Source organism: Jaculus jaculus, chromosome 12 (assembly GCF_020740685.1).
Source record: "Jaculus jaculus isolate mJacJac1 chromosome 12, mJacJac1.mat.Y.cur, whole genome shotgun sequence".
Taxonomy (NCBI): Eukaryota; Metazoa; Chordata; class Mammalia; order Rodentia; family Dipodidae; genus Jaculus; species Jaculus jaculus.
The window spans coordinates 34567648-34689403 of NC_059113.1; the positions used below are offsets into that span (position 1 = coordinate 34567648).

Sequence of the window (121756 nt, forward strand, 5' to 3'; positions counted from 1 at the left end):
CTTGCCTCAACCAAGAGGAATGCGGCTCTGCCATTGCTAGCTACACCGGTGCAGAACTGCGGTACTCACCTCTGTCAGCTGCGTCTTTCCCCTGCTTCCTCCCTCAAAGCAACGTTGGACAAATGCAGACAGAATTTCTAGATGATGTTTGGCCCACCCGTCTCTGGCTACAGCAGCCTTCTTTGGCCAGGGCACAGTTCTGAGCTCATTGCATGAGTCACATCGCCCTGCTGGGCTGCAGCCTCCTTCTGTATAAATTCAAGAGCCCAGCCACCCCACAGTGAAGTCCACTCTTGCTCTAACACTCCAGGGTGCTGTGAACATAGCTTAGTACCCTGGGGCCTTTCAGGCGAGGAGTACCAAGCCTAGTCCTAAATCCAAAGGAAAAACCAGGAGATTACAGAACTGAGTCAGGAATCAAAGACCAAAAGTTAACCCAACCCTTCTCTCTGGAGCCTGAGGACATGGCAGCCAGAAGATGTCCTTGGCAGCTGTTTGTTTCCTGGGAGTGATGACAGTGTTTTAGTTGCTGCAGCCAGGGACTCTCTTTGACTCTGGGTCATTAGCCTGGTCTTCTCAGTTCCAAGGTCCCCTCAAGTCCCCCCTTCACTGATTTTAGACTTTGGCTGGAATTTTCCACAAACAGATGGATAGAAAAGCTTGAAAAAGACCTAAGACATGACTCACCTGGACTCTTTGCTCTGCCTCCATGAAGCGGGCTTTCTATGCTCAATCTGTCTTAGCACGAAAATGCCATTCCCTACTCCATTCTTTGTCTCCAGGTAGCTCACGATTTGCCCTCATCCCTTGGGTATGTTAGGAGCTACTGTGAAGAGACAGAGCTGGTGAAGCCTGGGTCTGGCTTAGGTAACTGTCTGTTGCCACCCACTAGGCTGGTGGCCACACGGCACATGTCTGTGTCCTACTCCAGCCCTTCCAGGACTTGCCTATTCACAGCCATGTGCCAGGTACTGACACCCTTCCGGCTCATCTTTCTTCTTCTTCTTCTCATGGACTGGCGTGTCTATGCTGGACCTCCCCTGACCTCTGGCCAAGAGGCAAGCATGTGTGCCCCCTTCTTCAGAGATGCTCATGTGATATTGGCAGGACAGCTGCTGTTTTAAAATGACAGGTTAGGATGATGTTGTAGTCAGCTCCCTGTTGCTGGGATGAACATCAAAACCAGGCACAGTTTATAGGAGGAATGGCTTATTTCAGCTTATAGATCCAGGGGAAGTTCTATAATGGTGGAAGAGGTTGGCCCGCTTTCACACAGTCAAGCAGGAAGTCCACCAACTAGCCAGCACCATGAGCAAGCACAAGCAGGCTGCAAAACAGCAGGGACCCAGACAGAGCTCAGCCCACGCTGCATACCTGTAGGCTGGAAATCAGATCCGGCCCCAGACACCTTAGCGCTGGACCCTAGGATCCCCGCCCCCTCACAGTGACACCTCTTCAAGCCAGGCAGCTGGAAAGCTGGAACTCCAAGTTACAAGCTTTAATAAACATCTGAGTCTATGGGGGGGGGGGGCATACATTCAAACTACCACAGATGGCCTGGGTGAAAAGGCACTAAGGGGCACGGGGATCATTATGGGTTAGCATAACATTGGGTGGGACAATGGCAGGATGGAACAGTTGAAAATGATGTTTGGCATCTCCACTACGATCAACTTCTGGTTTCCAGTAACGCTCTCCCTCTACCCATAACGTCTTCTCTTAAGAAAGATAACATTAAGTCAAAGTGAAAATAACAGAGTGTCTTTCATCACGTCTAGTCCCAGACTGGAAACGATCATCCAACATTCAATAGACACTGAGTCCTGTTGTTCTTAGGGCCCCACCTTCTCCCAAGTTAACCCACCCCTGCCCTTGCCCATTCCTGTCCTCTCACTTGGAGCCGGGTGGGTATTGTATACTCTGCCCTCCTCTCAGAGTGATCACTCTCATGCACTGCGATGCTGTGCTCCACCAAGGCAAAGTCACTGCCTGCAGACAAAAGTCCTAGACTTGTCTGTTCAACAGTAGTGTGCTGAACTGGGCTCTGTTTGCTCTTGCCTTTGTCTAACCTCCTCTTTAGTCTTTGATCACCTAGCCTGGGAAGAACAATGGCCTTGTTCAACAGGAGGAGCCCATACTCTCTGTGGTTCTTCCTTCCTTCCTTTCTTCCTCACTCTCTCTCTCCCTCTATCCTTTCCTTCCTTTTAGAGAGAGTGAGAGGGAGGGAGGGAGAGAGAATTGGCACACCAGGGCCTGCCTCAGCCACTGCAACTGAACTCCATACACTTACGCCACCTAGTGGGCATGTGTGGCCTTGTGCTTGCCGCTTAAGAGGGATCTGGAGAGTTGAACTTGGGTCCTTAGGCTTCACAGGCAAGTGCCTTAAGCACTAAGCCATCTCTCCAGCCCTCCCCACAGTGTTTCTCACTCCATTTCTATTTGCACAAGATACATGCATACATGCCCCACCTCCACCCCTGTATTTTTCTCTACGTGAAGTCTGCTTGTCCTTCCAGGATCAGCCCCATCAGCCTCTCTGTCCTGTCCCAGGATTCAGGTATCTTTCCTCAAGCCCGTCACCTTGCCTGGCCCATGAGTACTTTAAGGAGGCCATGTTCATTGTGCTTTGTTTGTGCACATCTCATGGAGAAGCCCATGTTGCAATCACATTTTTTTCTTCATATTCCCAGCACTTGCACAGTATACACTGTTTATTGGATGCTCACCAGAGATTTGTATTAAGTGAGCTGACTCATTTGTAGCCAAGGGGCAGTGGTAAGTTCGGAGGTGGAGATGTGGATATGTTGCAGGTAGGAGGGTGGGTGGGGAGTTCACTAAAAGGAGAGCAATCTAAGAGAGAACACATGGATCTCAGGGGCTATTTCAAGTAAATATTGACTTGGAAATAAGGAACAATGGGAAGACGGGGAGTTGTTTTTCCCTCTTCTTCTCTTTCCACTATTGGAGTTTTGACTGGGGTCTGAGAAACCAGAAGTGTAACTCTACACTTTCCTTAAAACAAAGCCTTGATTTTATTTTCTGGGAGTGAGGGGGAAAGTCTCTGGGTGGGAGACTGGAGCACCAGTAATGGCTATTTTTCACCCATGATTCTGGTCTTGCTAGTTGAGTTTTTCAGCAAGAACAGTCCATGGGTCATCTATAGACCAACGAGAGTTACTCCAGGGGCAAAACACACAGTACAAGCAATTCGAGCCAGCTTTTACATTTTACTTTGGAAATTTTCTTCTGCAAATATTGAAAACTACTAAATAGGCACCCGCTGTGTGCTAGGAAGGAAGGTAGGAGGTATCGAAGTTTGGATTACCAAAATACGGTCCCTTACCAAATTCACAATCAAGTGAAGATATGTAAATAAAGGGTGGCAATCCAAACAGAATGCAGTGGTCACTGAAGGGTTATGGAACAAAGAGAGAGGAGTAATTCCTTAACGTTTGGGACCAGATGCCCAGCGCAGAAACCTTCAAATCCTCTTGGAGTCTGGACCAAAAGAACAGGATATAATAGGAAAATCATGTCAATAAGTTCAAGGTAGCAGGAGCAAAACTACCACCACTGGCCATGCTGAAGCAAACTCACAGCTTAGCCATTGGAGGGTCTGTTGAACAGGAGCTTGTGGATGAGGGTCCACAAAACATGTTGGGAAGCAGGAAGCTCAGGCTGCGGTGACACCCTCCTCCAACAAGGATCCACCAGCTGGGGATTGAGTATGGGGCATAATCACAAACACGTGAGGTCATGCGGCATCCCAACGTAAGCACCAAAAGCCATTTGCAAACCCTTAGCATTGCATCTCACTGCTCTGCCACAGCCCACCTCCTCCTAGGCCAAGCCTATTGGGCAGCACAGGCAGCCTTTCTCTTCTGGGGTGGCATGGGCAGTTGAGATGGATTCACCAGGACAGGTAGAAAGAGAGAGAAACAGGAGCAGGTGTCAAGCCCTTCACAGTCCCAAGGCAGTTAAAACCGAATGGGCAAATGTGGCCTTGTTCAGCAAGCCTTACTAACCTTGCTCCTGAATACAGGATGGGCAGTCCAGAGTGGGCAAGCCTAGATTGACTCAGCCAGCTCTGAAGGTCTGAGGATCGGGAACCAGGAGCCCACTCGGCATGCAGTGAAATCTTCAACTTGAACACAACCAGTTTCTTGGCTCTCGTCAAGAAGATAATCAACTTTCCTCCTTTGGGGAGCATTTCATCCTAGGCTGGAGGCTTCAGGTCCCCTGACCTCTGGGCTGAGGCTGAAGGAAGGTACTCCCTTTGTTCCATGAGCTGTGTGAGGAAGAGCCTAGTCCAGGACCTCGGGGCACGGCACCAGGATCTTATGTTGACCTTCCAATTGCTCTGCCTTGAGTTTCCTTCGGCCTGGCCAGTGGTGTAGTTTTGCTCCCCCTGCCTTGAACTTATTGACAAGATTTTCCTATTATTTTCGGTTCTTTTGGTCCAGAGTCCAAGAGGATCTGTGATCAGGAGATTCAGTGACATGAAGAAAATTCATGTGCTGACTATGAACCAAATAAAGGAAAAGCAGCCGTGACAAACCTAATCCTCATGGATTGAGGCAGAAGTTACTAGAGAGGACAGGGTCACTTGAGTTTAGATGGATAAGTCTTGGGAAATTCAAGGCCAACTGGATTTGCTAATATTGGTGAGTTTTAGTAGTTTCATGAAGGTAAAAAAACGAATTTGCTGTTTTTCCATAAATATATCTACATATCTATGAGATAATTATCACACAAGGTACTGAACATATTTATCACAACCCATATTTCCCTGTTCCTTTTTGTCATCCCTATCTCTCACTTCTCCCTGTTTTATCCTTGTCTTCAGAAAACCGTTGATCTCTCTGTCACTGTAGATTTGTTTGTATTATGTAGCGTTTTATACAAAGGAAATCATATGGTACAATCTAGTCTTACTCTTTGACTGGTATAATACTAAGTATTGCTATTATTTTTTGGTGTGTGTATACGATGCATGTTATTTGTGTGTGGGAGTGCACGTGTGCCCACAGCAACAACTGTTGAGTGTGAGCCCTTGCCTTGCGATCTCATTTAAGGTGGGATCTTTTGTTGGTCACTGCTCTGGCCTTCAGGCTCGCTAGTCAGCAAGCTACTGGGAAATTTTCATGTCTCTGCCTTCCATCTCACCGTAGATGTGCTGGGATTACAGAAGCAGACCACAGGTTCTGGTCTTTATGTGGAGATCCAAACTGAGGCACTCAGGCTTGCACGGCAAGCACTGTATCTACTAAGCCATCTCCACAGCCTTGAGACAATCATTTTAAAATTCATCTATATTGTGCTGTATATAAATTTGGCTCATATTTTCCTATTGATGAATATCATTCCACTGTATAATCCACAATTTACTATTGACTCACTTGCTGATGAACCAAGATAGTTTGGGTTGCTTTCAATATTTTATTAGGCATAGTACTATTATAAATACTTGGATTTGACACATTTGCTTTCATTGCTCTGGATAAATACACAGGAGTGGAATGGCTAAGGCCATATACTAAATATATGTTAGCTCTTTTTAAATTAAAATGTTTAAGTTTTAGAAAACTATAGGTTTATATGCAATTTTAAGTAAGATATTATACTGTACTCAGTTCTACTTATTGGAGTTATTTAGCAAGACTATAATATCACTACAAAGATACTGACATTGATGTAATTCCCTGATCATATACAAATTTCCCTAGATAAACTTGCATACATTTGTATATGTTTGTGTTATTTTTGGTCTGTGAAGTTTTTTTATAGGTGTATATTCTCATTTGTACCACCTCAGACAAGACACAAAATAGTTCTACCATCATAAGGGGACTTGTATTGCCCATTTATATCCATAATTACCTCCCTTCTTCACATCTATACATATTCTTAACCACTAATATCTTCTACTGTCACTTCTAGATTATCATATAATTGGAACCATATACCATATAACCTTTTGGAATTAACGTTTTCACTTAGCATAATTCCCTGAGTCATCTAAACTTCATATTCCTTCTTATTGCTCGGTCGTTTTCTATGGAATGTCTGAAGATTGCTCAATCATTTATCAGTTGAAAAACATTTTGACTCCTTCCAGTTGTGCCTATTATGAATGAAGCTGTAGGGAACATTTGTGCACGGATCTTTGCATAAGCATAAATTTCTATTTCTCTGGGAGAATGTCCAAGAATGCAGTTGCCAGGCTGTATGGTAATTTTATGTTAGTTTTATAAGAAACTACCAAACCATTCCATAGGCTGTGACATTTTACGTCCATCAGCAATGTGTGAGCAGTACAGCCTCTCCACATTCTTGGCAGCTTTTGGTGCTGGTACTCCTTTTTATGCTCACTATTATGGTTTTGATTTGCATTTTCCTGATGGCTGATGGTTTGAACATCTTTTCTTTCATGTGTGTCTGTACCATCTATCTAGCCTCATCAGCAAATGTCTCTTTTTCTTTTATTGTGATTTTTGTAATTGGATTGTTTGCTTTCTAAATTTTGAAAACATTCTATAGTTTCTTTTTCTTTATTTACTTTTTTTTTTTGCTTTTTTCTGTTTCCAAACATTCTATATTTTCAATGCTAGTCATTTGTAAGCTGTGTCTCCCCCCAGCCCATTTGCATCCTTTATTTCCTACTTCATTTGTCTTTTTCTATAGCAAAGGGTTCCAGCAGTATAATTAATAAGAACAGAGGAACTAACCTTGTCTTCCTAATTTTATTGGAAATTATTTTAATTTTGCTCCTATTTAGGAAAATGTCAGCTAACAGTGTGTTATATATGGTCTTCAGTATGTTAAAATATGTTCCTTATGTTTCAGTCAGCTTTATGGTGCTGGGATGAACTTCCAAAACAGGCACAGTTCATAGGAGGGACTTAATTTATTTGACTCTCTCAGATACAGAGGAAGCTCCATGATGGGAGAAGAAGCTGGTCTCCATTCACAGGCCGCTGCAGAGAGCGAAGCAAAACCCCTAGCATGTACTTAAGCACACCCCAGATCCTCCCCCTGTGATGCCAAATTACAAGCTTGATGAAAACTGAATCTATTGGGGGACATACATTCCAATTGCCACATTCTGCCCCTGGTCCCCAATAGATTTATAGCCAGTGAGATGTGTCTTTTGAAAATATCTTCTGCCACTCCTCTGTTTGTCTTTTCATATTACCTTAATGCATACTTAACTTAAGAAACTGACAGGCGTGTTCCTGGAGCTTCGGAGAGACCCAGTTGCTTGACATCCTTGCCAACACTCATATGTCAGTCTCTTTAATTGTATATTTCTAGTGCATGTGTATGATGGCTCATTTAAAAATATTCATTTATTTGCAAGCAGAGAGAGAAGAGAGAAAGACAGAGACTGGGCATGCCAAGGCCTCCAGTTGCTGCAAATAAACTCCAGGTGCATGTGCCGCTCTGTGTATCTGGCTTTATGTGAGTACTGGGGAATCAAAACTGGATCATTAGGCTTTGCAGGCAAGTACCTTAACCACTGTCATTGTGGTTTTGTTTTTTTTTTTCTTCCTAAAGGCTAATGATGATGAATATATTTTCATTTTTTTTCTGTATTTTTTGACTAAAAGTTTGTTCAAATATTCTGCTCATTTTTCTTGGGCCATTTGTCATCTTAAGTTGTAGGAGTCCTTTACACATCTAAATGCAAATAACTTGTTCATTATATGTGAAGAATTTTCTTCTAGTCTGTACTAACAAGCTATATTTTAAGAAAACATCTTTCCTTTATGGGAACTGGGTTCCATTTTATTTCTCAGGAGAAAAAAAACTGTTCATCTGATTGGAATTAAGACAAGAGAGATTAAATAGTATAATTAGTATTGCAAATACTGGGAAATATTTCTTTCCATGTTCTTGGAAAGACTGGGAAAGGAAGCAAGAAATATCAGTAAGTGACTTTTAAACATTTGCCATTGTTTTATTTCGCATTACTTTTTTGCTATTTAATTATGCAGTGGTTGATGTTGTTCTAGCTTGAATTTAATTTTGAGGGAGGTTTAACCTCTCATAAGTGGTGGCAATTTATATTTTATATCGAAATGTCTGTTTATTTCTATTTCCCATTTTTCTATGGGATTCTTTTTTAACAAGTTATATTTGTATGTCTACATATTGATTCATGTCTACCTAAACAGCCATGTGTCTGCAAACATTTTTGACCATAGTTTTGTTGATTTTGTTATCAGAGTTTTTGATTTGATGAGCAAGATTGTGAAAGATGAGAGATGGAGACAGTGATCCAGATACTTGACAGAAGCCTCCCCTTGCCTTCTGTCCCTGAGGCCACAACAGTGACCCAGAGGTTGCTGGATAGTGGCAGAAAGGATCCGGAGCCCTATGGACTTGCTCTGAAAAGGTGTCCAAGAGGTGAGCAGTCTGTGGACGGTGAGGGAACCCAGCACCTGACAGCAGGCATGGCAGCCAAGCCTTAGGAAGCTCCCTTCCCATACTTTAAATAAAAATGAAGGGCTTGGTGCAGTTGCTGGAACATTTTCATGTGGGCTGCTCAGCCTTTACCGTGGTCTGTGTCTGCTGCTGTTTGCTCCCACAGGCACTGGGAGGAGAGGAGGCCCGCAGAGCCTCGCAGAATCCGCCATCTCAGCTCTCTTGTCAGTCAGCCCTGCCACATGGTTCTCTTTAATGGTATTTGCTCAAAATATGCAGCATGTGGGGAAGGGACAGGAAATTGCATAAAACCCCTCAGATGCTCTTTGGTGTCTAGGGCTGCTGGGGGGAGGGCTGGGACGGCCCAGTGCTGTCTTGAGAGGCAGCGGGCCTGGCGGGGATCCTCAGCAGCTGCGTGACTTTGGGCGTGCTACTGAAATGCTCTGGGTGTCCATTTCCTCTTCTGCAGAATTTCCCTGTCTGCCATTTCCTTGGATTCCTGGAGGATCAACACTACACAAAAAATGTAATTTCCACCTATCAAAATAACAAAAACCCAAAGGATATAATTGCTCTGTATTTAAGTCCTTGAATCAAATAGGTGCTTAACAAACATTTTTTTTTTTTTTTGGATGAAAAGAAATGAATACTCATTTATCATCAATGGGAGTACAATGTTTACTGAGGCCAATGTAGTAGCAATTTTTAAAAAATATTTTATTTTTATTTATTTATTTGAGGAGGGAAAGAGGGAGAGAGAGAGAGAGAGAGAGAGAGAGAAAATGGGCATGCCAGGGCTTCTCCAGCTACTGCAAATGGACTCCAGATACATGCACCACCTTGTGCAGCTGGCTTATGTGGGTCCTGGGGAACCGAACTGAGGTCCTTTGGCTTTGCAGGCAAGTGCCTTAACCGCTAAGCCATCTCTCCAGCCCCAGTAGCAATGTTTACCAATATCTTAAAATGCAACTTGTTAACCCAGCAGTACCACTCATCAGAGTGCTTTTCCTAAGGAAATAACCAAAGAATGTATGAAGATATCTGTTGTGGAAAAGCTGACAGCATTCTAAGAAAACAATAGCTGGGCACTGGCCCCAGCTAGTGCAGTGAGCGTGCAGCGGGTGCCCGGCGGGCCTCTGCGGTGCTGGGCGAGGTGGGGCACCCGGAGCGTGCTTTCGGCGGGAGGGCAGGTGCTGCGCTGCAATGAAGCCTCGCCTTGCTGCCTTCCACTTTGGCAAGCTTGCTTAAGCTCTCCCAACATCCATTTTCCATTTGTAAAGTGGTTATAATGATGTCCAACTCACTGGCTCAGGAAACTTTGACAAGTGCTCAAGGCAGCTGCTGGCAGATCACCAGGGAAAAGATCCAGTCCATCCAATGAAGCAGCAGAAACTAGAAATCATTATTATTTTGCATAGCAAACACCTAGAAGGACACATATGTAGATGCTGACATGAGGTCATCACAGGAGAGGATTAACTGTGGTTTTCTTAGTTTCTTCTTGATGTGCATTTGCATTTTCTGCTTTCTGCTGTGTAATGGTTTTTTTTTTTTCTGCAATGAACAACATTCAGATTACATATCTGATTATTCCTAGTGTGTGGTTTGGTGTTATTTAATGATTTTCCATACAGACCTACTTCTGAGTCTGATGGGCAGACATATATATATATATATATATATATATATATATATATATATATATATGTATAAACACACAAGCAGAGAGAGATAGAAGCGAGACAGACAGAGACAATGGGCACATGCCAAGGTCTCAGCCACTTTGTCCATTGGGCTTTACATAGGTACTGGGGGAATAAAACCTGGATCCTAAGGCTTTGCAGGCAAGTGCTTTAACTGCTGAGCCATCTCTCCAGCCCCTCAGGGCAGTTTTACTTAGTCTGTTACAAGCTACCTGACCGGAGTCAGCTCCTTCCCTTCGGATGGGTCTTATTATTTTCCCCTCAAGGACTTGGATCCAAGGTCCTTGGGTGGAGTCAGGAATGCAACATCAGCTTCCCTGCCCACAAGGCACCCCCAAGCACAATAGTGGCAGTAATAAAAACTAACATTTTTATTGAGCTCTTGCTGTTTGTCACACACTGTGCTAAGCTCTCCCCACACACTGTCCTGGGCACAGCAGCCCAGTTACATGAAAACCATTGTTGCTTCTATTATGTGGGCTAGGAAACGAATGCATAGAAAAGCATGTCTAAGGTCCTAGGGTGACCAAGTGGACCAAGAACACCTTGACAATCAATCTCTCAAGACATCTCCTAGCCACAGCTTTGAATCAATGCACAGATTCCTAATCAATAAAACAGCTATGTGGGTGGTGCCTATTGTGGGGGACAGGGAACTAACGTCCAAGTGGCATTTCCACAGTACCTGGGCGGAGGGAACTTGTGCATGTTTTGGCACTGCCTCCCAGCAGGGACCACCACCCCCAAACTAGACTTGAACCTGACAAGGTGGAGTCAGGTACTTCTGCTACCTTGCCTGGGAGTTCTAGTAATAATTTTGACATAATTTTGACAGCACAGGTACAGGTCTGAGGGTATGTGGCTGTCTTTCCAAACTTCTGTCATAACCCAGTGTCATCAGACTTTCCTGCCCTCCTTCAGGCACTTTGGTCAGTAGGGATTGATGAAGGGACAGGAATGACCCAGATGTTCATAAGGTCTGTTATATCTTCAAGAGTCCTCTTTTCTTTCTTATAAAGATTATTATTTTTGATCAAAAAATCATACTTTTATACATTTATACCATACAATGTGATGTATTGATTTATGTATATTTTGTGACATGGTTAAATCAAGCTAATTGACATATTTATCACCTCTGTTGCCAGCCATTCTTATATGGTGGGTATTTATAAGTCTCTACCTCTCCGTTTGTCTATGTTTCTCTGTCTTTCTCTTGCCTCTGTCTCCTTCTCCCGCCTCTCTCACTCTGTTGTGGATTGAGTCTGGGGCCCTGTCTCTTGTAAGTAAATAAATAAATAGCATGCATACATAAATTAGTAGTAAGCAGAGACAGATCGGTTGAGGCAATGTGCTGACTGGGAGATGAAAACATCACGCAAATAATGACACTCTTCTGTGTCTTGACTATTGACATGTCTGTCAAGATAACTTCAATGATATTAAAATGTTCCATCACAGGGACTGAAAATAGCTCAATGGTACGGTGCTCACCCATCACACATGAAACCCTGGGTTTGATCCTAGCACCACAAAAGGTTTTGTTACAATGAAACTTTTTCAGGTAGATTGAGACAGTGTCTTCCTCACTGAATCTCCCGGCAAACCTTTTCCTTTGCAGACCTATGTAAGAATGTTATGAGCAGCAGGGACCCGGCGACAATGAGCGACAATGATGGTGACGGCATTCTGAATCACTGTCAGGTGGGTTGGGAAGACTAGAGAGGGTAGGCATCAAACCCACACCTTGTTCCCACCCTACGCTGATAAAAAGCTCAAGCTTCATAAAGATGAAATTATAAGCCAAAGTTCAGTAACTATGAATCACTGGAGGTAAAACTCAAAACCACGCTGCACTAGACAGGAAGTGAGCTGACTGCCCGGGAAGGGCGTAAGTGTGTCTTACTGTATTTTATTGTATCTTTTTTAAAAGTTTTTTTCCCCCTATTTTGTTTTGAGGTTAGGCATCTTAGACCTTGTTCAGTTAAGTCAGAGGCTTCCCCTTGATCCCTCATAGGCATGGATTTGCTTATTTTTATTGTGGTTGGCTGGAGACCAGCCTTGAGATAAATCATGGTTAATGCTCACAAGGAAGCAAAATTGCAGAATTCTTTATTTCTAGTTTTTTTTAAAAAAATTCTTTTGTTTATTTTTATTTATTTATTTGAGAGCGACAGACAGAGAAAGAGGGAGAGAGAGAGAAAGAGAGAGAGAATGGGGCTAGCAGCCCTGGTGTGCCCATTCTCCCTCTCTCTCCCCTCTCTCTGTGGCTCTCTTTCAAATAAATAAATAAATTATTGTCTATATCTATCTGTATATGTCCAAGCTCCATTTATGCCCAAGTTATTAAAAACATGCCATTCATCTTACTGACCAGCTTCTGATGAACCCAACACTTAAGTCAAGTGCATCAAGGCAAATCCTTCCTGGCTGGAAAGATCTTTCAGAGCGTGTGCTTGCTCCTGGATTGGCATTCCCTCTGTAGCTCTTGATATAATTGCTGTCCATTTACTGTCTGCTAAGTGCCAGGAACTGTCTGTTCTGAGCACGCTACCTCTTCCCTCCACATTCTCAGAGTGCTGTGAAGGAGACATTGTCATCATGTCCTTGTAAAGTGGCAGAAAGCAAAGCACTGAGACATGCTATTCTGATAGTTTATGTGTGGACAAGATGAGACTTGGACCTAGGCTATCTTGCCGTATTGCAGATATCTTTTCTTTGCAGCCAGGCCAGAGGATGCAGGCAGACAGATCAGACCAGAATTTCACTGCAGCCAGGTGAGTTTCACCCAGTTGTACAGAGCACTGTATCTTTACTGTGCCCAGTTCTAAAATAGGAAAATTTACAGCTAGCTAGAGAGCAAGGTTTACATGTCTGTAATTTCCAAACTATAAACCAGCTTTAAAATTATTCAGCAGTGAGTCAAAAGGCCAAATACTCATTTCTATATATGAGGGACTGGGGGTAGCAGTGAGGGTTAGATGAAAGGGAAAGTCTTTCTCTCGATGCACCTCTATGCCGTTGAAGGAAAAGGACCCCATTCAACTCTGTGAAGTCCTTAGTAAGCAATGCATCCTCAACCATCAGAAAGTGGCACCTTTGCTTGAGGAGGCATTTGTTTGCTGCTTCTTTTGATAGACCACTGTTCATGAAGTCCCAGAATACTTTCACTTGAAAAAGCCTAGATCTGGGACAGCTACAGTCAGCTCTCTGGGCTGTCTGTGTCCACTCCCACTGGCTGGAATTTTTTTATGGGAGTTCGGACAAAGGCCATTTTGTGGCTACTCCCTCTGCCCCTGTCCAGAACTGGCTTTACCGGAATGCACTAATTGCTGCTGAACAAAAGGATGCCTATGTCCCTCTGCCCCATGGCTGGGCATTGATTCTTCAAGGCACTGCTATCAAAACTGCCAGTGTTTTCCTTTTGCAGCAGCAGCAGCAGGAGCAGCAGCAGCAGAACATCCCGCCCTCCAAGGGCTGCCTGTGAGGCAAGAAATGGCAGGCTTCGCTTACTTAGCTGCCAGGGAAGGCAAGCATGGATGTCTGGTCATAAGGGACCCCTTCGACTATCTGGGCTCGTGGCTGTGAAGGGCTCAGTAGGTGCCACTCAAGAGTGGAGAACTACTCAGCCCCATTAACAAGCATGCAACCCGACAGTGTGGTATAGACCTATGAAGGAATACCCAGAAGAGCCCAAGTCCTTATGAAGAGTGGACATGGGGGCATGTCATGTGGGTTGGCTGAATACTCACATAAAATGCCAGAAACAGTAAGTCCATAAGGGCATTAATAAATAAGTTTGACCCAATGCAATTGTCCAGACAGAAACTGGCCTTGATACCCTTTACCTCACAGTGCCTAGCACTACCTTCACAGGACCCTCATAATAGTAGGAAAAGATGATGACATCAAAATAAAAGAGAAACCAACACAGAGAGGGAGGGGATATGATGGAGAGTGGATTTGTGAAGGGGAAAGAGGGGGAGGAAATTATCGTGGTTTATGTCTGTAAGCATGGAAACTGTCATTAAAAAAATAAAAACAACAACAAAAAGTTTGAGGACTACTCATCAATTAAGATAGAGGGTAGTTCTTAAAGACAAGAAAACCAGAAGTGCAGATAAGCCAGACAGGCAGAGCTCCTCTGGTGAGGCTGCATGCAGCTGCAGAGGTAAGAGGAGGCTTCAAGAGAAAGTCGAGAACAGATGCCCAGACGGCAGTCCTCGGCTCTCCTCGAATTGACTAGTTGGAAGATTACACCCAAATGGTCCACTGAGAAACCCCATTTCTTCCTTTGAAGTCAAGTTCTGTTGAATAGCAAGAACCAAAGATGGAATTAGACAGTGAGGAGAGAATGCATGTGGCTCACAGGGAAGGAATCAGGAGGGAGGGGGTGTGTATGGCTCAGAGGGAATTGCCCTGGGAGGCCACTGGACCTCTCCATCCTAGAAGACCCCATGCCACCATCACCAAGAGCAGGGAGGCAAGAAGACACGCGGCATCCCAAGCCAGACCTGGAGGGAACCTGGATAAAGAGGAAGCCCATGCACCTACAAACATTCCAAAAGCCACAAGCATAATGGAACCAGAACTTCCATCTCTATAGAAACAAGGCAAACAGAAAAATACTTTAAAAGAAAGATCATTAGTACCTTATGATGAGTCATTGTTGGGGGGGGGGTCATCACAAAATAAGAAGAGTTAGTGTAAAAATGAATCAAGTAGAAATTTCCTAAATTTGTCTGGATGGATGAACCTATATATAAGGGTCTCTGGGGATGGTCATTTCAGGCAATGGGGGAGGTAGGTACCTTGAAGGGATTCAAATGGGTGTTGATTGAAGATCTGCACTCCTGGAAAGCTGGGGGTGTCCACAAGTGAAAGTCACTCTGCTTGACAAGCCTTGCTTGTGCACCTAGGGTTTACAGTCACCTCAGTCAGAAAGGCAAATGGGCTGTAAAAGATATCAGACATTTGGGGACATTATACAGGGAAGAGAAGAAAACCACAATACTGTGTAATTAACATATCCAAAAGGGTGAGAGATGACGTCACATCACACCAAGAGGAATTTCATTCTCAGTAGAGGCTCTTGAATGAGATCAGTGCAGCATATGAGGGCAGCAGGAGGCACAGCAGAGACGATCTTCCTAATTGTCAAGACAACAGGGCAACGAGATCGAAATTGGAGAGAAATGACATAAACATTAGATCTGCTCGAGAAAGCAGATTCCATCTAGGAAGAGAAGCAGAGGAGATAGAAGAGGATGGGATCAAAGGAACTGTGTAAGACAGCAAGGGATGCAAAGTGTCTAAAACCACATCAAAGAAACACGTACACACAAAACTAATGAACTCCTAACATGTTGGTATAAAATTTCAGAATGATAGAAATGAGGAAAAATCCCTGAGAGTTAAGCAAAGGGCAGCACCTCATCTAAAGAGAGGATTAGGATTCAAGGTGGTTCGTATGACCCTGAAAGGTAAGTGACAAAATTCTAAAGGAGAGACAGAACAGAAGGAACTCTTGGTGCTGGGCATTTCAGGCAATGAGGGTGGTGTGTGGCAGGGGTCATAATGAGTATTGAATGAGAATCTGTTCTCCTTGCTCTGCTCAGGAAAAAGATGGGCCAAGTCTTCCCCTGAGCAAATTGCTCCAACACAGAACTGTGTGTATGTGTGTGTGTGTGTGTGGGGGGGGTGCTCACGTGTGAAAGTGAGTGCTTGACAAGTGCTAAAGAAAACAGACTCAATGCAGAATGTCCTAACAAAGACAAGCTGCTAATCAGGTGTGAGAACAATGTTTCAGATACACCGATGTATTAGTCAGCTTTACCATCACTGTGACCAAATACCCGGCAGAAACAACGTATAGGGCGTCATGGTGGATTTTAGCTCACGGATTCAGAGGTTTAGTTTATCACGGTGGGGTGCACAGTGGGGCAGCTCACACGACAGGAGGAAGCCCAGCAAAGCGGTGAACTTCTCCCTCCAACAAGGCTCTGCTGCGTACAGCTGCCACTCGTACCACTGCCTACTCCCAAAACAGTATTCAAATTATGAGTCCATCAGTAGATCAAGCCATTTGCTAAGCCAGAGGCCTCACGATCTAATCTTCTCTGGAGATGTCCTCGTGAGTACTCCCAGACGTGTCCTTTGCTGATTTCCCAGGTGCTTCTTAATCCAATGAAAATGTCCAATCAAGACCCACTATCACAGCAGACAGGCACAAGTTTTACTGATGGCATATTTTCCCAGGAAGATTTATCCCAGTAAAATGGGAGTAAAACAAAAAATGAAGAAAATATGGGAGCTAGGCAACAGAAATGCTTAATAGAGGAAAAATGTCCAATGGAAGTCCCTGGGTATCAACTGAATAGAGGCCCTGGAGTAGCCATCCTTGAATACTTGGAGGGAGTGAATATGGACTTGAAAGACTGTTTGACACTTTGAGCATTTGGAATATGTGGTCCATACGTGTGCAAAAGATGTGACAGAATGGGCTGGAGAGATGGCTTAGCGGTTAAGCGCTTGCCTGTGAAGCCTAAGGACCCCGGTTCGAGGCTCGGTTCCCCAGGTCCCATGTTAGCCAGATGCACAAGGGGGCGCACGTGTCTGGAGTTCGTTTGCAGAGGCTGGAAGCCCTGGCGCGCCCATTCGCTCTCTCTCCCTCTATCTGTCTTTCTCTCTGTGTCTGTCGCTCTCAAATAAATAAATAAATAAATAATTTTAAAAAAAAGATGTGACAGAAAATGTAAAAGAGAGTTACATAATAAATGTAAAATGTAAGCAATTATTAGTATAAAATTGTAAAATCAGCATGTAGAACCTGGCTTTACATTGAACAATATTTCTCTAATGATAATCATGTAAAAATTGACTACTTAGCTAATGATATAATGATTTTGTAATAAAATTTCATTATAATAATTACTGGAGGAAGCAGGAGGTAGAAAGATTGCCACAGGCTTGAGGTCAGCCTGGGCTACAAAGTGAGTTATGGTCAGTTTGGGCTACAAAGTTAGTTCCAGCCAGCCTGGGCTAGAGTGAGACCATTCCTTAAAAATAAAAAGAATTATTGGAGGGGAAAGTGTTCCTAGTGATGTCAGATGAAAAGAAAAAACCTCATTTGTCATTACAAGAAACCAACAGAGAACATGGAGAACATAAAAATGGGTAAAAATTTGGTAACAGGTGGAACTGGGATTGAAAAGTGGTGAGGAAAGGGTTAGCTCTGTTTCACTTTAAATCTTTTGGGTAGGATTTGACATTCTTGTACTATTTGATAAATAGAAAAGTGTTCTTCAGTATAAAAATATCATTAACATATTTTACTTACTGGCAGAATTATAGCTGGATACTAGATATACATGCTAACTATATATTTGAACCTTATGAAAGAATCTCTTTCAAAAATGGGAAGTAGCCATGCATGGTGGCGCACACCTTTAATCCCAGCACTTGGAAGGCAGAGGTAGGAGGATCGCCGTGAGTTCAAGGCCACCCTGAGACTATGTGGTGAATTCCAGGTCAGCCTGGGCTAGAGTGAAACCCTACCTTGAAAAACAAACAAAAAAGAAAGAAAGAAAGGAAGGAAGAAAGAAACAAAGGAAGAAAATAGTGAATTTTTATATTCTTTTTTGGGTTTTTTTTTTTTTTTTTTTGAGGTAGGGTTTCACTCTAGCTCAGGCTCTCCTGTAATTCACTATGGAGTCTCAGGGTGGCCTCGAACTCATGGCGATCCTCCGACCTCTGCCTCCTGAGTGCTGGGATTAAAGGCGTGCGCCACCACTCCCGGCTCAATTTTTATATTCTTATTCTGGATGCTAAGATATGTAATGCAACCCAGTGCCTAGGAGGAGGTACAGTGGTTGAAGTGACAGCTAGGGGCCAACTGTTTCCAGGCTGTCTGAAGGCTTGTGCTTTTCTACTTCACTGGTCAGTGTGCAACTGCATATGTGGTACATGTGTATGGTGCGTGAGTTTGGAACCCTTGTTATAGTTACTAGAGGGCTGGGGGAATGACTTAGCAGTTAAAGGTACTTGCTGGCAAAGCCTGAAGGCCTGGGTTCAATTCCTCAGTTCCCATGTAAAGCCAGATACACAAAGTGGCACACACATCTGGAATTCTTTTACTGCAGTAAGAGGCCCTGGATGGTGCATTCTCATTCTTTCTCTCATTTTCTCCCTCCTTCCCTCTTTTCTTTTCTTAGATAAATAAAATAAAATACTTTTTATAAATTAGTCATAAGAGACAATAGAAATATTGTAAGCCTACTAATTATAAGAAAATGATACATGATATTACTGTTCCTGTTAATAACCCCCCAAAATTTGATAACATAATGTTCTTCAAAGGTGAGCAAACATTTTCCACTCAATCCCAATAATATTACAAACGGATTTGAGGGGGGCTGGCAACTGAGGGAGGGAAGGATTAGGAAATCCTAGATAAAACTCAAATAAGAACAAAATCTTTGGAGGAACATTTAGAATATATACCAAATTATAAATTTTGACCCCGAAATGGCACTTCATATTCCATATTTATATGGATTTTTAAAGTGACTCTAAATTAAAAAACAATCTGAATTATCTTCCAGTATGACAGTTAAGTAAATTATACAACCAATAAAAGATATTGCATTGTACATATTGATAAGAAGATTGTCAGTCTGGGTATGAATAAAGAAGGTTGAACATACTAAGAGTAGTAGACTAATATTTGTATAAAATATGTAAGTAAGTGCTTATTAATACTTAGGCTATATCTGGCAGGATTTTAAAAAAACTGATAGGAAATGCTGCCTCCTCATTCAGCTGGGTGTTTAGTGTGCAAGGAAATGTGAATGTTTTGGATTTAAGTGTGTATATACATTTATAACATCATTTTTAATTTTTATTTATTTATTAGAGAGAGAGAGAGAGAGAGAGAGAATATGCATAACAGGGCCTCTAGCCACTGCAAAGGAACTCCAGATGTATGTGTCATGTGCATCTGGCTTATCAAGGCATACTGGGGAATCAAAACTGGGTCCTCAGGCTTCACAGACAAACACCTTAACTGTTAAGCCATCTCTCTAGCCCTATGACACCATTTTTAAAGTCCATTTTAGTTGACAGAAGAAGAAAACGAACTGTTAACTGTGCTTACTTTTGAGAAAGGGAGTAAAAAGGGTGTGTGTGCGTGCATTGTGTGGGATGGGGAGAGGAAGTGTTAAACTTTCACAAACCCATGAACTGACTCCCTGCAAGGAGAATAAAGTCATGTTATTTCAGCATAATTTACAATAAAGACATCATACTCAGAGGCATTGCCTTCCCCTAATAACTGAGTGCTGTTCCCACAATGCACAGCTCACAACTCCATGGGAATACCTGCAACCTCAGTGAGGAGGACCCCCAGAAGAATGGGGGCAGGGAGGAGGGAAAAGATGGTACCAACACATGATGTCTGCATACAAAGTATTTCTTAATAAAAAACAAAATATCAAAAGTCACAAAAGGTTGTTATAGACAAGATACTTTGTAGGTGTCCTGTTAAGCACCATCTACCCCATCCATGGCCCACGTTATGTGTTCTGCTTTATTTTATTCAAATCTGAAGTCACTTAGTCCTCACTTCCTTATTACTGGTGGAATTGGTTCAAAGTGAGTGAATGTTTTGTCCTCCGACATTTTCAGCTGGAATCGGTGCTTGTGTGTGATCTCTTTTTGTGCCTATGTTGGGTAAGACTTTAGATTTAGAGCAAAGCCCAGGGATAAAGAGAATTAATTTCCACCAAACTTTTAAAAGCATATATATTTTATTTATTTATTTATTTTTGAAAGAAAGAGGCAGAGAGAGAGAGAGAAAGAGAGAGAATGGGCACGCCAGGGCCTCCAGCCATTGCAAACGAACTGCAGACACATGTACCACTTTGTACATCTGGGTCCTGGGGAATGGAACCTTGGACTTTAGGTTTTGTAGGCAATCACCTTAGCCTCTAAGCTGGATACTATCAGGTGAAGCTCCCATGTGCTCTATGGAAGCTATTTGGACTTGGGATAGATGTTCTACCCAGGGCTCAGAGCACTTACCACTATCTGGGTTACAACAACCCAAAACACATGAGCCAATGGGGAATGACTGATTGAAACCACTACATGTATGTTTTCATTTTCTGGGCAACAAAATATGCAGGCCCAAATAGGAATAAAAATAAAGTCATATGTCCTTCTAGTTATAAAAGTCTTATTATTCCCTTGTTTTTTGCTTTTCCTTCCTTCCTTCCTTCCTTCCTTCCTTCCTTCCTTCCTTCCTTCCTTCCTTCCTTCCTTTCTTTCTTTCTTTCTTTCTTTCTTTCTTTCTTTTTTTTTGTTTTTCGAGGTAGGGTCTCACTGTAGCCCAGGCTGACCTGGAATTCACTATGGAGTCTCAGGGTGGCCTTAAACTCATGGCAATCCTCCTACCTCTGCCTCCCAAGTGCTGGGATTAAAGGCATGTGCCACCACGCCTGGCTCTCTTTCTTTTTTTTTTTTTTTTTGAGGTAGGGTCTCTCTGTAGCCCACACTGACCTGGAATTCACTACATAGTCTCAGGTTATCCTCAAACTCACAACAACCCTCCTACCTCTGCCTCCTGAGTGCTGGTTTTAAAGGCGTGTGCCCCCATGTCCAGCCTATTACTCCCTTGTTTTTATGAATAACCATGGAAGCTAAATTTGAGGTGGTCTAGATATGTGTAGTATTGTGAAAAAGAACTAAGCTATCTTCTTTCCCAAGGTCCTCAATTGGGTGTGTTTTCCATGATCCCTCAGGAGCACCTACCAAATCTGAGCTGTCTCTACCAAGCGTACCGTTTATTAGATATTAGTTGTCACTTCATTCAGGTACATGCCATTAAATATCATTTTATTTTTAGTCAAGTAGGCTTACCTGGATACCTGGATATAACTCCCTACTGACCCATATGTCCATACGCAGAGTCTATGGAATTGCAGAAAACATACTAGTCTCTTGGGTGGGGGTGGCCTTTGAGCCCTGTTTGAGAATGATGGAACACGGCTGTCACCTTTGGGTTCTAAAAACAGGTGACAACATGACCTTTCTTGTGTCTGGCATTTATGCATGATGCATTTTGTTGAGTCAAGAGCCAAGCACCACCAGACACAGCTAACTTTGAGCAAAAACCAAATTTCATATGAGGAAAGAAACAGTGTCAGGGGTCAGAGAAACATGTCTTCAGATTTCCAGCACCATCCCAAACTTTAACTCTGGACAGGTCAGTTTAGCTTTCTAAAGCTTAGTGCTCTCTCCTGTGATAGGATTAAGAATGAGACTCTCTAAAGAGGGTTGATGAGTTTTAACGACACTGTACACGTAAGGCACGCTGTCCCACGTGGGACATAGTGACTCTCAACATACACTTGCTATTAGGCAGCTCTTAAATGTGGAGAATTTTTCAGTGGGTGAGCAAACATGTTTTCTTCCCTCCTTCCTCCCCTCCTTCCCTCCTAGCCCTCCCTTCCTTCCATCCTTTTTTTTTTTTTTTTTTTTTTTTTTTAAATGAGGTAGGGTCTCTCTGTAGCCCAGGCTGACCTGGAATTCACTATGTAGTCTCAGGCTGGCCTCAGACTCACTGTAATCTCCCTGCTTTGCCTCCCAAGTACTGGGATTAAAGGTGTGTGCCACCATGTCCAGTCAAACACGTTTTCTAAATGGATCATTTACTTGTTGCTGGTTTCTAAGAGTTCTGTATATATGCTGGAGAGTTGAGCCTTGCCAGACACGCGGTTTACCAATGTTTGCTCCCATTCAGTAGAGCGGTTTTCCACCTTCTTATTATGTCCTTTGATTTACCAACATTTTTTATGTTAATGAAGTCATGTGTTTGTTGTAACTGTTGGTGTTCATTTTTGGTATGTTACAGAAAATAATCCATTTTCAAATTTAATCCCCATGTCTTAGGTCTTTATCTCTTATCATTAATCCTTTGGTTCATTTTTGTCAGTTTTTGGAGAACCCAGGATGCTGGAGATGCCATGACTCTGGGTCCTCTACTGAGGAAAGCTGCAGGCCCGGAGTGGAGCTGGCAGAGAGTGACATGTGCTGTGCTGCAGGCAGCGGTGCTGGTGGAGGGGGACGACCCGAGGCCTCTGGAGCCCGGGGGGTTCTACAGGGCTGCGGGGTTTGGAGCACCGATGTCTCACACGGAGCTGCAGGATCTGGTGTTTGCCCTGCTGGGTTTTAGTCTTGCTTTGGTCTGGTTTTCTTTTACTCTTCTCACATTCTTAGATGGAAATGTTTATTCTGGCTATGTGTATTGGAAGTATGTGACTTGCTTTTTGCATTATCATAGAGAGCCATAGTTAATGGATTGCCTGAGTTGCAGAATTTGGGAGCTGTTAAGGCTTCAGGAACTTTTACAGATGGACGGAATGCATTCTGTGTGCTGATCACACCTACAATGTGGTTGAATTTGTTCATTTGCTATATTAGGCTTCCTTTGGATTATTTATGATTTAAATATACAGGATCACGTCATCTGTGGGTATAAATAGTTTTGGTTCATCCTTTCCTGTTTGGATTCTCTTCCCCCACCCCTCAATTGTTCTGCCTAGAACTTCAGTACAATGATGAGTAGCAATGAGGAGAGCAGGCATTCCTATCTTATCCCTGATCTTAGCAGGAAAGATGGGAAGACCTTCATGATGGCCATGGAAGATACTGGGGTTTCATAAATGCCTTTCATTCTGTTATGGGTGCTTCTTTCTATTTTTAGTTTTTGGAGTGGTTTTTTTTTTTTTTAATCAATGAGGGATGCTAAGTTTTGTTTAATACATTTTATGTATCACCTGAGATGGTCGTGTGAATTTTTTCCCCATTTGTCTTATTATTGCAATGTATTACGTAGGTTCTTTTTCAAATATTGAACTTCCCTTGAATTCTGGGGATGAATCCCGCTTGATTATTAAAGGAGTAAGGCTGTGTAGCCTTTTTGTAAATGCATATGGGTAGAGTATTGTGTGGTGTGGTATGTTACATGTCATGTATGTCTATACACGTGTATACATGTGTGTGCAGATGCACCCCCAATGCGTGTGCATGTGCAAGCCAGAGGAGAATGTTTGGTTTCCTTCTCTTTTTGTTCATTAGTGTCTTTCCTTGAGATGAGGTCTTCCCTCAACACAGCGCTGCTGTCTGTCAGCCAGCCCCAGCGATTCTGTGGTGTGGTCACAACCAGCTTTCTCCATGGGCTCAGGGGACTTGAACTCGGAGCTCTCCACTGACAGGCCTTTATGTTTAAGTGACGAATGCTCTTAATAGGTGAGTCATCCTGGATATGCAGCCTTTTAACATGATTTTTGGATTTGGTTTGCCAGTTTCTTATCACAAATTTTTACATTAGTGTTCATAAGGGGTATTGGCCTGTGGTTTTCTTATGATGCACACATACATGTCGTACATTTCGTGTGCTTGTTCTCATACTAAGCACAAATCTAAGCTGCTTCCTGTCACTGAAACAGATGTCCAGGTAGGTGCCGTCATCCCTTGGGATTCATGAACGACTACTCCCAGGATCCTTCTCCAAGATCAAAATTTACAGGTGTACAAGTTCCTTGTGTGAAATGGTATAGCATTTGCACAGATTTTGTGCTTACCTTCCAGTAGACTTTAAATAGCTCTTTCATGTTTACAATACCAAATACAACACAAACATCATGTAAATAATTGTTTGACTGCGTAGCTTAGGTTCAGCTTCTTAAACTGAAAGTCAGCCCCAGACGACCAAATGTAGGGGCTGTGGAAGATTTGGCAACAGTAAAAAGTTTCTGAATGTACGACAACCAAAAGTTAATTAAAAATCAAATGTGCAATGATTCCCAGGTAGGTTTTTTTTTTTTTTTTTTTTTTTTTTGCAGGGGGAAGCTTTGCCTATGTTGCATCATGTGATTTCACTGAAGCTTAGGTTCTGAACACGTGACATGCACACATGCCATCCATTCTTGCAAAAGCACCTTGACTCAGACGCCACACTATTGTACGTTAGGAATTGCAATTATTTTGCTGCAACACAATTTTCTGCTGTCATTGATTTATGGAAAATATGGCTGACTTCAGGAAAAACAAGGACTTGAAACACTTTCCTACAGACATTCTCACATATCTCAGCATCAGGTCTTTTCACTGAATTGTATTAGATGGTTTGATTTTATACCAGCGTTTCATTTAAAAAAATCATTAAATGAGTTTTGGCTTGGCATTGAGATGCCATTTCTAGCAAATATGAAATGTCCCTAAACATACTTCTGTCATTTTGTATATGTGAAGCAGGGCTCTCAGCATTAATGATTATAAGATCAAAATACTGATCAGCTCTGAAAAACATTGAAGATACTTCATGTTAATAGCATTATTCAGCCAAGATTTAATTCTCTACACAAAAATAAGTGAACACATTTATCCCATCGGTATGCAAGTTTGTTTTAATCTTTGTTTTTTTAAACCGACAACAGGTGGTTGCAGGGTTTTTAAAATAATTTTTTGTTTATTCTTATTTATTTGAGAGCAACAGACAGAGTGAGAAAGAGGGAGAGAGAAAGAGAGAATGGGCGTGCCAGGGCTTCCAGCCTCTGCAAACGAACTCCAGACGCGTGCGTCCCCTTGTGCATCTGTCTAACGTGGGTCCTGGGGAATTGAGCCTCGAACAGGGGTCCTTATGCTTCACAGGCAAGTGCTTAACCGCTAAGCCATCTCTCCAGCCCCTGCTTTACTCTTTAATAAATGGTAAAATCATATGTGTACCAAACATTTCTTTAATAAATTTTTTGTAATTTATTATCAGCAAATGTTTGACCTGTATACCTATTTTATATCTATATTCCATGATTGTTTAAAAATTTCTCAGGCATAAAGAGGGTACAAGTGGAAAAAAAAAGGATGGTTTTATAATTTATTTATTTGGAGTGAGAAAGAGAGAGAGAGAACATGCTCAAGGGCTTTTCAGCTGCTGTGAACAAACTCCAGACACGTGTGCCCCTTGTGCTCATGTGTGACATTACACACTTATGTCACTGTGTGTCTGGCTATGTGGGACCCAAAGATTTGAACATGCATTCTTAGGCTTTGCAGGCAAACACCTTAACCAGTAACACATCTCTCCAGCCTGAATTGTTTTTTTTTTTAATAGGCAAAAGGCTTACACCATTCCTTAAACTAATGTTTTGATTCTATTTCTTCCCACAGAATTAAAAATACTTGGTCTTGATAATCTCCCACTGATCATCCTATCATATTTCTGCTATAAAATATGTATTTTAACAAAAACCTACAAACCTAACATAGAGTTTTAAACAAGAGATTTAAATATATACAAACATCTCTCCACTGTCATGCATTCTTCTTTGTAATAATATCATGACTTGAATTTTCTAGTGCTCTGATTATGAATGATGGATGCATGAATCTTTCTCATCAGTTAGGCAGCCATGTTGAAACAAAAATTCTTCAGCCAGTGCAAGGAATGTAAGTATGTCTGTGCTGGTACAGCACACATCTTGTGATAACATGTGCTTGTGACACTGCATGTGACCTGAACCACCAATTTCTGCACTTGCTGCTCAACCTCAGGCCTCAGCAATGCAGCTGACTGTTTCCCTCCAGCGGGCCTGGCTTCTGCTTTTGGTGTCCTATTTCGGTAACTGAAAGTCCCTCCCTGACTTCATGAAGCTCAAGCCCTCCTGCCAATTACTTCCTATTCCTTTCTCAGCCTTAGATGGATCTGCTACTACTTGGATACATTATCTCTTTCTAGAAGTTTCTCCTCTTTGTGGCATATCTGTGCTGGTTTCATGTGCACAGATGTTTACTGGATCATGTTTCCATCACCCATCATGTTAGTGAAGGAACTTAGTGATACTGACCTTGAAAGTCAAAAGGGAATCCTGACCCCTGATGACCCTGAGAATAGGACATGTTCATTTGCAGGTGTTGGAGACCTTGACCATGGATGGTTAGAGCAGGGACCTAAGGTTCTTGAGACCACTTCCTCCTCTTTTCTCTTATCCCTTTCCTCTCATTCCTGGCCAAATTCTAGTCAATGCCACAACCTTTTCCCTGCCTAAGGCAATCTTTCCTCCTTGCTCAGGTATAGCTCATCTCACCCAGTTTCTGGCTGGCATATTTGTCCTTCCCTTGTCTCAAAGTTGCACTTGTGGTCATCCCAGAACTGCTCATGTTATTTCTTTTCTAGCTTTTTTTTTTTAATTAGCTATGCATATACTGTGTATACAGCCATGATGGTACCATTGTTAGCCTTCTCCCTGTCATTCCCCCTGTGGATTGTGGGTGTTGCATTGTGGGGGTGGCCTTCAGTTATGGGGGAGAGGCAATGTCTCTGTGCATAATGACCTAACTTACTGCTCTAACAGTCTTTCCGCGCCCTCTTCTGCGAATTTCCCTGAGCCATGTTGGGTTCATTTTAGGTCTATTTCAGTGACGGGAGGTCTTGGGAGTCTCTGTGTCTCTGGACAGCTGATTTGGTAGGTATTGAGTGTTCTCTGTGTCTGTCTCCTTCACCCTTGTGCTGGTACCAGGTTCACCAAGAAAGCATCTCTTGTTCATTACCCCACTAACTCTATGGCTTCAGCTGGTGCCCAGGTAGGGTGTGATGGGCTGATTCTCTCCTCAGGTTCTGTATCCATCTTAAGGGTCTTGCCCTTTCTTCCCTATGAAGTGAGGCGAGGTTAGGCGATGCCATCTTGACCGGAAGCCCTACAGCTGTTCATGTTATTTCTATTTTTGGTAGAAAGATGTAACCAACAGGAGAGCATTAGAATGTGTCTCTATGAAGAGTGACCTCCAGTTGTCTCCATATCACAGAACAGTGATCAGCAGCTCTGAGGTAAAAAGTTGAGAAATGCACAGGAAGCTGCCTGAGAGGAGCTGGCCTCCTTGCCTGGGCTGCACCTGATTTGTTGTCTTCAAAGTTTTGGGCTCATGCAAACTTGAAAGAATTTTGGAAAATTATACATTACTTTAAAAAATTGCCATGGATTGCAAGTTTGGCTTGGGGGGTTGCTCGGTAGAGAAAGCACTTGCTGCACAAGCATGAGTCGGTGAGTTCAAGTCCTGGGCCCTATGCAAAGCCAGGTACTGGTGCACTAGCTGCTGCTGTCCTAGTTCACCTGGGGGGAGAAGGTAAGGGAGGCTAGAGAACTGCCCAGAAGTTTCCTGGAAGCTGAAAACAGGGGAACAATGAGACACTCAATATCAAACAAGGCAGAAGATGAGGACCACTTCTGGGAAGTTGTCTTTGGATCCACATGTGTGCTGTGACGTGCACACACCCACAGACACACACAGACACACAGAAAGACAGACAGACAGACAGACACACACACACACACACACACACACACACACTCACCAGAGAGAATTATTACAAGTTCAAGTAGTGACAAAGGAATAATGCTCTATAAATACCAAAGTTTATCAGTAAAGGTGTTGTATTATTATCTCAGTGTATCTAGATACATAGCAGAGTGAAGGATACCTAATGTCTTCTATGTAATAATAGATGAATGTTTTATTATTTATTTTTGGGAGAAAGAGGGAGGGAAGGAGAGAGAGAGAATGGATGTGCCAGGGCCTTTCAGCTGCTGTGAGCAAACTACAGACTTGTGCGTCCCCTTGAGCTCACGTGAGGCATCTGCTTTGAAACTTACTTAAAATCTCTAGTTTGGGGGCAGGAGAGATGGCTTAGCAGTTAAGGCACTTGCTTGCAAAGGCTGGTGGCCCAGGTTTAATCCCCTAAAGTCCATGTAAGGCCGGATGCACAAAGTGGTGCATGCATCTGGAGTTTGTTTGCAGAGGCGAAAGGCCCTGGCATGCCCATTTATTGTCTTGATCTTTCTTTGCTTGCAAATAAATAGGCCATCATATATATATTTCTTGTTTAAAACTCTATGCAGGTTAGGTTTACATTCTCACTAACAGTGTATGAGAGTTCCTCTTACTCTACGACCTTACCAGTGGGAAAATTACTTATGATTTCTGAATGTATATGTCAGGAATCAAGCAATGTGTTCCTATTTTTATTTCTAAGTTATGTGGCTAAAAGTGAATTTTTGGAATATAGAACTAGAGGAAGAAAGGTCAGTTACATGAGTCACCATCAACCATGACCTAAATTAGAACTTGGTCCAATCTACCTTAAGCTGAGTGGTAAGAGAGGAAAGCACTTTAATTTTTAAAGTCTATTTAAAAATAGTTGTCACCTTTTGGAAGCCCTCACATTTTTCTGTAAGAACTGATGACTGCATCCAAAGTTGTGGCTGCATACCAGCCCTGTGTAGTGAAGCCCTGTCTTGCTGTGGTTCTACTGGAATGGCGCAGTGTTGCTCTCCCACTGGGTGCTTTGGGAGTGGGGCAGGAGGAAAGAGCTGCTGTGTGGGGCTGTAGTTCATAGACATTCCCCTAGTCATCCCTGCCCTGATCTGTTACAATGACAGGGTGCTAGACAGGAAGACAGGTCTGGTTTCACCTATGCTCATGTTTAATGTGCAAAACAACCTGCGAGGTTGATATTAGTAACTCGACTTATGAGATATGGAATTTGAGCATCAGAGAAGTTGAAATGACTTGTTCAATGTATGATGTAAGGGGCTGAACCAGGACTAGAAATCCAGATCTATTTTGTTATTGTATTATGACTTTACTCATTACTGTGACAAAATACCTGTCAAGAAGCAACTCAAAGGAGGGAGGATTTATTTTGGCCCAAAGTTCAAGGGTCCAGCCTGTCATCATGGAAACAGTGTGCCTGTGAGAGTAGCTGTAGCTCTGGTGGCAGAACTATGAGGTCACAGCGCATCCGCGGCCAAAGTAGGACAAGATGAATACTTACTTTCTTCTCTTTCGTGCTTTAATGCCATTTGGGACTTCAGCCCATGGGATGGTGCCACCCATGTGTAGGGTGGATCTTCTGTCCTCAGTTAAACCTCTCTGAAAACATTCTCACAGACATGCCCCATCCTAGGGGATTCTAAATCCAGCCAAGGTGACAATGAAGATTAACTCTCATAATTACTGAGCTCATCTCAAACCATATGCCATAGGGGCCACCGTAAATAGAAAACCACCTGCGGTCATTCTTATGGCTGGAGCGTGTAACTCTAGCTCTGTTGGGACCTCTGATGGGCACTTGGGAATATGCTACTGGAGGTGACTGTAGTCTTTAGAGATGTCTAGTAAGGTGCGCATAGAGCAGCTCTTCTCAACTCTTTTGCATGTAATGGCACACGGAGAAAAGGAAACATTTGGTTTTTACCTGGCAGCCTTCTGCTGCGTAACACCGGAGCCCCTGAGTGTCTGAATTCTCAGCAATGACATGCTTGACTGTCCTTACAGCACTTGTGACTTCAAAGAGCAGATGGAATGATGCGTCACCTGTGAACATCATAGACAGTTCTGAGCAACATCTCATGCCTGGGAGCAGGGAGATGGCTTAAGATTACCTGCACACCACAGTGCTGCTTACTATGCTTCCTCCTTTCTGTGTGTGGAGGGAGGGGTGTGTGCACATGCATGTGTCCTTGCAGGGGCCAGAGTAAAATGTCATCTGGAGGAACTGCTCCATAACTCTTTGGTCTTGTTTTGAGCCAGAGTCCCTAATCCCAGAGTTTACAGGGCTCTGAAGATTCTGCAGTCTCTACTGCCCTGTGGGATGGAGGTCATAGGCATGGGTTGGCCACAACCAGCTGGTAACATGGGATCTGGAGATTTGAACTTGGGCCGTCTCAGGCCCCCTCGGGCTCTCATGCTTGCACAGGAAGCGCACTTAGTGGCTTAGTCATCACCACTCCAGCCTCCTTTCTTTCTTTCTTTTTTTTTTTTTTTGTTTTTTTCGAGGAAGGGGCTCACTCTAGCCCAGGCTGACCTAGAATTCACTCTGTATTCTCAGGGTGGCCTTGAACTTACAGTGATCCTCCTACCTCTGCCTCCCGAGTGTCTTTCTCCTTTTATTAAGCTGGATTGTAATCCAAAGGTTGTGCTGAATATAATATAGCATGGAGTTGATGATTCTCACTTTGAACTCAGAAAAATAACTTTTTGCAAAGTAGAGAATATATATATCATGTAGAGAGAATATATATGTAATATATATATATGTGTATATATATATTATAGAGAGATAAACATAATATGGGTACATATATGTGTGTATATGAGGGAAATATGTAGTTATTATGTCTCTTAGCTTCCTACCACTGTGACAGAATACCTATGGTAACCAAACTAGAAGGAGGAAAGTTTTGTTTTGACTTCAGCTTTAGAGGCTTTGTCACAGAGGCCTGGCTCTTTTGCTTTGGGCCTTTGCAGGCTGTACACTGTGGTGGAAGCATGTGGCAGAGAGGCCTGTTCACTTCCTGGGGGCCAGGGAGCAAAGCAGAAACAGGAAGAAGCTAGAATTCCAATATCCTATTTTCATGGGCACACCTCCAATGACGCAACTTCCTTTTACTGGGCCCTACCTACTAACAGGCCCACTACTTCCCAGTATACTGGGGACCAAGTCTTCATGGTCTCTGGGAGGTGCTTCCAAGTCACAGCTACATCATATGGATTCTCAGCAGATACATGTAAGCAGGCTCCAGAGACTTAGGTGAATGAGAAACAGTAGGGTATTTTGAAGATTTGCTAAAGTGAATTTTTTTTGTTTTTCTTTTCAATTTTGACTGCTTTTTCTTTTAAAAAATATATACTTGAGAGAAAGAGAAAGAGGTGGAAGACACACATACACACACACACACACACAGAGAAGAATGGGCGTGCCAGGGCCCCCAGCCACTGCAAACAAACTCTGCACGTATGTATAACCTTGTGCATCTGGCTTACATGGCTACTGGGGAATGGAACCTAGGTCCTTAGGCTTTGTAGGGAAGCACCTTAACTGCTAAGCCATTTCTCCATCCCTGAAGTCTTTGCCTAAGAAAAGTCTCTAGCACTGGGTGGAGGGAGCTGCCTGGGCGGGATCGTTTCAGTACACCTACCTCTGCTTAGTTTGGCCCATAGTGTTGTTTGGAGGAAAAGAACTCCCATGGAAGTCCTCAGGCCAGGTCAGAAGGGTATAGGAAAGAGACAAAAAGATGTCAGAGACAGTTGGGCCAAGCTTGTGGGTAACTTTGAGTAATTCAATTCAATTCAATTCAATGTATTGTCTCAGTTTCCTCATGTCATAGTGAACTGGACTGCGGACCTAGTAAGTTCTTTCTAGTTTCCACTTCCTGTGATTCCACTAACCTCAGTTATTTGAAACTTTACTTCCACAGACAGTGGGTGCTCCATGGGGCAGATAAGAGAGAAACAGGAGAGACTTGAAGCTTCCCCTGGAGAACTTAAAATGTTTAAACTTAAATTAGACCTATAAGTAACTATTTTTAAGAATTATTTTTCTAAATATTTTTTCATTTATTTACAAGGAGAAGGAGACAAAGAGAGAGAGAGAGAAAGAGAAAGAATGGGTGTGCCAGGGCCTCTAGCCACTGCAAATGAACTCCAGATGCATGTGCTGCTTTGTACATCTGCTTTACTTGGGTACTGGGAAATCAAAGTCAAGCCATTAGGCTCTTCAGGCAAATGCCTTAACTGCTGAACCATCTCTCCAGCCATAAATAACTATTTTTAAAACTTCACTCATAAGCAAACATTGACAGCTCTTCACAGTAGGTTGTATACACATGGCAATATTCAGCTCAGTGACTATCAGTGTACACGTTTGCTTCTTTACCTTTGAAAGCTCAGGATTGGCATTAAGTTCATCTGAATGAAATGTAAGGCCTATTGTCTTTGCTCAAATCCAAGAGAACTTTTCCTTTTTAATGAAATTCACGTGGATTCCCAGCCTGCCTTGGCTACAGAACCAAAGTCTTGGGAAGAGGCATTAAATCTGTGACGAGAAAGCTCTCTGGGACATTGTGATGTGTCATGCCCTGCACTTGGCAGTGCTCTAGCAGAGCAGAAATGCCTGCGTATTGTGATTCAGATGAGCTAATTATTGGCTTTGGGGAAGCACTTGGCATCTTTATAGGCCTTTTAGAGAAATATGAGGTAGGAGTGGATGAGATATCATTGATTCCAGGCAAGCATGAGTTCTGTTAGCACATAGGCTTTTCTTGGGTCTGTAAAATGTTGGCTTCCATTTTCAGTGAGGAGGGGTTCGGTTGTCCCTTTTGGATCCACATCCTTTCTGGCTTAACTCCTCAGAGGTAGGTCAACCTGAGCTTGGTTCTATGGCTACTGCAAGACTCCTGGGTTCTAGCCAGTTCACCTTCTGATGGCTTCAACTTGGGTACGGAACAGGGCTGTAGAAGACAGAAGGGATTCAGCTGTTTCTGTTTTTTTTTTTTTTCTACCCTGAGTAAGAATATACTAGTCTGCTTCCTTTCAGTGTTTTCATAGTGTGGAGGTTTGAACCAGGGGTTCCCCATAAACTCATCTGTTCTGAATGCTTGAACCCCATCTGATAGCCACTTGGGAGGTGGAGCCTTGCTGCAGGGGTTGTGTGGAGGAGGGAGTGGACCTTGATGTTAGCCCTAGTTTGCCAGTTCTAGCTTGGCTCACTCTATTGCTGCTGCTTTCCACCTGCTGTGGCGGAGGTGATGTCCAGCCTCTGCTCATGCCATGCTTTCTTCTGCCATCATGGAGCTTCTCCTAGAAAGACTGTAAGCCAAAACTTAAGAAAACAATTTTCTCCCATTAATTGCTTTTGGACAGCAACACTTATCTCTGGCAGACTTCCTTCCATCTTCACTATCCATATCTCCGGGAGGTCTCCCTTCCATTTTCATTATCTGTATCTCTGGGGGACTTCCTTCCATTTTCATTATCAGTATCTTTGGGGGACTTCCTTCCATCTTCACTATCCAGTGTATCTGGGTGCTGATCTGGCTCCTTGTTGCTTCTTTCCAAACCCTTATGGCCTCCTAATAATTCTCAGATATCTTTTTCTAAAGTCTCTAGTAATGAGTGATCAGAAAATTGTGTTCATCAGTGAGGAAATTCCAGGTTGTATTTTAGCAAATTAGAGACATCTAATGACCCTAGGGAATGAGGGTTATAGAAAGGAAGGAGAGGGCTGGAGAGATGGCTTAGCAGTTAAGCGCTTGCCTGTCAAGCCTAAGGACCCCAGCTCGATTCCCCAGGACCCACGTTAGCCAGATGCACAAGGGGCGTATGCATCTGGAGGTCCTTTGCAGTGGCTAGAGGCCCTGGCATGCCCATTCTCTATCTATCTCTCTGCCTCTTTCTCTCTCTGTCTGTCGCTCTCACTTAAATAAATAAATAAATAACAAAAAAATTTAAAAAAAGAAAGGAAGGAGAGGCAGAATTAAGAATTCCTCTGGAAGCAGGAGAGTGCTCAGACACGAGAAAGTCATTCAGTAGGTCCCTATGACAGGGTTATCTTGTGACTCCCTGGCAGAACAAGTTTATGAATCTTAACAAGAGTTTTGCAACATCAGATACGATGACTCAGCCACTCTCTTCTCTCTTTGACTCAAAAGAAAATCTCCCAAGACAGGATCTGCTGTATTTGCTTTTGTGCTGGACCACCTTGTTTTGGTGGCCAGCCTGCAGAAGAGCTGCTGTTGAGCTGGATGCCCACCTGTGGTTCGATCCTTTGTGGCTAGACTAGGAATAGTGAAAAGAGCATATTTAACATGGCCACTGTCTCAGGTTGAGTTCCCTGCAAGTAGGACCCAGTTGAGTTCTTTGAAAGAGATTTATCAAGAAATGTTCTAGTGGGGAAAAGCATTAGAGAAATAAATGGGGATGTGAGATCCAGAGGCAGGTAAACGTAGTCTCCCATAGGAGGAGCTCTGAAGGGTATGTTGTATGCCTGAGTGGTACCAATCAGGAGCAAGAGCATTGGGGTACTTATACCCTTGGACTCTTAGTCTTTGGTTGAGAGCTAGTTTGAGATTCAAATTCCTAGCCACTTTCAGCTTTTCTTATATAAGCATAGCAGATGCTGGTAACTGGAGCGCCTCCTTCTATTCCGTCCTTGTACTGTGGGGAATGACAGCACATTGGGAGCCTGCGCTCCAGAGAAGGGCCCAAGGCTCCCATGGACAATGTTTGGAGCAGTGCCAGCCTCTGAGGACTTAGCCAGTGACTCCCCCAGCAAGGGGGCTGTGGTCACGGCTGCCCGCTCACACTGAATTGAGTCACTCTCATATAGCCTAACTGTGACAGCCACAAACCAGGTGGCAGTCTTGGCTGAGGTTGTACAAAATGAGGCCTTTTGTCTACTATCTTCATCTCCACAGGCCACAATCTCAGACATGACTGACTGAAGCGAGCAACCATCAGGACAGTCTGTCACACGTTGGACTCAAGCTGACATGAGCCAGGCTCTGGCTGTTTCCAGTTCATAAACAACAGATAAAACTATCTTCAATTTTGACAGGGAAAGTAAATTCACTTTCTTATTCAATCCCTTACAAATGACATTTCAAATTGTTTGTAAAATATTGCATACCTATTTCTACCCAAGTCGGCTCTTATTTCCAGAAACTTGTTCTTTATTTATTTGAAAATGTCATCCGTGTATATGACGTATTGTGATTATGTTCACCTCCATCATGTTCTTTCCCTCTCCCACTCCCGCTAAACCCTTCTTCTTTCTCCTTCTCCTTCTCCTTCTCCTTCTCCTTCTCCTTCTCCTTCTCCTTCTCCTTCTCCTTCTCCTTCTCCTTCTCCTTCTCCTTCTCCTTCTCCTTCTCCTTCTCCTTCTCCTTCTCCTTCTCCTTCTCCTTCTTCTCCTCCTCCTCCTCCTCCTCCTCCTCCTCCTCCTGCTCCTGCTCCTGCTCCTGCTTCTTCTTCTTCTTCTTCTTCACCGCTTCCCCTCCTACCTTCATGTCTTTTTTGGTGAGCCAGTGAGTGTAATTAGAGTTGCTTGCATAAGCTTGGGATGGGGAATTATTTATCGAAGCCTGGGCAATTTAGCAATGGCTACACTACCAAAGATGATTGCCCCTCCCCCCCAAAGCTACTAGTTGTCAATAACTTCTCAGTTACCAGTTTAAAGATCTAATAAATCTTCTATTGTAGAACCTGTAAGCTAACCTTGGCCAGCATAGCTTTTTCTGCTTCTGAACTCCCAAGAGACTGAGTTTCTTTTTGATGTCTTTATACCCACTGGAGCCTGCACTATAGGGATTTCATCCAAGACCCACCCACGAGGCCAGCCCTAAGAAAAGAGAAGGGGCCCAGCCACAGTGGTATAAACATTTAAAAGCTTGTTTTCCGAGGTAAAAGTGAATGCATGTGTACACCTATTTACTTTTTAGGGACTATGCTTAATAATCAACTCACAAAATTCCTAGAAGCCTAATAAATAATAGCTTCTTCTAAACCAGTACAAGCCAGTTCCAACACCCTACCCCCTCATCTTTCATAACTCATTGTCTGGCATGTTTGAGGGCTGAGAACCACCCGCTGATACATGAGTGATGTTGAATTTGAGGTGCTGATTCAATTGTCTTTCAGCTGCTCCATCTCTTATCTAAATTCCAACATTCTCCCAGTGGTAGCTGAACGCAGAAACCATTTCGTCTAAACTAATGAAGATCTGTTGCTTATCTGAATGAAACACATGAAAAAAACAGTCTCCTCAAATGAGTTGGTATTTTTGTGTTTATATGTCATGTTCATTTATAGTTCCACAGAATCTTAAGACAGCATGTAACAGAATGACCTTAAATCCTAAGATGTCAGATATATTAAGTAGCTTTGTTATAATTCTGTTACTTTCTAATATAGAGTACAAAATACAATCCATAACCCAATGTCATTATCTCCCTGTAACCATAATGTACCATTTTATGACTCAACATTAAAATGTATCTTGCTTATGTTTTTACTGCCTCCCTGAGATTGTTGGGATATAAATACAAGGGTTACCATGAGTCATTTCTGTTGTTGTCACCACGGATGATTAATTTGTGATTCGGAACCAGTTATTAAGTGGTGAGACTTTCTAGGATTAAATTCCAGGATGGTCTCCCAGTAAAGAAAGAAGTTGAGCTGGGGAAATGACTTAGGGGTTAAGGCGTTTGCCTACGAAGCCTGAGGACCCCTGTTCGATTCCCCAGGACCCACATAAGCCAGATGCACAAGGGGGCACATGTGTCTGGAATTTGCTTGCAGTGGCCAGTGGCCCTGGAGTGCCCTTTCTTTCTATCTGCTTCTTCCTCTCTTTCTTTTTCAAATAAATAAATGAAATATTTACAAGAAGAATGAAAGTTTTCAAGTATGGAGTTTAGCCATCTAGCCATTTATGGCTGCTGGAGTAGTTGCGAATACTCCCCCATACACCTCGCTTGATAACTCCAAGCTGGATTCTTTTCCTTTGAGATGCATTTCTCCCTGAGGGGTAAAAAATGAAGCAAGTCACACTGCCAACTCTAAAGTGTTTTTTTTTTGTTTTGTTTTGTTGTTTTTGTTTTCTGTGTTTTGATTTTTTGAGGTAGTGTCTCACTTTAGCTCAGGCTCTCCTGGACTTCACTATGTAGTCTCAGGGTGGCCTTGAACTCTCATGGTGATCCTCCTACCTCTGCCTCCCAAGCGCTGGGATTAAAGGCGTGCGCTACCACGCCCAGCTGAAATGTTTTTAAAAAATAGAACTATGTCCAATTCCTGATGGATTCTCCCAGAACTATTACCTATAAGCGTGTGAATTTCAGTCTGTTTTTGTGGAAAGAAAGTCTGTGAAGCATCTGATTCTCTTCCCTTCAGGACAATGAGGTATCACCCTTATTTTGCACAGTTCCAAGTCACCTGGGGTGATTTGGGGGTGTATCCCGTATCATAGTAGAGTCATTGCCAGAACAGAAACCTGCCCCTCTTAGGTTGTCCATTCATTGGTAAATATGTACTAGATGTGGTGCTGAAGATAAAAAGAAGAATGGGTAAGAAGAATTTGCAGCCACTTGGGAGAAAGAAAAGTCACAGGTTTGGAGTTACATGGGACTTGATTATAGTCTAGCTCAACCATCTTCTGATTAATGTGACCTTGGTCAATTACCTAACTTCTAAATCCTTGGAAAATGGGAATAAGATTGTCAACTTGGATACTGTGACAAGGGTAGGTGAGATGATGTGTTGATGCCAGACCAGGGCAGGCATCTTAAAAATGGTTCTGCGGTGAAGACCAGAAGAATACTGTCCTTACGTCCATGGAGCTCAGCCCAGTGGAGGAAACAGCCCGTGAACATGAAAAAAAGAGGATGATGACTCCCAAGAGAGCAGGTGGAAGCCTACACCTTTCTACAAGCACAAATGTGACCTTTTCATCTCAGTCTTATCTATTTCTCAAATCACAGTTCTTCCCTTAGTCAAACAAGGGCCTTAGAGGATGTGTAATCCTGACTGAGTGTACATACTTGGCTCTGTGGAACTACTCCCAACAAGGTGTGCCCTGCAATTTCATGCTATGAAATCATCTGTCCAATTGAAAAAGCTGACTGTAGTACACACCCTTATAAATAACCTAGTAACATAAACAAAACAGAACCATGGCTCCTGGTAGCTGACCTCCATTGTAAATGATAAATATTCTCAATGACTTCATCACAAACCCACGTTTCCTAAGTAATCCTCTACAAAGCTCTTTTCTGTAAATATTAGTGTTGTATTTTGAATGTTAAAGCCATTTTGCTGTCCAGTTGATAGATTGAAATTTGTTTGTAAAAGTTATAGATTTCTCATACACTCAATAAAGTCATGAATACTGATGATGAAAATGTGAATAAAAATGCTAATTGGTTCCTAAGTAATTCATTTCCAAGAGCAATGAAAATGAATACATCTTGAGAACATACATTATTTTAAAATGTAGATGGCAAAGGTTTGTCTTGTCTCTTCCACAAGATGAATATTTCTAGCTCCCCTGTACAAATAGTTACAGAATATAATTATGGAATTAAGAAGTTTTAAAGGGAGTAAGCAGATTAGAGTTAACTGGCTCTAAAAGCAATATTTTTATTTTTCCCCCAAACATATCCCTCCTCTCCAATGCAATTAGCCTCTTTCACTTTTACTTTTCACTCTTTCTTATTTTTCCATGAGCTGCTTTTTAACACACACACACACACACACACACACACACACACACACACATTTTAGACCACGTACATAATAGAGTAACCATCATCAAATCTCACACAAGAATTGGCATTTTTTACTTTTAAGTCAGTTGTTTCTACATTGTTTTGTAGAAAGTCTAGCAATTTGTTGGACATAATTATTTCATGCTGATGGAAGCGCACTCTTAGCCATATTCAATTTAAAATTTTGAACTGTGGTATTATGCTTAAGCAGTTTTCCCAAAGTATGTTCCATGGAACATCTGTGTCCTTGGAGATGTTAGTAAGTATTTTCAGGTTTTAAAACTTTGCAGTTAAGATCACATGGAAAATGGGGGGAGAACAGCCAGGTGAGGTAATCCAAGCCCAGAAAAACCAAAATAGCATGTTCTCTTTCATATGTGTGTGGTTCCTCACTTAATATTTGTATGTATGAAAATAAGGGGATATGGGACTGAGTAGAAGTTATGACTTTAGATAAGGGATGATGAGAGGGGAGTAAGGGGTGATGAGAAGGGGGAAGGGCAAACATGCAATAAGAAAGCAGAAAGGAGGGCTGGAGAGATGGCTTAGTGGTTAAACGCTTGCCTGAGAAGCCTAAGGACCCCAGTTCAAGGCTTGATTCTCCAGCACCCACGTTAGCCAGATGCACAAGGGGGCACATGTATCTGGAGTTCGTTTGCAGTGGCTGGAGGCCCTGGAGTGCCCATTCTCTCTCTCCCTATCTGCCTCTTTCTCTCTCTGTCTGTGGCTCTCAAATAAATAAATAAATAAATAAACAAAAATTTTTTTTAAAAAAAGAAAGAAAGAAAGCAGAAAGGAGGCTAAGAAAGGGGGAAGGGAAGAGAGGGGAAAAGAGAAACAAAAATGTAAAAAAATGCTACAGTAAAAACTAATTCTTTGTAAGATAATAATTTATTAAAAAAAAGAATCCCATGGAAAAATATACATTGCAGAGTAGAGCCTCTGATAGTACCTTTATTAATCTATTTAACTTTCTTTGTGCTAGAAATTCACAAACTTTTTTGATTGAACCATTATTAATTGTTGTACTCATGGTCCAGGGAACATGCTTTAGGAAACATCAGTCTAATGCTGTCAGAATCTTCTTCATTCTGTTGTAAAGATGAGGGAAGGGGCTCACTGACTCTACTCCAGCCTCTGGGGTGACCCTTCTCCTGATGATGGAAGCTGCTGCCACTGGCTCCCTGCTCATGTACTTAGCCACACGTGTTTAACAACCATCCACTCACTTTCCCTTTCCTTGTCATCCAGGATGACATTTATGGCCTTATTATAGTCTCGCAGGGCTTTAAAAGATCTCAGGAAGTGGCTGTGGCCACCTTCCTCCACCTGAGCCGATGCTCACACAGAACCATCAACTTCATGCTCATAGCAAATCTGACCTTGCAGGACTACAATCCTAGAATCTCGAGGAGTTTTTGTCTAAAGTCTGTTAGACTCCCCACTGGGCCCACTAGACTAGCCCCCCATTGCCGTCACAAATTACCTGAGACTATCCAGTTAAAAAGAGGTAAGGTGCATTCTGGCTTCCAGTTTCAGTTGATTGTCCCTTGCTTTGGGACCCATGTGAGGCAGTGAACCACAACAGGAGTGTGTGGAAGAATGGAGCTGCTCACTTCACGGTGAGTCAGAGGCAGAGACAGAGAGGAAGGGGACAGAGTCCCAGAATCCCCTTCAAGGGCATGCTCCAAGTCATCCAGCTTCCTTCCACAACTTCTAAACTGATAAGGGTTCCATAACGTTCTAGAGCTTTCTAGAAGTGTCAAAGATTGGGGACCAACTCTTTGACACATGTGACTTTGGAAGATATTTTATATCCAAAGTATAGCAGCTATTCTGGTGGTTCACACTTTACTTGGCATCATTACTGAGGCTTCCCTAGTCAAGGGATTTATTCCTATAAAGTGGCCCTTAAAACCTCTTACCGAGGGAACTTTGCCCCAGCATCAGTCTGAATTGCTGCCATCAGACTCTGATAAGATAATTCAGTGAGCCATCACTCAGCATTTACTGACTGCTGGAGTTCTTTCCTCTCACAGATGAGGAGGGCATCAAAAGATTCACAGTATCAAGGCCAGTGGCCAATGGCCAAAAGCATTCAAAGTTCCTTTTACATGGTTGCTATTGGGGTTTCAGTTTACCATTTATGTCTTTGCTCATTGGAAAGAGGAAAAGAGTAACAGAAATTAAAGCCAGACAGAGCTGGATTTAAAACATGGCCTCCTATAGAATCAGGGAGCCAAGACTTCACCCAAGGACCCTACACCCAGACCTGTCAGAATGGCTATTAGCGAATAAGATATCAGGTAACTTGTTGAGGAGGATGTGGAGGAAAACAGAACCAACCCTTAATCTAGTTCAGCCAGTGCAGCCATTATGGAAAATTAGATGTTGGTCCTGCAAAAAACGTGAAGATAGAACTACTGTATGATGCAAAAGTCCCACAAATGTGTACATTTGAAGGAGTTGAAGTCAGTATGTAAGAGACATCTGCACTCTTTTTTTTTAATTTTTTTTAAAAATGTTTTTGTTGTTGTTGTTCATTATTTATTTATTTATTTGAGAGTGACAGACACAGAGAGAAAGACAGATAGAGGGAGAGAGAGAGAATGGGCGCGCCAGGGCTTCCAGCCTCTGCAAATGAACTCCAGACGCATGTGCCCCCTTGTGCATCTGGCTAACATGGGACCTGGGGAACGAAGCCTCGAACCAGGGTCCTTAGGCTTCACAGGCAAGCGCTTAACCGCTAAGCCATCTCCAGCCCGACATCTGCACTCTTGTGTTTATGCTGCACCATTCACAGCAGCCAAGAGAAGACGTCAATTAAGGAACCATCCGGGGATGAATGGACATAGAAAGAAAGTGTGGTAAATTACGCACTGGAAATGTGTGGCATGCCATTCCACAGTGTGCACATATTTCAGAATATTCTGCTGCCTATCATGAATGTACATGCATTCTTTTTTTAAATTTTTATTAACATTTTCCATGATTATAAATTATATCCCATGGTAATTCCCTCCCTCCCCACCCCCACACTTTCTCATTTGAAATTCCATTCTCCATCATATTACCTCCCCATTACAATCATTGTAATTACATATATACAATATCAACCTATTAAGTATCCTCCTGCATTCTTATTTTCAATCTTTAAAAAAGAAATCTAAATCCTTAACCCTTTTCTTTACTATATGGTCAGATGGATTCCTCTCCATGGCCCTTTGCTTCTGCTGCCATTTGGAGGCCCCCTCTCCCACTCATTTTTAGTCTTCCTGCTACAAACAAGTGCTCACTTGATAGAATTCTCAGGTCCAATGAAAATCTGTCACAGTAGCCACAGCAGGTGGAAGTGGACTGGCCTGTGGACTTACAGTTTGCTGCCTTTCCTGAATTGTAGCTTTATTAGCACAAGAGCCCCTGTGTAATCTGTTACCTTCTCCCCATTCAAGCACACAACAGTCAGGCAATGAATGGCTGAGTGGTGGCTGACTGAATGGGATATTCCTATTCTGATTTCGTTTCTCTGAGAATGAGGAAGCCGAGGAATTAAAGGGCTTCAATCTTTTGCTCTGCACACCAGGTCCCTGCTTACATAGGAGGAGAGCGTGAGGGGATGAGATGTTTATCAAGGGCAAGGAGCTTCCAATCTATGCAAATCATTTCCAGAGCGGTGGTGAGAGCAGTCTGTTCTTCACGGCATGCATTGCAGTAGTTGAGGTGATAGGTTAGGGATATAGACGTAGAAGCTAACTACAGACCTAACACTTGACTTCTTGCCTATTGGAGTAACAATGACATTAGGCAGGAATCTATGTTGAGGCCATTTATTTAGATAGGATAGAGAAGTGCAGGCCACTCTCTTAAAAGAGCAGGAGAATCTGGTGGTAATAAGTTAAAAGAATGGTTAGCATAAGCTACCATTGGAAGGATGATCCTTAGAGAGAGGGAAGTGGAAGCGATGGAGATATTTTTAGGTACCTGGACAGTGGAATGCAATGTAGTTTTGGGGTGAACATTAGTGAGGAAGTAGTTTTCTAAGGATGAGGTCATGAGTGAGACATGGGCATGGGAATGTTTGAAGGGGGAGATGAGGGCCTGGCAGTGGCTTGCTCTTCATATAGTTGTCAGCTAAGTTTTACACTCACCCGGAGTCTGGTGCGGAGCTGGCGTTTTAGGAGAGTATTTTCCTAAGATGCATGGAGCTGACTAGGGTTCTCCAAAGAGGAGCCTCTAAGCCAGACCTGAGTGACAGTGTGAGTGAGCAGCGCATGGTCACTGATTGCACAACCTTGGGTTGGGAGAGGAAGGGAGGGAACGGCTGTGAGTCAGCCACTTGGATGACAAGAGAGGGTGGCATCTAGGAGTGGGTGGACCTGAGCTGAGAAGGGGCTGATGGCATCTGGGTAGTGATGTCTGAGCCCTAGGAAGCCACAAGCTGACCTGAAAGGAAGTCTGGTGCCAGCAGGGCAGAGGAAGGAAGTTATAAAGATGACCTCAAGGAGAGTGCTCCTTAGGCAAAGATGAACATTGGCCTAGCTGGCTTTATGGTCTTTTCACTTCTAAACCTCTGCTGGTCTTCTACTCTGCTAAGCATCATATTTGTGCTTTCATTCAACAGACATCGAGCACCTCCTTCGTGGCAGGTGGGAAGCCACGTGCTGGTGATGTGTGGAACAAACACACACAGCTCTGCAGTCATGGGGCAGCTGAGAAAGGCAAGGGTAGACGGCACAGCAGAAGGTTCTTGTAGAATAAAGAGCAAGGGTGAGTCTTGATTCTGGCAAGGACTTGGCAATCACACAGAGAGCATCTAAATTTAGGGTTAATTTTTTTCATTCTTTCTGTGGAGAACAGATTTCACCAATGTAACCTGAAATTTAAACCAGGAGACTCATAAAACTGATGGATTCGATATATTACTTAAAAGGACAAATTCTGCTGATTTCATCTATTTATTTGAAATCTGACTCTGGGTGAATTTAATATTCAATTAGTAATCATATAGAGCATGTTTTGGGCAAAATATAAATACTCATCTTTAATAAGTCTGCAGGTAGTTCAGAAGTTTCTGGTCTTCTGGCCCAAGAACCAACTGTGTACTGTGATGATCAGCAGCCTAGGGACATCAGCAATGCCCATCCCCCAAGCTGGAGAATTAATTAAAAAAACACACAGCGCCCTAAATTCTATAGAAATAGAATTTAAAAGGCAGCTCAGAGTGCAATGCTTCAAGAACAGGACAGTGTTGGGGCCTGCTGGGTGGGATGTGGGAGCTTCCACTTGGTTTGTCCAATCCTGCATCCAGGCTGACCAGTGGACCCTCATATGTTTTCCTCCTTGGTGAAAAGATTTGGGGCTTATCTCCTTTGTTAGGGGGATTATGTCGCTTTGTGTGGAGGCATCCTGACCCTTCTATTTTAGGATCAGTTGGCCTCAGCCTCTGAGAAACTCAGGATAAAGACACAAGCAAATTTCTAACTGGGCAAAGCTGAGCCAGACCCCTCCTCCCTCACTTTTCATGTCTTTACGCACCCTACCACCAAGAACGAGCAGCTGGGAGCTTATTTATTTATTTTTGATGTTAATATTTCAAAGTAACAGCTCTTGAGGGGCCTTGCAGTAGAACTCTCTCCTCAGGGAGAGGGCCTTGAAGTTTGACACATCTGTTTTTTAGTTCTAGCTGTACCACCGGGTAACCAGTACCTCCAAGCTTCATTCCTCACGTGTAAAACATGAGCTTTCCTATTCCAGGGTTGGAAGTAGGTTTTAAGGATGAATGATGTGTGCATCGTAAAGTCTGTGGTCCATACCTGCAAGGAATACTGTTACTGCTTACAGAAAATTTTGCTGTGGGCAGGGAAACCCCCTACACTTTCCCTTTAGCGTGAAGGAGGGGACATCCCTAGAGCACTAGAACGGTAGAGAAGACAGGCATCACGGTGGACTTGTCCACTTACTGGACAGCCTCAGGCCGTTCACACTCAGGCCGGGAGCAGCGGGGACACCGCGGCCTCTCGCCGGGGTCCTCGTGCTTAGGCAAGCAAGCGGGTCTCTAGCGAGCGCCGTTACTACCCGCGAGAGCGTCTATAGCAACCCCCGCCCCCCCCCGCCTCTTCTCGGGCTGACCAATCAGCTCCCGGCAAGCATGCCGGGGCGGCCGTTGAGTGGTCCGCGGGCATGACGTCACAGAGCTCGGTCTGTGCTCCGCGCGGCTCCTGGTCCTGCCCCGCCCCTCGCCGGGACGCCCCAGGTGAGTGGTGTCCCGCGTCGCCGCGGGCCCCGGGGACCCTGCAGGGGACCCGGCGAAGACGCGGAGCCCTGCAGCCATCTTGACCCGGCCCCCGCCCCGTGGGCTCCCTCGCTGATGCTTCTCCGGGATTGTTGCTGGATTCCGGGGGACCCGGGGAAAAGGGTCTTCCCATCCCCGCAGTGTGGTCCCTTTCCCCAACCCGTCCCCAGCTTCCTGCTGCCTCCTGAGCCCGGGCTAGGGGGCAAGGCCCTGGCAAGAGTTGGAAACCCGACCCACCCACCAGGTCACTTTCCCTCAGATTTTGGTGGTTTAGACCACGCCCCTTTAATTCTTCTGGGTGCTTATGATGTAAATCACAAACATTTCATCAAGGTGATGTTATTCGTTTGTTCATTGCAAAAACAGCGAGCAACTTTTTTTATTGATAGGCAAATTTTGAGAGACCTGGTAAATATGCTATTCTGTAAAATAATGAACTATTTCAGGGATGAGGTATCCAGATACCTGGCTCACCCCGACCCCAGAGACCCATTATGCAGATGGATGGTCCCCCTTGTCTCCTCTAGGGCACTCAGCTACCAGAATTTATGTTAACTTATACCCTGTATCTATCCAAACACCACCACATGATGTTTTTTAAGTTTGTATAATGAACATGCTATATATGATCTAGGCAACCCTGTGTGTGTGTGTGTGTGTGTGTGTGTGTGTGTGTGTGTGTGTGTGTGTTTCTGCCTCTCCCACTAGATATGCTGGGATAATAGAATTCTGCGACAGGGTCCAGCTTTTATGTGGGTTCTGGCCATCCCTATTCAGGTATTCACGCGTGTGCCGCAAGCACTTTATTCTCTGAGCCATCTCCCTATGGTCCCTAGGCCATTTATTTTAACTTATGTGTACTAATGCTTGTATGAATTTAACACACATTACCTATGCATCTCCCCGGTGATGGACTTTAGTTTGTTCCCTTGAAAAATATTAGAGAGGAATTCTTGTGCATTCTGTTTGCATATTTGGGTTTCTCTAGGTAAATATTACATAGCTGTAGTTGGAGTCATGAGAATGTGGTGGCTCAAGTTTACTAGATATTGCCACATAACTGTCCAATGTGTAGTAATTTATACACCTTCAATAAATAGAGTACCTTTCCAATTTTTTTCAATATTTTATTTTTATTTATTTATTATTTGACAGAGAAAGAGAAAGAAAGAGAGAGAGAGAGAGAAAGAGAGAATGGGCACGCCAGGGCCTCCAGCCACTGCAAACGAACTCCAGATGCGTGCACCCCCTTGTTCATCTGGCTAATGTGGGTCCTGGGAAATCCAACCAGGGTCCTTTGACTTTGCAGGCAAGTACCTTAACTGCTAAGCCATCCCACAGCCCTCCTTCACAAATTTTTTGAGAGAAATTATTCAGCCTTTCCTTTTGGAGGGTAGGAGGTGTGTGTGTGTGTGTGTGTGTGTGTGTGTGTGATATGTGTGTATGCTATGCATACATGCATGTGCATATGAATGTATGTGTGCACATGTGCATGTGTGTGTTGGGCAGAAGCAGACATCAAGGGTGGTCTATTGTTCTCCATCTTATTTTGAGACAGGATGTCTCATTTAACCTACAGCTCACTGATCCCACTAGAAAAGCTAGCCAGCAAGCCCTAGGGGTCTTCCTGTCTGCGCTGCCTCAGCATTGGAGTTACAGGTGCCTGACACCACACCCAGCATTTTTTTTAAAAAAATTTTCATTTATTTTTATTTACTTATTTGAGAGCAACAGACAGTGAGAGAAAGAGGCAGAGAGAGAGAGAGAATGGGCATGCCAGGGCCTCCAGCCACTGCAAACGAACTCCAGACACATGTGCCCCCTTGTGCATCTGGCTAACTTGGGTCCTGGGGAATCCAGCCTCGAACCAGGGTCCTTAGGCTTCACAGGCAAGCGCTTAACTGCTAAGCCATCTCTACAGCCCCCCACACCCAGCATTTTATGTGGGTTTTGGGTATCTGAACTCAGGTCTTGATGCCTGCATGGCAAGCATGTTACTGACTGAGTCATCTTTCCATTACACATTGAAATCCAAACATTTCAGCTTGAAACTCTGAATCACTGCTTCTAATTCTTGTGTCTATTAAAGAGTGAAAGATACCTATGGTTTGAAGACAAACCAGAGTTAGTTATGGTCTATGTTCACTTACTTACCAGTTTGAAACTGCTAGTTACTGTCTTCAAGCAGAGGAACCAAGAGGTCTGTCTGAATCTTTCAGGCCTGACCTGCCACTGGTCTGCAGCAGGGCATGGACCATGCCCAAAGCATTTCCTGTACTTTGTCTTTTGCAGATGGTCTGTAGGCTTTTGAATTTTAAAATTTTAAAATATTTATTATCCTACAGTCTTACCTAAATGTGCTAATACAATATGTCCATTTAAGTCAAAACCATTTTTTTTTTTTTGGATTGTAAATGAAACGTTTTAGTGCTTAAATCTTGATGGGGTTGATTGCATCTTTAGCCAGTTAATATTTCTAAAGGACTATTTTAGCTGTTTGAGTATGTAAATATCTATTGACCACATTCCAAATGAATATAATGCAACTTTGTTGGACTCTGTAGCATGTCTCATTTCTTTAACTTCCCTTTGGACAGGGCAAAGGAATAACAACAACAAAAAAAAAATCACACATTCTAGGGTATGATTTTCACAGCTATTTGTGGTCATTTTCCTAAAGAATTTCTTCAATATCCTTACAAATGTGAGCTATGTAGAACATAGTTGATGGTCTTAGCATGTGCTGCCCATGTGCTCTTAGAAGTTATGAGTTAAACAGACTCCACAGTGCAAAGGGCACAATCAGCCAGTTAAGCCACACCCTTTCAAGAGCTGAGGGTTTATGCCTCTCGTCAGCTTGGTGGAGGCTGAACATGGTGATGTCTGTGGTCCTACCACTCAAAGGCTGAGGATAAGAGAATCACAATTCCAGGCCATACGCCGAGAAAACAAAATTTTGGTAGATACATTAGTTCTTTTTTTTGGTTGTTGTTGCTGTGATCAAAAATCCCATAAGAAGCAATTTAAGGGAGCTGGAGTTTATTTTTGCGTACAGTTTGATGACAGGGCAGGCCTGGCAGCAGGGGCAGGAGGCAGATGGTCACATTGCATCTGCAGTCAGGGACAGAGACCCACACGGATGGGGCCAGACTATTTAACCTCAAGGGGGTCTACTTCTTCCAGGGAAGCTTTACCTCCTTCAAGTCCCACAACCCTCCAAACAATCTACTTACTACTTGGGGACCAGTTTTCAAACACATGAGCCTTCACATCAAAAGAACAACTGTAGAATTTGTCAGAAAGCATCTGGGGCTGAAGTTTTCTTTAAGACGACTTTCACCTGTAGATTCAGTTTGTTACTGTGGAGCACTATATGTGATCTTTGCCTTCGTTAGTCAGCTTTGATTGTTTGTATCTTTCAAAAATGAAGTGTTTATATTAGAATATAAGATTGAGCTCCTGTCAATGGCCTCTGCTAAATAAAAAGGTTAAAGTAAATCCAAAGTAGAAGGAAGAAATAACAAAGGGAAAAAAACCTATGAGACATGACAGAAAATGGACAAATAAAAAAAATCCCATAATAGTTAATTTCTGGTTGTCAACTTGACAGGATTTAGAATAAAAAATTAACAACCTTGATAAACTTGTCTAAATAAAGAGAGTAAAACAAAGTAGACACAGCAAACATTGAATAGTAAATGATGGAATATCACTGACAATTTCTTTTTTCCTTTTGGCTTTTTTGAGGCAGGGTCTCACTGAAGCTTGGGTGGACCTGGGATTCACTATGTTGTCTCAGAGCCTTGAACTCACGGTGATCCTCCTACTTCTGCCTCCCGAGTGCTGGGATTAAAGGCATGCGCCACCATGCCCAGCTCATCACTGACAATTTTATGCTAAGAAGTGACAACAGATTATAGCCTTCACTCTAACAGCAATTTTAGCAGCAATTCACAATTTTGACATGCTGTGTTTTTGTTCTAATTCAGTTAAAAGTATTTTCTAATTCCCCATGTTATTTCCTCATGATTTCCTGAGTTATTTAGAATTGAGTTGTTTAAATCTTTATTAGTTGAGTATTTTCTATATATCTATTATTGATTTGTAATAATTTCAAGATATTCAGAAATCGTATGTAATTTCTATGATTTCAGTAGTTTATGATTATTGAGACTTGTTTTATGGTCCATAATATCGTTTAGGATGGTGACTATTTTCTGAGCAGTTGGTAATAGTGTGTAGTCTTCCATTTGGAGTGGAGTGTCCTGTAGATATGTTAATTCCACAGAGTGGAACATCATTGGAATTAACCAATATACTGTTTTATGAGTTGCTTACAGGAGAGTTGAAATATCCAGCTATTGTTATGCATTTGCCTCTTTGTTGTTTTAATTTTGTCAATCTTTGTGTTGTGTATTTATGCTAATGTTGCACAGACATTTAAGATTGTTATTTCTCTTTGTCCTCATATCTTTATTTTCAGTGACTTTTATTGTATTTTAGAGTTTTACAATCATAATCACTATCTAATTACATAATAATGTCATCTACACAAAAACAAATCCAGTATCCATGAGCAGTTCCATATCCTCAGCCCCTGGTAACCACCATTCTATAGTCTGTATTCATAGATTCACCTGTTTTGTACATTTCATAGATATGGAATTGTAGTAGCCAGCCTCACATTGCTGGATGAACCTCCAAGCCAGTAACACTTAGGGGAGGAGGGGAATTTTATTTGAATCTTACAGATGCAGGGGGAGTTCCATAATGGCAGAAGTTGCTCCCCACCCCCTTTCACAGATCTAAGCAGAGAGAAATAGCCACCACCAAAAAGTGAGCAAGCACATTTTAGGAACTCCAGGCCTAGCTCAATCACTTTGCATATCTTTAGACTGGAATCCCAAATCCACCCCCCAACCTTAGGTCTGGACCCTAGGAACCACCCACAGTGACACATCCTCCAGCCAGGCAGCTGGAGATCCAAATTCCAAGCTTAAAAAACAAAAAACAAACAGCAAAAAACAAAAAACTCCTGAATCAATTTTAGGCCATCAATTCAAACTACCACATTTTGCCCCTGGCCCCCAATAGATTCACAACCATCTTACATTGTATATTGTATGCAGTCCAAATTCAAAGGTCCTCACAGTCGTTAACAACTTAAGATAGTTCCAAAGTCCTAAATTGCATCGAAGATTTAAGATAGTATCTTAGCTATGAGTTCTGTAAAATCAAACAAATTATGTACTTTAAACATAAAGGCACAGAGTAAACATTTTCAACTGCTATAATACATAGCAAGGAGAGACTAGAACAATGCAAAGTGAATAACCATCAAGCAAACATCAAACATCCACAGTTTAAGTCTGATATCATCACCAGTGACTGATGGTCTCTGAATTTTCCAATTCTACTCCTCCATCTGGGCTGAGTAGTAGGGAAAATTTCTACCCCAGGCCAACAGCCTCCATGGCAGCCCTGTCATAGTCCTGGCATATCCAAAACATCTTCAGGTCTTCATGAAAATCATGGTCCAACTTCTGGTGGCTTTGTCAGCCTGTCAGGATCATCACATCCTGCCTAATTCCACATCTTAGCAATGGTTCACTATGTGCACTTCGTGACCCATTCCATGCATTTTCCATGCTTCTGAAACCAATACCACGTGTGCAGAACATAGCCATATTTTAAATTCTGGGACACAATAAATCATAATCTTGAAAAGCAGGTTCTTTCTCCAGTCAATCCCTTTCCAAAAGAGTTTATATGTCTATCATATTTTTTCTTGAGGCATCCTTTCCATTGTTTCAATTTAAAGTAGTTGGGCTATTTTCTTTTCAAATGCTTATGTGTTGGACAATAGCAGCCTCAGCAACCAGTCTCTGTGTCAGTAATTTTATTTGTTTTATTTTTTGAAAAGTTTTAAAATTTATTTTATTTATTTATTTGACAGAGAAAGAGGGAGAGAGAGAGAGAGAGAGAGAGAGAGAGAGGGGAGAAAGAGAATGAATATGGGTGTGCCAGGGCCTCTAGCCACTGCAAAGGAACTCCAGACATATATGCCACCATGTGCATCTGGCTTATGAGGGACCTGGAGAATTGAACCTGAGCCCTTAGGCTTGGCAGACACATACCTTAACTACTAAGCCATCTATCCAGCCCAATTTATTTATATATTTATTTTCAAGGAGCACAAGAGACAGAAGAGAGAGACAGAGAATGGGCACGCCAGGGCCTTTAGCTACTGCAAACAAACTCCAGATGCATGTGCCTCTTGTGCATCTGGCTTATGCATGTTCTGGGGAATCAAACCTGAGTCCTTTGGCTTTGCAGGCAAATTCCTTAGCTACTAAGCCATTTCTCCAGCCCTGTGCCAGTAATTTTAAGCTTGCTTGAATTTTTCCAATTATCAAATCTTAAATCTTTAAGCACATCAATCCATTACAATTTTAATCTTAATCAAACTCTCTGGACCTGGGCATCAGAATGCAGCCAGCCCTTATACCAGTAGCCCAGTTCCAACAAGGTTTTCTGCAGTCTTTCCTTCTGCTTAGAAAGTTCATAAGCTAAGCCTCCAAATACAATTCTCTCTGTACTTAGCATTTTCAAGCTCTCATCAGAATAGTCCATAAAACTTGGCTTACTGCTCCAGAAGGCATCTTTAGTTGCAAGCACCAAGTTTCCAATTCCTGTAGCATACAAGTTCTATAAAACCAAACTCCACATGGTCAGATTCATCACACAGCAACTCTGTCCCATTCCTTGGTACCAAGTCTATATCAGACAGCTTCAGGTTACTGTGATGATTCTCTAGACCAGACACAGTTTATGGGAGATAGGGAATTTTATTTGAAGCTTACACATCCAGGGGGAGTTCCATAATGGCAAAAAAAGTTGCCCCCTTCCCTTTCACAGATCCAAGCAGAGAGAAAAATCTACCACCCCAAATCAAGCAAGCATGCTTCAGAAACTCTAGGCCTGGCTCAAGCACACTGCATATTTTTTAGACTGGAATTCCAAATCCACGCCCACACCCCAGGACCTGCCCACAGTGACACCTTCTCTAGCCAGGCAGCTGGAGATCCAGATTATAAGCTTTTAATAAAGTCCTGAATCAATTTGGGGTCATCCATTCATACCATGATCATGTCACTGTTTCAGGCTGGATTCTTTCACTTAGTATAATGTTTGGAAGTTTCACTTATATCATAATATGTATTAGTAGTTCATTTTTCTGCAATTGAATAGCATTCTCTTACATGGAGTTTTCAGTTTGTTATAAGTCCATCATGTGATAAACATTTATCTTTTATGCTATTGAATCTTGGGGACGCATGCACATAGCTAAAATGTCGTGTTGATTCCTTGAATGTCAAGTCTTTGTTTTCATAGTACCACATATTTGTGAGTAAAGCTTTCCTCCTCTCCCCTTTCTACCGTTCCTCCCTCCCTCTTCCTGTCATTCATTCATTTTTTTAACATTTTAAATTGAGAACTTTAATACATGAGCATACTGCACTGTGAGTGTATTTCCATTCCATTGCCCTCTCTCTCTCTCTCTCTCTCTCTCTCTCTTTTTTTTTTTTTTTTTTTTTTTTTTTTTTGGTTTTTCAAGGTAGGGTCTCACTCTGGTCCAGGCTGACCTGGAATTAATTATGTAGGCTCAGGGTGGCTTTGAACTCATGGTGATCCCCCTGCCTCTGCCTTCTGAGTGCTGGGATTAAAGGTGTGTACCACCATGCCTGGTGCCATTGTCCTCTTGTTCCTCTCCCACACCCTGGTTCCACTGAGCAGTCCTTCCTCTGTTTTTTTTTTTTTGTCCCATTCCTTCTGTCCTCCATGTCATAATCTTGATTGGCTCAGAACTGTGCAGCTGTTGTCGGGGTACCAACCACTGTGACTGTGAGGTCATGAATGTACCAGTCAATTCATGCTTGGAGGAGAATGCCCCAAAGTACTCCTTCCCTCCCTGTGGTTCTTACTGATCCCTCTTCTGCATTGTTCCATGTGCCTTGGAAGGCATGAGAGAGATGTCTTATTTAGTGTGGAGCTCTTCACAGCCTCTTATTTTCAGCTTTGATGTTTTACATCTCCACTGTATAATTTCCATAGAGAAGGTTCTCTGGCTAACAGTGAGAGCAGCATAAATATTTTTTCAGCTTCTGCTAAGTTCCCTGGATGTGATAGAGTTGATTTTTCCAGTATAAAGCCCCAGACTTTCTCTTTTTTTGTCACCTTGGTGAGTCTTGGGTCTCTCCAGTATTCACTATCATCTGTAAAAAGAAGCTTTTCTGACTAAAATTGAGAAAAGCATTAATCAGGGCAAAAACATACACATGCAGAAGGAAATTTGATGGACTCAGTCTATGTGCTTAGCCAAAGAACAGTGGTGGTTTCCATCTAGGGTCTATGTCCTTCCAAGCCATAGGCTTTTGACTCAGTTTTTAGGGCCAGGTACAAATTGCTTCCCACCGAGCAGTTGGTTGCCTCTATAACTCATGTGTCACTCTTGCACTTGTGGGCACATCTTGTAGTTTTCAGGATTCACTGATTGTTAAGACTGTTGATGATTTTTCTCACCCAGCAGCCTCTTATCTTTATTTCTCACACTTATTTCTCTATTTATCTCTAATTCTTGTTCTAAAGTGTACTTGTTTTAGTTTTACTTTATTTATTTGAGAGAGAAAGAGAAAGAAATGGGGGGCGGGCATGGATGCACCAGGGCCTCCAGCTACTGCACATGAACTCCAGATGCATGTGCTGCCTTGTGGCTTATGTGGATACTGGGCAATTGAACCTGGGTCCTTAGACTTTGCAGACAAGTGCCTTAACCACTAAGCCATTTCTCCAGTCCAGAAGTTCACTTGTTTTGACACTGATATAGTAACTTCATAGTATATGTTTACACCTACTTTGATTTTTAATTGTTTTTTATATTTAAAATAAGATTAAAAATTTTTTAATGTAGGGTTTTGCTCTAGCCTAGGCTGACCTGGAATCCCCTATGTAATCTCAAACTCACAATGATCCTTTTATTTCTGCCTCCCGAGAATTGGGATTAAAGGCATGTGAAATCATACCTAACAATATTACTATTTAAAAATCATTCTTACAATCTATCGCTTTCAATTAGATTGTTTAGATCATATATTTGTAAATGTAATTTATACTATAGTTGGGTTTGTAGCTATAATTTTTCTATTTGTTTTTCTTTATTCTATTGTTGTCTCTTTTCTCTTGAATTAGGTCATGTTTTCCTTTTGCTCTTTATTCAACCTTGACTTATTACCTGGAATTTTTTGTTGTTGTTTCATAGAGATTTCTCCAGGTTATGAAAAATATTTTTTGGAGCTGGGCATGGTTGCACATGCCTTTAATCCCAGCTCTCAGGAGGCAGAGGTAGGAGGACTGCTGTGAGTTCAAGGCAACTCTAAAACTACATAGTGAATTTCAGGTCAGCTTGAACTAGAGTGAGACCCTACCTCAAAAAACTCCAGGTGCATGCACCACTTTGTGCATTTGGCTTATGTAGGTACTGAGGAATTGAACCTGGGACCTTAGGTTTCACAGGCTACTGCCTTAACCATGAAGCCATCTCTTCAGCCCCCAGAATCCTTTTATATTTTTTTAAACAGTAGTTATTTTTCTGGTTCCTCAAAGTGTTGAATGGGATCCAACTGAGACAAAAGAGAATGCAACATTGGGTTTCACATAAGCGTCACAGAGACATGTAAAGACTAGAAGGAAGGGAGATGGAAGATGGGGTCCTGGTTAGACAACAGAGACCTACGAATGCACAGCAGGTGGGTAAGGAGAAGGCAGCAAATCAAGAGAGGGAGGAAAGTGGAGAACATTTCCTATTTTGGTGTATATTCTCTTAAATAAACCAGACCTGAAGCCCACCTGAACTCTTGTATATAATTATAACACATGGCTGTCCAGGAGAGTGAAAGTTGCCTTGACCCCCTAGAAGGTAGTGGGGTGACAGGAATACCCAAGGCAGACAGGAAAAGGAACCAAGCCCTACCTTGTAAGGAGAGCCACCGGAGTGAAGGAATCTCCAACTCTTACCTGCCATTGCCAAGAATCACCCTGGTGGTGACAGGAGGCCAATCAGAACAGCACCTTGGAGAGAAGCCCACAAGGAATTGGTAGAAATGACAGAGACAGCCCCCATGGGACTAATTGGAAGTGGGAGGCCCCAGAGTTGGTCACAGCTACTCCAGGAACCATAGCTGCCCCATGCCCTATGGCTGTCCTCCCATGAAGGGATTAGCAGCTGACAAGCAACCGGGAGAAACAAAGCCACATTCCTAAGAAAGAGGGCAACCTGCCAAGTAGACTCCATCGCCACTTGAAGCTTTCTGCTGGAAGAGAGTTAGGCTATTTATGGATTTGACAAAGGGCAAGGTACCCTAGAAATACAAGTTACTTTGAATTTGCTTTCAAATATGCATTCAGAAAGAGCAATGCTTACAGTTTAAGACACAAGTGAAGAACTGTGAGTGGTTGCCAAGGCCATCTTTTCCACCATCAGTTTCTAGTTTGGCAGTAGAGTTTGAGAATGGGGAGGGACGGATTTAGGAAAAACGAGGGAGTGACTATGACATGGGCCATTGCCTCTGGCATGAGCAGCTATTCTATGACATGGTATAAATGGATTTTAAGTTGAATATAATTGTGGTTGGGTCCAAAGGCATCAAGAAGTGGGTATTTAATCATGACAAGATTCTTTTCAGTATCAAGTTCATTGACATTAATTCTCCAGTAGAACTATGGATGCTGAAAAGTCTGCCATAGACTATGACATCCTTTGCATCCTGGGATAACAGTGAGCAAAAGTACCACACACTGGGACTTGTGAAAAGGTGAAGCATATCTGTGTGTTCTATAAGGGAGAGGTCCAAAATATGTACTATTAAAAAAGCATGTTCTAGAATGATAATACTATGACTAGAATAACTCAAGTTTCATATTAAAAACCCTGTGATATATATAAATGACATATAGGTAGGTTTCTACATAACTAATGCCTATGTCAACACATGAATGGAATAACTTGAAAAGATACAGCTATTACTTAACTATTCAAAGGGGTTACTTCAGAGAAATTCTCTTTGACCTTACTCCTCTGTATTGGTAACTTTAAAATCCATCAAGTGCTGACAATCTGCCCAGCATTGTACCAGTATTTCATATGCCTGGAATCATCTCAACCCTTAGATGCTTGAAGCTGCTCAAGAATTTCTATACTGGGGGGGGGGGGGGTCTTAGAGGCAGACTTTGTACTTTCCTTGAGTTGCGTGTACATGTCATGATACCCTTGTGACACCATGTTGTCCCCTGATTGCCTGTTTCTTTAGGAGGATATGTTGGACAGGAGGCAGCCAAGCACTACCCAAACTACTGCTTCAGCCATTCAAAGAAGCCACAGTGAGGTTAAATCATTTGCTCTGGGTTTCATAGCTGGTAAATAGCAGAGCTAGGATTTGGATCTCTGTCTATTAGAACGCATAGTTCAAACTTTTGATTTTAATTTGTTATAATGAGATAACAGTCACTGTCTTAATTTAAAACATTTCAAAAATCCAAATGACCAATTTTAAAAGATATGTTTAACCCTTGGAAGTATCAATAATCAATGAGATCTAGTATCCAATGAATCCAGGAACATAGAAGCCTGGTACTATTAGATATAATTTCTTACTTGTATATTTCATGAGGTTAATTGATGTGGTTCTCTATTTTTACTTACTTTTTTTTAACAGGATAGATTTACAAGTCAATTTGGGGCACCATGGAGCTTGTGGGTTCTTCTTTGACGGCAACGTATGCCCACCCTAAACCAACACCAACCAGTTTTCTACCAGCCATTGGTACCTTGGCATCAACCTACAGGGACCGTTTTCCCCATAACAACCTGACTCATTCATTGAGCCTTCCTTGGAGACCAAGCACCTACTACAAAGTGGTCTCCAATACCCCGACCTTGGACCCGTATTGCACTAGAGCTCAGAGGGTATGTGAGAGCACCATGCTCCCCTTTGTTTCCAACAGAACCACTCTCTTCACAAGGTACACTCCGGATGACTGGTATCGGTCCAACCTAACCAACTACCAAGAGTCTAATACATCGCGACATAATTCAGAGAGACTCAGAGTGGACACGTCTCGACTCATTCAAGACAAATACCAAGAAATCAGGAAGACCCAGGCTAACTCGACCCAAAATTTGGGACAACGTGTCAATGACATAGAGTTTTGGAAATCTGAAATTACTCATGAGCTAGATGAAATGATTGGAGAGACAAATGCACTTACTGATGTTAAGAAAAGGTTGGAGAGGGCTTTGATGGAGACGGAAGCTCCTCTTCAGGTAAACATGAGCGGGGACAGAAGGTGCTTCATCTTTATTAGTATAGCTTTGTTGCATATCAGATCCTGTCTCACTTTGTCTGTAGAAGCACTCCCATCAGAAAATGTACTGTAAGTGCTTTCAGTAATGGCTCAACCGTTGCCATTTTACACATCATACGGAACAACCACCGTATGAATGAATTTTGCACGTAAAGCAAATTAATTAGAGATACTCTTAGGATACTCAGTGCTTTCAGGTGAAAATGTAAACATTTTTAAAAAGTATTTTACTTATTAGAGAATGGGTATACCATGGTCACCTGACACTGCAAATGAACTGATGTTGCATGTGCCACTTTGTGCTTCTGGCTTTATGTGAGTACTGGGGAATCAACTCAGGCTGTCAGGCTTTGCAAGTAAGAGTCTTTAGCTGAATAATCTCTTCAGCCCCTACAAATGTAAGCTTATTTCTTTAAAAGGATCACATGATCACTGAAGGCTCTAGATTAAGACAACGACTTAAGAAAATAATTATTCATTTAAGAAACTTTTTGCTTTCTTAGTCTGTACCATGAAGTGCCTCCTGGGTCTATTATGATTCTGTTTCAGGTCCCAGATGATTGAGGGAAATCTCCTGGGGACTCAGTCTGAACTTTCTTAAATAGATAAATGGGGCTGAGTATAGGCCAGTTATCAAAGTAACAGGCAGCATTTCATTTAGTTGCTAGCCCCTGATCAGGCTTTGAAGTGGACTCCAATCACCTGGGACTGTTGGACCATGTGATGGGCTATTTACTCCATCCTGCCTCCACCATTACAAAGAAAAAATTCTATACTTAATGATGGGGAAATTGAATAAATTATTTTAAAGTTATGTACAGCTTGATGAATGCAGCCAATACCATTTGTCTTAATGCTTGTGACTCATTTCTATGTGCCATGTCCTTGGAATAGGTCTGTCATGGTATTTGTGGTATAACAGTTTAATGACCAAGGACTTGGAAGTTCAGTGGTTGGAAGAGTCTGTTGGGCATCTCTGTGCACTATCATTTCTTGTCACATTCTTTTTTTCACTAACCACAGACACATATAAATATGCATAAGCCCTAGAGGCTCAAGATAGGTTGGTAGCACACAAACATTATCTTTTAAAAATAATTCATTCTGGATTGTGGAGCAACAGAAGCCTTATGCCTTCCCCCTGAGCCCTGAGTTATTTTGAGGATTGTGGGCTTTCTATAATTCACCTCTCACCATTGCCTTCAGGGCCTGGAAATATTCTTAAAACTGCAACCACTTATCCTCTTAGTCAATTTCTAGTAGACATTCTGTTTCTTCTCTTAGTTCCCTATACCATGATGACTACATTCCATGATATGGTTCTTGTAGTCAGCTTCACATTGCTGGGATGAACATCCAAACAGACACAGCTTATGGGAGAAAGTGATTTATTTCAAGCTTACAGATCCAGGGGAAGTTCCATCAATGGTAGAAAAAGCTGGCCCCCTTTCATAGATCCAGCAAACATCAAACAGCCAGCACACACCGAAAGCAGCAAACAGGAACCCAGAACTCAAACTGCTCTGCCTATGCATTTGGGATGGAAGTAGATTTGTCCCAGTGACCCCGTCCATAGCAGGAGTCTTTCCTGCTAGGGGCTAAAGCTGTACACTCAATTTTAATAAAACACTCAAGAATATGGGGCCATACATTGAAAGCACCACAGTTGACATGTGAATTTTTCATGCAGTTTCTATCTGGTTTTTCTTATGTGGTGCAACATTTATTGCCATCACAGTATTAGAAGGTCCTGGTACAATTAGGGTTTGTCACATAGCGATAAATCTCCACATAAAACACATGGCACTTAATATAAGAAAGATTGCCAAAACTTAATAATACAACAACAATTAAATCAGTCAGGTGACTGTCTTTGGCTTGATTTTTCAATAATAAACACTTGTAACATCTAGGGTTGGCTCTATAATGCATCACTGGTGGGACTGTAGATTGGTAGAAATTTTCTGGAAAGTGATTTAATACTATATACTTAAATAATCAGAGTTCCCTCATGCATTAGTTCCTTTTGTAGGAGATGCAAATTATACTATTGAAATTAGAGATTCACTCAAAGATAGGATTCAATGATAGATCCCAACTACTATACATTTTAAACTTTTCAAAATAACATTGAGTAGTAGTCTCATGCTATGAGATAATTTTTGAAAAGAAACATTTGAACTATATGATGTTCTTTGAAATATAATTTATTGTTAGCAATTTATGCTGTTTTCCACTGTGGTTCTCAACATATGCTGCCTAGAAAATATCTTATGACTTAGGTCTACAGTTTAATGTTGGTCCTAAACAATATAATATGAAATTGTAAGGTCATTATAGCCTCCACTTTGTTAAAGTAAGCAAGCAGAAAAACAATGATAGGGGAATGGCTCCTCATATTTTACATATTTTTAATCCTAATGAATAAAACATGTCATTATGTAGTTAAGAAAATAATAAATGACACTTTAAAAATGACTTGGATTTTTGGGCACACAAATATTTTTATGTCTTGAAAAATTTCATCAATTTTTTTCTCATTCTTTTTAGTAGAAAGAATTTGGAAATAGTATCTTAAAATCTATGTTTCATGCTATCTAATTCTTTCTTGGAAAATCACTGCCAAGTCATTTTCTTAGATGCTAATTTGTAGGTATTAGGCAGATACCCTCTGCTTCATTTTCTCAACTTTCCAAATTTGAAACTTTTTCAAATTAATTTCCAGAACTAACTCTACTTTTAAAAAATATTTATTTATTTATTTGAGAGAAAGAGGGAGGGGGAGAGAAAGAGAGGAAGACAGAGAGAGAATGGGTACACCAGGGCCTCCAGCCACTGCAAACGATCTCCAGACACATGTGCCACCTCATGTGTCTGGCTTACGTGGGTCCTGGGGAACCAAACCTGGGTCCTTAGGCTTTGCAGGCAAGTGCCTTAACCACTAAGCAATTTCTCTAGCTCTCTTTTTTGTAGCAGCAAAGATTTATTTAGTTGTCACAGTCTTTTGCATTCTAGACCTTCCCAAAATGGTTTGAAAAGTTGATACTGAGAATCCCTATTGACCTATTGTGGAAATGAATCAGTAGATCTTTTAATCACTGGCTGTGGTCAGGCTGTATTAATGTCCTGTTTTTGGTGGACCTATAGGTTGCCCGAGAATGTCTATTTCACCGAGAGAAAAGAATGGGAATTGATCTGGTTCATGATGAAGCTGAAATAGAACTACTGACGGTAAATATAGGGGAAATGCTCTGGCAATGAGAAACTTATTGTAAATGTGTGCTTAAAGTGCAGACATAAGAATGCTATTATGTAAGTGAAGAGTTAGCATATCAGGAATGTGTAGCATTTAATGAAGACACATTTTTCTTGTTTTAAAAGTAATATATGTATATATATACATATACATATAGATAGATAGATAGACAGACAGACAGACAAAGAATTTCAAAAATACAGAAGACTAAAGGCAAAAATCATTAGCAGCCTTAACAGAGAGCAATCAGTGTCAATTTTGGGAACGCTTTAGTCATTCTATAAATCATGCTCAGAAAGCTGGGGAGATGTCTCAGCGATAGATAAAGTACATGCCATGCAGCTCTGAGGACCTGAGTTCAGGTCCCCAGACCCCACATAAAAGCCGGAAGCTGTGGCAGGCTTCTGTAGTCCCAGCACAATTATGGTAAGAAGTGCGGCAGAGACAGGAGGATTTCCTGGATGCTCCCATGTGGAGCACAGAACACTGAGAGACTCTGCCTTGAAGGTAAGGACCTGCCCAGTTGTCCTCTGACCTCCACATGCACACTGCGGCATGTTACATGCTCACACACACAAGCATGCACACATATACATACTGCACATATAGATGCCAAATTAAACAAACAAATACTGCTTAGATACATCCCATCCAACTCATACAATGATGAAACAGACATGTTTCTAAGTATATAATCACACTGAATTTGTGGATTCAAAATCTGCTTACTTCATTTAAAATTCAGTAGAGTAAGTTTTCCTTATCGTTAGATGTTTCTCTGGGACATGATTTTTAATGGCTGTACAATGTTCTACAGTGTTACTGTGCTATTGTTTTATAATAAACATCATACTTCTCTTGGTAAATAGCTAGGTTGCTTCATTGTCTTGCCCCTTTTTTTCTACTTTAGTAATTGCAGAATCAAAAAATGTTATTACTGATAACTGAATATACTTCTGACTATTTCCTTAGAATTCATCTTAGGAAAGGCAACATAGATATTAATAGGGCAAGGGATATAAGTATTTGGGGAACCTTGGTACATTTCTAAATTGCTACTTGAAGACAAGGGCTGTATCTGTTCCACTTTGCTGAATCTCCAAGTCTCTCTTGCTCCTCTCACCTCTTAATTTTGATTTAGTTCTAAGTTCTCTCACTTTTCTGTACTGCCTACAATAAGATCTCTTTCATTCCTTAAGATTTCAGTCATTATGTTCTTGAGTCTACCATTAATCTATTTCTTTGACATGGACATTTTATTAAACATTAGTTCTGCAACCCTAAGTGCCTTGCCAAATATTTAAATTTTTTGATTAACATGTAACAATTTTACAGCTGCATAGAGTACACAGTGGTAAACGCAGCTCTCCTCCCCCCACCCCATTGCCCTTGCAGCTCCCTCCACACCCAGCTACCTTTTTCTACTAATGTACCAGTGTCCTCTCATTGTCACATCTTGGGTGGCAGCCACTGACTGCCTTGACCCTTTTCACTAGTTTTCAGCTCTTTCTGTTCTGAAAGAAGATTCATGTAAAATTCCCATGCACTTTCCCTACCCCATATTTTACTGTTGTCTGTAATATGCATTGTCCTCAGTTTCTTCATTCTGCTGAAAACTGTCCCCTGGCTGCAGGAGACAGTCACTGAGGCTGTCCCTTGTTTGGATCCCAACTGAGGCTACAAGTTTTCTCTTGAGGTGATGGGAAGCTAAAGTTTGTGAATCTGTTTTGTCTCCCTACTATCCTAAGATATAGTTTCCTAAGAGGTGGATTTGAACAGGAGGTGCTTTGTGAAGGGTTCACCTGCTCAAGTAGTAGGATTAATAGAAGATTCTTCAAACTCAGAGACAGAATTTTCTATTTGGTTTTCATATGAAGCACGGCAGATAAGAACACATTTCAATCATGTACTTTGAGAATTTCTAAGAAGTCAATGAGGAAGTGTTACTCCTTCTCAAGTCTAGGAAGTTCATGGGGCATCTGCTCTTCCTCAAGCAGTGTCAAGAAGCCTGGGACCACCTCCCAGCTCCTGTCCCACTCTCCTGTACTCACAGGGCTCCTTGGATCAAGACTCCTCCATCTGCATATACTCACCACCTCCTATAAGCTTTCTTCTCTTGGTAGGGGAGGAAGTGCTTTGCATTCATCTGCCTCTAATGCAGCTATTTCAAGGCCAAATACAAATATTGGCATATGATCTGCCTTATCTCTGTTCAGGCCCAAACTATCTTTAATATGATTTTTTAATATTAAGAGTTTCACCGGGTATGGTGGTGCACGCCTTTAATCCCAGCACTCGGGAGGCAGAGGTAGTTGGATCCTTGTGAATTTGAGGCCACCCTAGGACTACACAGTGAATTCCAGGGCTAGAGTGAAACCCTACCTTGAACCCCCCCCCAAAAAAAGAAGAGTTTCATTAAGCATGACCTACAATCCCCATGGGAATGACCTGCATCCCCAATGAGGAGGGTCCCTTTTGAAAAGAGGCAGTGATGAGGGAAAGAAAGATACCAAAATATGCTGTTTACATACTAAGTATGCTCATAACTAATTAAAAAAAGAAGTTAAACAAGAGTTTCATTAAATGCATTTTCCTCACTAAACATTTCAGGCATGCAATTTAAGTTCAGTATGTCACATTACCAGATTTTTTTTTTTTTTTTTTGAGGTAGGGTCTTACTCTAGCCTAGGCCGACCTGGAATTCACTATGTAGTCTCAAGCTGGCCTCAAATTCACAGAGATTCTCCTACCTCTGCCTCCCGAGTGCTGAGATTAATGGCATGTGCCACCCAAACTGGCTACCAAAATTTTGGTCTAGTTATTTTTCACTGCTTTAATTAAGGACAAAGATAAAACAAGGGAACAAAACATAAAATTTTATCCATGTCCCATTTTGGCTCTTAGTATAATTTCTCAATCGTTCTCTAAGGAGTGAGTCTCAGACCAATATCTAGTTTGTAGTATATAGTTTGGGCATATTTGCAGGTAAGTGTATAAAAAATTATTTGCAAGCTTAACAAGTTTTCAACAAAGCTTTCATTACCTTTCTAACATTGGATGTTATATTCAATAATGAAGACATTAATTTCTGGTTTTTTTTTTCAAGTAGGAAGTTGATAATATTCTGTGTTGTCAAGAAAGAATGAGGCGACATTTGGATAAGGCTATTGCCCAACTTGCGTAAGAGCTTTATGCAATTTACACTCTATCCTTAGACTATGCTTCTATGCCTCTCATTCACATTTCTCTTAACTTTTTCTAAGATCATACACATGCACACTCATGCATGCATAGCAGCACACATGCAGTTTTATTCAAAGATTAAAATGAGTGCTTGAAGTTTTGACTTAAAATTTTATTTAAAGAAATAATTCTGAGGTTCTGTAGAAGGATTTCTGCTTTCTCTTGGAGTATGGCTAAGAGTTCTTTCAACTCAAAAATCTTTTACTCTTTAATAAGAGATTGACTTTTGTGTGTTCAGTTATAACAGCCAAGAAAGCAGTAAGTTGTGGCTCCCTTATGTTTATTTTTCATATCTCATTAAATATGCATCTCTCCTGATGACATTGTCATAGCATTCACTGCATTCAACTGCACAGCTTGCTTTTCCTGTTCCCTATTAGAATACAAATTCCTCAAGAGAATTGATACTTTTTTCTTGGTAATCATAGATACTTAATACTTAACGGCAAATGTAGGGGAAGAAGAATAATCAGAGAAAATTCCTAAGTGGTAATCACAGCTAGTAGCATAGAAAAAAGCTGCACCTGGGACCTAACAGGGCCTGAGAGATCAATGTGGGTATGGCCATAGAGAGAAGTAAGGTTGAAAATTTCCCTCAAAGACATGATGGCTGTGCTTATACTACTGTTGTCCAAGGTGACATAGAATATATCTGAAGGAACCAGTGTCATTACATCTCACTTAGTTTGCCCACTCTGTCCAACCCTGGGAAGTTTGGTGAATTTACATGCAAGATCCTCTGCAGGTGTGATTAGAAGGGCTCTTTAACTCAGAGATTGGTGAGAATAGGCAAAAGATTATTCAATATGCCTGCCATGATTTGATTAATTATATAGTTTACTTCTGTTATAAATACCAGGCAGTGTAGCTCTGAGAGAAACTTTTGGTTTCTGCTGCATAAGAACTGCCGGAACAACATTCCATGTGGTTCAAAGAATTGTTTCTGAACTGTTTGGCATAGTCACTCATCTTATTTCATAATCTAAAATCTGCTGCTATGCTTGGTGTCCTTGACCTGTCTTGGCCTCGATTGTCCCATGCTGGAGTAGCTCCATCATGCCCCCTTTAACAGACTCTTCCTGCTTGCTGTCACATAGGTCTTTGCAGAAGGTCCTCCCTACTTGTGTGTGCTTGCTTTAAATCTTTGTTGCTGATCCTTTAAGAAGCTTGGCTTTGCTTTGGTATATAGAGAACAAAGTGCTTACCTCATTTCTCAGGATGGTTTTTTCACTGTACTCTCACCAGTAATGGCGATAGGATGAGAATTAACTTTCTCTCAAGTGGGTTTCTCCACTTCATTTGGTTTTGAAGCCCTCAGAATGGATCTCAGCTGAAAATGGAGTCTCACTGGGCACTCATATGGCAGCCATCTGGGGCTATAAGACAGGCTGATGAGCGGTGTCCCAGATACCTTTCCAAGGAGGCTGAGGTCAGGTGAGGAGTCCAGGCTCCCTTTCTCATCTAGGATATCATCCCAAGATAGGAAGCTCATGAGATACACTGGTCCCAGATAACAAATGAGACCTAGTCCAGAGTTCCAACAGAGTAACCCAAGGCATTGAGGCTGAGCAAGGGAAAACAGCTTCAGGGTTTTATCTTGCATACATATATTATTTTAGAACTCACAAAATCCAGATAGTTTGTGAGTTGCTTTCTTCGTTTCTTTTTTTTTCAATTTTAATTTTAATTTCATTTTTTTTCTTTTCACAATTTTTATTAACATTTTCCATGATTATAAAAAATATCCCATGGTAATACCCTCCCCCCCTGCACTTTCCCCTTTGAAATTCCATTCTCCATCATATTACCACCCCATCTCAATCATCATTATACTTACATACATACAATATCAACCTATTAAGTACCCTCCTCCCTTCCTTTCTCTTCCTTTTATGTCTCCTTTTTAACTTACTGGCCTCTGCTACTAACTATTTTCCTTCTCATGCAGAAGCCCAATCATCTGTAGCTAGGAGCCACATATGAGGGAGAACATGTGGCACTTGGCTTTCTGGGCCTGGGTTACCTCACTTGGTATAATCCTTTCCAGATCCATCCATTTTTCTGCAAATTTCATAACTTCATTTTTCTTTACCGCTGAGTAGAACTCCATTGTATTATCCACCCATCAGTTGAGGGACGCTTTCCTCATTTCTAATAAAAAAAAAAAATTAACTGTCAAGCCAAGTGATCTGTACTCAGACACAGGCTCCATTGCAGGGAAGCTGCTGCTGGAGTCAGTTCACTCAGTTCCATGCAGTCTTTCCGGAGTGACTCCTGTACGCCTGCCTTGTTTACAGCTTCTGGAAGCACAGAAATCACTAAGATTGTTCAGTTGTCCCATTTCTAAAGGACTAAATGCTGACAGTTCTGGCTTTATTTCTAGCACAGACTTTTCCAAATTGTGTTTCTCCACATGAGTGTGTAATGAGCACTCAGGCTTGTGTGTGTCACTTGAAATTCCCTAGCTTCCATCTCCACTCTCACCTCCAGTGATGGAATTCCATTGATCCTGTGACTCAAGCTCTTTATTCTCACTGGGTTCAATCTCGTAGGAGATTGTCCTCATTCTTTTAAAAAAGTTTTTTTATTTTATCTTTGACATTTTCATACACATATATAGTACATTTTGATCTTTTCCTAGTTGCCCTGTCTTATCCCTTCCCCTCCTGTTATATCCTTCCATATCCATCCAGATTCTGCCAACCTCTTCCCTCTCCCTACTGTCCTCTTGGGCCTTGCCATCAGCATCTCCTCCAAGCCACTGCTGTGGTTTCCTAGTGGGTCTCCCCAGAGGGCCCCTACAGTCTGTTTCAGCATAGCATGAGAGTAATCCTTTTAAATCGTGAGCCACTAGTTTCAATTTTATTTAGAAGAAACCTTGTCAGCTTCCAGTGTCCAACCTACTACTGTTTCCCATGTCTTTGCTCCATGTCACCCGGTTAGAACTATCCTGACCACCCTATTTAATAATCATAACCGCACTTAGGACCTCTTCTTCCTGCTTGATAGTTTGCACCTCTTATTTACTGTGTCAGCCAGTGGCATAAGGCTCCTTAGAGAATAGTTTCTGCTTATCTCCTGTTGTACCCAGTCTTTTAGTAGGCAGGCAATGCTTCTTTACTGAATGTACTGTTGCATGAATGAAGATGTGGTTCATCTGTCACCCATGATTTCTACCCTCAACCCATGGCCAGCCTCTGGCCATAAGTTGTGAGTCCTCTCTCTGGCATGCAGGGAAGGCTATACCTCTCCAAGCTCAAATAGGGTCTCTCCCTTCCTAGCAGCTGGGCTGCTGGGGCACAGTGCTGTGGTTAAACCTCCAGTTCTTGACTTTCCTGTAAGCATGGTATCTCCTGAACTGGGGCTTCATTTTGACCCTTAGTTTATATCTCTTGCCAAGCTTCTTAGCTATAACATGACCACAAACTAAGTCACCAATGGATAGAGGAATGCTCAGCTGTGAATGTGTTATACTTTCTTGGGGGAATTATACTCAAAGTATAGAAAGGAAGGAGGGAAAGATGCAGAAGAACAGAAAGGAGGAAAGGAAAGTTCAGAAACGGACCCTTGACTGTAAGGCAGTGTCCTATCTCGAACAGCTGCTGTGTGTTAGGAAGAAACCGCGCTACACGCCCTCTCCCCTCCTCCACCATGCTCCATGGGTCAGGAATTATGGGCAGGACAGGAGTAGGGTTCTCATGACTCACATATATGGCCATCTCCAAAGATACTTCCTTAGGCTGGGAAGTTGACCTTCATGTGTGTGTGTGTGTGTGTGTGTGAGAGAGAGAGAGAGATGTGAAGAGCAAGAATGAGCGGGTCCTGGCTTAGGACAGTGCCGCTCCGTGCAGGAAGTGAATGCCTGACTGCGAAGCCTCATCTCTCCCTCCTGTGTTGTAGCTCCAACAGAGCTGCGCAGCATGAGCTGGAGAAGGACCTGAGCGATAAACAGGCAGCCCTCAGGATTGACGACAAATGCCACCACCTGCGCAACACTTCGGAGGGCGTCAGCTTCTTCCGTGGCGTGGAGAGGGTCGATGCCACGTAAGCTCACACATTCTACTTCTGTGATCTTGATCTTGACACTTCATTCATTCTTTCCTTTCAAAATGATGCAGCTTACATGTCAACATAGTGCATTTTCTGCAGCTATCACAGAATCCCTGGTACTTAGTGGTTTATAAAGAACAGAATTTTCTTGAGCTCACGGGTCTGTAGGCTACAGAGGACAAGGTGGCAACTTCTGGTGAGGGTATTTGTTCTGAAAAAAAAAAAATGTAAGGACAGGTGAGCATGTGCCAAATAGAAGGCCAGAGGGGCAGATTCATTTTTATAACAGCCTGCCCTTAGGAAAACTAACTGATGTTGACAAGAACTAACCAACTCTCTCAAGAAAGGCATTAATGTAGGCTGGGGATGAAGTGCAGTGGTAGGGTGCTTAATGCAGATAATACTCTTGAGTTTACCCTCAGTACCTGAAGCTATTTTTTTAAGTTATTAATGCTTCTTAATGACCTAATTTATTTCTTGAGGCCCCATGCCTCAACAATGGTCAGTTGGTTTGTCCAAAGAACAAGAAGGTGCCTGCTATACTCTCAAAGTGGTTCCCTCTCTAGAGACTACTTACCACCTTGCCTTTTTAAATTCTTCAAGTGTTTTCAGAGTCAGACCCATTGTTCTAAGTGGCCCCACGCAATACCTCTAGCTTACCTTGAAGCTGACAGAGAGCATATCTTAGAGGATGGGAGGTAGAAAAGGGATCAGATCACACACTTTTGCCATTTAGCCCTTTGAAATGCCTCTATTTCTAGCAGAGTTCTTAGCCATCTCTTATTTAAAAAATGACAAACAAAACAAAAGTCCATGACCTTATTTTTGGGTCATTGGATCTGAAGCTGAAACCTTTAGTCAACATAATGAATCCTACCTAATATTTTATTCTAAGAACTAACTAATATCATTCATTAAACATACCATCTAGAGGTAACCAAAATTATCAGCTCATCTTGAGTTAAACTCAACAGTTCCCCCACCACAGATGTTGGTTTCTTAAATAATGTTTTTTAAAAATGGTACTGTACACATACTCTTTACATATGATTTTTCACTTGATGATATATCAACAGTATTGGTTGTGAACTAAATGCTCCTCAGCTAATAAGTATTCATGAAGTAAGTGTGCATAAATTTGCATGCTACATAGATTACTTTCACATGCACGTAGTTAGCCTAGACTTCACTTTTGTAAGGTAGGTTGTATAATTTTTCAGGGCTGAGTATAAATATTGCTGAAACGAATGTCTTTCCATACTACCTTTGTGTATATTATTTCTTTAGGATAGTGGAATTCCTGACTTTTAAACATTTAAGTGAAAGACTCAGTTTGTGTTGTCTTTTTACTCTGCAGCAAGATTAGACCAATTCATCACCTCCACCTGCAAGACAGCAGAGATCTCCTAAATATGTCACAGGCTGAACATGAAATTAGTATTTCTCTTGCCCTTTGCTATTCTGATAAAGGATTCTTAGTCTGCTGCTGTTTTCATTGGAATGCTTTTGGTTACTCTCGAGGTTGGACATTTTTCTTTAAGCTTATTGGGCTATCGAGGGCACATTTGTTATAAACCTGCATACCAGTACCCTTCAATAATTCACCTTTCCCAGAAATGGTAGATTTGGCTTAAAATTTGGATCTACGGAGCAGCAGAAGAAAGTTTAAAATGAGTCTTTTGGGCTGGAGAGATGGCTCAGCAGTTAAAAGTGTTAAAGCTGGCACAGGTTCAATTCCCAAGCCCGGCACATAAAGCCAAGCGCAAAAAGGGGCACAAGCATTCATTTGCAGTGGCCAGAGACTCTGCCTCCCCCCCAACCCAGGCAGCTAGTATAAATATTTAAAAAATAAACTGAGCTTTTCTCTGATGTTTGTATTTCATGCAACAAGACTACATCAGTGGTATTGGGGTCTTTCCTGTCTTTCTTTTGTAGGCTCTTCAGACCGTCATTGTCATCACTGATTCATTTCCCATTTTCAGGGTCTCAGTGCCCGAGTCATGGGCCAAATTTACGGATGACAATCTTCTCTGCTCCCAGAGTGAGCGGGCAGCCTCTGCCAAGCTGAGAGATGACATCGAGAACCTCCTGGTTGTGACAGCCAATGAGATGTGGAATCAGTTCAACAAAGTGAACTTGGCTCTCACTAATCGAGTTGCTGAGACTGCAGACACTAAGAATAAGATTTATGTTCACTTATCAAAGGTAAGTCAGGGCTGGGTGTAAATTCAGAGGTAAAGATCCTGTCTAGTGTGTGCAAGACCCTGGCTTTAATATGTAGCATAACAAATGAATGTGAGTCAGTCATAGCTGTCCCTCACTAATGGGAACAAGGCAGTGGCCTCTGAGACCACTCCAGAAAGCTTCCATGGGACATGTGTGATCATCTGACCTGTGAAGACTGAGAAAAATTAAAAGTAGTGCAAAGCATAGTATTTGTTTCATCAACACAAAGAATATACTGTGTGGTAATTTGAATGTAATAATGTAAAAGTTTGACCCTGTAGACCCACACATATTAAAACTGAGTTGGCAACTTCAGTCCCTAGCAGGCAGATTCTTGCTTGGGGCGGGGGGGAGAGACTTGGAGGGAGGTGAGAATGTCACTGAGGGTGGATCTTGGAGTCCAGCCCTAAGGTGGGTTTGGGGGAAGATCTGATTCCAGTCCACAGGTGTGGGAAGAGTATTTGAGCTCTGGTGCCTTTGCTTGCTTGTGGTGCTGGATGTTGGTGGTGACTCTCTGCTTGAATCAGTGAAAGGGAACCAACTTCTGCCATTGATGGAACTTCCTCTGGATCTGTAAGCCTGAAATAAATTTCATTCCTCCTATAAACTGTGTCTGGTTGGATGTTTGTCCCGGCAATGTGGTGCTGAGTTAATGGAAACAACTTCATCAAAACAAAAATACTATGATTAAAGTTAATGAATCACTGTATACAACTAAGAAATGAATTTATTATTAACACACATGGCAGGAATGTTTGTTTTCTGTTCAGTCATTTTACATACCTTTTCTGGACTACAGAACCAAATAACAGGAAATAGGTAGTGTGCAGAGGGTTTTCACAGTCAGTAAAAGAAAGGATTCTGGCACAAGTCACATGTTTCAACATAAACAAGGCATTCTTCCTTTACTGAGTATCAGTCTTGGAGCTCGAAGCTGCTTCTGTAGACTATGTTGTATGTTTTATTTCTCCCTTTTCTTGTCTTTCTCCCCTTCCCTTCCCTACCCTTTCATTATTTCAATCCTTGTGGTGTGATTCTTGTTTGTTTGACATGGTTTTGCCCAAAAAGGTGTTCCAAAGGGTGCCATGTTTCCCCAGGGGGCAGCATGTTACCTTTCCTGCTCACGGTCTTAGTTATGCAGAAGATATTAGCTGATCCAGGCATTGTTGCTACCTTGTAAAAGGAAGGGAGAAGCAGAAAACGTGGGAAGGTATTTTTGCTCCCAAGCTTATATTTTTGGAGATGTATACATAGGAAAAACTCATGGCCATTAATGACAGTAGGCAATTAATGCACAGTGATTGCCAGATAGCCAGTGCAAAAAGCGTGTTGTGGTTTGAAAGGAGAAGTGAGTGGTGCAAGTGAGGTGGCACCTTGGAAAAAGCCTTGGAGATAGCCAATCAGAGGTCAAATTCCGTTCTCTGAAGAGGGTGGTGAGGCCAGTATGAGCAGGTGTGTCCCAGTAGAGAAACTTGGAAGTAGGTTGGAGCCACACTGGGAAGAAATTGAGTGGCGTCAAGTGCTGTCTTTGGGGGAGGTAAAGGAGCCTCTCTGGAAGTCCAAGAAGCCTGAGGTGATAGAGTTCTTTTGCGAATCAGATTTTCATTTGCTAACGTGCTACCTCTCTAGGGCTGTTGTAACATAAAATGACGCAGACTGGGTGGCACAAAAATAGAAATTAGCTTTCCCGCAGGGCTAAAAACTGGAAATCTGAGCCTGGGATGCCACAAGAGTGCTTGCTTCTTGAGGTCTGTTTCCTTGGGTGCTTCACTATTGGTCTTTGAACCATCTTCTCTTTGTGTATATTATAACCAGATTTCCTCTTTTATAAGCATACTGCCCATGCATACTGAATTATGGCACACCCTACTGACTTCATTTTAACTAGACCGTTGTAGAGGCTGCCTCCAAATGCCATCACATTCTGGAGTCCTAAGGGTTGGGACTTTAAAGTAAAATTTTTAGGAAAAGGACACACAATTAAACCCTAATAAGTAGATCCAAAGTACGGTGTTAGACACTTTGGGACACATGATTGTCAGACTGACCTGCTGACTCATGTCATAGAGTGACACAAGACACACACATAGATGCACACAGACGAAGTCTAGTCTACTGAGAAGGTACAGAAAGGACCACTTGAAACCACACATTCGTGCTGATCGTTTAGTGAAAGGGGCAGTTTTTACTGCACTTGACAAACATGCATTACTTCATGGAGAGAGAGCATCTAAATAACACTTCCATGATCTTAAGAGCACAGTAATTTTTGGCAGGTAGATAAAAACTTGAGAGAGAGAGATAGAGGCCAAGCCCAAATGGCAGATTTAGGAATGCCCGAATTACATAGACATTAAATAGGGGTGGTTTGCAGAGTTACTATAGAGGGTAGAGGACGCAGCAGAGAAGTTTCCTTGCACAAAACCTTGGAGGTAGGATGAGCAGCAGCTAGAAAGACAGGAATTGGGCTGGTAGTTATTCAAAGAGAACACGGGAGGAGACAGAGTTTCATGGAGAGGAAGGTGTTCAAGAGGTCTTGGTGTTGGCTTTGAGAGGCACTTTCATCAAAGCAATGAGATCTAGAGACACAATCCAAGAGCCTCTGGAATACCAGGGGAATGGAAAGTAGAGGGAGTAGGCGCAGGCCTCAGAGAACCCAGAGAGAGCACCGGCAAGGGTGGGTGGAGAAGGCTCTGTGGGGTTGGATCTGACAGTGGTGTAAGGCAGGTGAGGGTTTGCAAATATGCTGCTGATACCCGGGTCGCATCCAGGCCACAAGAGAGGGACCGAAATGGAGAGGATGTAGGGCTGTGGGAATTCAGAGGGCAAGGGCTAGTCTTAGAACAGAAGAGGGTCACCAGGAAGAGATCTACGTTATGCAGTTTTGGGTTTCCACTTTAAGGAGCAAAACACATAAGATCAGGCACAACGATTCTCTCTCTCTCTGTATCTTTCTCTCTCTAAAAAAAAAAAAAATTAAAAAGAATATGACACTGCCAGTACTCTACCTTGCCGCTGAGGCACCCTGGCTTAAATCTAATGAGCTTCCAGACAGTCTTTGGCCAGGAGGAAGACAGCCCTCTTGAGTTGGTAAGATGATAGAGAGGCAAGAATGCGCTGATGAGAGGAGGACGGTTAGAGTCACTCAGACCTCAGGCTCTCCCTTTCTTCTGTTACCCGCAGCACTTATCAATTTGCCATTTGGGACGAGTAGGTGGTGTTGCCAATTTGTGTGGTGTAAGTACTGTCAGCCTGGCCAGCTTGGAGTCACCAACATGCCATCACTGATGCAGAGTTGAGAAGAGAGGAACAGTGAGCTCTCTGGGATGTGGTTCAGCTAGCCCAGCACAATCCCCCGGTCCCTAGGGAAGCAGGCTAGGAAGGACCAAGGGTCTCGGTGAATCCGCCTCCTCCCAGAGGAGGCGCACAGACACAGGATGATGGGACGCTGGTTGTTCAGGGAAGAGCACCAAGCTTCAGACATTTGCTTCTTCTTGTCACAGACCCTGCAGGAGATCTTCCAGACAGAAACAACCATAGAATCCATCAAAAAGGCGATCAAGGAAAAGTCTGCCTTCCTGAAGGTGGCTCAAACCCGACTGGATGAGCGTACAAGGAGGCCGAACATAGAGCTGTGCCGGGACATGGCTCAGTTGCGGTAAGGCGTGGGGTGGTGCTGGGCAGGAGGGAACAGCTCTGGCTTCTCCGTGCCTGGCTGTGGCTCAGGCTCTGTATAAAGATACTTTCTGATGACGCGTGTCAGGCAGGAGCCCTCTTTACAACTGTTACTCATGGAGACTTGTTGAATGGGTAAGAATTCAGTTTGGGATGATGGAGAAGCTCTTGACATGATGGTGGTGATGGCTACCTGACCATGTGAGTGCATTTGACGTCAACAAAGTACATACTTAACGGGTTAAAATGGTAAAATTTATGTGCATTTCACCACACTTAAAAAAAAATTGAAATGACATCCATACGTCACATTAAAACACCATTGAGCTCATTGAGAGCATGGCTGGGCTTCTGTGCACCTCTCTGGAGACCTTGGTTTCCAGAACACCTCTCTTGGAAGGATTGCTGCTTTTTTTTTTTCCTTTCTTCTTTTTTTTTTTTTTTTTTGCATATTTCTGTGTGCGGGGAGTGGCTCTCAACAGAAAAGGAACTTCACCACCAATCCCAACAGCTGCTCTGTACTCAGTGGCTGGCTGTGGCATCCTTGGGCCCTTAGCATCTGCTTCCGCCACTCCGTGAGCCTTCTCTGGGCTTCTTTCAGTGTGTGCTGGCTCTTAGTGGGAATTCTATGAGCTGTGTCAAGCTCAGCACCCACACACAACAGGGTGTGTGTGTTGGGGGGGGGTCAGACTTCATAGCCTATCTGCTAAACACTGAGGGGTCCTCTAACTCTAAGTTTGAAGATCGCTTAGTATATGAGCAACATGAATTGGTGAGGATTTTTCTTTTCTCCACAGCCACATTCTGTTTTCCTTGTCACATACTTAAAAATCTGCCCTTTCTTTCTGGATTCCATCATTGTTGTCCACAGGTAATGGGACACTTCTAGAAGTGAGTCAAATTGATAGCATCTGGAGAGACAGAGTGCCATAGAGAGACTCTGCAAGCCTGGTCCTTTACCTTGTTCTGTGGCCAAAGCCCTTTACCCTGCAGTATTTATACAAAAGATAAAATGGCTTTGGGTATTATCAAAGCAACCAGAGCTAGTTCAAAGTGATGAGACCTGGAGGGAAAAAGGAAGGGGGATCCTTATGAGGCCAATTGACCATGACATTAATAATAATAGAGACAATGATGGAGAGAAAATGGGTCCCTCTTCCTACACAGCCCATTATTTGGAATAAGTTGCCCTGTTATGCAGAGGCAAGACACACCCCTGCACAGCCAGCCTAACGTGTCTCTGCTTCAGAAGAACCTGCCAGTAAGGACACTTTACTGGGAAAGCACACCACTTTACATAGTGTTCTGTAAACAAATAGTATCCTAAATATCAATTCTGTTTGTACAGTGTATTTTCAAAGTTTTCTTCTCAATTTCAAAGTCTTTCTACATTACTAATGAGTAAATGTTGATATATATGTTATAATATACATGTTAATATTATGGACAAAAGTCCACCTATGTATTTCTATGCAGTCACACCTTTAGAGTAATAAATTAAAATTTCTTGTTTTCAAAACAAATTTTGCCTACTGTGAATTGTATTAGAAAAAAAGATCCCTCCCACCTGGCCAATTAGGATTCAATCATGAACTGTGACTTGATGCAAATATTTGGAGAAGCTGAGCTCAATCTCCATGTTCTAAAACATTCCTGCTGAATCCTCAAAGGTGAAGGTGGAACCCAATATTTCAGACTTCAGATAAAGTCTCTGATGTTTGGTTGGTTGGTGCTAGGGTCGGAGCCCAAGGCCTTGTGCATAGGAGGCCCAGAAAAGGATCTGAGGAAAGGCTGAATGTGAGGTGTTAGCGGATTCCTCAGAGAAGCTGAACCATTGTCACACTGAGAAGCACATTCCCTCTCCCAGTTAACCCACTGAACTTGCTGCTCCTCTTGCCTCCTGCTGGCCTCCTAGCATGTCTGCTTCTCCTGCTTCTCTGTTGACTTTAGTACAAAACCCACTTTTTGTGTCTGTCAAGATCTCTTGTCGGAATATCCTTTCCAAGAATATTTAGGATTGTTATTTGGGGAAAGCTGATCATGCTGCAAGCCACCCTTTGGCTAGACTCCAGATCATAAACTTGTGGGCACAGACATAGAGAAAAATGGCCATTGTCATGTCCAGACTTTTATTCTCATTTAAAATTTTCTAAGTGGTTCTTTCAATAGCAATCCTAAATTTTCTGGGCATCTTTAGTGGAAAACCAGGGCAGGCTCTTCCTAACGTCAATAATCTAGATCTTTTTTTTTTTTTTTTTTTTATAAAGCTATAGTAGAGCTACTTGAATTTGAATGCAAGGTGTCTTCTTTCATGTCAGTCATTAAAAATGAGTGGCTTCAACAGAATAGTCATCAGCAAGGAAAAGGTGCTGGAAGGGAAAAGCACCTCAGAAAGAGCTGGAGCTGAGGGGTGCGGTGTCCCCCAACTCCAAGCTTAACTCATACAGCAGCAAGTCAGTAGGAGCTCCACTGCCCCGTCTAATACAAAGCATTGATACTTTAATGCAGTTGTTTCCAGTCTCCCATTGGTGACTTTCTACCAGACTGAGGTTTGGCTGCAAAGAATAAAGAGTAGACATAGGCCTGTTCTGTCTCCTATACTTCTGTTCAGAGGTTTGAAGTCAGGGACAAATGGGAGAGGAGAGACAATTCTCGAGTGGTATGTCCCACTCCCAGCCTCCCTGGAGAGCAGTTTCTCTGTGAGTGACACTTTACACACTGGATCTTTTAAAGAAGGCCTTCTTTATAAGCCAATCAGTGCTAAACAACAACAATAACAGAATACGCTTTCTGATAAGTTCTCAGACCCCTAAAATTTGGGCACTTAAGTTTTGACACTTCCGCTTCCCCACTGGACGGGCTGATGGGAGATGTGTATGGGGAGATATTTCCTTGGCCTTAGCTCACGACCAACCACCTCCAACCTTGGTTTTGCAGTGTCAGAGATGCAACACAGGGCTTTTCATGTGCCAGACAAATGCCCAACCACAAAGCTATGCCCCAGTTGGGCTGGAGAGATGGCTTAGCGGTTAAGCGCTTGCCTGTGAAGCCTAAGGACCCCGGTTCAAGGCTCGGTTCCCCAGGTCCCACGTTAGCCAGATGCACAAGGGGGCGCACGCGTCTGGAGTTCGTTTGCAGTGGCTGGAAGCCCTGGCGCGCCCATTCTCTCTCTCTCCCTCTATCTGTCTTTCTTCCTGTGTCTGTTGCTCTCAAATAAATAAATAAAAAATGAACAAAAAATATTAAAAAAAAAACAAAAAAGCTATGCCCCAGTCATTGGTTTTTTATTTATTTATTTATTTATTTTTTTTTGAGGTAATGTATCCTAGGCATGCCTTGAACTTTTGCCTCATCCTCCGGATGGCTGGCAATGCAGATGTTTGCCACCATGCCCCATTGGTGTGGGCCACTTTCCCCTCCTCAGCCTGGATGCAGGTGGGCTGAAAGCAGATTCCCCCATGTTCCCTCTTGCCTTTGCTTCCCCCCTCCCCCACAGCCTGGGTCTGGGTTTTGACTCAGAGCTCTGTTACAGCTCCCACCTCCCAAGTCGCTTTCTTCATCCAGCACACGGAAGTTGGTCTTCACCCAAAGCATAAGGTCTGCGAGCCTGTGTGCTGCAGGAGGAGCTGTGGGATGCCGCTGAGAGCGCTGCCAAGCCGCCTGGGGGCTGTTGTCGCTACACTGTGGACTGTGGGGTGGACAATCACAGGCTCCCCAAGGCCACAGAAAGACCCATCCTCTTGGATTGCACTGGGTAGAATTCAAACCCCGGGGACTGGGAGCCTCTTCCCCTGGGATTAGAGGTGGGCTTGCATTAGAGGGATCAAGAGACAGTTAAGTTGGACCTGGCTGACTGACCGGACGACAAAAGAAGGCCCTGAGGTTAGAAATGAGTGAGCAGGATGGCCCTGTGGATGAGTGGGGAGTGGTGGTAATGCATTGGGTGCAGGAAGATGTTTGGGAGACAGAAACCATCAGATTTTTATGGCAGGACATGAAAAAGGGGTAAGGTTCTTGATAATCAGACAGCCAGAACCATGAGCAGTTAGAGACAGGCAGCAAACAGCAGGGACTGAGCCAGAGATCAAACCGCTTGGCATATCTTTGGCCTGGAAATCAGATATGCCCCCAGTAACACCTTAGGGCTGGACCCTAGTATCTACTCTCAGTGACACCTCCTCCAGCCAGAAAGCTGGAGGCAAGCTTTAATAAAATACTGGAGACTATTGAAGGACATACATTTAAACTACCACACATACAAGTTATAAAACAAATTGATATCTGTGTGGAATACAAAATGACACTCCCTTTTCTGCCCTGGAGCCCTCTCCTCACCTAGCCTCACCAGCAATGGTGTAGTACATCTCCTGAGGACACTTTAAAACTGTTCTTTAGGGAGGGGGAGTAGGAGGGCTCTGATGTAGGTATACTCATCAATGCATACTATCTCAGGCTCTGTAAATGCCAGAGTTGTACTGACATTGAACTGCCCTGTGGTGGTTTGATTCAGGTGTCCCCCATAAACTTAGGTGTTCTGAATGCTAGGTTCCCAGCTGAGGGATATTTGGTAATTAATGCCTCCTGGAGGGAGTGTAGGGTTGGGGGCGGGCTTATGGGCTTTATAGCCAGTTTCCCCATGCCAGTGTTTGGCACACCCTCCTGTTGCTGTGGTCCACCTTATGTTGGCCAGGGGGTGATGTCCACCCTCTGCTCATGCCTGTAAGATAAAATGGATCTCTTTTTCCCAAAAGCTGCTCTTTGTTGGGTGGTTTCTACCAGCAATGTGAACTGGGCTGCAACAGTAAAGTGGTACCAAGAGTGGGGTTGCTGCTAGACACCTGACTATGTGGCTTCGGCCTTTTGGAGCTGATTTGAAAGAGGAATGTGGGAGGATTTGAAACCTTGGCCTAAGAGATGCCTTGCAGTGCTGTAAGTACAGCTTGATGGACTGTTCTGGTCTGAGCTGCAAGACCTGAATGCAGTAAGAACTATGGACTGTGAGGTTTGGCTTATGAGGGTGAGAAAGAGCTGTGCTTGAACTGGGCTAGCAGCGTAAGTGAGATGCTTGCTCTTATGCCCATATCCTGAGAAGTTGTGCGGGGTTGCTTTGTGTAGAAATGAACTGGTGTGAGCAGAGGGATATGGCACAGAAAGAAAAATCTTTGGGTGCACTGTTGCCCATTCAGCTGCAACTGAAAGATTACAACCTTTGAGATTGGGCCAGCTGACCATCGCTGCGGCAACAAGAAGAATGTAGACTCTTTTGAAGGGGCCTGAGTGTTCAAGGAGTGTCCTGTTCTTCAAAGTCTGCTTTATTCCCCCCTGGATTAACAAAATGGTACCCTACCTGGTATTGTGGAGTATAAGAAATGCTGGAAAGAGGGTCATTGAGTTTGCAACACAGTCTTGTGTTTTGGAAATGGCCATGGGCAGTGTGAAGTGGGTTTGCTGGTTGCCTGCATAGAGACCCCATGGGGCCATGAGGATGAACCGTGGCTTGCAGTGGAGACCCAGTGGAGATACTGGGACCATGAGATGGCTGCCAAGGAGCTGCCAGCCCCGATGAAGTTTCCCAGGATTGTGAGTAGCCTTGCTGGAGGGGCAGAATTGGAATGCCAGAGACTTGTTGCTGGTTAGAATTATCGGACTTGAAGATTTGTCACTGGCTAGAGCTGCTGGACTTGAAGCTACAGAGTTTGATGTTTGACCTGGTTGTTTTAAATCTTGTATTGGTTGAATGTTTCTTTGCTATGCCCAATGCCATCTTTTGCAATGTGAATTTTTATTCTGTGCCATTATGGGTTTTTTTGAGGTTATTTTTTGGTATTTGGCTCAGTTAAAAGATCTTGGACTATGGGGACGTATGAACATCATTGGGATTGATAAAAACTATGGGGACTTTTAAAGTCAGACTGAATGTATTGTATTTTACATCATGTATGGATATCAGTTTGTGGGGGCCAGGGGTGGAATGTGGTGGTTTGATTCAGGTGTCCCCCATAAACTTAGGTGTTCTGAATGCTAGGTTCCCAGCTGATGGAGATTTGGGAATGAACACCTCCTGGAGGGAGTGTATTGTTGGGAGCGGGCTTACGGGCTTTATAGCCAGTTTCCCCATGCCAGTGTTTGGCACACCCTCCTGTTGCTGTGGTCCACCTTATGTTGGCCAGGGGGTGATGTCCACCCTCTGCTCATGCCATCATTTTCCCCTGCCATTGTGGAACTTCCCCTTGAGCCTGTAAGACAAAATAAATCTCTTTTTCCCAGAAGCTGCTCTTGGTTGGGTGATTTCTACCAGCGATGCGGACCGGGCTGCAACATGCCCTCTGACTGCACTGCTAGATTGTGCAAAAAGTGTGAGATAGCTAGTTTAAGCTGAATTCTGAATAATCAATAAAAATATTTTATATAACTATATTCTATTTTTTACATAATACTTATATTAAAAATACTTCATGTTAAGAAAAAAATTGTACTGACTATTATTCAATGACAAAAGGTGGCAAGTGTGGCACATTCTGTCAATGGGACGAGTGAGCCTTGAGGCCATCATGTTCACTTATTTAAGCCAGTGGCAAAGGTACAAATACTGTGTGAGTCCACTAATGTGAGGCCTTTGGAGTAGTTACATTCATAGAGGCCAGGGTCTTGGGAAAGGAAGGATGAGAGCTGAGTTTTAATTTTGAGAGAAAGGAGTTCTGTGGGTGGATTGGTGATGGCTGCATCGTGGTGTGAGCATGCTGAATGTTACTGAACTGTACACATAAAAATGGTTAAAACAGAACATCTTATGCTATGTCTATTTTACCACAACTAAAAAAAAAAAAATCACTTAACACTTAAAATTACTTATTTATCTGAAATTCAAGTTCAACTGGGCAGGCATTCTGGGCATTGTCTGTGTGAGTTACAAATAGAAAGGAGATTATGAAATGGGTCATCCCAAAAAAGCCCAGTGTCCTGAGGCCAGCTTCTTGGGTCTCCGAGGGTAGAGACAGGAAATTCGACCCTGATCCCTAGGATAGTCTCTGAAGCTCTTCATTTCCTTCCCAGCTTCCAGGACAACTTAGTGCAGTTTATAAACACACGTGGGTTGCAGAACCTGCAGTTCATCAATCCTATGGGCTTCATTTCCTTGTCTGCAAAACAAGGAAGCTGGGCTCGATGACCTCTCTGAAGTGCTTTTTTTCTCCCCAGTTACAAGGTTCTATGAGCATATAGTTGCTTTGGAATAATGATGTTAATGTGGGTTGGATATTTTTCTATCCTCATGGGCTCTTTATACCTCTAAAATGTCTATATCCTTATTTGTTCAGATTCACTGCTCACTTCATAATTCTGTATATTTTAACTTAACCCATGCTCTTTTATTCTGCTAATAAATGAACCCTCCAAGCAGAGAAAATTTCAACTTTGCGTCACTGATTAAACTTTGGTTTAGTCATCAGGATCCCTGTGGCTTGCTTCTGGGGCTTCCCTTGGATATCAAAATCCATAAGCCTCAAGTCCCTATAGGGCTGGGGTTACAGGCATGTGTGGGTGCTGGGGAATCAAACTCAGGTGGTCTCAGGGCCTCTCTTAGGCCCTCATACTTCAGTGGCAAGCACTCTTACTTCACTGAGTTATTTTCCTAGTCCCTAATGAAAATCCAAGGTATAGAAAAACATAAATAAAACTAAAAAGGCAAACAACATTTTAGGGAAATATTTTCCACAAGCATAACAGACAAAATATGCATTTCTAATATTTGTATAGCACTATGAAAATAGCTAAGATTAATAGTAACACTCCAGGAAAAAGAAAAGTGACACACAGGAAGTTATAACTGAAATGCAAAATGGCCCACAAGCATTTAGGAAAGGTTAACAAATTTTACAAGAAGCATGAAAGCAAAACAATACTGAGGGTTGGGAAAAATGGCTCAGCAGTTAAAGGCACTGCTTGCAAAGCCTGGTAGCCTTGGTTTGATTCCCAAGTACCCATGTAAATATGCACAAAGTAACACATGTTTACAGTGGCAATAATCCCTGGTATGCACATATCCACTGTCTGCCTGCCTCTCTGCCAAATAAAAATGAAAAAAGTAAAAAAAAAAAAAAAGAAGCAATGATTAAAATCATTTGAGAACAAGTTGTTAGATCTTTGTCACAGAACAATATGTTTTTGTTTTTTTGTCCTGATGAAGAACATGGAATATTTTCCACTATCACACCTGAATGACATCTGCTATGGTTTCAGTTTCATATGACATCACTTTGTGTTGGATTTAGGTTTGGAAATTATAGATACATTTTCTCTGGGACTTTGAGGTATGACCTAGGGCATTGGTGGCAAAAGTTACATTATGCCTGGAACTGCGCTTAATTCTACATAGTGATTGCAGTTGGTGTTCCTCCCTTCTCAAACCTAAATAAATAAATAAATAAATAAAGTCTAAAGGTTTTTCTTTTCCTCAATTTTACTTTTTACAAAATACTTTATTAAAATTTTTCCCTTTTTCTTTTAAAATATAATAGTTAACATATATGTATGTATGGACACATATAGATAAGCCAATGTGTAGAGGTCTGTATGGTAGCTCAAGAATATGCTTGAGAGTCATGGACTGTGGGTTATGGGCCTGCATGAGGTTCAGTCACGCACAGCTCTGCTTCCTTTGCCATAGAAAGTGGTTCAGACCTGGGTCACCCAACAGGAGTTACATCTCCAGTAGGAATTCAGTAACAACACAAGCACTTAACTCAACTGGGAACAAACCACAGGAGTGCGACATCCACTATACTAATAATGTTTTCCCCCTGTGCAGCCTTGTTAATGAGGTCTACGAGGTGGACGACGCCATCCAGATCCTGCAGCAGCGCCTGAGAGATGCAGAGGACTCCCTGCAGTCGCTGGTCCACACCAAAGCTCTTCTGGAACACGACCTGGCTGTCAAAGCCAACACCTTGTACATAGACCAGGAAAAATGCATGAGCATGCGCAAGAGCTTCCCCAACACCCTCCGGCTGGTTGGCTTCTGTTAGGGACCTTGGCCTAACATCAGAGTGGTTTAGAGACTAGACACAGAGCACCACCTCAGTGTTTAACTGAGAGTTAATATATTCATACATTAAAGGATTGCATTGATAGAAACATGGCATGCTTCTGTCTTGGAAAGCCTTTCTTTCGTGTCTAAACCTCAATTTTCCATTTCCTGGGCTTCTGGATTATGGGAAGATAGAAAGAAAGATAGTCAGTCAAACAAGGAAAATAAAGAGGAGTACTTGTATAATTCTTGTTACTATATGTGGGACATGAATGAGCTGACAGGGAGGACTGTCATGAGGTGGCCTGGTCAGGAGTCACGCAGTGCTGCAGTTTTCATGTTCCCAAAGATCCGTGGTCTCCAAGATGGCACTGTGGGAGGTGGTTTGGCCTTAAAGAGGTGGAGCCTAGTGTGTGTGTGTGGGGGGGGGGGGCGGGTATTAGATCATTTGAGGTGTGCCTTTGAAAGCAATAGTGAGGCCTCAGCCTCTCTCTTTTTCTTTCTTTCCCTCCCTCCCTCCTTCCTCTCTTTTTCTTCCTTCTTCCTTACTGGAGCCATCCGGCACTTCAATCGGAGATGGGAATCAAGGAGTTCACACTTCTTGACTGGGGCCATCAGAACCCTGAGCCGAAGGAACCCTTTTCTCCTTATAAGTTAGTTTCTTGGGCATTTTGTTATGCTGGTGGGACGTTGACTGCAATATGGAAACAGGGAGCATTCTAAGCTCCCCTTTAAAACATACACAGCTTTGCAGTCCTGGTGGTGAGGAAGTTGGGACAGCTTAAGGGGGGGGGGAATGGGCGGGAAATACAGGTAAGACTTGAGCAATGCAAGCAGTGGAGTCAGACTTGAAGAGTGTTCATGAGAAGTCAGGACTTGGGAGCTTTCTACAGAGTTCAAGTGACAGGATGACAAAAGGTGGTGGGCTGGAGAAGGGGAGACTGCTTAAACCCTATGAAATCCTGTGGCATCTTAAAGCTTATTTTTGTTGATAGGGCTTGCAGGTGTCCTTCAAAATGCATGTATTAGGAAGTTAATCTCAAAACTCATATGTAAATGGTTTTGGAAGTGAAGCCTTTGCCCTCCTGAATAGACTTAGTTTATTCATAGATTACTGAGTTCATGGTTTCTCCTAGGCATGGCCTTGTTTTTAACAACAGCTCTCTCTGCCTTGTTTATTCTGGCTTCCCACATGTGGTGGTTTAAACGTATAGTCCCATAGACTCAGGCTTGAATCTTGTCTCCAGTGGTTGGAGCCCTACCAGGCAGAGGCATGTCACTGGGGGTGAACTTTGGAGTCCAGCCCTAAGGTGTGTTTGGGGGCGGATCTTAAGTCCAGCGCTCAGATGTGTAGAGAGCAGTCTGGAGCTCTAACTGTTCCTGGTGTTGGTGTTTTCTGGGTGGAAATGAGTCAGCTCCTTCTGCCATTAATGATGTACCCTTGGAATTTATAAGCCTGAAATCAACCCTTTCTTCCCAGGTGTTTGTCCAGCAATGTGAAGCTGACTGCAACCAACACCCCACGATGGCCTCCTCCATTTCATGATGGGCAGAAAGACTTGAACTCTTGTCTGTTGAGTAGCTAGTGTTAGGAGAACACTTTCCACTTAGCATTTGTATTTCTTCTTTCAGGAGTTATCTATTGGTTATTTGTCTGTTTCTTCCATCTTGGATATTCACCTTTTCTTCCACTTACGTTATTTGTGTGTGTGTGTGTGTGTGTGTGTGTGTGTGTGTGTGTGTGTGTGCATATGCATGTGTGCCTGTGAGTTTCCCCTGTGTGTGAGACTGTGCTTGTGGTGGTGGTGGTCAGAGAACAGTTACATTTGAGTCGTTCCACACTTGCCCTCCTCATTCTGAGGCAGAGATTTTCTCTGGCTCTTGCTCTGTTGTTGAGGATTTGCTGTGTACTTGCCCAGCTCAGCACTTGACCTCTCACTGCTTTTTCTGTGGGATCTGGGGAGGATAAAAGCTTTTCAGGCTTGAGTGGTGCATAGTTTATCCACTGAGCCATCTCTTCAGCCCCTTCACTCTTTCTTATAGAGTGTGAAGTTATCTGCTAGGAGAGGGAGATTGCTTAGCAGTTACAGGTGCTTTTCGTTTTCTTCATTCTTTCTTCCCTCCATTTCCTTCTTTCTGTTTCCTTCCCCCCTCCCTGTTTCTTGAAAGGGTTTAAAACCTTGGTTAGTTAACTTACAAAATACCTTGAAATGTCAGAAGGGTAGATATGCAGGTGATAAACTTGTACAGGGAAACTTTTATGGAATCAATGTATCATCTTAGGAATCAAATCATAGGTTTTATCATTCTCCATTGTGCTTCTAATGGAAACAGACATATGAATGTCCCTAAAACATCTAATAATTAGAGTAACCAAATGTCATAGTTTTATGGCTTTTAAGAAACATAGATTTACGTGTCTTTTTGTGTATAGGGGACTTATTTTGGACAATTTCCATGAATTGCATTTAAAGGGATTTGTTTTTTTTGAGAAATACATGCTTATATAAGTCTTTTTACTTAGGTCTGTATTCCTGGCATTACATCACTATAATGGGAAGAAAAAGTCTAGTTTTCTTGTTATTTTGGTAAACTGTGGGCAAGGCTAAATTCCACAAATAAACACTTGGTTTCTAGTCTAAAACATGGTGGCTGCTTCACGAGGGCAAACATTGTAATGTTGAGAGCCACAGGCAGCCAAACCCAGAGCTTGCACTCAAACTAAGAATCTCAGGGCTCCAAGCATCAACACAAGATCTGCCTTTATCTGGTTAGGCCCAAACTCCCTGTATTAGGATGTGGCTTTGGAAGGGTCCCTGGAATGTTGAAGGCATGCATCTACTTACCCAAGCATCATTCAGATTTAGAAATGTGTGTAACTGCCTCTAAATAGACAAGCTGCCTATAATTTTAGTAATGTCCACTTATGTCTCTGCAGTGTTGTCATAAACACCTCTCACCTGGCACTTTTGCCTCCTGAGTTTGTGCTATAAATAGCTGAGCAGCGGGGTCTGGATTTAGGCTATAATTTGGTTTCGCACTGAGGCCGGGGGTGGCTCTCTTCCCTGTGTGTACACACACTGGCCCAGTCCACATGGGAAAGATAGAGCTGCTGCTTGTCCTCGTGCTCCAAGCCTCCCATTCCTGCCTCCCCTCTCTGGCGTTTGAATGGTTTGCCTCTCCTCACCAAGGCCAGCATCCTCGCCTCTGGCTCTGGTGTTATCTTTGGAACCTTGTGTGTATTAAGAAACCGGGTATGGCTCTGCAGGATTAGATGGGCAATGCTTAACTTCTTCACTAGAGGTGGCAAATTGACATCACCTTGGGGACCAGCCCTTGTCTTTTGGGGATGCTCATCTAGAGTGTTGAGTTGAGAGGGATCCCGAGGCCACATATGAACTCAGACCCTAATGAATGGAGAGGCTCCACTGAGAGTGCCATCTGCATGGGGTCCTGGATGGAGGCATGTCAGCACACACGCTCATCCCTGCTGTCTGAATGTTCTTCTCCCACTCAATTGTCAGCAGAGAAAGGATTTTGTGAGGTGATAGTGTGGCCCGCTCCCCTTGGATATTGCTGTTTGCTGGGAGATTCTGCTGTGTACTTTTTTCTTTCAGGAAAAAAAGACCCTTACATGGCATATTCAACTTTGTCATTGGGGACCAACCTTGGTAGCCATTAGCAGTGTGAATCAAGTTATTTTCAATATCATTTCACCCTGTGGATCAGTAGACCCATGTTACTGAGTGGAAGGGATAAATCACTTCAGGCTCATGTCTTTCATAAGTGGGAATCAGATATTTTTTCTTGAGTGACCACCGTGAGCACACTTCACCTGCTGACCCACAGTGCCTATGTAACACATGCAAGAACTATATCTGTGCATTTTTTAAGCAACTGACTCTGGGCTATTTGTTACTGCAGCCTAACCCAACCAATCTAATTCACAAGCCAAAAGAGCTACAGGAACTAAACAGGAAATGATCTTTTCCACCATGAACTTCAAATTATTCTTTCCAAGATCCAGGCTATAGTCATGGCTAAGTAACTGAGCATGTACCAGCCTCATCCTTAGAAATGGTGGGCTATAACTAAAGCTTTTATACTTATTTTGGAAATAATAGGGCAAACCAAGGCCTTCAAATGCTAGCCCAGCCAGACAAGAAGCGAAGGTATTTTCAAGTCTGAGAGCCTTAACAACCCAAGGCATTTGAATTTCAGGGCTCCCAAAGGCTACAGAACTGGGAAGGCAATCTCAAAATGCCCACAAGGTCTGCCAGGAGGTGTAAGCAAAGGTTAACCAGCATTCCTGCTAAAACTGCTGCAGTGAGGAATGGTGGCAGCTGACAGGCAGCTTCTGAGTTGGGGAAACATCAAAGAAGGTTAGGGAAGTCGAGGGCAGGCTCAGAATAACCTGAAGAGTGTGTGACCAGTTTGCAAGAGGGAGCTGCTCTTCTGCTCTGTCCAGTTATTGCCTGTAGGAATGTGGCCCTGGTGGCTCAGACACAAGTGTCCTGCTGGCAAAGCTATTTAAACCCTACTAAGAGTAAGGAGATAAGAGGGTGAGACGTAAATACTACTATGATAGCGTAGATAGTTATCTTACAAAGCAACGTAAGTATAGCGGTGGGACTGAGGAGCCCCAATTCAGTTCCGGAGCCCAGATTTATTATACTCACACTTCAAACTGTAGCACTGAGGGCCAGATTGGACCTGAAATGCACGAATGTGTTAGATGTGAAAGATAACAGGACGTGGTCTGTGTTTACTATACCAGTGAAATAGTCTGACGGAGAATGGGAAATTGAGCCACTTGGGAGCAAGTAAGAGTTATAAAAATAAAAACAGGGCTGGAGAGATGGCTTAGCAGTTAAAGCACTTGCCTGAAATGCTAAAGGACCTCAGTTTGATTACACAGGACCCACATAAGCCAGATGCACAAAGTGGCACATGCATCTGGAGTTTGTTTGCAGTGGCTGGAAGCCCTGGTATGCTCATTCCCTCTCTCTCCCTCTCCCTCTCTCTCTCTCTCTCTCTTTCTCCCTCTCTCTCTCCCTCTCCCTTTTTCTGTCTCTCATAAATAAATAAAAACAAAATATTATAAAAAATAAAAACTGCATATGGTCGTTGAAAATCAAAAAATATCACCTAACTCAGAGTACAATATACATGTGTTCATCTCTATAAAAGCAGTATTAGAGTGTTGTTTAATTCTAGTTATAGGAAACAAAAGAAGCTTGGTACTATAAGGGGAGATATTTTCTTCAGTAGAGTAACCTCTAGTAAGCTGCCCATGTTTTGATAAATTACTCTAAGCCATGTACATATAAGCAATGCGTAATTAAAAATATTGGGTTAAAATACTTAAAAGTAAAGAAAAAAGAAGCCATAGTAGTAGTAGGGGAATGATTGAGGAGAGGAGAGGTGCAGGGCCCAGTAGGAGTGGGAGGAGAACTGCAGAGGGTAATGGGGATGAATATGATCAAAATTTATATTTTAAATATGATATACGCTCATGAAATCATCAGTAAGTAAATACATTTTAAAACAAGAACCTTGAAATCACGTAAGGCAAACTTTAAGGCCATGAGAGAGCTACTAGAGGGAGAGGCCCAGTGTACCCAAGGCTTAGACTGTCCATGGTAGGTGAGGGTCGCTGAAGGCATGGCTGTCCATGGTAGTTGAGGGTCGCTGAAGGTATGGCTGTCCATGGTAGTTGAGGGTCGCTGAAGGCATGGCTGTCCATGGTAGTTGAGGGTCGCTGAAGGCATGGCTGTCCATGGTAGGTGAGGGACGCTGAAGGCATGGCTGTCCATGGTAGGTGAGGGACGCTGAAAGCATGGCTGTCCATGGTAGTGTAGCTGAGGGACTCTGCTCAAGCTCCAGGTTAGTCATGTTGAAGGACCTGAAATTCTTTGTCATTGTGTGGTTTTGCAGAGGTCATCATGATTAGACAACAATTTTGAGATGAGTAATAATCAAATAAGATTTGAATAACAAAGTCTGCTACAGAAACCCTCTGGTTGTAAAGAAGAGAGCAAAACAAGTACAGAATTAAACTAGTCCATGATCCAGTGGGAAAAGTTTGGAAATCTGAGCTTCTAGTTTATTTTTAACGTTTAAATATATTAAAATATAATTACATGTTTGTATATTTTGGAATGTTAAATTGGGTGTGTATTTGGCCTAGGAAAACCTAGTTGTTTTTTTTTTTAAAAAAAAAAACCCAATATTTAAAAACATCTTATTTGTGTATGTATGTGTATTGCATGACGTATGTGGTGGGGTGTGCCACAATGTGTGTGCATAGATGAGAGAGCAGCCTAGGAGTATTTCTCTCCTTCTACCTTCTTTTGAGAAATGGTCTCTCTCATGTTAGTTTTTTTTTTTCTTTGCCACTGCTGCTTGAGAGCTTCTGGGTTCTGTTGTCTTTGCCTCTCATGGCTGGTGAGTTGGGATTACAGATAGGTGCAACACTGTGTGTGGGGGCTTTCTGTGAGCATGGGGGAGGATCCAGCTTGGGTCCTGACCAACTTCCAAGTCCTAGAAATCCCAGCTTTTAAGAAGTGAAGTTTTAAGCTGGGCGTGGTGGTGCACACCTTTTATCCCAGCACTCGGGAGGCAGAGGTAGGAGGATCGCTGTGAGTTCGAGGCCACCCTGAGACTCCATAGTTAATTCCAGGTCAGCCTGGGCTAGAGTGAGACCCTACCTCAAAAAAACCAAAAAAAAAAAAAAAAAAAGAAGTGAAGTTTTAATTTTTCATAGTCAAGACAGTAAATTAAGTAACTTAACTTATATTTTATATTTTAATATTACTTTATATGATAACATAGAAACATGCTATTCTTTTAAAATAACGAAACAGAAAATATACAGCATTGAATAAATGCACATATTAAAAATTACTCAGGGCTGGAGAGATGGCTTAGTGATTAAGGCACATGTCTGTGAAGTCTAAGGACCCAGGTTTGATTCTCCAGGTCCCACATAAGCCAGATGTACATGGTGGCACAAGTGTCAGGAGTTCGTGTGCAGTGGCTAGAGGCCCTACCTCCCTCTCTCTCTCTCTCCCTCTCTTTGTCTCTAATAAATAAATAAATGAAAATCTTAAGTGTAAAAAAAAAAGTACCTGTATGGGCAATTTTTAATAAAATAAAGTCTTCTATAATAATCTTAAGTGAAAAATCATACAAATTATTTTGTTCAGGGAGCATACATTTTAGGGACTACAAATCAGAAGACACAGACTAGGAGAGAGTTACAAGATATAAGCAGGGCTGTCTTCAGGTGGTGGTGTCCTAGGCATTTTTTCCCCTTTGACTTTATGCATTTCTAATTTTCTAGGATAAGAGTATCTTTAAAATTTTAATCAAAGTTAGTTTTATTTTAACAATTTAAACTTTAAAAAGAGCAAAGAAGTTTTAAAAGAGGGGGCTGAAGAGCTGGCTCAGTGGTTAAAGGAACTTTCTTGAAAACATTGATGGCCAGGGGGCAATTCCCCAGTACCTATTTAAAACCCAGAAGCACAAAGTGGTGCATGCATCTGCAGTTCCTTTGCAGTGGCAGGAGGTCTTGGCACACCCATTCTCCCTCCGTCTCCCTTCCTCTCTCTCTCTCCTTTCAAATAAATAATAAATAATTTTTTAAAGATGAAAGGTTACAGATAAGGTTCAATTCTTTCATTATCATCCCTGTCCCAGGCTCTTTTTATTGAGTTAGTTATTGCAAATTTGAGGAGGTATTCTCATTGTAAAAACTGTTTTGGAGGCCACTTCTATGTCCTTCAGAGGTTAAAAGCACACAGGGCTTTGAGAAAGATGTGAATGAGGTTTCCTTTGTAATGGGTACAGATGCCTAAGTAATGTATAGTCTAATCCAGTAGCCAGAGAAGTCCAGGATGGTCTAATAATAAAGTCATTCAGAACTTGGGCTTCCTCTGTCTCTATCACCCTGGCTGGCCAAGTTCAGAGTGAAACTGAATTAGACTGGGAATTATGGCCTACCCCCCTCAAGGGCCATCATCCTCCTATTTCCACTAGCCAATTCTGTGGAGATGGGTTATATACAAAATTGCCATTCATGTAAAGCCAGATGCACAAAGTGGAACGTGTGCCTGGAGTTGACTTGCTTATTCATTATTTCAATAAATTCATTTTTATTGAGTATGTTCTATGTGCTAGTGCTATATTAGGCCTTGGGGACAATAGAGCAGGCTAGAAATGGGTTGGAACCCCATGAGGCTTATAGTCAGTGAATTCAACTGATACTAGTTTAACAACCTTATAGGTAAGTTAATTATGAAAATTTTTTTGAGGCAAGCCCAGCAGACTGTCCTTTTTTTAATGCAAGAGAAGGGGGAGGAGGGAGAGAATTGGCACACCAGGGCCTTCAACCACTGTCATCGAACTCCAGAGGCATGCGCCACCTTGTGAGCATGTGTGGCCTTGCACCCTCGCGCCGCCTCGTGTGTCTGGCTTATGTGGGACACGGACAGCTAAACATGGGTCCTTAGGCTTCTCAGACAAGGGCCTTAGCCACGAGGTCATCTCTCCAGCCCAATCATGATAATTTTTAAGTGACCATGGACCTTGAGAAGCTCTCAAGAAGTTGTCATTTACACAATTATCTGTAAGCTGACAAACTCAAATGCAATGTGGTGGCAATGGGAAATCGCCTGGGAGTGTTCTAGGTAGAAATAATTTTTTAAAATATATTTTGTTCATTTTTATTTATTTATTTGAGAGTGACAGAGAGAGGGGGGGCAGAGAAAGAGAGAGAATGGGCGCGCCAGCCACTGCAAATGAACTCCAGACGTGTGCGCCCCCTTGTGCATCTGGCTAACGTGGGTCCTGGGGAATCGAGCCTCGAACTGGGGTCCTTAGGCTTCACAGGCAAGCACGGAACCGCTAAGCCATCTCTCCAGCCCAGAAATAAAAATTTTTAAATGGAACACTTGAGTAGCTACACACAGGAGTCAGAGATGGGCAAAGCCTGCTTTGTGACCATTAGACCTGTGTCAGAGGAGCAGGGGCCTGTACTCAGAAGGGGTGTGTTGGTGCTCCACTGGAATTATCTTGAAATCCCTAGTGGTTTTTGAGCAAAGAGACCTGTATTTCCTCTGTATTCTGGGAGTTCAATCTCGATTCAAGATCAAACCACTGGAGGGTTTTGAGGAAAGGAGGGACCTGACCCTCAGTTTCTTCAAGACCACTGTGGTTTCGATGTGAGGAACAGAAACATCGGCACCTCTCTTGCCCTCAAGGACTTACACAAGTAACATATGGCAGAAATATTTAGAAGAGGATCCTGGGAAGTTGGGGGAGGGATGATCTAACAAAGTGTCCTGGTTGGGATAAACTACTGGTTATTACCAGTTCCCTTTTTTTTCTGAGATAAATGCCCTGCCATCCCTTTTGTCTTTCTTTTTAAAAAGAATTTTAAAAAAAAAAAAAATTTTCCAATCAGAGGGAAACAGACAGAGATAATGGGCATGCCAGGGCCTCTAACCACTGCAAACAAACTCCAGGTGCATGTGGCTGCTTGGTGCATCTGGCTTTAAGTGGGTACTGGGGAATTGAACTCAGGCCTTGAGATTTTACAAACAAGCTCCTTAAGCGCTGAACAATCTCTCCAGCTCCCTTTTATCTTTTGAAAGCATGACCCAATTTCCATAAATTAAGAGACTTAGACATCTGAAAGTCAGCACTTCCCATCTTAATCTTTGAAATATCTTCTGGAATTGCCTCATCTCTTGGAGTAGAGGCACCCTGAGTCGGAGAGGACTAATTTCTCACGGTAAATTTCCCCTCTTCCTTCTCATCCTCCCCTGAGCCCAGCTGATTACAATGAGATGCTTCAGATATTTGTCTGGATCTCCACTAATCTAATTTCACAGACGCTGGAGTACATCCCGGAGAGGCTGAACGTCTCCTTCACTTAGTGCAGCCGTATTTCTGCTGTCTGTGAAGCTTCTGTTCTAGGCATTTCCTATAAACACTATGACATCCTTGGCAGCCACACAGCCCTTCTTGTGGTGTTTCTCTCCCTCTCTCTCTTCCTCTCTGTCTGTCTCTCTCTCTGTGCTGTCCATCAGCTTCCTGAAATGATGGGAATGTTTTGTACCTTCTCTATCCAAAATGGTAGTCTCGAACCACAAGCAGCTATGATGAGAGCTCTACGTGACCATCTAAGGCCTGAACCTCAGCAAAGCTAGGCTGAAGAGCACAAATCCTACACGAACCCTCATCCGCTACTTCTCAATGATCTTTTCACTACACTATGAATGGGTGCACACAACTATTTACTTGCAGGAGTTTTATAGCATATCTATTAGGTATAATAAGCACTTAAGTTATGCCAAGAAATAAAATAATTCTATTGAGTCAAAAAAATGGGTGGTCATTAAGGAAGGATAGGGTGTCTTTGCTGATCTCCAATAACTAGGAATAAAACAGCATACTTGTGTTGGCCTCTGAGAGACTTGATGTAAGAAGGAAAGGGGCCAGTTGTGATGGTGAGTGCCTTTAATCCCAGCACTCGGGGGGCAGAAGGGAGAGGACTGCTGTGAGTTCGAGGCCAGCCTAGGACTACAGAATGAGTTACAGGCCAGCGTGGGATAGATAGAGTAAGACCTTACCTTGAAAGAACCAAAATTATTTTTCAAAAAAGAAGAGAAGGGCCTTCTGCTCACATTCTAGGGTCTGGAGGTCCACCACTGCTGCCACACAACGTGCCCACGCACGCTCTGCCTCTGCGCTTGACAAGCAAAGCCCTTGGTCACCGGTGGGTCATCAGCACTTGACACCCACAGGCCTCAAGCCACCCTAAGGTCTTTGCTTTAGTGCAATGGGTTTTAAATAATGTTCCCAAGCCTGTATAACTACTGAGAAGCCAGGCCGTATTGAAACTTTGATCCTGAGGGCCACAGGGGGTACAGGTGATGAAAACGGTCTTGCTGACTCTGGTCTTCTTGGGAGTTTGTGTAAGACTCATCAATTTGGTGGTAAGAAGCTAGAGAACCTTTTAATAAACTTCTCAGTGGGAGACACTTGGGATGTAAGAAAGACAGGCTAGGCTAATGGTGGTTGAGTAAAAAGAAATGTTCCAAACCATGCACAGATGCTTGTGACTTAGGGGCTTCTTCCTGCCATGCCTGGAGGTGCCGGTGACAGTGGCGGGAAGGTACCATGAAGGAGTGTTGCCGTTAGATTCGCATTGCTGATAAAAGTCACCCAACCAAGAGCAGCTCGTGGGAAAAAGAGGTTTATTTTGGCTCACAGGCTCAAGGGGAAGCTCCACGATGGCAGGGGAAAATGATGGCATGAGCAGAGGGTGGACATCACCCCCTGGCCAACATCAAGTGGACATCAGGAACAGGAGAGTGTGCCAAACACTGGTGGTGAGGAAACTGGCTGTAATGCCCATAAGCCCGCCCCCAACAATATACTGCCTCCAGGAGGTGTTAATTCCAAATCTCCATCAGCTGGGAACCTAGTGTACAGAACACCTAAGTTTATGGGGGACACCTGAATCAAACCACCACACAGAGGTCCCCAGGAAGGTATGTGACTCCTTTTATACTGGGACGATGTTGACTTTTGCAGGCCACAGTGCAATATGACAGTGTTCTGAAGGAACTTGGTGACACAGGCCATGTGAGTGAAACAACCTTGTTTTTTTCCTTTCCAACACCATTTTTTTTTTTTTTTTTGTAGGAAATAGTGCTACATTACCTTCCAAGACCTTCATATCATATGCTGGAAAGATAAACAAAATGGGCACTACTTGATTTTCACTTTCAATGTGTGTTCCCTTCACCGTTGCATCATTGTTGCTATGCATAGTATTGAAAACCAAGACAAGAGAAGGATGTCACTGAGGAGCAGTTTCTTGCATTTTCATGGCATTGCCCTTCACCATTTCCCACTCAGCTAGCTTCCATGAACTCTGAACGCCAAGACACATTTTCCATCCTCCTCACGACCCACACATCAAGAGTCAATTAAAAGGAATACCTCTTCTCCTGTAGCATGTCTCCAATTGAAAGGCATCCCCAACCCCCTTTTCCTCTGACTGAATTTCACTTGTTCTAATAGTACTTTCAAAAGTTGCTGCATTAGTAGTTGCTCTGGTTTGAATATGTCCCCCGAAGTCCATGTTTGGCAACACAGCAGGTCATCTGCAGGTATGTGTGAGTTCTCATACTGGGACCAAGGCTGGAGGAACAGCTGTTACTGGAATAGCGTGGTCTTGTCCTGGAAGCAGGGAGACAGAGAGCCACATGGTACGCTCTTCCACACTCAGCTCCTTACTGAGACAGGCCACATAGCCAGGGGCCTCTCAGCCCGGGCAGATTGCTGTCGCCCTGCCGTGCACACACGGAGGACTAAGCAGCCGCAAGCGGGCCATGAGCAGGGTGACTAACCTCCACGTGCCGCTTCTGCTTCCTTTCTGAGCAAAAGGGTCAAATATTATGAATTTTTTTTTTCAAACTTTGGGAGACTATTTTGCCCCAAACCTGTTTTTATTTTGGAGAAAGCTTTGAATGTTGGTGATGTGTTCTTAAAATAATTTACTTATTTATTTGTAAGGAGAGAGAGACAGAGAGAGAAAGAGAGAGAGAATGGGTCCACCAGGACCTCCAGTCACTGCAATCCTGGGAAATCAAAGCTGTGTCCTGAGGTTTAGCAGGCAAGTGCCTTAACCACTGAGTGATCTCTCCAGCCCTGGTGATGTGTTTCTAAATTCCTTAAATAAAAATAACTGGAAAGGCAATGTCATATGTTTTTTTCTAGGATTTAAAAAAATAACAAGAGTGGAAGCTGGAGAGAAGAGATGGCCCAGAAATTAAAGCACTTGCCTGCAAAGCCTAAGGACCCAGGTTCAATTCCCCAGTACCCATGTAAATCCAGATGCACAAGTTGGCACATGTATCTGGAGTTCATTTTCAAAAGTTGGAGGCTCTTGAACACCCATTCTCTCTGTCCGTATCACTTCTCTCTATCCCTCTCTGCTTGCAAATAAATAAGTGAATTTAAAAAAAAATCAGTGGATTTGTTTTTGAAAGGTCACTGTTGGCAAGTGAGGCAAAGGCTTAATGTCTTTATTTAATAAAGTTTCTCAATAGACATCATTGTAGAGAAACAAATGCCTTGGCAGAGGGAAATCCCATTTAACAATCTCATTGCTGCATTCTCGTTCACTCTTTGGTCAGGTAATTTGTGGGAACCATAAGTGACTACCACTTTCCTAGCACGTGCAGCTGCCTAGGTCACATTAGAATAGGACTGGACTCCTCTTGCTATTTATATATGCCATGCTATTTTGAGCTGTGGTGTTTATATTGCTATTTTCATTATAATCATGCATTGACAAACCCATTTTGAGTCATTAATTCATCTTTTTTTTTAGTGAACTGAGAGTTTAACAACAAAATAAAAAATAATTTAACAGAAAGAATAATTTGCAAAGAAAATAAAACTGACTACTCAGTGAATTAAGGTAGATTTCATTACAAGGAATGGAGATGTTTGGTAAAACTGGATTTAAAAGTGTGATCCGGGCTGGAGGGATGGCTTGGTGGATAAGGCATTTGCCTGCAAAGCCAAAGGACCCAGGTTCGATGCCCCAGGACTCACGATAGCCAGATGCACAAGGGGGCACATGCATCTGGAGTTTGTCTGCAGTGGCTGGAGGTCCTGGCATGCCCATTCTCTCTCTCTGTGTGTCAAATAAATAAATAAATAAAATATTAAAATAAAAGTGTGATTGGTCTTTCACAAGAAGACAGGTTGTGTGGTTTTGATGTGAAATCTTCCCTATGGCCTCACATATTGGTGCTTCATTGTCAGTTGCTGGGCTTTGGAGGTCCTGGTGCACCCATTCTTTCTCTCTCTCTCTCTTTGAAAATAAATAAATAAAATATTTTTAGAATGCATCACCAACATTCAAAACTTTCTCCAGAATAATAATTGGATTCTTAGGGCTCTGAGGTCTTCACTGGATTCACCCTTTAATAGATTGAGAGGTGGTAAAAGGTGGAAGGCGAGGCCTAGTTGGAAGAAACGGGTTGCTGAGGATGTGGCCTTGGAGCTGTATCTTTTCTTAACCCTTTCGCATAACTTCTTGTTTCTGCTTACTATGTGCAGCCAGGCAGAGGGGCCCCTCCGTCATGTACTCTGACTGCTGGGATATTCTGCCCAAGCACATGGGATCCAGGCAACCATGGACCAAACCATCCTTTCTAAGCTCTCAGGTGATTTGGTCATAACAACCCAAAAGTAACTCATAATGTGTGCTTGGGAGGTCTAGGAATCTCTGAATAAAGTATTAAAATGAGAGATAGCTCATGTGCCCTGAGCATCCTGTATTTAACTGATGTGTGAAAGCAAAGTACAACTCTGTTGACCCTAGAAGACAGACAATGTGTAGGACCCTGTTGCTTTCATTCTCAGAAAAGATGGAAGTTTGGAATCTTTATGTTTCTTCCCTCCATGCTGTTAGAAAATATCACCCTCATTACTCTTAACCAGCTCCTCCCACTATCACAACAAAAGCTGGCTCAGTTTTTTAATTGAACTCTTCTAGCTTCTAGTATATTTTTCGGCAGCACAAACAGAAGTTTGGAGGGCTGTTCTCTCCAGCCTTGGCTGGAGTCCATGCACAGTCTCCTTACCCAACAGAGAAACAGTCTCAATCCCATGCTTCCTTTCTGTGAGTCACTGGTATTAAGAGCCCTGATCTATGGATGCAAATCTCTGGTGGTATTTGGATTCTAGAAGACTTCTCAGGGTTAGAACAAAGACAAGTGACTTCCTTCAGATCCTGACCCCAGATTTGACATCTGGGGATCCCACACTGTCAGGTGCAAATAAAGAGAAGGAGATAAGCTAGGTTTTAAAAGTCCCCCGCAGGATGGTGGATGGGAGGACATCATGGAAGACCAAGAAGGGAAAATTCCATCCAAGGGAAGTGTATACACGGTGTCTGGAGGGCAGAAGAGAGAAAGCATGAATGAAAGTAAGTACAAACAGGAAGTGTGTGCTCTCTTTTGTCAGAGCTAGATAATGCTTAGTTTGTCAGGTGGCATTTAAAGGAGGATGTGGATGAATAGAATAAATTATGACAGTGAGAAAGGATTACTAGAGAAGCGGGAGGGAACAAAGGCTTATGACCTCAACATATAAACTTTGGGCAACATAATTAAGCTCTAACACATTTCTACTCAGAGCAGGGTGGTGGAGCCAGGATCCCTAAGGGAAGGAAAATTTTGGAGAAAATGAGAGTTTTTGAGTCTGTTCTCCCTTTGCAAAAGAGATTCCTTTGTAGAGCAGCCTTAGAGTTTCTGGTAAATTTTCTGGAATGCTATTTTCAGTTTCCTGGAATGAAGGGCTCAGGGAGAGGAGAGATAGAGGACAGGACTGGCAAGAACATGGAGACCATATGGTGGAGTTGATGAGAAGTTAGGGGAGTTAACTCTTCTTTGGGAAGTAGTATGGTGTTTGCGGGAGGAGAGAGGTTAGGCGACAATGGAGTTAGCAATGAGTAGGATGAAGTTTGGCAGAAAGTAAGTTTGGCTTAGAGATGGGCTGCAAGAAAATATAATTCTTATTAGTAAAGAAGAAACCAGAGGATGAAACAAAGTTGGAAGAGGAAGGAGCCAGCCAGCCTGTGCAAATTCCATCTTCCCGAGCGAGGGCACCCATTGCTGCTGCCATTACTTGTGGACATCAGACTCCAATTTCTCCACCTTCTTGAAGCAGACTCTCACCAGTGATTCTCCAGGGAGCTCGCAGGCTTTTAGCCTCAGCCTGGACCTGCAGCATCGCCTCCCTCCCCCACTCTGAGTCAGAGCTCTTGCTTTTACACTTGGAAGCAGCCTATTCTCTGTCTCTCCATCACCCACAGAGTCATGGCTACACTGATCTGTAGGCCTCCAAGGCTCCTTCGGAAGAAGATTCTCCTTGGGGGAGGGAAGGGCAGACTTGGAACTACCATTTTCTTGTCTCAAATTATCTTTCCTCTGAGGATCCCTCAAAAATGATTGCCTGTAGGGTGTAGAGGTGTGTTACCTCGTTAGTTCTGAGTCCTGTGATGGAGTCTCTCAGAGTGTGACTGCATTTGGAGACAGGGCTTTTACTAAAATGACTCAGGATGTGAGAACTGGCCCAGTGGTTAAGTGCAGTTCCGTAAGGATATGGGACTGAGACACCATCAGAGTTGGAATTTCCAAAGCCTAAGATAAACATCTGGGTGTGGCCACACAGTCTGTAACTTCAGTCCGTCATGGAGTTGAGATGAGAGAGCCACTGGGGCTGGTGAACCAGCAAGCCCTGGAATCAGTGAGAGACTCCTTGAAAAGGAAAAATCAGACGGGTGGGTGAGTGATGGAGGGGACACCTGATACTTTGCTCTTGTTGCCACAGACAGACCCACAGGGCACTGAGGCAAGCATCAGGACTGCATCAGCACATACACTTACACACACAGAACACACTGTACACCACACACACTCTTTCTATGTACACACACTGTACCCCCCTCAGTATATACACACTGTACACACACACACACACACACTACACATGCACATCACACACACCACACCACACACACACGCACATGCATACACACTACCCAGACACATTATATTCCCCACACTCACAATAAACATACCGCATACATACACCATGCTCCGCATGCATACACATGCACACATGCTACACACACCACACCATACATATTACAGACATACAAACAGAATAAAGAAGGGATTGAGATGAACCTAGGAAGGAGTCACAAGGGTGGATTTTGGCCCTTAGAAGCAGAGATTGAAATACAAACACTGAGAGAAGTCGTGAGAAGACACAGGGAGAAGAAAGCCATCCGCTGGCCAAGGAGAGAGGCCTCAGAAGAAAAACAATCCAGAAACACCTTGGCTTTGGACTTTAGACTGCAGAACGACGAGAAACCAAATCTGTGCGGTTAATCCACCCAGCCTGTGGTACTTTGTTGCGTAGCCCTAGCAGACTAATAGCTAGATGGGAAGTGGCCCTTCCTTCGATGCCTTACAAAGAACTCGCTTGAAGTAGGCTTTCATAAAGGTTGGGAGAAAGCAAAGGTGAATAAAACCAAAGGGAAGCTTGTAAATTATGCTTTCTAGTATTATAACTATCCATAAGAGGGTCTGTCCTAGGAGCCATGCCTTTGAACTCTCCTGCTACCTCTTGCCTCCCAGAGAGGAGCCCCACCCATAGCTGCTGTCACTTCTGTCACAGAACCATGTGCTTCCTTGTGCAGGGCTGGACAGAACTGCAACCTGAGGCTGCAATTTTTGAGCAAGAAAGAAGCCCTAAGAACCAGATGTGACAACACCAGTTTGGTCTAGAAATTGGGTTGGTCATCTAGGGAGTGCATGTGGTCACAGCGTCTCATGCACGTATGAGGAAGGTTACAGTGAATGAGGTGTTTGTAAGCATTTAAGAAAGCTGTGTGTTCCTGTGTCCCCCATGGCCCTAACTGCAAGCTGTGGACTAGGTAGCTGCCCTCTCACCATCTGCACATAGACAACCTGGCTGGGCTTTCTCTTTGACTCAAGAGAAACATTACAGGAACATTCTTTGGCAAAGACTAGCCCTTCCAGGGTGCTCCAGGAAAATAGTTTGGAGCACAGGGATTGCCAGGTCTGGATAAACATAGTTCAGTCCCTCAGATATTTTGAACATGACTAAGTATTCAACTGCACAGCCCTTCATCAGAGGCCTTCAAATAGCTCACATGAAATTCTGGCCCTGTTCCATGCAGTGGCTGGTCAAGTGTTAGATCTACTGTTCTAGTAACCAAACACTGTGAAGTTCAGCCTTCGGAGATGAAAGCAGACCAGAGAACAAAATGAAGTGCGAAGCTGAACTCTTGTAACTGACTAATATGCACAGAGGATCTAGTCCTGTGGGAACTGTTATTGGATTTGGGGAGATTCTCTACACTCTGAACCTCATTGTCTTGATGTCTACGGTGGCAATAATAATAAAGAGGTTTCTTCATAGACATGAACCCAAATTTGAAAGCAGCTTTAAAGGCAAATGAGGAATTTGCTTTGTCAGTGGAAAGTTCTCCAACTCTGGGCACATTCAGAAAGCATCAGAGGGGATAGTGGTAAAATTATAGTGATAATGGCAATGGTCTCTTGACACCTGTTTATTACTGCATGAGGCATTTTTTTAGAAAATTATATGGACCATGATGACACACTTACCATTTTCTTTTCCTATAATCTAATTTAAAGGCTAAATGAGAGAATAGACATCAGATAATCTTTAAATTGAAAAAAAAAGGTACTGGAAATAATAAATAGAGGCGTTGTCAAGTATCTCAAAGTTTAACAGCCAAACACACACACACAGTCACCACAGTGTAGATGTTCTAGAAATATTTGGAGAAGTATTTGTTTTTAAAATTTTTTTTGTTGTTCATTTTTTATGGATTTATTTGAGAGCAACAGACATAGAGAGAAGGACAGATAGAGGGAGAGAGAGAGAATGGGCGCACCAGGGCTTCCAGCCACTGCAAACGAACTCTAGACGCGTGCGCCCCCTTGTGCATCTGGCTAACATGGGACCTGGGGAACCGAGCCTCGAACCGGGGTCCTTAGGCTTCACAGGCAAGCGCTTAACTGCTAAGCCATCTCTCCAGCCCAGAAGTATTTGTTTTTATAGCTATGCATCCAATCATCCAACAAGTGTCCGCTCTATGCCACACTCTACTACCACTAGGCATACTCAAAAATGGTAGGCGAACCCAAATCGTCCACATGCTCAGAGCCGAGCGAGAAGACCACAGTGAAGAAAGCAACACAGGGAAGCCTGGCCAGGCGCGCCACACCCGGCTTGTCATTCATGATGTCAGCAGTCTGCGGAGGCCTTGCAGGCCTGTGATATGGGATGCTTTTAATTTTGCTGAGACTCAATACAAAGTACATGGATGAGACCCAGTATGAAATGTGTACTGGAGGGTGATACTCAGAATGACTCATTAAGAAATTGAGATAAACCGGGCGTGGTGGTGCATGCATTTAATCCCAGCACTCAGGAGGCAGAGGTAAGAGGGTTGCTGAGAGTTCGAGGCCACCCTGAGACTACATAGTGAACTCCAGGTCAGCCTGAGCTTGAAAAAAAAAGAAAGAAAGAAAGAAAAAAGAAATTGAGATCAACTGCCTTTCCATCATCCGTGACTCAGAGATGCTTGGTTTTCTGTGGAAGCCACCAGCATGGTTCCCTTCACGTGATGTAACATTATCTCAGTATTATTGTGAAAAAAAAACAACCCTTCAAAAAATAGCTAGCATCAGTTTATAATGACATAAATGAAGAAAAATGAGGATCTTTTAAGAGAGCAATTGTTCCCATCCAGAAAACAGAAACATTTGAGAGAAAGAACAGGCTGTGTTCATGGGCACTCGTGTGGAAAGTCACAATATGCTCAGAAAGTGCCTCTTGCAAAGATGAAACGTATCTTCCATGCACAGTGTGCGGGTCTTGGTGAAAGATGTCAGAGAGGATTCACACATCAGGTGCTTGGAAGATGAGTCATGCGCTGACCCAGCGACCAAGTCAGTACTGAGAAATGGCCTGGCCTGTTGCAAAGCACAGGTCAAAAACCAAAGGGGGGCTGAAGAGATGGCTTAGCGGTTAAGGTGCTTGCCTCCAAAGCCAAAGGACCAGGTTTAATTTACCAGGACGCATGTAAGCCAGATGCACAAGGTGGCACATGTGTCTGGAATTCGTTTGCAGTGGTTAGAGGCCATGGTGTACCCATTCTCATTCTCTACTTGCTTCTTTCTCTTTCAAATAAATAAATAAAAATTTAAAAATTATTTTTTAAAAAAACAAAGGGGCTCTGGCTGTAGTAGAGTGATAGAGAGATGACTTATTCTCTCACTAGAAACAACAACAAACAAATACCAGACAAACATATAGAGTAACAGTTTTCGGGATACAGGGCCTGTGTCAACAAATAGTCATCTCTGAGATCAGAAAGAAATGGGGTGAAGAAATGTTAGGATGGCGCCACTGAGTCTCCTGCCGTGATGTGAGGAGACGGAATCTAGAGAGCCCAGTGAACTCTTGGCGTTGAAAGTGAAGAGCTGAGAGTCCAGTACACTAAGGCAGGCAGAGCTTACAGGATTGGAACACAAGAGAGGAAATGCAGCAGGAAAAACAGGAAAGGAGAGAGAAAGGCAGAGGAGGGAGGGAAGAAGAGAGAGGAAGAGAGAGAAGACACTCAAACCAGCTCAGCACTCAGGAGAATACTAATTGCACTCATGAAAACAAAACACCCAGGGAAATTATCATCTGAAAGGATAAGAGGAAAATACTTATACATGCTTGTATAGTTGGAACGATGCCTGTTCCCACCATGCACGGCGGAACGTAGAAGGGTCTTGTTTCAATAGTGTGTAGAAATTAGTCTAGATATACTCTGACCTGCTCCACAAATCCTAGAAGGAGATCCAGAAAGAATCAAATTGTTTCCATGAGGGAACTGGGCCTGATGATACTCACCTGCAACCCAGTACTTGTAAGGATGAGGTAGGAGGATCATGAGTTTGATGCCATCCTGGGCTAGTTTCAAAAAACATGGAAAATACCATCAGGGCACATCATACTCAAACTTCCTTAAATGAGTGATACAGTCTGACAAGTAGTCATGTAAGATATTGTACACAGAGCTAGAATGAGAAAGATACCCATGGGACCAGTCTTCTGTGCGTGTGACCTGTGCAATGGCACAAGACACATTCCTTAGTAGGCCCCATGCTTGGTCTCATGCCCTGCAGTTCTCATCTTGAAATTGGTAACAATTTTAAGAAGAGCTCCACATTTCACTCCACACTGGGTGGGCCTCATAAATATGGAAGTTGGTCTTAGATGACAGCATACTGTTTATTTCGGAAACAATGTAAGCAAAAAGATAGTGAAGCCAAAGCCTTAAAAGACTACAAGAGAGGAGGCTGGAGAGATGGTTTAGTGGTCAAGGTGCTTGCCCATGAAGCCTAAGGATCCAGATTCGATTCCCCAGTACCCATGTAAGCCAGATGCACAAGGTGGCACATATATCTGGAGTTGCAGTGGCTAGAAGCCCTCGGGCACCCATTCTTTCCTTCTCTCCCTCTCCCTCTCCCTCTCCCTGTCCCTCTCTCTCTCTCTCTCTCTCTCTCTCTCTCTCTCTCTATATATATATATATATATATATATATATATATATATGTGTGTGTGTGTGTGTGTGTGTGTGTGTGTGTGTGTGTCCATATATATATTTCTCTTTCTCAAATAAACAAACTAATACAATATTTTTTAAAGCCTGCAAGAGAAAGAAATCTGTTGATCCATAATGTGGGAATGCATATCTATCAGAAAACACGCAAAGACTTATCCAATTATATTATTCAAATTTGTGTGGGTTTTGCATGCTGTTGATACCTTAATTAAGATAGTTTACAAAAAGAAAAATTCAACAGAACCTGCCTTGGTCCCTGTGGGCACTGTCCTTCTCTGTATTTGTTTGCACCTGAGAGGAGGCTCCTACACCTGCTGATGGCTCAGCACAGCCAGGCCTGCATTGGCACCTGAGGGCTTCCCAGATGCCATGAGTGTTTGCTCCATCCCTGCACAAGAGTGCAAGTGGCGGAGACTCAATGGTCTCCAGCGACCTTCATCCAACAGACACGAGCCAGTGGATAATACTCCAGATGGAAGCAGGGAGGTTTGACAGAGAGTCCAAGGAATTTCTCCTTTGTTCACAAGAATACAAATAAGTCTTGCTCCAGGGCAATGCAGCTCTCAATCTAGAATGAGAGGTGAAGGAGACCTTCTGAGGAGTCTTTGACACAACTAAGCCAGAGGTCCCCTGCCGGACCGGGTCCCAGATATTTATGGTGGCAACCTTTTCATAAAAATAATTTCATAGTGCCTTTCCCCCCACTCCTTATCCTACTGTTGATTCCTCGAATCGCCTCTGTGGTGGATTGAATCAGACGTCCCACCTCCCTATAAACTTGTGTGCTGAACGCTTGGTTCCCTATCTGATGGCAATTTGGGAGGTGGAGCCTTGCAGGAGCAGGCATGTTATTAGGAGTGGGCTTGGGGGTGTTGTAGCCAATGCCCTCTTATCAGATTTGGCTCACTCTCCTGTTAACTGTTTTCCACCTGCTGTGGCAGAGGTGATGTCCAGCCTCTGCTCATGCCCTTTTTTCCCATGAGGCTTCCCCTGAGACTACAAGCCAAAATCCAAACCTTCCTCCCCTCAGCTGCTTTTGGTCAGGTGCTTTATCCCAGCAGCAGGAAGGTAGCTGCCACAGCCTCCTTGAGGAACAGCCTGTCCAAGGCCCTGGTTTCCAAGCCAGCTGTTGGAGGAATCCAAACCAAGACCTCCTCCATTTGGGTCAATGTCGCCTGCAGACTTATGCTTATCACCCACTTCTCATCTGACTTAGGCTTCCCTCCAGCACTGGTCTCCACAGGGGAGCCCCATCTTCAGGAGTTCTGCTCTACTTTAATAATAGTTCATGGTATCGTGTACTGAGTCTAGGGTCTCATGCATAGTAGGCAGGCACTTGACTGCTGGGCTATATATCCCCACACCAAATCCCATATTTAGCAAATCAATTGAATTGTGTTCATCTTGGAATCCTTTATTTTTTTTTAACCAGTTAAGTGATGTGTATTGCAACTTTATTCCATGTCCTCTAATTTGACATCTAAGCCTAAAATGTCTAGTATAGTGAGTTAGTCCAAATTAAGATATACCATAACTGTAAGCATATGGTAAATTTTGAACACTTAGAGCAAAAAAAGAATAAAATTTTTCACTCTTATATTAATTAAAAGTTGAAATTACTTTAAAGATAGTTGATTTAAGTAAAATGTATTACTTAAAGTTACTTATTGTATTCGTCAGCTTTCTGTTACTATAAACAATGTCTAAGGTAAGCAGCTGAGAAAGAGAAATGACTCGTTTTGGCTTAAGAGTTTCAGAGGTCTCATTCCATGGTTGGATGGCCTCTTTGCTTTTCCCTGTGAGGCTGTACATCATAGTAAGAGGGTATGGCAGAGCAAAGCCCCTCTTATCATGGTCAGGAAGCCAACAAAGACTTGTAAGGGTTCCAGGAGCCCCCAGTCTCCTTTGAGGGAATGCCTGTAATGACTTGACACCACTCACTGGCCTACACTTCTTCTCAAAGGCTCCATCAACACCTAGTAGCACCTCCCTGTGGACCAACTCTTGAATATGTACACCTTTGGGGGAGAGTCGGCACCCAAACTATAGCTCTTGGTTTAACTTTTTACTGCCACTATCAGAAGTTTTTAATTTACCTGCACAGCTCCTATCATATTCCTATTAGATAGTACTTATGAGAGAAGATTTGCAGTTGTAGAACACAGCAAATGACCTCCACATCTTTTGAGAGGTATTAGCTGGTTGTTACAGGCTTCTTATTCTGAGGGTAAAAGTAGTGTGAAATCCAACTTTGGAATAAAGAATCTGGGGGAAATGGAGCTTTTATGGGCTAGCTTAGATTGTTTGATATGGATAATTTCTAGTCATAATGGCAAGAAATGTCTGCACACCTGCTCCCTTCCCTTGTCATGTCATTTTACCTATAATCAGGTTCACAGAATAGTTTCATTCCTCACTAGCCCACAAAAAAACTCTTTCATCTGTATGAGGAAATTTCAGCTACTTCTGAGGTTTGGTGGGGTTTTGTGGCCTGACTTGGGAACTCACTCATTGCTTTCCATGTTATTTTCCTGGGTGGGGGGGGGGGGGGATATTGGGTGTCATGCAAAGAGAAGAAAGCATGTTTGTTCCAAAGGTTCTTTTTCTTCTGTTCATGTGCCTGAACAGTGGGAGCAGAGAGGTGCCTGTGGCAGGCAGATCTGGCGTCTGGGAACATCCAGGTACCACTGTGTCTGGCTCAGTGGATGGAGGGCTTGTCTAGGTCTGAGAGAGCTTTCCAAACCTCCTGTCTACTACAGATATCAGTCTTGATGAAAACTGGAGTGTTCTCTGGACCCAGAGACTCCCCAACTTCACACTGATTGTGTGTGTATTTTACTGGGAATTGAAGCCAGAACCTACTGGTTGTGAAGCAATTGCTCTGTATTGAGTTCTAGTCCCAGCTCTACACCAGTTCTTTTAACCCAGAACATCGTAATGTAATATTGAGTGAAGCACATTGTATGAGATGATGAATGACAAATAAATGTTAGTGTCAGGGATGCAGCTGGGTCTGTGGATCATGGTGAAACAGAACATATATCCATGGATGGTGGAGAACTGTCTCTCCAGATGTCACATATGTTACCACATTCCCCTCTCTCGTCTCTGTTGGCTTGTCTCCCTTTGGGCTAGTTTAAGTCCATGGATCTAAAGAGAAATGCTGGCACAAGTAACTAAAGTCTAGCATTCATCTCCTCAGCCATCTTTCCTTGTCACAACGATCTTGTGTGTCACTTGTCGACAAAGTGAGTCACAAAAGGAGAGATCCTGGTACCTGAGTCATCACTTAGAGCACAGCTCTCACCAGCCTCCCTGGACTTTGACAGAATGAATGAGAAGTCATTTCTCTGGGGATCAATCCACCAAGACCTGAGTTGTACTTTTCCCTCTGATTTCACTGAAGTGTTATCTAATTGTGAGTCATTGTGCAGCTCCAAAATGGCTGCCACACATGTGAGTAGACTTGGCAGTGGCAGATAAAATACCTGAAGTTTTCAAAAAGGATGTTTTCAGCAGGGATGTTCATGTGACTCCAGGTTTAAATCCCTGGCAATAAATTCAGTTTCAAAACACTGTATTCCAGTGTTTTATTGAACGATGACAAGAGACGGTAGAACCTGGCTGACATTTTGGCAGTATATGGGCAGGCCTGTATGAGACGGGAAACCCTTTGTGGCATGAGGTCTTCCAGGGGTTCCAGCACAGGGAATAGGGAATACGGAACATTCAGGGAAGCAGGCATTAGAGAGAGGGGTACAGGTCTAGGTGATTCCATTGTCACTCAACAGTCTTCTGTTCTAGGGAATTCTAAAGGGTCACAACAGTTTGGGGTGTTATAACCACCAGCTTTGGTCTCATCAACAGATGGAAGTCATGGGCTGAGGATTCCTAGAGTATGCAAAACAGACATAGGCTCTTGGATAAAAAGTTGTTTGCTAGAGCTGTTTACAAATAACTAGATGTGCAAAACTGACACCTGTAGGCTTTTGAGTCAATGAATCTCAGCCTGTAGTAAAGAAGAAAATAACCCACCACACGGGAACTCACAGGCTAGAGAGAAAAAAACTACAGAAAAAAACTATAAGTTGATAAGCTATGGAGAGAGCAGGGACTTTTGTGTGTGAATATATATCCATATATATATATATATGTGTGTGTGTGTGTGTGTGTGTGTGTGTGTGTGTGTGTGTATTTTGAGACAGGGTCTCACTCTAGCCCAGACTGACCTGGAATTCACAATGTAGTGAAGCTTAGTCATGGAGAGCCTCCTGCTAGGGTCACCCACATACTGAGATTATAGGTATATATATATATATATATATATTGCCACCACACAAGGCTGGCAAAAACTTCTAGCAGTTTTCTCCAGAGAAGCATGTATAGCCATACTTGTATCTTGCTTTGTGAAGATCACCAACTTGATAACTCCTCATGCTATGAAACGATGTCTGGTGGGAAGAATTAACTGTGGGATCCGAGGTATATACAATGTATGTCATATACATAGACAGGGGGCAGTGTGGCCATTGCAGCTAATAGTTAAAACCAGTTCTGAGATGTGATCCCAGGGCTGTTCATACAATCAAAGAAAGAAGTCAAGGTGTTAGACTTTCACATGTGACACTCTGGAGAAAATCTTTGATTTTCTCTTTAACATCTAAAAACATTTTCAAAAAGTAAAAACAGAAAGGAAGGAAGGAAGGAAGGAAGGAAGGGAGGAAAAAAGGAAGAAAGGAAGGAAAGGGACTTTGGAATCCAGTCTTCTAGGGACTCATGATATAGGTTCCTAGTAAATGATCCCCAATTATATAGGATAAGGTATGAGAGAGTATCAAGTAACTTGTCCCCTGGTGATAAGCTATGAAAATGCCCTGCTGCAACTGAAAATTCAAAAAGGTCCATCCTGAGGTCTCCCAATAATTGAGGTGCTTATAAGGTAGTGGAATTTAGGTAATAATTTTATTTGAATATTACATATACATATTGTGAATCTGGGGCATGGGCAAAGAGAAGGAAGGGAATAAGGGAGAGAGAGTGACACACACACACACACACACACACACACACACACACACACACACACACAGAGAGAGAGAGAGAGAGAGAGAGAGAGAGAGAGAGAGAGAGGCTGATTCTGAGAAGGAGACCATATGGTAGTAGATGATATACCATGGCAACCATAAGGGGCTTTCCCCTTGGCCAAGCTGACCACAATTAATTTTTAGTGCACTTTGAGTCACTGGTACCACATCTTAACCATACATTTGCTGTGGGATACAGGAATCCTCATATTCAAAACCATATATCTAAATCAATGAAGACTGGACATAGTCAAGGATTCTCAAGTTAAGAAAGAACAAGGCACTTTTTTTTCAGAGTCCCCTGATCTATTTATAAAAAGTACAAACAGGATTATCAAACCCATAGTTTATATAAATTCTAGCATTTTCCCATCAACATTGTGAAATGTAAAACTTAGTTTAATACTATTGCCCTGTCTCTTTGTCCAGATGTAAGACTTCATTTGTGCTTTGCCATGACACTCCTGGTCCTTCCCTAGAATGGACTCAGTGTGCCTTTCCTCCATTTAAGCCAGCAAGCCCTAGATACAGTATGAGGTGGACACAGGGCTGAGATGTGCTCATCGCATTAGAACTGCCAGACATTCAGCTCTGTCCAGATGCTTTTCCCATTTTATGTGGGAACTTGGAAATGCAGTGTGCTAATACTCCTTCTGTTGCTATGACAAAGACATCCCACATGGGACACTTCTGGTAAGATGGTTGTGTATGACCCTCACTGAGAAACCCAAAGAAACAAAAGAGGCAAGATAAGGCACAATATTCGCTTTTTCTTCAAGAGACAAGATCTGTAAGCAAACTTACTTAGCCCGAATCTATAAACAAACTCAGTAACCCAGGTGAGATCTCCATGTTGAAGCAGGAGAGACCTACTGCTAGCTAGTGTGGATCGGTTTGCTTGGCCATAACAAAAAAAAAAAAAAAAAAAGAAAAAGAAAAAAAGGCTGGCTGCTGAAAGTGCCTCTCCTCCACAGCAAATAGACCTGCTGGTGAGATCAGTGGAAATTGCAATAAAGTGGTTCTCCATCAATATAGCAGACTTTCAAGACCGGAGAAACTTTGAGAAGAGGAGACCAGCTGAGCTCTGTGGAAACACCAACAGGCAATATTCCACGACCTCGCCTCCTCTACGTGCCAGTGATAGAAACACAGGAAAGTGCAGGGCACCAGGGGCTCCCAACAGTCCTTCCCTCAGCCCTGAGCCCAGCAAAGCCACGTCAAGCTACAGCCATCTGATTTTTTGACCAAAAAAAAAAAAAAAAAAAAGTCAAAAATACTCACTGGAGAAAAGTCAGCCTCTTTAACAAATGGTGTTGGGAAAATTATATATCTATGTGTAGAAGAATGAAAGAAATCCTTCGATCTCTCTGTGCACAAGGATCATCTCCAATACTGGACAGATGGATTAGTGGTTGTGTACTTCCTGCACAAGCGTGAGGGCCCAGGACCTCCAAGTCCAGAGTTTGAAGCTCCAGATCCCACACAAATAGCTGGGCGCGGGCCCTGCGTACCTATGACGCCAACCCAGCAGGGGAGCAGAGACCTGAGAATCCTTGGAGTTTTGCAAGCTCCAGAATCAGTAATGAGAGACAGTGGCTCAAAACAAGACCTGGCTGAGGAGCAGAGGGAGCCAGCCAGACATCCGTTGTTCTGCTCTGGCCACCACAGGAGAGCGTCCCACTCCCCTGCCACAGGAGAGCATATGGGAACACACACCCATCCACCCACCACCACCACCACAGCCCAAAAGTAATAGACTCTAAATGTAATGAAGATTGTAATGTGAAAGACAGAACTGAAACTGCTAGAGGAAAACAACAGGGGAAAACACTTCCAGATACAGGGGCAGGGAGAGCATTCTGACTATTACTCACTGTAGTTGCTTAGACAATAAGGCCAGTAATCGACATATGAGACCTCATGCAATTAAAAAGCTTTTGTAGGGGGGAGGCTGGAAGAATGGCTTAATGGTTAGGGCATTTGCCAACAAAGCCAAAGGACCCAGGTTTGTTTCCCCAGGACCCACGTTAGCCAGATGCACAAGGGGGCACACATGTCTGGAATTTGTTTGCAGTGTCTGGAGGCCCTGGTGCACCCATTCTCTTTCTCTCTCTCTTTCTCTGTTAAATAAATAAATAAAAATAGTTTTTTTTTTTTAAAAAAAAAAGCTTTTGTAGGGCAAAGAAAACTGTTACTGGTAAAATATCCTGGCACTATTCACCTGATAGAATTAGTATCTAAAATATACAAAAAAAAAAAAAACCCTCAAAAATCCTAGATAATAGAGAAATGAAACAACCCAAACAAAAAGTGGATTATCATAAATAAAAATTAAAAAAAAAACAAAACAAAACAAATAGGGCTGGAGAGATGGCTTAGCGGTTAAGCGCTTGCCTGTGAAGCCTAAGGACCCCGGTTCGAGGCTGGGTTCCCCAGGTCCCACGTTAGCCAGATGCACAAGGGGGCGCACGCGTCTGGAGTTCGTTTGCAGTGGCTGGAAGCCCTGGTGCGCCCATTCTCTCTCTCTCCCTCTATCTGTCTTTCTCTCTGTGTCTGTCGCTCTCAAATAAATAAAAATTAAAAAAAAAAACAAAAAAAACGAAACAAAACAAAAAGTGGATTATCAAACTGAATAGAGTTCTCAAAAGAAGAAATACAAGTGGCCAATAAATATTTAATGAAATGTTCAACATCCTTAGCCATCAGGGAAACTTCAAATTAAAACTCCTTTGACATTCCATATCACTCAGATCAAAATACTTATCATTAAGAATAAAAACCACCAATGAATGCTGGCAAGAGTGTGGGGAAAGAGGAACCCCTATGTACTTGGTTGGGGGCACAGTCGTTATGAAAATCAGTAGCTGTTGGCAAGTTTCTACTAATAAGACTCAAAACTTGCCAAGCCCCTGAGAATAAATGACTGCTGCATGCTGATCAGTAACTGGGACATTTCTATCCTGTCCTCCAAGGCTCAGAGAACATTGTGGAAGAGAGGGTAGAAAGAATGTAAGAGCCACTGGTCTGTATCCCCAGTACCAGAAATGGGTTGCTACCCGCATTGAGCTGACAATCAGACAGACCTACAAAGTCTCCACAACAAGACAGGCTTCTGTCAAAGCCCTTAATTACCTGCTTGAGGTAAAAGGTGAGACTCTTACTGCTGAGACGCCATATGCTGCCGATACAGAACACCAAGAGACCTGGCTGGAATCTGGATTGTTAGACGGGTTAGTGCTGGAAAGCGCTGCATGAGCTACTGGGGGAAAGTGGCCAACAATGCTGTGAGCAAGCAGGGGTCACAGCTACGCAGAAGCAAAGTAGTCACCTGTGCAATGGGGGCACACAGCCTTGGTGGGTAACCAAGGGCTTTCTGATGGGCTGGAACTGGGAACCAGGTCAGAATCCCACGGAGACCATGATTATGGTCTCCAATGACAAGCTCCCACTAGTCTTTGGCCCAAAGAGGGGCTACATCCATCAAAACCTCTCTAAATTGGCAATGTGTATTCCACTTAACTATGCTGACTTCATTCTCTCTTGGAGAATCTGTTCTTCTTTTTCAGAAGGTAGTCAGACCCCAGGAGATAAACTCCCCTCACACTTCAGCCAAGGCCCAGGTGAAACCACAGAGGACTTGGTGAGATGAGCAAGAGTGTTGTTTACATGGTGAGCCTTACGGTCTCCACCAGGGTGATGGAGACTGATGCTGAGGATACTCAACACATACCAAAGCAGAAATCCAGAAGCTTCTGAGAGCTTAACACTAAAATAGATTTAAAACACACCCACCATGACTCAGGAAATTTTACAAAAGAGGGGGTGGAAAGATGTTAAGATACACAGGTCAAGAGGATATACCCAGAGGCATTCACTCCCCCAATAACTGACTTCTGTTCTCACAAGTGATAACCCACAACTCCGTGGGGAATACTAGCAAGCCCACTGAGGTAATCCCCCTACCCATCTACCCATTCTCATGTAATCAACCCTCATTAAATTTTATGGAACACACACACACACACACACACACACACACACACACACACGTGCACGCGCGCACACACACACAGGTATCAAAGTAGAAAAGGAAGTAGTTGGGAAGAAGAAAGGACGATGTAGAAGAGGGACAGAGAAGGATGATAAGATAAACTAATAGGAGAGGATTTTGATCAATACTCATTTTATACCTGTATAAAAATTGTCAACTAAAACTAAAAGTTCAAAAAATCTGATAGGAGCAGCTGAGATTTATTTTGACTCATGGTTTCAGAAGTTTCAGTCCAATGTTGGCTAGCTCTGTTGCCTTGAGGCCCAGGGTAAGGCAGAGCATCTTGGTGGAAACACATGGTGGGGCAAAGCTGCTCACCTCATGATAGCCGAGATGCAAGGAGAAGAGCAAATACCCACAAGTCCCAACAGCCTCTTCAAGGCCTCAGTGACCTCACTGCCTTCCTAAGGGTACAACCACTGATCAAGCCTTTAGCGAATTGGCTTTTGAGGGGCATTTATCCGGATTATAACACATTATGTAAAGAATTTTGTTGCATTGTTTTCTCCCAACCCTGAATATTGTCAGGTTTGACCTTCACTGTTAGTATTAGTGCAATTGCAAGGCTGCACCTTGTGGTACTGACCTCTAATCCCAGCTACTTTAGAGGCTGAGGCAGGAGAATTGGAAGTTCAAGGTTTGTCTAGGCTACCGTAAGTTCACGGTCAGTCCAGGCAAGTTACTGATAGCCTGTGATGGTTTGAATCAGATAACCCCCATAAATTCATGTGCTTTGAGTGCTCGGTCCCCAGCTGATGGCAATTTGGGAGGCGGAGACGTGCTGGGGGAGGTGTGTTTGGGCGCATGGGCCCCCTTGCTAGGGTTCTGCTCATCCTCCTGCTGCTGTTTTCCACCCGCTGTGGCAAGGAAGTGATGTCCAGCCTCTGTTCTATCATCTTCTCCCTTTGGAGCTTCCCCTTGAGACTGTAAGCCAAATGAACTCGGTCTTCCCACCCGCAACACGAAGGTAACTACAGCATGCTCTGTCTCAAAATTTAAAAATAAGGCTGGACATATATTTCAGTGTTAGTTCACTTGCTTGGTATGTGAGAAACCCTGGTTTCAATTCCCCAGTCTGTAAAGAAGAAAAAAAAGACTCTCAACTTGAGGGAATTGAGTGGTTAAGAACAGGGTCAGATGACCAAAATTTACATTTGTGCTCCACCACCTGCCAGCTGTGTGGGGGTCTCATAGGGTCATAGCCATACTGTCCTCATGGGGTCATTGTAGGTCTTAGCATTGCATCTGACATATAGGAAGTGCTCAACAAATTACAGGTACAATATTGTGCATACCTTATGAGTGTCTCCTGATATCATTAGATATTTTCCTCCTCTACATTATTTTCAAGATCTCTATGATACTTGGTCTTATGGTTGTAACCAAATTAACCTAACCATTACCCTAATTATATGAGAGTTGAGATATGTTTGTATTTTTCCACATTATAAGAAGTGTCACAGTAAATACCCTTACAGCCAGATTTTTGCATATTTGTGGTTATTTTAAAACAAGCTTCTTATCACTTTAATTTTTATGGCCAGTTTGAATCCATAACCCATAAACTCATGTAGAGTGGCTAGTTCCACCCCCCCCCCATCTTCATTTTTTGAGGCAGGGTTTCTTTCTAACACAGACTGACCTGGAATTCACTTTGTAGCTCCAGGCTGGCCTCAAACTGGACATGATTCTATTACCTCAGACTCCCAGTGCTAGGATTAAAAATGTGGGCCACCCTGCCTGGCTTAAGATAAGCTTCTAATTCATTCATTTTTGAGCCCAATTTTCAAACAGTTGACACCTAGAGCCCCAGCTTGCCACTGCAGTCATCTGGATTAGATATTTCCCAGTCTTTAACAATGAAGAGGAAGTTTGCTTAAAACTTTGCCAAGTTTGTCTTTGAACTTCTCAAAAGGATTCGACCTCTGCCTGTGATCTTCCCTGGTAAAGCTGAGGTTTCACACTAAAGAAGTGGAACAAGGAGCTGGTGAGCTGGCTCAGCAGTTAAAGGAACTTGCTTGGAAAGCCTAGTGGCCCCAGGTTTGATTCCCCAGTACCTACATGAATCCAGACATATAAAAGAGGGGGTGAAAGACGTGCCCATTCTCTCTCTTTCTCATCGTTCCTTTTCTTTTTTTTTTTTTAGAAAAAATGAAATAACTCTAGGGCTTGCAGAAGAAAATACCTGCCCTCAAGTTCATTCTAAGAACAACTGTTTTTCTTCAAGCTCCAAGGTGCACACAAAGTGAATGACCCATTGTGGGGCCATGATGGGGCTGTCCTCCCAGGTTCCCATCCAGAATGGTTTGTGTTCCCTTTGCTCTTCTTACTGAGGGCAAATCAAATATCCCATTTCTTGTCATGCCTGAAGATCAAACATTCCCTTGGGGGGGGGGGTATGGAGTCCTTTCTTATGTTCTCTCTCTCTCTCTCTCTGACAACCTCTCATATGAAGCTTAGGCTGCCCTCTCAGTAGGACCATGCCTGGTCTGCAGGAGCCTAGAAAGCCCATTGATCCGTCTCCTATTCCATGCGTTTCTATGTGCAAGATGGCTCAACTTCCTCATCTGTGATGGAGGAGAGGTCTGCCTCTTACCAGCACGAGTCTTAAAACAACTTCAGAATCTGCATCCCCATCCGTACATCCATTTCTGACCCTCTCTTGTTCAAATGTTCCCGAGTCCTTTCTCTGCCAGCTAGTGAGAAGTCAGAGCACAGGCTGCTCTCTCTCTCCTCCACTTGCATCTCTGGAATCTGGCATGCCTAAGCAACAATGCATTTGGGAACAAAGAATCCTTTGTCCTTTGTATTTTTCTTTCAGTGCTGTGACATAATTATTTTGTGCTTTCTCTCTCCCACAGGTGAAGGAGCTGAGGATGCAATTGATCCCAACATAAAGTTGTGAATTTCAAAGATGACATTTAGGGAATGGTCCTATGCCAGCTTGAGTTTTGTGTGTGTCTTTAGGCTGATTTCTGCCTGCATTTTTGTTTACAGAGAACATCTTTCAGGGACTTTGAAATGGCATATTTTCAGATTTTTATATTGAGGGCTGGAGACATGGCTTAGCAGTTAAGCACTTGCCTGTGAAGCCTAAGGACCCTGGTTCGAGGCTTGATTCCCCAGTACCCACGTAAGCCAGATGCACAAGGTCCTGTATGCATCTGGAGTTTGCAGTGGCTGGAGGTCCTGGTGAGCCCATTCTCTCTCTTTCTTTGTCTGTCTGTCTGTCTCCCTCTCTCTCTCTCTGTCTCCCTCTATATTTCTCAAATAAATAAATAAAAATAAAATATTTAAAATAATTTATATTGATAGAGCTGTCTGTGATAAACATCAAAGTAGCTTCTATTCCTTCCTTTCTCTCTTCCTTCCTTCCCTCACTCCTACTTTCTCTCTCTGCCTTTGCTTGCTCTTTTAATAAGTTCCCCTCACCCAAGATCAGAACAACCTAGAGATGCATGCAGATGAGGCAGTAAGTAGTCGGACCAGCTACAGGCAAGCCAGTCCAAGGATTCCCACTCAGGCCACTGTGAGGCAGGAAAGGCTCTTTGTCGTGTGAACGCTGTCCGGAAAGTGACGGAGAGCCTGATGCAATAGATGCTTCCGTGACCACTTCATTAACTGAACATGTGCCGAATTCAGACTCGCCTTTCCTTTGCCCTCTGGAGAGTCTGCAGTCTCACAGGTTAGGGGAGCAAGGGAACTGGTTTCACATCCCATCCATGTCCTTCACTGCAATATTTCCTAGAGGAAACATGATGAACTCTTCAAGCTTTAATGCCTTTGCATACAAAATGGTTACAATGACACCCTGTTGCATATGACGCTCTAGGCAGCAGTGTTTCATTAGTTGCCAAGTGTAGACTGGACTTCCTTCTCCTCCAGAGTCAGCTGGGGTGCCACTTGGCATGGACGACACTGGCAGTCTCAGGAAACTCTGGTGCTGGGCAGATGTGGACCTACTTCCTCACAGGACCATATGGCTTTGTGGAAAGTGGTATTGGTGCAGTTGGCAGATAACTAAGACATTTCTTACCTTTTAATTGAAAAAGAAATGTGAATGTCCAAATATGTATAGGATGACAATCTCTTTCATGAAAAACAAAATTGGATTATAGTTTGTGGAAGCCCAGGAAAGAGTATACATGTTCTAAGAATATGCTGGAAACAATTAGAAGCGAGGCAAGATTCAAGATGGCCCAGGGAACAAGTGCGGGCTCTGCAGTGCCATGGCGTGAGGTAGACATTTTCATGTCTTATAAAAGAGTTCATACAAGTGCCTGTTTTTGACAGTTTTGCAGGAATTAGATGATTTGATTCATAGGGCTTGTTCAGGATGGTGCTTAGCATTAACCTGAACGTGTTGTGACTGAACTGTGTTTGCTCACCGTAGTGTCACAGGTTCTGCTTCTTTACGTCTAAATGGGGGAAATAGTCGTAAGGATAAATGTGGCCGAGTGACTATTCCACATGATTATTATGACAAGGGTCCCAGTGGGATATTCTTCATGGCAAGGATAGGGTCCCATCGGGCTGTGAAGAAGGCTGCTCATAGGAGACAGAAAGAGGACCAGAGGGCTGGAGAGATGGCCTAGCGGTTAAGCGCTTGCCTGTGAAGCCTAAGGACCCCGGTTCGAGGCTCGGTTCCCCAGGTCCCACGTTAGCCAGATGCACAAGAGGGCGCACGCGTCTGGAGTTCGTTTGCAGAGGCTGGAAGCCCTGGAGCGCCCATTCTCTCTCTGTCCCTCTATCTGTCTTTCTCTCTGTGTCTGTCGCTGTCAAATAAATAAATAAAAATTTAAAAAAAAAAAGAAAGAGGACCAGAAAGATTTAGGTTGGGGCTTGGGGATAGAGAGAGCACAGCTCAGATGGGTGGAGGACCAAGTGTGGTGGTGCCGTTTGAATTGAGCCAGTGCAGTGCCTCAGGGACTGGTTTCATTGCCAGTAGTCAGCAGGTCTTTCAGGGCATGCCGGTCACGGATGGAGAGAACCAAAAGAGACCATAGAGAGCAGGTCTCAGAAGGAATAGTTCATAGGAGGAGGAGGGGAGATTGGCTGACCAGATTGGTCCTACCCATCCACAAACAAATTCCATGTCCTCCACCCTCACCCTGATACCCTACTCATTTCCTCAAAATTCTGAATTTTTAGATTAAAAATAATCTTGTCTGATGTGTTCATGTGGTTCTGGACTGAGGGCCAAGAGTCCTGCCTTTAAGCCTTCATGAGGATGCCCTTACCTGGGACTGTCTGGACAGGTAGGGAGACCTGTGCTCCCTGTTCCCAGCATCCTTTGCAGACCATGTCAGAGAAAGATTGAGGTGCATTCCTTTCTCTCCCTTATGACCCTGTTTCACCTGGCAAGACTAACACATATTTTTCATAATACTATCCACCCCTCCACATCAACCCAGTTTCAGTTGCACCATAGAAGGAAGCTGGAAGGAAAATGGGGAATACCTTCATAGCCTTAGACCAACTAGCTGGACAATGCGACATCCTGGGAGGAAAGAGCCTGACAAGTGACCCACACTAGCAGCAGCATTTCTAGGAATGAACCCAGGCTAGGTCATGGGCAAAGCTCTTGTTTGGTTCTAACCAGAAAGTCAAGGCTGAGAACTGGTGCTGGGAAAAACAGAAGGGTCTAAGCAAAGGGAGAAAAATGATTTCAGGAGATTAAAGAATGCTGGCTGTGAGTACAATAGGAGAGGTCCACTCAGACCTGCTCTTGAGTGAGAAACCCAACTCGATGGAGTGTTTCTGTGGAAGACAAGGACTCCCTGGTATAGGAAGTAGAGAAATTGCCAGGACTGCAGGAAACTGAGTGAACGCAACTCCTTCCCTGTTGTCTTTGAGCATCCATTCAGGAGCCATTTCTAGTGATAGGAGACTGGTATTGAAGGGGTGGGACTAAGCTGCAAAGAACCCAAAGGATATCATTTGCCAAGCTCTCCAGCACTTTCCAATTGTCCTCCCAGGCTCTCCTGCCTGACAGGAGGGAAGCTTTTTCCATCAACATTTATTTACTTGAAACTGAATTACCACTAATGTCAAGGGACACCATAAACAGAGATGGAAACTCATTCTACAACTTTGATTCCGCTACACTGACAGTGTGATATGACGGTGGGGCGGGTGAGTTGAGGAAAGACTGGTCAATGGGCAGAGATCCCTGTTCCCTGGGATCACAGCAAAATGGACCTTATCTGGTAATGCTGAGGCATTTGGTTTTCTGGAGTGATGTGCTAAGCGGTCATCTGTGCCATATTAAAGGTGTGTAAAAGAATGTGGACTTTTTGGACATATGCGACCCTGTGGAATAGATTCTTTGCTCCGAGTTCATCCTTGCAGGATTCACAGGGAGTTGAGAGGAGGGTACTGAGGATGGCCAGAGCTCTTTGCTTGTTCACAGGCTGGTATTTCCAGGAAGAAGAGCTCTGGGCTCCCAGGTTTCAGGCACAGCCAATGCTCTTGTCTGGGTTCATCTGGGCTTGCCATTTCCTGCAGGCTCTCTTGGGATCGCTCTATTGTAGAGGATACAGAAAGCTGGACACTGTCTCTTTAAATAGTAGAGGCTGAGAGCCTCTCAGGCCACCATGACATATCCCAGCATTGGACCAGCCCCTGAATAAACTGGAAAGACGCCTGGTCTGGCTTCAGTTACAGGGAGACCCACCAGGGAACATCTCCTGAACCAGGTGGGAAACTGTGGGACTCAGAATCTGTCTGCTGTGTGTCTCTGCTGTCTGGTGGGGAGGGCTCTGCCTTCCAGCCTTTGCATTTGATTGCAAAGACATCCCTGTGAAGGAAGGGGTTACGCTGCTGTCCGGCCTGGTGAGTTTTCTTGGCAGACGGTGCCTCTGGGTGGTGTGTGTGCTTTAGAGAATTGCTCAATTCCCCACCCCCTGCAAATGGAAAGAGCTGCCGCAGAGACAGTGCATGGGTGTTGGAAGTGACTGAGACTCTGAGGAATTTATGAATCCTTGCGAGAGGCTATTCTGGTTGGGGAGGCGAGAGAGTGACCTGAGCACATCTAGAAACCCGAACACTCTAGTTTGGAAGGAGAAAGGGGTCTGGGCACCCGTCCTCTCATGGGAAGCCCACAGCTAGCACGTGGTCCTGGTACAAGGGGGATCGGAGCCACTTCCACCTGTGGCCAGCTGGGTGTGGCTGAGCCCGGCCAGCACTTCGCTCAGTACCATTTCCTCCCTCAGTACCATTTCCTCCCTATCACTGGGAGCTGCCCGGGGAGGAGAAGCCAGAAGCAATGAGGGGTGGATGGGGTCACCTATGTGGCAGTTTATGGTGCAGCTGTGACCTAAATGGCTATTGATTAAAATATTGGGTTTAAAAGAAAGGAAGGAGTGGGCTGTGAATACATTTACAATGTATGCATTTTTCTAAATGTGTCTTAGCCTTCATTAAAATGTTTACTTGAGAACAGAAAGAGAATCCTGAGTTAAATATGTTAATATTCATAAAGTGTTTAGAACAGTACTGGGCACATACATATTAATTACATAAATAAAAGTCAGAACAGTATACAACTACACCGTGACTTCTAGGAGACATTTAACTTGTGAAGTGACCCATCATGTAGGGAATGGGCTTCCATTTCTTCAGTCATTGTCCGGGCACCGGCATGTTCATGCAGCTGTGTAGCTGAGGCAGGTTAAGCTATCGTAGTGGTGAGGTGTTTGTGTCTGTCATGAAGCATTGACGGGGAGGTTAAACATGGTATTCTAATAATAGTGGTTACAGTTTGGAGACTGAGCTCTTATTTTAAATCTCATACTCATAGCTTTGTGTATGTTTCCTTTAATGATCACCACCCCCTTTGATGTGGGCAGCGTTAGCCCTCTTTACTGATGAGAACCCTGGAGCCCAGAGAACTTCAGGGAGTGACCAGATTCACACCAGGAGGAAACAAGGCCATGAAGTGCGTTTGAGCCCAGAGCCCTAAATGTGGCACCATATTGCCTCTTATCCAGCGGTGTGCCAAGCCCAGGTAGAGCATTTGTCACATACTGGACAGTGGGTAAAAATTTCACAAGTATCCCTTTTAATAGAGAGATTTTTTTGAAAGACTATTGTTTGAAGAATATTTTTTCAAATTTATGTTTAAAGAGTAAGAATATACAATTAGTTCAAGGAGCAGCTATCTTCAAATAGCAAAATAATATGGAATTACTTAAATCATTTAGCGTGATGAGGTTTTATGATACACTACGCTAACAGGTAAGGAGGGTGCAGGGTGTAAGCGAGACTTTAAACATGCACACTCTGGTTCCAGGTTTGCTGTTGCACAGGTGTCCAGTGCCCAGTCTTCTTGGTCAAACCAAGAAGGGCCGGCTATCCTCTCGCTCTGTGACGTTGGGCGGAGCTCACTCCGGCAGCTATGAATCAGCTGCTTTCCCTGGCTGCTCTTCCAGCACCTCAAATGGCCACTTCCCTTACCCCCTAGCCCTGTGGCCCAGACACCAGCCAAGGCTGGGAGCCAAGCCAGGTTGCCTCGGGCAAACTTCGCCTGCTGTAGCTTATTCCTTTGTGGTCAGCTTTGGCTAGGTGGGGAGGAGCTGGAGTTTAGGGTTTGCTGTCTGGTTGTCAGTTTTTATTTTTTCCTCTCTCACCTTTCTCTGAATCTGGTCCAAGCAGGTCCACATAGATCGGTTTTCCGGATCCCTGGGAAGCTAGCACACTTTGTAGGTGCAGATATGGATAGAGTGGGCAGGCGTGGTGCGGGCGTGTCCAGCAAAGAGGCCAGGTATGCCCAGAGAACGAGTGTGTTTTCCATCGCTTAAATGCGGGTTCCCCGCCGCGGGTAGGACAGGGTTCAAGCCTCAGCCCCAGGGCGTGGGCGCAGTTGGCACCAGGGC

At 43.1% G+C, this 121756-nt stretch overlaps 1 protein-coding gene across 1 annotated transcript; it reads left to right on the forward strand.

Moving 5' to 3' along the window:
* The first annotated feature begins 56376 nt into the window (after positions 1 to 56376).
* Positions 56377 to 82469, forward strand: Tekt3 (tektin 3). Its single transcript, XM_004663108.2, has 7 exons — positions 56377 to 56955; positions 60144 to 60227; positions 63362 to 63432; positions 67396 to 67539; positions 69528 to 69750; positions 73275 to 73429; positions 82253 to 82469. Exons 1-7 carry the CDS (start codon positions 56377 to 56379, stop codon positions 82467 to 82469), a joined length of 1473 nt encoding a protein of 490 aa, XP_004663165.1.
* The last annotated feature ends 39287 nt before the right edge of the window (positions 82470 to 121756 follow it).

Coding starts and splice junctions, on each gene's coding strand:
- Tekt3 (XM_004663108.2), top strand. CDS start 56,377: ATGGAGCTTGTGGGTTCTTCTTTGACGGCAACGTATGCCCACCCTAAA. Junction 60,228..63,361: donor CTGAAATAGAACTACTGACG/GTAAATATAGGG, acceptor TTTTTCAAGTAG/GAAGTTGATAATATTCTGTG. Junction 63,433..67,395: donor AAGGCTATTGCCCAACTTGC/GTAAGAGCTTTA, acceptor CCTGTGTTGTAG/CTCCAACAGAGCTGCGCAGC.